A 144,179-nucleotide genomic window follows, 5' to 3' on the forward strand; every position below is an offset into this window, starting at 1 on the left:
TAATAAAAAAATACAGAAATGTGAACTCATGTATGTCAGCGTTGTACAATTGTGATTACGGGAGTGTTGTGAATACAGTTTTGGTGTGTACTAGGTTGTTACTTAGTTGGTCATGTACTTACGTTCGTTGGGCGGCTTTCAGCTACTTTTAGACACAGAAAAACATAATTTTCCCATTTTGTTCGTAATCCAAAACATTGCGCCATCTTACTGTTCGTGTGTGTCACGAGCAAATATATCGCATATCGCGAGAAGGTTATGGAAATTGTAGCGGAAGTTCTGACGACTTCTGTTCCTTATTTATATCTTTTTGTGTGATGGGTGAGTGGTTTTGTGTGTGTGTGTGTTCCTGTTCTGTATCGTGTTTTAGTTCTTTTGTAGCGTTAAAGAGTGTGTTGTTGTAAAGTGTTGTGTTTTCGTTTATTACGCTTTTTCTTCCACTATAGCCTTCTTTATGTAATAATTTTCTTCTATTGTAATTTTTCGGTATTAACTGTTACTGTGTTTCAGGATGTGTATACCACGTCCAATAATAGTGGGGTTGTGATTTTTGTTCATTAGGTGTTCTCTGAAACTGGAAAGTATTTTAAGGCAAAGTTATTGTTAAACCTTTTGACTGTCTGGAATGTAGAAATAGCGTAGTTGGCATCCGGAGTGTCCCCAGAATAATTTCCCAAAATGCATCCATAACGTCAGTCTGTAAACGGAAAGAAGGAGACACAATCATTCCACAATAATTACGACTAAATGAATTTGTGGTTATAATAATATAGCGATAGTAGTCGTATCACGTATATTTAGCGTGGGGCAGCTTACTCAAGAACTTCACAGCACCAGGATGGAAAAACTTAATCAGGCTTTGCAAATCCTTTATTCTGGATATTGGAATGCGGTCTAGAATAAAGAACGGAATTATTCGAGTTAGATTACAGCAAACGGAAGATAATGCATAGGTATTGTGCGCTGGACAAGTAATGAATTCTGAAGTTAAACATACCATTATTAGCGGGTATGGATAGTTCGAACAGCCCATAAGTTGGTTGACATTGTCATGGTGTTCTTATGATGCCACCTCCGTGACAAGTCGTTTGATGTTTCAGCATACGACAGTGGCTGGATTCAGATGACTTTATTTTAATAGGCTGAGTTCTGAAAGGGCATTTTGTAGCGTACTTTGAGTTCAAAAGCGTTTAGTATTTTTTGAGTAACACTGAAAACAGTCAAAGGAGATGGCTTACATCTGGAAGCTTCGATTATTTCCTTGATATCTTCAGGTGTTTCCATCAGTGCCTTCGCGTTCCGTAACCCAACATTTTTATCGCACTATAAGTACCAATAGCCACGCACAGGGAATATCATGTTTATCATCTTGAGGCCGATGCCACTAATTTGATTCAGAGTTCCATAATGAAAGACGGTTAGGTTTTGAAGTTAAAATCTTCTGGCTTATTAGCCAGCGACATATTTCTACTAAAATGGTCGACGTTTCGATCCCTCTGCTGGGATCTTCCTCAGAATCTTATGGTGTCCACTACTTCAAATAGAAATATGACGCGGCCTAATGACCCAGAAGATGTTAATTCCAGTGACAACGGCCACTAAAGCCTGTAGAATTACGTAAAATGGTGAAGTTTTCATTTTGATCGCCAGCAGAGTCATAAAATACACATGATGTCACAGGAGGAATGGCCAGTATTCAGGGATAAGACAGGAACAATCATTCGAAGCACAAATGTCTAGTAAACATGAGCTGTAGACCTCACGTTTACTACCTTAAGAGCTATGAGCACGCTTTCATCTTCGTTATGTGAAACATCTCTCTTCTACTGAACAAATGGCCAAAATGGCTCTGAGCACTATAGGACTTAACATCTGAGGTCATCAGTCCCCGAACAAATGGCCATAACTCTTACGGCAATGGACGTCAGCCTATTTTGCTCAAGAGCCTACACTGACATTCTGGGGCAGCACCACTGGCGGTATAAGTACTGATCAAATTATTGTTTGGTTAACTACATAAACTGCTTCGTTATGAGCCATCAATATACTTGCTATAGTAAGGGCGCGGTAGGTGGGTGCCGGACCCAAGGTACTGATTGCTAAAAGTCGGCACCATTCGAAACACTTCGTGTCGACTGTTCTCTGTTTCAGACCGCTGCCACCCTCAGCGACCCCAAGGATATGGCACTGTAATTGCCTGTCGAAGTGTTTACATGCGATACACATTACGAAAGACGAAAACCGACTTTCGGAAACCGTTTTTCGCTGTCGCGTTAACGTGTTAAGGACTGAAGCAGATTTGGTAGCCCAGTTAAATGTGGCGTCTGAAAAACAGCTGATCCAGTATCTGATTCAGTCAACACAATTGTTATTTTCCTTCACTTAAATGTTACGGGTAGAAATCTTCACACTGTCTAATATTTCTGCTTCTCCTTCACTGCACAATAAGTCCATATTAACAAAATATTCTGAAAACAAGACGTAACTTGACAACCCAAGCACGTTTCAAAACCGGGTGCGTTTACATGGGAGCGAAAATCGATTGCGGAATTGGGAAACCGCCAGCTAGAAGCGGATTTCCAGAATCGATTTTGAAGTGTTTACATGACCATCCAGAGAGGTATTGGGAAATCAGTTTACGAAATCCGGTTTTGAGAGCCGCATGCAAACGGGGTATGTTTGTGAGCAGGTGATTAATCGATTAATAATAGTAATTGTGCTTATATTTAAATATTTTATGCAATATGAGATACAATCAAAAATGTTTATAACTGTTTTGAATGTTATTTTTCTTATCATTTCGTTGCATTACAACAGCTTTAATTTAATTTCATATTCCTTGCTGTAAGTAAGTACTGCATTTGAAGATGGCCGTCTCTGTGATGCACATTCGCGTAACCATGCTACTTCTGTGTCAAATTTATGCCATAGCATCCGATCAGCAGTAGTAGCGCACACCCGTGAATTGCCAGCACTGGAATACAAACAAGAAAATCTCCTCCAACCCCCCCCCCCCCCCTTTTCATATTGTTTGACAACGCGGTCGCCGCAGTATTTAGCCCTCTGCCCCTGGGGTGTCTGGTCAACTTTACTTTGCTCACGGCCGAATTCACCAACGTCAATTAAAGTTGAGCACATATTAATATATTACTCCCGCTTTAAGAATTGTTGTTACTGAGCAGAAAGACTACGCTCTTAACAAGCTCTTAACGTTAATTATGATTTTTGGCTTGGGCTCTCACTTGCTAGACGCATATTATTATAAAATGCGGCTGTGAACGGCGGGCCACGCGAACACCTGATTAGAGCCGCATGCCATCCGCGGGCTCACTTTCACAACCACTGTCTTAATCTATGCATTTTAGAGCCCAGGTTTATTACACTTTATTGCTTCGAGTGATCTGACATATTCTTGAATATTGGCCACTATTCCTGGGGCATCCTGCATAGAGCTCTTCAATGTCCTCATCCAAGCCGTGAGTGATAAGTGAAAAAGAAACGACTTCAATTGCGCCTTTTTTCGCAATGCATTCAGGATAAACACGAAAAAAAAAATCACCTGTTGCAAGGACTTGGATAATGAAAGAATACCTTTGAAGTTGCCGCTATATTTGCTATATTTGACAGGGATACATTTTTTTGCAAATCCTGTGGGTCTGTGCAGATAACGACCTTCTTTTTGTATTTTCTTTCCGCCAGTTTGCAAGGGGAGGGAGAGCGGAGGGGAACGACAGCATCAGAATTCTGGAATTCTGTTTGCTCTGCTGGATGAGTCACTGACATGCCTGCTTCTTTCCTCTGAAAAACTGACTTACCTGATTCTTTCCCTTTATAGAAAAACGTTGACTTTGGTAATATTTGTGGGTTTGTCTATTTTTTTTTTTTTCAGCTTTAGCCTCTCAATATCTGCTTATGATCAGCCTGAATCGAGCTGTACCAATAACTGAGTCGAAAAAAATGACGCCTGGATTTTCCACCGATCCTTCAAATCGAGAGTAGATCCCGACACCAGAACCGGCCGGCTAGCAGCAGCTGCGTCCTGTGCAGCCGTCCGCTAGGTCAAGGGCGCGTCCCGGACTTCGCCAAGGACAGCAACGGAGCTGAACCGCCTCAGCGGAAGAACGATCCAAGGCGCCGCTAGCGCAGGCTGCACCGAGGGTTGCCAGGTCTCAGGTTTCGGCCGGACGCGTCCGGTTTTTTACGGTCGTATCCAGTTAAATATGTAAGAGTCCGACCTGCTCGGAGTTTGTTAGGCGTGTTAATGATGAAATAGAAAACGCATAACTAGGATCCACTCCAAGAAAATTTCATAAGAGCGAGGAATAAGATGATCTATCATAAGGATATATACATGTACTAGTCTTGAAACTTCCTGGGAGATTAAAACTGTATGCCGGACCGAGACTCGAACTCGGGACCTTCACCTTTCACGGGCAGGTGCTCTAACAACTTCCTTTTTGTGATCTCATTTTGTTCTACATTGTTCGTTGAATTTTTTCGGGGCGGATGTCCGATGACACCAGGACAGGTTTTTCGTGGACTCAGTTTTTTTTTATTACAGAGGGCAGTTAAACCCTCTGACCGAACGCTCTGAGCTACCTTGCCTGCAAAAACTGAGCTACCCAAGCATGACTCATGATCCTTCCTCACAGCTGTACCTTACCTGCCACCTGTCAGATTTCATATAAGCTCTCCTGCGAAACTTCCAAGACCAGCACACCTGAAGTGGACTGTGTCTATGGTGTAATATGCCGGTCAGTTTCTGTACGCTGGGCGCAGCTGTTTCGCACCTCTACGACACGATTTTGTAAACGCCTCTACGGCAACCTATAGACAGAGACTGCTTTCAACTACAGTCGTTTGCACTTTGCAGTTTAAAGCTGTCAAAAGCGTTTCCAGGTGTCAGCTGCCTCAAGGTGACTCGACTGTAGGAGTGTCTTACAATTAGTAGTAAAGAATAAATGTATTAAAACTTCATGGATGATGCGGAATTTTTTTTCACACAAATCAGTGTTTACGACATCATATCCCTTAAACTATTTGTCGTACGATATACTTCTGTACGTACATTCAGCAGCTTATATGGACACTGTCTGCAAATTGTGTTGCGAATAGAGTTAGTAACAAAGAAGTAATAAATTTAAACGTAATGCGCAACGTTGAAGTTTTTCGCGCATCTCAACGTTTATTACGTCATACCGCCTGAACTACAAATATGATATGTAGGTGGTTCCTACCCCAACAGCGATTGTTGCCTGACAGCAAGGGAAACGTTTGGTTGAAAACGGTCCAATGGTTTAGGAGGAGATGTGGAAAACACACACACACACACACACACACACACACACACAACCACCACCACCACCATCCATTTTTATAATATGTATGGGTATTCTTTCAGATTTACAATGCTTATTATTTAAAAATGAACACGAACAGTCACAACCGCAAGAAACTTCTTTTTTTATGATGTTCCCAGTTTCGGTCTGTTTCAGACCGTCTTCAGATCTGCCATCATGGTCGTAGGTCTGAAGATGGTCTAAAATAGATCGAAACCGGTAACTGCATACAAAAAAGAAATTTCTTGCGGTTGTGACTGTTCGATTCATTTTTAAGTAACGTAAAAAACCGCTGTCCTCTCTCAGAAATGTTCTCAAAAATCACGACGCTCATTTTGTAACAGTGTACAAAAGTTAATGCAAGGTGTTTAAGTTTGGTAAACAGCTAAGGGAAGCAAAATGTGATATCTGTGATCAGTTTTCATTGCTCTTAAAGGCACCCCAGGAGCGCTAGTATTGCAAGTTTTGCAGAAGAGCTTCTGCGGAGTTTGGAACGTAGGAGATGAGGTACTGGTGAAAGTAAAGCTGTGAGGACGGGTTGTGCGCCGTGATCAGGGAGCTCACTTGGTTGAGCGCTTGCCTGCGAAAAGCGCAGGTCCCTAGTTCGAGTCTCGGTCCGGCACAGAGTTTTAATATGCCAGAAGTTTCGTATCAACCCCCATTACACTGCAGAGCGAAAATGTCATTCTGAATGCTGTCCCGATTAGCCGATGCCCAGGTGGTACGCTCGGGCGTCGCTGCCATCCCTGTTGTAAGTAGGCTATTTAGGCTTTTATGTTGGTAACGCCACGTAGCGCTCTGTATGAAAATCACTGACTGTGCTGTGTGAAGGCTGTGGTTGGTTTGCATTGTTGGAGTATATGCTATTGCAATGTTGGGCAGTTGGCTGTTAACAGCCCGTAGCGTGGCGCAGTTGGAGGTGAGCCGCCGGCAGTGGTGGATGTGGGGAGAGAGATGGCGGAATTTTGAGAGCGGACGATCTGGACGTGTGTCCATCAGAAAGAGTAAATTTGTAATATTGGATATCATGGACTGATGACTTTTGAACACTATTAAGCTAAATACATTATTTGTTCTCTTTCAAAATCTTTCTTTTGCTAACTATGCCTATCAGTAGTTAGTGCCTTCAGTAGTTTGAATCATTTATTTAGCTGGCAGTAGCGGCGCTCGCTGTATTGCAGTAGTTCGAGTAACGAATATTTTTGTGAGTGATTTGTGAAACTCAGGGCCATTCTCTTGTAGGGATTATTGAAAGTCAGATTGCGTTGCGCTAAAAAATATTGTGTGTCAGTTTAAGCACAGTCATATATAATTTTTCTAAGGGGACGTTTCATATGTCGACCCTTAGCCGAGGATACCTAACTGGAATCTTCTGATTTTTTCTTGTAGTTTGTGTAATTAGTGTAGCAATTGTTTATTGCTAGCGCTTAATTGTAGAGAGAATCTTCTTTGTAGTTGTAGTTTTTCATTGTTGTACAGTAAAACAGTTGCGTCATGCATGCAGATTTGCACCAAGTATTTCGCAGCTGCGCTTGCAATTAACTAGATATTATTTTCAGTGTTATGCTAATGTTTTTTCTTATTTTGCTCCTCAAATTGTGCTTTTCTGTGCTATCGTGTGAAACATTGTGACAATAATGGCGTGTGAAAAACGTAATACTAGACTCCAAAGTAAACTAAGAAATGACAGTGAAGACAAAAGCAGTGTGTTAGCGCCACCGTGTAATGAATTAACTAACGTCCAAAGTAGTAATTTGGTAATTGAGCATAGGGAAATGGAGCGGGCTGCAAATAATGGTGTGACAGTGAAACAATTAGTGAACACGGAAGCATTATCGATCGATCGGTCGGCAACAGCTCGCCTCAGGAATCCGAAATGACAGGACTCGATCTTGCAAATACTGTAGATTCAGGTTTTGCGTCCTCACCGTTTTCTCAAATAAGTCAAGACACATTTTCTGCTTTTCAAAATGCGAATATTGCCGGTTCAAATGCACTGCCGAATAGCACTGAGGGACATGTTTCAGATACCAGTGCATTGTTATTACAGTTAATGCAACAAATAGGACAAAGGCTACAAAAGCTAGACACGACGCTTGAACAAAATCAGAAACAAATGGGACAAAATCTTCAAAAGTTAGACACGATGGAACAAACTCAGAGACAAACACAGCAACAGCTTCAAAAGTTAGACTCATTGGAACAAACGCTTGAACAAACACGTGAAGGTTTAACTGCTGAGTTACTTAAAATCGAATCGAAATGTCAAAAACTCTGTAATGACGTAAAAACACAAATGTGTGAGCATTTTCAGCCTATTTTTTCACGTCATGAAAATGCATTATAGCATCACGAAGCAACCATAAAAGAACTGCAAACTATTGTTCATGAAAATCACGACACCTTGCAAGCTAAAATTGATTCAGTTGCATCTATCGATTCGGTTACGCAACTTGCAAAAACTCAGGAAAACTTAAAGGACACAGTAGATACGATTTCAACACAAATGGACACTCTGAAACTTGGTTCAGAAAAACAGACTTAGGAAATCAGTTCACTATCGGAGGAAGTAGCCGAACTTTCGGATCAGTTCACTAACTTATCTACAAAGGTAGATGATGATCTGAATGACACAAGACCCGTAGCCTTCACTGACACAGAAGAGTATGAACAAATTAGAAAATTCAAACAAAATCAAAATCAAATCAATACACAGTACAAAAGAGAAATCCGGGAAGTACAAGATCAGTTGACACAGGTAATACAAGAATTACATATTTCAGAGGACACTCGCACTCCAATACAGGAAGAGGGACATAGAAATACGGAACAGCTACAAAATAATAACACGAGGCACTTCGGAAATTATGAAAGAAATTGGCAAGGTACACCGAATTTTGAGATGGAACCGCCGACACGACGTAACAATGACCGATATGCGACTCGCCGAAACGATGATTTTGACTATAAGCTGTGTATTACTACACGTAAATTCAAAACATTTAAGAATTCTGGCAACGACATTCATCCACAAGCGTGGCTTCATCAATTCTCTTATTGTTTTCCTCCCAACTGGTCATTTGAGCACAGATTAGAATTTATGTGTGGCTACTTGGAGAATGAACCAGCTGTAAGAATGCGATCCGTCATTCACGATTGTCACAGTGAAGGAGAATTTTATCATGCCTTCCTCTCAGCATATTGGTCTCAAGCTACACAAGACCGAGTAAAATATAGCATCATAATGATGAAACATTTCGAACAATCTGAATTTTCCAGTCTTGTCAAATATTTCGAAGAAATGTTACATAAGAATCAGTATCTTTCAAACCCAACCAGCCCCTCAGAACTCATCTGCATTTGCTTAATCAAATTGCCTGAACATTTACGACATATTATTTAGGCAGAACGTTGGAAAGACGACATTGAAGCTTTTCAGGGACTCTTACAAGAATTGGAAATCGACACTGACAATCGCGGGACGCGAAAACAGGAACACAACAATTACAGGTCACATCCGTCACAATTCTGCGAGGAAAGTAATAATAACTGGACATGACAAGGCTATTCTCACAACACAAATCGTGACCAAAACAGACACCACTCTTATGACAACCGTTGGCAGAATAATAGTTACAGAGAAAGATCGCACTTCCGTAGTAATGAATATGACAGAGATAACCATAGAAACAGACAATATGGGAACCAAAACTATTATTATCAAGGGAGACAGAATAACTTCAGACGCAACGGTCCACAGTGCAGTTACAATTCAGGGAGAAATTCTCCAGCACGTGACCGACAAGAAAGAAACTATGGAATCTACCGACATGACGATAGACGATATAATCGTAACGACAGACCTGAATTTCATCAGAACTGGCGGGATTCAAAGAGGGCAGGGCTCTCTCGACAAGGTGAACTTGTAGAAGTTAGGTCTCCTAATCCTAACGATGCGCGCCAACAAAGAGACAGACAATGACTCGCACCGCAGGCAGCCACGTGCACCGGCTGGCTCAGAGAAAAATAACATAGACGCTAACCTTGAGAAAAATTTTAGCATTCCTTACCGATGTATACAGCATGATAATTGCTTTGAAGTTGACGCTCTGCGCACTAGAAAGGGTAAGAGATTGCATCACATTTCACCTGTAAAACCGTTTATTGAGAGATAATCTGCTTTTTAACTTAGTCTTTGCTGTAAAATTTTTCAGTTCATGCTACTAATACAATTTGTCACACTGAGAAACTGTTAACATGCAACAATGTTTCGAAGTTAACTATCCAGTTTAGAACCTAGGGAACATATTTAGACAGTAATTATGATTGCACTGTTATAGTGAGCAGACGACACAGTGTTATTGTGTGTGTACATTCTTGCTTGTTAGTTGCACGATTATGTAACGACTATAAGGCTTACATACTTGGAACATGTACCAGTACTGCTAATGAGGTTTTACTGCAACATTTTGGTTTGCTTGAAAAGATACTCTTTATTTGAAGTACATTCCGTGAGATTAAAGATGACATAGCATTTGGTTTCTTTGACAGCTGCACGATTATATCACGACGCTACTAATATGTGACACAATTAACACTGTTGCTTTTGCAGTGTATCTGTTTTATATCTGCACAGTTTTTCTGTATTATTCTGGAAAGTAAAACATGTTTTAGTAGTAACTTTTGTGGTATAGCTACAATGAGACAGCCTGTTCTGTAGCACAACAATACGTTAGAGCACAGTACTTTCTTCATCATGGCAATAAGCGTAATAACTAAATCATTTCACTTTTGTTTATGATGAGGTGAGTACATTGACTTCAGCAGAACTTTGCTTACAGAGGACGATAACTACGACACTTCCACAGAACTATCTTACAGCAAGACGCACATTTAGCGCTACAGGACACGCATTTGAGTGATTAATTTTGTACTTAAAACATTTATTTTTAAAGATTTCACAAAGATACAAAGAAAGTTTTCGGTGATACATTTCATTCGATTGCTGTAATTTGTAACACCTGAGGGTATCATTACATTAATCCTCAGGGGGGTACACGCTTACTTTGTGTACCATGTGTTTGGCAAGCACAAGGAGCCTTAGCTAATATGGTATTTGCTTATACAATTTTACACATCGGTACCATATTTCTCTGACACAGAATTACACAGCTATTTCATTATTTTAACATAGAAGCAAACATATTTTTACTACATCAGTGACAGATGTTTACGTAATTACGCAGTTGGATAACTTCACACTTATGAAATTGTATTTTGTCTGTACTTTGTGAACAGTTCATATTTTTTCGGAACCATTGTAATATTATGAGAGCTTTGAATAATATATTTGGTATGGGATCACGATTTTTTAAGTATGATTGAGGTAGATGACACTATTGAAAAGAGCAGAGGATTTTTTTAGGTTTTGACATTACTGCAGAAAACTAAGACGTTTTTGAGATGACTGAGGTGTTATGATGTTATTATTACGACGACCATGTGTATTTTGCTGTTGAGGTATGTTTATGATCAATAAGCTGATGCTATATGAGGGATTTGATTATGCTACACATTTATTATGATGAAATATTGAAGAAGTGTCGACGAATATGTATATGTGTAATAAGGTAAGGAAAAATGAGTAGTAGTCTGACTTTTGAAAAAGGATGTTGGAAACCAAGAACCATACTTTAAGAGTTATGAAATGTGTGTAAATGCGTGAATGTATCACAATGCCGGCAAAATTTTTTGGACATTGTGCGAGGTGCCGGGGCTAGCAGTGTATTTAACACTAAATTCTTCTCGAATCTTCGTATGGAAATGATGCTCTAAACCCCCCCTTTTCTAATTCCTACTTTTGCTGTTGCACATGGACTAAGAAGAAACCCAAACCGACTGTAATCGACCCTGCAAGCGGAGTAGAAAAGAGTTTGGCACCTGCAATAATTAAATTTGATCGACATCAATTAAATAAAGGAAAGTTTCAGTAACGTAGTGAGAAATGAAAGGGTTGCTCCACCGATTAACAGAATGAAAGTTCTGTCCAAAATAACAATTTGATTTATTAAGACCAAACTCAAAATCATAAACAAAACACATGAAACATTTATAATACATCAAATTGGATCAAATTGGATAAATAAATGCTGTGAAGGTGAAGTTGTCCATAAACTAGATTGTGACATTTATGATGAAGTGATATTTGGAGCCAATTCCTTGCAACTCAAATCTTAGAGAAACACCCAGGCAACTCAACATTAATTGCTGCTACGGTAGTGATAACTCAGACAATGAACACCCAAGACAGAACAAAGTTAGAAAAGACAAACAGGCGCGCTCTGCTGAGCTCTGATTATCACAGTGCAAATTCCCTAGTCTGCCGGTGCTGCGGACATACATTACCAAGCTGTCTTCTTAACTGCAAGGACACAATCTGGCGTACTGGAAGTGATGGCTGGTTGCTCCGACGTCCCATCGTGTTGATGATAATGTCGTGAGTATAGCCCGAAACAAATTGTCCTGGTCTGGTTGTTCCAGACTAAAGACTTCCTATCAATACAAATGCGCCTCTGAGGGAGACAAAGAAGGCTCGCCACACAATCACTGAGGGTACAGTGATTGATTTTAACAAGCGAAGTCACACAGTAACTCCGATACAGTCAACTTTGCCAAAACTGCCCAAGACAGACAACATAGGCCGCTTGTACGCAGAACGCTCAATTGCCAACTGTACTTGGAAAGTTACGTGGAAGTCGAAACTTCAGCAACTTCGTTAAACAGTTACAATCAAATAAAAGTATATTAGACAGCCAACGGAAGGCAGGCTGTCCAGAGCAGCGAGAGCTCAGTCTTGTAACCTACTCTGACCAAAAAGCGAGAACCGACTCTCTCAAGAGCACCCGTACAAGCCAAACACAGAACATTCCCGCCCCCACGACAGTGGCTGTGGTTAAACGTTCCAATCAGCTACTCGAAAACCGGCGGAGAATTCCACTCTATTGCTGACGTACTACCATTCCACCAATGGAGATTCTTGGCGCCAATTTCTGCGCCGATTTTGCTACGTCACGGAGCTATGCCCTGAGCAAGCCAATCACAGTTACGATTTTGCAGAAAACGCGGGAATTTGCCTGCCCAGACTGCCTGGGAACACAAGTCATTCCCACGCCTCGCTGGTAGCCTGCCAGAAAGTGTTTTCGCTAAGTTTCTGCGAAGTAACGGAATCTCTAGCCCAGCCGCTCCTTCAGGCCCCTGCGGGCGTGTCTCCGCCACTATTATGACAATGTCGGCGTCTGGAAAGCATTCACTCGACTCCCTCACACCCGTCGGCTTACCCCTTTCAAGATCAGAAGAACCTGCCTGTCACCGGACCACCCGGGTGATGAGAGACGCTGCGTGGGAAGTCCACGCAACTTTTCATCACATGCAATTAGAGAGGAAAATTGAATTACTCAGAGTAAGATAGAACTATGAGAGGGGGCTTCTGCCACCTCTCAACTGTTATATTTATAGGATTTTGTTTCTACAGATTTGTAACGCAAATATTTCGTCCTGTGAAATTTTATTTGTATCAAACTGTCACTGTAGTGGAAACTGATGTCGTAAATATTTCGGTAAGGAAGGTAGGTCACTGTAAGCACCCAGCTGTGTGACAGTTGCATGGAAAAAAAGCCATTAGTGTGTGCCTTTCAGAGGCACAGATGGAGAAAAAAAAAGAGGCCATTATCATCGCTATTGACATTCCTTTGTAGAAAGCATCGCATTACGACAAGCTCATTGCTTGGAAACATATTGGACTTTGTGATACTTACTGAAATGCTTATAAACTGATGGGAAATATTCTTACATTTGCACACCTGATTATGACAAGTGTCTTTCTACGAGAGTTGAGAGAATTTCTACTAACTTATGAAATGTCACATGACTATTGAATGATATTTTTATGCTTTGCTTTTCATAGTTGCTTATTGCATTTGATATCTGGTTTCCAGCTGTGTTGCAGCATTGGTTCTACAAAATAAATTTAAGTGCATTTGCTAATGTGAACACTTTCTGTCAACAGATCTATTAAATAATAATTTTATGGCCCACATTCTTCGAGAAAGGAGCACTAGGAGAGGAAAGAACAATAAGAAGGGACTAATAACAGTAACTGAATACGTAATTTTCTTTTCAAGTACTTGGTAATTTTTTGTAGACTAAGTTTTTGTGGTGCACCACTTTAATTACACAGACATTAAGATGTGACTAGACATTTCCCTTATCTGCATTGTTGTCTTCAGTGTACTATTTTTTCTGCTTAAGCTTTGTCATGTTTAGATGTAAGTTATAGTATTTGCTGCTGCTGTTTGCCAGGCATAGTGCTACTGAATTTGACTTTGTATTACTCTGTTAAGCGAGTTTTACTACTGATTTATTTTTCTTATTGCTGCACATTGGCTCATATTAGTTGTAATGTTGCATTTGCTTTGCTAATTTAGATTTACTGCTGCTAGCTTTGCCAATTTGCATTTTCTTCATTGCTGTTTGTGTTAATTGTTTTGTGTTGCTGCATTGCCTCATCCCTTAGTTTATGCGTCTGAACTCAGTAGATTTAAGTTAGCTTAAGATGGGGTAGGCTATATAAGAGAACGAGTTATGATGAATTGGAAGGAATGCATTGAGAAGCTATAAGAAAATGGTTTGGCCAAAAAAGAATTTTGAAAGAGGATGAATAGAATACAGAAAGCAGGCTTAGATAGGACTTTTTGGGAATAATGATGAACTAAGGAAGATCTCCATGCAAAATACTGCAGTAGAACAAACCCTGTCCTTTCCTTTTGTGTTATCCCTCTACGTGTTTGTGTACCCTTGTGTATTTGTGTTCTTCCTGTCTTTATGTATTTAGCTAATAAGATTTATGTTGTAGAATTTTTCAAATACTATGTTATTTTCTTTGTAAAGATGTTTAGACATTATTTATTCTGTTCTGTTTTAAATAAATGTTTCGAAAACTATTCTCAGTATTTTATATATTTACTTATGTCATAATTCCTGTAACACTGATGTATCTGTTTATTTCTATTTTTTTGTAAAGCCTGTACTACTACAAATGTTATCTGTATTGTTATGTTCTTTAATGATATATTTTGTACCTTTGTTATTGTATTCTGATGTTATAAAATTGTAATTGACACCAGTTAATCAAATTAAGTAACTTGTAAGTTACATTTCACTGCACACGTTTCTGTTGGTCATAGTATATGGACAATATGTGAGAAGTAGGGACTGTTAGTGCTTGCACGTGTGTTGATAATTCAGCAAGGGACTGGTTAACAGCATTGCTGGTTCTAAGGACAATTCCAAAAACTTTGTGAGTGCACAAGTGGTGGTTTATGGACTTGCTATATTGTCTGCAAGACTCTTCTATGGTGATTGTGCATCTGCACAGTCGCAACAGATGGCCGTCTCTACAAGGACTGAAGTGGGTTTGCACCTTCAATGGCCCACCAATACCATTATTTCTACAAGGACTGCGGTGGGTCTGCACCTCTGGCGGCTCACCAATACCATAATCTCTACAAGGACTGAAGTGGATCTGCACATTTCTTATTTGAGGTTATAGTATTGTTCTTGTGTTAAATTATTGAACGTTGCATATTTGGAGGCTATGATTAGTATTGTTTATGAGCTGGAAAGCGTCGTGTTAAACGTAAAGAAGTTTAACATTTGCGCTTTGGATTTGACAGAGATGAGAGAGTAGTGGGGAGGGCTCGAGCATTTGAGTCTTGTACGGGGCGAGTGCTAGCGAAGGGATCACGTCAGGCCCACCAATACCGTTATCTCTAACAAGACTACAGTGGTCTGCTCTGTGATGACCTACCTACCAATACTCTTCAAAACTTCGACTGACTCTGCTGTGGGTTTACTCTGTTGTGGCCCATTACCTGTCTGCATGTCAAGAGTCAGCACTGTCTTTCTGTTGGAAGGACAACACTACTTCTACAAGACTGCATGGAAATCCACTATTTCTGTTTGCAATTTCTTTTACTAATGAGACTTTGTGAAAAAAACTATAATTACTACTATGATGAATGATCAGGAATGTCTTTATGGCCTGTGAGAAAATTTTAGCTTTTGACCAACATTGTACCGATAAGTGTGTGCATTTGATTTCTTTGTTATTGTAATTATGATTATGAAAAATTTTTTCAAATCTGTATTGGCCACTGCCCAAAACAATTTGTAAAATTTTTTGTGGGGAGCATGGGGGCTATGTAAGTAGGCTGTTTAGGATTTTATGTTGGTAACGCCACATAGCGCTCTGTATGAAAATCACTGACTGTGCTGTGTGAAGGCTGTGGTTGGTTTGCATTGTTGGAGTATATGCTATTGTAGTGTTGGGCAGTTGGCTGTTAACAGCGTGTAGCGTTGTGCAGTTGGAGGTGAGCCGCCAGCACTGGTGGATGTGGGGAGGGAGATGGCGGAATTTTGAGAGCGGACGATCTGGACGTGTGTCCATCAAAAAGAGTAAATTTGTAATATTGGATATCGTGGACTGATATATATATATACACACACATATATATATATATATATATATATATATATATATATAATGACTTTTGAACACTATTAAGGTAAATACATCGTTTGTTCTCTATCAAAATCTTTCTTTTGCTAACTATGCCTATCAGTAGTTAGTGCCTTCAGTAGTTTGAATCTTTTATTTAGCTGGCAGTAGTGGCGCTCGCTGTATTGCAGTAGTTCGAGTAACGAAGATTTTTGTGAGGTAAGTGATTTGTGAAACGTATAGGTTAATTTACTTAGGGCCATTCTCTTGTAGGGAATATTGAAAGTCAGATTGCGTTCCGCTAAAAAATGTTCTGTGTCAGTTTAAGCACAGTCATGGGTAATTGTTCTAAGGGGACGTTTCATACTGTTAAGACACCTAAGTTCGGACGGAGTTAGTCTGCGCTGCGTCTTCGCTAGGAAAGCATGCGACGGCATCCGTGGCACACCCTATTTTTGGCACGAAATTACTTGCAACTTTCTATATTCTGATATTAATATGATATTGTTACGTTTTATTGCTAAACTACGGAAGTAACCCCAAAGTACAACGTTAAAATTTGTTTACTCGTCTTAACCCTCGAATGCTGGAGTGCTTCCAAAAAGTGTAGCTAATGGTCTACGGTCAGCACGCCAGTTCTGCGTTTCCTAGTAGTTTTATGCTTTAAAAAGTCAGTACGGGAGTTACCTTGAAAGAGTCAATAGGGCTTATCGTTTTCATGTTATTTAACGTTTGGGGTACAGGTGCACCCCAATGTAGCATAATCGGTGTAAGAAATTTCAGGACTAAGATTCTTTATATCTGTAAATATGATGTCAAGTCAAGACGAGTAAACAAATTTTAATATTGTGCTTTGGGATTGTTTTAAACAAAGAAATTATAAAAATGCTACTTATGATGCTTAAATTACCTATTATTTTCAACAATTGCAGTGGATAATTCAAAATTATCAGTAAACTGACTTCTTATACGTGAAATAAAATGGCATCTCTAAACTGTCGATCTTACAAAAGAGGAGGATACTGCCGGAATACATGCTCTTGAGTTCAGATTTAGGTCTTTATTCTGAAACCTATGAAGTCGATGAAGAGGATTGTGTCATTCCAGATTTTAAAAGCAGAGAGCGCTCCAGTCCGGAACTGGGCTGCTGCTACGGTCGCAGGTTCGAGTCCTGCCTCGGGCATGGATGTGTGTGATGTCTTTAGGTTTAAGTAGTTCTACGTTCTAGGGGACTGATGACCTCAGATGGTTCAAATGGCTCTGAGCACTATGGGACTTAACTTCTGAGGTCATCAGCCCCCTAGAACTTAGAGCTACTTACACCTAACTAACCTAAGGACATCACACACATCCATGCCCGAGGCAGGATTCGAACCTGCGACCGTAGCAGTCGTGCGGTTAGAGATTGTAGCGCCTAGAACCGCTCGGACACTCTGGGCGGCACCTCAGATGTTAAGTCCCATAGTGCTCAGAGCCATTTGAACCATTTTTTGTAAAAATGTGTTTGGACCATCAACGAAAAATGAGTGCTTCACGTCTTCAGCAGTGTGAGTCTTTTCTCTCTGGGCACTTTTCCTTTATTTCTTAAGTAAGATTTGTGTATAAAGTTTTTAAATAAAAAATTTAAACATTTTGAAAGGTGTATGGCTATACCACAGTGTAGCAGATTCATCGATGAAAATAGGGGTAACATTCCAGGATTAAACATTTTATACTGATTTCTTATACTACTAGCTGACAAATGCTGCGTTTCCCGGGTATTCATTTTGCCAATTTTCCGTTAGAAACGAAAACAAAAAGTGAACTGTGTTTGTAGTGTAATACCCCGGACAGTTTCTTTACTTTGGGCGCAGCTGCCTCGCACGTCTACAATGCAATTTTGTAAGCGTCTCTGTGGCAACCTATTGACACAGATTGTTTTCACCTACAGCCGTTTGAGCTTCACAGTTGAAATCTGTCAAAAACAAAAAGGAATTTCCATTAGTTGACTCGACTGTAGGAGTGTCTTAGTAGCAAAAAATAAATGTATTAAAAATTCATGCATGATGCGGCGTTTATTCACGCATCTCAGTTTTACGACGTCATACTATTAGGCTATGTATCGTACAATGGGTATATTTGTGTAAGCACATTAAGTAGCATATTTCTGCAAAATGCGTTGAGAATAGAGTTAGCAGCAAAGAAGTACTCAACTTAAACGTCGTGCACCACTCTGCAGATTTTCACTCCTCTCAGTGGTTTTGACTACATGTCTCCTGAAACTATGTATGGTACCATGATACGATTTTGTAGATGCATTTAGTGGCACATGTGGACGCTGTCCGCGAAATTTATTGCGAATAGAATTTGGTTGAAACTGGTCCAGTGGTTTAGGAGCAGATGAGGAACAGACAAACACACACACACACATTTTTATAATATATGTGTATATTCTTTCAGATGTAACGATGTCTGAGAGAAAATACTTATTTTTTAACAGTGTACAAAGCCAGTACAAGATGTTTAAATTTGGGAAAGAGCCAAGGGAAGGAAAATGTGATATTTCTGACCAAACAGTTTTCATCACACATAAAGGCAAAGCCGACTTAAAAAAGCATTTAAAAACCGACAAACACATAATTAAGAGTTCGTAGCACAGGCTCTACCAGAGTCAAATGCGCCGTAAGTTTAAAACTAAGCCTTCGTGCCAGAGAAGCTGCTTTATTAAATGGTGCAAATGGCTCTGAGCACCATGGGACTCAACATCTGAGGTCATCAGTCCCCTAGACTTAGAACTACTTAAACCTAACTAACCTAAGGACATCACGCACATCCATGCCCGAGGCAGGATTCGAACCTGCGACCGTAGCGGCAGCGTGGTTCCGGACTGGAGCGCCTAGAACCTCTCTGCCACCACGGCCGACGCTGCTTTATCGTGTCATTAAACATCACTAATATTTTAAGTCACTAGAATGCACAAATGCACTTAGTAAATGGATCCTTCCCGGATTCTAAAATCGCTACAAGTATGTAACATATTCTCGCACAAAAGCTAAAACTACCGTGAAAAAGTTTTAGCCTCGTTTGCACTACAACAAACATTCGAAAGGTGTTTCGAAAATGCTCCGCGACAGACTGTAGAGGTTTTAACGCTCTAGTTACTCAATATTTTAATCCTGAGAAAGTGAATTCAAGTCCCTTTGGTAGACCTAAAGGCGCAAACCAACGAGTCTACAGAAACCATATTAAATTACAAACACAGTGTTATCAGTGAGCAAAACTTGATAGAGACATTAATTGCGTTTTGCGCGGACTATACGAACGCTAACTTTGGCGGCAATGAGGGAGGTGGAACAATCAACGCTTGTAGTATACTATAATCAGTTCCTCAAAACTACAATATGATCGGAGTTGGATGTGTTGCACACATCTTCAACAATTCTGTCATCACACTACCGATTCTTTACTCATTTCCGTAGACGGCATTGCGATGCAAATTCACAATTATTTTGCCAGCTTCATAGTAGGAACGAAATATTTGAAAAATGTATGCGCCGAGTTTGAAATGCATTTTAAACGGATGATCTAGCACTGAAGGACTAAATGCCTATTTCTCTGTCATGTATCCCGCTGTATAGAGACTTTTGCATATGCACGAACCATTAAAGGCGTACTTTCTACCATTATGCAAGCCAATTAGAACAATGAAAGACTTTTTCGAGGGCGGCTTTTCTGAGATTTATTTATGGCTTTTGCATTCTTTTATGGTTATATACGAAAGCTCTATACTTCATATCTTTAGCCTATGCTAATGAGGGCATTGACCATTGTTCACAAGTCGTAGCTAACGTAACTGAGAGACTGGAAGAAAACTTTTGTCCAGTCAAAATTCTCAGTATTTTAGGCGATTCTTAGAGATACATGAAAATTAGGTGGAAGAATTTAGAGTAAATGTGAATAATATGTAAATAACTGCCGAAGGCTGCTTAAAATTCTAGTCATGTGAATTTCGCACCCAATTAAAGCACTTTCAGTTCCAGGCCATAATTGCAACATCGAAAGAGTGTTCTCTTTCATAAATGCCCAATGGACATAGTAACGCAATAAACTGAAAACCAACGAAACCGCAAAGATGGTATTGTTGTTGTTGTTGTCGCTGTGTAATTTAAAATCACACTGTCAGGAAATTCAGCGAAATGATTTCCAAGAAAAATGACGTTCTTGATAAAATGAGTTCAAATGAAAAATATTAGTACTTAACTACAGATGATTGTTATTATTTGTTTGTTTGTGGCAGAAAATCCAGCTTACTAGACACAGCCTTCCGAAATTCTTTCACCAAAGAAGACGAAGTGAATGTTCCAGAATTCGAATCAAGAACAGCTGCCAACATGAGTAACGTAGAAGCAGATACCCTCGGAGTAGTTCAAAAATGTTCAAATGTGTGTGAAATCTTATGGGACTTAACTGTTAAGGTCATCAGTCCCTCAGCCTACACACTACTTAACCTAAATTATCCCAAGGTCAAACACACACATCCATGCTCGAAGGAGGGCTCGAACCTCCGCCGAGACCAGCCGCACAGTCCATGACTGCAGCGCCTGAGACCGCTCGGCTAATGTGGCGCGGACCCTCGGAGTAGTGAAGAAACTTAAATCACTTAACAAAAGCAAGTCTTCAGATCCAGACTGTATACCAGTTTGGTTCCTTTCAGAGTATGCTGATACAATAGCTCCATACTTAACAATCACATACAACCGTTCGCCCTACTTAAGACTGGAAAGTTGCACATGTCACACAAATATTCAAAAAAGGTAGCAGGAGCAATCCACTAAATTACAGACCCATATCATTAGTGTCGATATACAGCATGATTTTGAAACATATGTTGTGTTCGAACATTATGAATTACCTCGAAGAAAACGATCTATTGACACACAGTCAACACGGATTTAGAAAGCATTGTTCTTGTAAAACACAATTAGCTCTTTACTCACACGAAGCGTTGAGAGCTGTTGACAATGGATTTCAAATTGATTCCGCATTTCTAGATTTCCAGAAGGCTTTTGACACTGTACCACACAAGCGGCTTGAAGTGCAATTGCGTGGTTTTGGAATATTGTCTCAGTTACGTGACTGGATTCGTGATTTCCTGTTAGAGAGGTCACAGTTCGTAGTAATTGACGGAATGTCATCGAGTAAAACAGAAGTGATTACTGGCGTTCTCCAAGGTAGTATTATAGGCTCTTTGTTGTTCCTTATCTATATAAACGGTTTGGGAGACAATATGAGCAGCCGTCTTAGGTTGTTTGCAGATGATGCTGTCGTTTATCGACTAGTAAAGTCATCAGATGTAGATTTAGAAAGGATTTCTGCATGGTGCAAAAATTGGCAATTGACCGTAAATTAAGAAAAGTGTGAGGTCATCCACATGAGTGCTAAAAGGTATCCGTTAAACTTCGATTACACGATAAACCAGTCAAATCTAAAGGCTGTAAATTCAGCTAAATACCTAGGAATTACAATTACGAACAACTTAAATTGGAAGGAACACATAGAAAATGTTGTGGAGAAGGCTAACCAAAGACTGCATGTTATTGTTAAGACACTTAGAAAATGTAACACATCTACTAAAGAAACTACCTACACTACACTTGTCTGTCCTCTTTTAGAATACTTGTGCGCGATGTGGGATTCTTAGCAGATAGGATTGACGGAGTACATCGAGTAAGTTCATAGAAGGACAGCACGTTTTGTATTATCGCGAAATAAGGGGTGAGAGTCACTGAAATGATACAGGATTTGAGGGTGGACAGCATTAAAACAAAGGCGTTTTCCATCCCACGATAAGATAATCGTTTATTTTGTTTAATTAAAAACTCTTAGTTTATTTTGACGTAAGATTGCCATAGGAAGAAAACTTAGCAATTAAGACGGCAGAGCACTTAGTTGTTTTTATAACAGCCAAATAATAAGACGGTTTACTGAATGCTTTTTTTAGTTTAAGCACGTTTCAGTTCGATCTCATAAAAAGCTGACTGTAACCGACTTTTAACAAACGACCGCATAGACCCAACTGGGTCTATTTCTATTTAAAATAGGTAGTCCAGCTTTTAGGACAAAGTGTATGCCTAAATATAATGGTGAGTCCGATTTTTCTATTTTTGGACCTGGTAGTCCTATGTCGACCATGAAATCACCGCATGCACCACATCGCAAGGCTATAATAGATTTGGTGTGAGAAAATTCCTGACATTTGCAGTGGGCATGCACGGACGACCTCAGCGAATCACGTAATTCAGTTTTGACAACTGTGCTGCCAGCCGTCAAGGGCTCCTCTTCGCTGACTCTACTGCAGTGTTGGCACACTGGAGGACGACGAATCAAATCCACGACTGCTCATCAAATTTTAGACTTTTTGTTAGTTCTCTAAATCCTCCACCGAAAAAAAAAGTCCAAGCTTGTGCTTCGTTTCTTTAATGACATTGTCGACGGAACGTTACCCTAATCTTCTATTCATCTACTATAGTGTTACCAGGTGTCCCGCATTCCGCAGGATGTTCCGGTTTTTAGAAGTGTTTCCACGTCCCCAGTCTCCTTAGCCTTACTCGGGGCGCCAATGTCCCGACAATTGGGTACTGCTAACAATTAGAAAGTAGCACACATTCACTTCAAAAATAGTCGGGTGCACGAAAGTTTCGAAATTAGGTTTTGAACGCTTCAGAGTTGGGTACGAAGAAAGAATGCCTGAATAGTGTAAATTCGCGTAGTCGTTTGTCTTCTGTTGTTGTTTTGAATGGCCAGTGTCGGTTGGTCACAGCCAGTGTGCCCCCTGCTGCCGTTGGATAAGCAGCTGCCAGCAGCAAGTCGTATACTCCTAGCTCACTTATTTGTTACATGGTTTCGTATAGGAGGTGTAATTTCGAGTTTTAGTTACTGTAATCGTAAATTCAGGCAGATTGTAGCGCAGTCGTTAGGCATTTGTACAGGTTAGTTCATACATTCTTTAGGTGTTTCAGTAACTGTTGTTCAACATCGATTAGAATGGACATGGACTGTGATTGCTGTGTTCGGATGAGGGCTGAGTTGGCATCCCTTCGCTCACAGCTGCAGGCGGCGCTGACTTCGGTAGCACAGCTTGAGGCTGTTGTCAATGGGCACCACTGTGGGGAGCCGGACTTGGGTATCACGGGTATGTCAACCTCGTCCCGTCTGTCCCCAGATCGGTTTGCTGCTGTGATTGGCCCGGCTGCTGCCCGCAGTGGGGCTGAGCCCTCGTCTGTGGTTGATTGGGAGGTCGTTCCAAGGCGTGGCAGGCAGCAAAAGACGTCCCTGGAGGCTGATCAGAAAGCCTCCCCAGTGCGTCTGACAAACAGGTTTCAGGTACTGTCTCTGGCTGAGCCAGATGCAGCTGCCTGCCCTGCTTCAGAGGATGATTCTCAGCCTTCAAGGTCAGGGCAATCGCAGAGGATGGGCTTATTGGTAGTTGGGAGCTCCAATGTTAGGCGCGTAATGGGGCCCCTTAGGGATATGGCGGCTACGGAGGGGAAGAAATCCAGTGTCCACTCCGTGTGTATTCCGGGTGGAGTCATTCCTGATGTGGAAAGGGTCCTTCCGGATGCCATGAAGAGCACAGGGTGCAGCCAGCTGCAGATGGTGGCACATGTCGGCACTAATGACGTGGATCTGAGGAAATTCTCTCTGGATTCCAGCGGCTATCTGATTTGTTGAAGGCTGCCCGTCTTGCTTACAAGATGAAGGCAGAGCTCACCATCTGCACCATCATTGACAGAACCGACGCCGGACCTTTGGTGCAGAGCCGGGTGGAGGGTCTGAATGAGAGGCTGAGACGGTTTTGCGACCGTGTTGGCTGCAGATTCCTTGACTTGCGCCATAGGGTGGTGAGGTTTCGGGTTCCGCTGAATAGGTCAGGAGTTCACTACACTTAGCTGGCAGCTACACAGGTAGCGGAGGCTGTGTGGCGTGGACTGGGCGGTTTTTTAGGTTACAAGACCTCGGGAAAGTACGGGGTGGGCTGCAATCTCAAAGGGTGCATGGCAAATACAGGACGTGCTTGGATCAAGGAACAGTCGGAATTGTAGTTATAAATTGTTGTAGTTGTGCTGGGAAAGTCCCTGAGCTTCAAGCGCTAATAGAAAGCACAGAAGCTGAAATCGTTATAGGTACAGAAAGCTGGCTAAAGCCTGAAATAAGTTCTGCAGAAATTTTTACGAAGTCTCAGACGGTGTTCGGGAAAGATAGATCAGGCAGAATTGGTGGTGGAGTGTTTGTGTCTGTCAGTAGTGGTTTATCTTGTAGTGAAGTCGTAGTAGATACTCCGTGCAAATTGGTATGAGTGGAGGTTATACTTAACAGCCGAACGAAGTTAATAATTGGCTCCTTCTACCGACCCCCAGACTCCGATGATATAGGTGCTGAACAGTTCAGAGAAAATTTGAGTCTCGTAACAAATAAATACCCCACTCATACGGTTATAGTTGGTGGGGACTTCAACCTTCCCTCGATATGTTGGCAAAAATACTTGTTCAAAACCGGTGGTAGGCAGAAAATATCTTACGAGATTGTCCTAAATGCTTTCTCCGAAAATTATTTCGAGCAGTTAGTCCACGAACCCACGAGAATTGTAAATGGTTGCGAAAACACACTTGACCTCTTAGCCACAAACAATCCAGAGCTAGTAGAGAGCATCATGACTGATACAGGGATTAGCGATCACAAGGTCGTTGTAGCTAGGCTCAATACCGTTTCTTCCAAATCCACCAGAAACAAACGCAAAATAATTTTATTTAAAAAAGCGGAAAAAGTGTCACTAGAAGCCTCCCTAAGAGACAGTCTCCATTCCTTCCGAACTGACTTTGCAAATGTAGACGAGATGTGGCTCAAATTCAAAGATATAATAGCAACAGCAATTGAGAGATTCATACCTCATAAATTGGTAAGAGATGGAACTGATCCCCCATGGTACACAAAACAGGTCCGAACGATGTTGCAGAAGCAACGGAAAAAGCATGCGAAGTTAAGAAGAACACGAAATCCCCAAGATTGGCTAAAATTTACAGACGCGCGAAATTTGGCACGGACTTCAATGCGAGATGCCTTTAATAGGTTCCACAACGAAACGTTGTCTCGAAATTTGGTAGAAAATCCGAAGAAATTCTGGTCGTATGTAAAGTACACAAGCGGCAAGACGCAGTCAATACCTTCGCTTCGCAGTGCCGATGGTACTGTTACCGACGACTGTGCCGCTAAAGCGGAGTTACTGAACGCAGTTTTCCGAAATTCGTTCACCAGGGAAGACGAATGGAATATTCCAGAATTTGAAACACGAACAGCTGCTAGCATGAGTTTCTTAGAAGTAGAAATCGCTTGATACGGGCAAGTCTTCAGGTCCAGATTGTATACCGATTAGGTTCCTTTCAGATTACGCTGATACAATAGCTCCCTGCTTAGCAATCATATACAACCGCTCGCTCACCGATAGATCTGTACCTACAGATTGGAAAATTGCGCAGGTCGCACCAGTGTTTAAGAAGGGTAGTAGGAGTAATCCATCGAACTACAGACCTATATCATTGACGTCGGTTTGCAGTAGGGTTTTGGAGCATATACTGTATTCAAACATTATGAATCACCTCGAAGGGAACGATCTATTGATACGTAATCAGCATGGTTTCAGAAAACATAGTTCTTGTGCAAAGCAACTAGCTCTTTATTCGCACGAAGTAATGGCTGCTATCGACAGGGGATCTCAAGTTGATTCCGTATTTCTAGATTCCGGAAAGCTTTTGACACCGTTCCTCACAAGCGACTTCTAATCAAGCTGCGGGCCTATGGGGTATCGTCTCAGTTGTGCGACTGGATTCGTGATTTCCTGTCAGGGAGGTCACAGTTCGTAGTAATAGTTCGTTGTAATAGATGGCAAATCATCAAGTAAAACTGAAGTGATATCAGATGTTCCCCGGGGAAGCGTCCTGGGACCTCTGCTGTTCGTGATCTATATAAATGACCTGGGTGACAATCTGAGCAGTTCTCTTAGGTTGTTCGCAGATGATGCTGTAATTTACCGTCTAGTAAGGTCATCCGAAGACCAGTATCAGTTGCAAAGCGATTTAGAAAAGATTGCTGTATGGTGTGGCAGGTGGCAGTTGACGCTAAATAACGAAAAGTGTGAGGTGATCCACATGAGTTCCAAAAGAAATCCGTTGGAATTCGATTACTCGATAAATAGTACAATTCTCAAGGCTGTCGATTCAACTAAGTACCTGGGTGTAAAAATTACGAACAACTTCAGTTGGAAAGACCACATAGATAATATTGTGGGGAAGGCGAGCCAAAGGTTGCGTTTCATTGGCAGGACACTTAGAAGATGCAACAAGTCCACTAAAGAGACAGCTTACACCACACTCGTTCGTCCTCAATTAGAATATTGCTGCGCGGTGTGGGATCCTTACCAGGTGGGATTGACGGAGGACATCGAAAGGGTGCAAAAAGGGCAGCTCGTTTTGTATTACCACGTAATAGGGGAGAGAGTGTGGCAGATATGATACGCGAGTTGGGATGGAAGTCATTAAAGCAAAGACGTTTTTCGTCGCCGCGAGATCTATTTACGAAATTTCTGTCACCAACTTTCTCTTCCTAATGCGAAAATATTTTGTTGAGCCCAACCTACATAGGTAGGAATGATCATCAAAATAAAATAAGAGAAATCAGAGCTCGAACAGAAAGGTTTAGGTGTCGTTTTTCCCGCGCGCTGTTCGGGAGTGGAATGGTAGGGAGATAGTATGATTGTGGTTCGATGAACCCTCTGCCAAGCACTTAAATGTGAATTGCAGAGTAATCATGTAGATGTAGATGTAGATGTGCCCATCAGAGCACAAAAAATGCGAAATGTTACTGTTTATTTAAAAGACTCTGACTGAAATGTGGGATACCAACGGCCTCATTTTACCTTCCCCAGTACCTTTAAATTTTTTCTCAAAAATTTTGGCATTCCAACATACTGTGAGACTCTGATAAAACTCAAACGGGCAATTCAGAACCGGAGAAGAGGAATGTTGAGCAAGGGTGTACACATTCTCCATGACAACTCTCGCCCACACATCGCTCGGCAAACCGTTGCTTTCCTGCAACAGTTTCAGTGGAACATAATCGCCCACCCGCCCTATATTCCTGACTTGGCGCCCAGTGACTATCACCTGTTCCCTAAGTTAAAAGAACATTTGGTCGGAAAGCAATTCAGCTCCGACGACGAGGTGAAAGAAGAGGTTCATAGCTTTATGAACAGCATGGCGACGAGCTGGTATAACATGGGCAGACAAAAACTGCCACAGCGTCTACAAAAATGAACCGACGGAAATGGTGATTACGTCGAAAAATAGCTTAATGTTCAAGCTGTAAACTGATGTAAACCATTGTAGAAATAAACAGGTCTATGTACTTATAAAAAAATAGGAGACCTTACTTTTGGGATTACCCTCGCACTTGTCGTGTATTTGAATAACCATGTATCGTCATAACAATTGAAGAATGGGTTTATTTGTTCTTTAATAAATGTCATTGTGATAATAGATCGCACTATCATTTCAGTAATTAATGAACCTTATTAGAACGCCCTACATACACTCCTGGAAATGGAAAAAAGAACACATTGACACCGGTGTGTCAGACCCACCATACTTGCTTCGGACACTGCGAGAGGGCTGTACAAGCAATGATCACACACACGGCACAGCGGACACACCAGGAACCGCGGTGTTGGCCGTCGAATGGCGCTAGCTGCGCAGCATTTGTGCACCGCCGCCGTCAGTGTCAGCCAGTTTGCCGTGGCATACGGAGCTCCATCGCAGTCTTTAACACTGGTAGCATGCCGCGACAGCGTGGACGTGCACCGTATGTGCAGTTGACGGACTTTTAGCGAGGGCGTATAGTGGGCATGCGGGAGGCCGGGTGGACGTACCGCCGAATTGCTCAACACGTGGGGCGTGAGGTCTCCACAGTACATCGATGTTGTCGCCAGTGGTCGGCGGAAGGTGCACGTGCCCGTCGACCTGGGACCGGACCGCAGCGACGCACGGATGCACGCCAAGACCGTAGGATCCTACGCAGTGCCGTAGGGGACCGCATCGCCACTTCCCAGCAAATTAGGGACACTGTTGCTCCTGGGGTATCGGCGAGGACCATTCGCAACCGTCTCCATGAAGCTGGGCTACGGTCCCGCACACCGTTAGGCCGTCTTCCGCTCACGCCCCAACATCGTGCAGCCCGCCTCCAGTGGTGTCGCGACAGGCGTGAATGGAGGGACGAATGGAGACGTGTCGTCTTCAGCGATGAGAGTCGCTTCTGCCTTGGTGCCAATGATGGTCGTATGCGTGTTTGGCGCCGTGCAGGTGAGCGCCACAATCAGGACTGCATACGACCGAGGCACACAGGGCCAACACCCGGCATCATGGTGTGGGGAGCGATCTCCTACACTGGCCGTACACCACTGGTGATCGTCGAGGGGACACTGAATAGTGCACGGTACATCCAAACCGTCATCGAACCCATCGTTCTACCATCCCTAGACCGGCAAGGGAACTTGCTGTTCCAACAGGACAATGCACGTCCGCATGTATCCCGTGCCACCCAACGTGCTCTAGAAGGTGTAAGTCAACTACCCTGGCCAGCAAGATCTCCGGATCTGTCCCCCATTGAGCATGTTTGGGACTGGATGAAGCGTCGTCTCACGCGGTCTGCACGTCCAGCACGAACGCTGGTCCAACTGAGGCGCCAGGTGGAAATGGCATGGCAAGCCGTTCCACAGGACTACATCCAGCATCTCTACGATCGTCTCCATGGGAGAATAGCAGCCTGAATTGCTGCGAAGGTGGATATACACTGTACTAGTGCCGACATTGTGCATGCTCTGTTGCCTGTGTCTATGTGCCTGTGGTTCTGTCAGTGTGATCATGTGATGTATCTGACCCCAGGAATGTGTCAATAAAGTTTCCCCTTCCTGGGACAATGAATTCACGGTGTTCATATTTCAATTTCCAGGAGTGTATAATCACATTTTTGGGGGGGGGGGGGGGGCGGGAGGTTAATCATTATATTGTACCTTATGTAAAGGGGTCAACCCATGGATTGCATTCATATATTCTCGCGTGGAACGGGGAGAGTGACAGTTCTTGGGGGTGGTGTGTACCTTCGCAACATTGAGATACAGGTTTTACCCAAATCAGAGGACTAGTTTCACCTCACCACCAGGCACCCTTTCAGTGAAGCTCTATGAAACTTGCACGATACATCGAAAGAAATGCCACTGTATAGTACAGAAGGTAATTGAAAGAAATGCGCAGTGAGACGAACAGATATGAAATTTTATTCAACGACAATTATTACACTGACGTCTCCCCGATTTATGATTGTTCCCTGGTTCTTAATAAGGTATGTGATCACGGACGGCAATGCATGCACTGCAGTGTGCTCCCGTGCTGGCCACAAGGTTGGCAGCGAGTTCTTGTGGTAGGGCGTTTCATTTCTCCACCAGTGTGCTTGAAAATTTCTGGATACTTATTGGTGCATGTGGACGTGCTGCGATACTCTCCCCAGCTCATCCCACATGTGCTCGATCGGATTTAAGTTAGGGACACGGCCACTTTAGAAATATACAGAGTGTAAATTTTAAGTTGACAAACCAGAATAACTCAAAAAATAAGCTTCACACAAAAAAAGTGTAGAATCCGAAGTTGATTATTTTCAAGGAGGACATCCCCGTGATAAATTAGTCGGCCATCCCAGCCGCCTGGGGAGGCAACTTCAAAATTTCAAATGGGAACACCCATTTTTATTGCAGAATCAGTTTCGACATAAAAAATACGTATGTTTTGTCTTATACATTTGTTTTGATTCTTGGTAGTTGGCGCTGTAATTAAAGAAAATCCATATTCTCATTTTTGCGTGGGAAATGGTTACGGATCAATAAAAAATACTTATTTACTTCATACATTTTGATTCGCTAAAACTAAAACTGTCCCTCTCTCCCCATAGGGTGGGGTTTGGGAGAGAGGAATTAGAGTTTTACAAATGTTGATCTAAATATTAATTTTTTTCGGCAGATTCGGCGGTTAAGTTTTCTTTGCTTCGTGGTCATGAGGCCACACAACTTTTAATTATGTTTGGTTAGTTAGTTAACTAGTCAGATGATTTGTTTGATAGTTAAAAGTTGTGTCGCCTCATGATCACGAAACAAACAAAACTTATCCGAATTTGCAGAAAAAATTAATATTTAGGTCAACATTTGTAAAACTCTTATTTCCTCTCTCTCAAACCGCCACCTATGTGGAAGAGGGGCAGTTTTAGTTTTAGCGAATCAAAATTTACGGAGTAAATAAGCATTTTTTATCTATCCGCAACCATTTTCCATGCAAAATTGAGAACATGGATTTTCTTCAACTACAGCACCAACTAGCAAGAATGAAAGCAAATGCTTAAGACAAAATGCACTTTTTTTTACGTAGAATCTGATTCTGTAATAAAAAGTGGGTGTTCCCATTTGAAATTTTAAAGTTGCCTCCCGCCCCACCCCCAGAGGTCTGGGGTGGCGGGCTAATTTTAGCACCCCCTAGAAAATAATCACCTTAGGATTCTACACATTTTTTCGAGTGATACTTATTTTTCGAGTTATTCTCGTTTGTCAACTTAAAATTTACACCCTGTGTATTTTAGTCTATCGAAGCAATATTTTTTAATTTTGCCTGTTGGCTATCGGTTTCGGTACACACTACAATCCTCAGGCAACTATGTGTCGCCGGCCTGAGTGGCCGAGCGGTTCTAGGCCCTTCAGTCCGGAACCGCGCGACTGCTACGGTCGCAGGTTCGAATCCTGCCTCGGGCATGGATGTGTGTGATGTCCTTAGTTAGGTTTAAGTAGTTCTAAGTTCTAGGGGACTGATGACCTCAGTAGTTAAGCCCCGTAGTCCTCAGAGCCATTTGAACCATTTTGAACTATGTGTCGAAACCGGTAGCCAGCAGACCAAAATAAAAAATTACGATTGTAGACTAGACATATCTTATTTCTAAAGTTTATTGGTCGCTGTTCCAACCGACACTATGTAATGTGCATTTGTAAGCTGTCTTTCCGTTCCAGGGTCTCCCCCGTTGGCGCTGTTCAATGCGGTTGCGCAATGTCACCTGTAAAATATGAAGGCAGGGCAGAATGCACCTGTGAAAAGCCGCACGTGGGGAAGGAGTACAGTGTCACAATAACGTTGACCGGTGAGTGTAACACGTTCAAAGATGGTTCAAATGGCTCTGAGCACTATGGGACTCAACTGCTGAGGTCATTAGTCCCCTAGAACTTAGAACTAGTTAAAACTAACTAACCTAAGGACATCACAAACATCCATGCCCGAGGCAGGATTCGAACCTGCGACCGTAGCGGTCTTGCGGTTCCAGACTGCAGCGCCTGTAACCGCACGGCCACTTCGGCCGGCACGTTCAAAGAGTTGGAGGTCAGTATGTCCATACAACTTCACGCCTCCCAACATCGTATCACCCACACCACCAAACTGATAATGTCTGACAGCGTTACAGGGTGCATTACGAATTCCCAGCTGTCCCCATACGAGGCTACGAGGCGTGTTTTTTAAGTAAGGTCCGTTTTGTTGTAGACACCAGTAGTTCGCGAGCATACCGCAACGAGCGCTTGCTTCGCGTACCGGCGTGGCTCAAGAACAACTGTGCTCTTTTTCAGCTCTGTAGCTAACCTGTACGGTTCTGTTCTGTGCTTTCAAAATGTTTAAAGACTATCAACTCGCCCGCCGCGTGTGAGGTTCGCTCAGTGATACGGTTTTTGTCAGCAAGGAACCTGTCTGTTGCAGAAATTCATCGACAGATTTGCGAAGTGTACGTTGATACTGTTATGAGTAAAAGCAAAGTGCGTAAGTGGGTACGAGAATACAAAGATGACCTTGACAACGTCCATGATGAGGACTGCTCCGGTCAACCTTCTTTGATTACAGACCATTTGGTGGCTTCAGTTAAAGCGAGGATTAGTGAGAACAGGTCTCTCAAACGATTTTCCTGACGTGTCGAGATCATTGCTTTACAACATTGATTCTGAACACCTAAAGTTTAGGAAACTGTGCTCCCGTTTGGCCCCTAAACTCCTAATAGAGGACCACAAATACCAAAGATTTGAGTGTGTGATGAAGTTCTTGAGTCGTTATCACGAAGAAGGTGACGGCTTCTTGAGTCAGATCGTAACCGGAGACGAAACATGGGTTTCGCATATCACGCCCGAATCGAAGTAACAGAGCATAGAACTGACACACACACACACACACACACCTGTGAAGGTGAAGGCCAAACAGACTCTGTCCCAGCGCAAAATCATGGTGTCGGTGTTTTGGGATAGGCATTGTGTTTTGTTGGTCGACTTCATGCAACGAGGAACCACGATCAATCCAGAAGCATACTGCCAAACCCTGAGAAAGCTACGCAGAGTGATTTAAAACAAAAGACATGGCATGCTGACAAAGGGAATTGTCCTTCTCTATGACAATGTATGACCTCACACTGCAGGTCAGACCCGCGATTTTTTGGACAGTTTTGGCTGGGAAGTCTTGATCTTGCGCCGAGCGATTACCATCTGTTCCTCCACCTCAAACCACAACTCAGTGGCAACTACTACAATGATGACGACATGAAAACGGCAGTAAAATCTGAGCAGGCAGCAAGTTTTTATGATGAGGGTATTTTGAAATTGGATGAGAGGTATGATACGTGTTTGAACAAACTTGGCAGCTAGAGTGAAGTATGTAGTACTTTCTGAAAATAAATTTACCTTTTTGAAATAATCTTTCGTTGTGTACTTATGTTCAAACGGATCTTACTAAAAAAGAAACAAGCCTCGTAAGTCCAGAATCACTACTCAGACCGAATCTGCTTTCATCCGAGAAGAGCACACGTGCCTTGTAGTCCTGTTAAATGTCGTTGGAACTGCACCTGCTGATTGCCGCGGATCCTCTCTTGCCTGTTGCACAATGTAGCAGTCATCTGCTGCTGTAATTCACCTCAGTCGACTACCTCCTCTCCTTTGGGCAGCAGTGCCTGTGTTTCGGAACGATCCCATGGATGTGACACAATGCTGTGAGCAATACCAAACTGCTAGGCTTCACTAGTCACAATTTATCCTTCTTCCAGTTTCCCGACTCTCGATGTTTCACCACCCTCTGAAGTCATCCAAATGTGTAAGGAAGAACACCACAGTGTCCTTAAGGGGCTCCGGAACGCCCTATACTTGCAATGTTAAAATAACGCTTATAAATTACATCTTTCCTCACAAAGTATTTGAGGTAGGAAGTTGAACTTTTTACAGATTATTTATTGGAATATGGGCTACAACTTAACACAGGGATTTTACAAAATTTTAGTTCAGTTATTAAAGATGATTTTTTTTCAATTGTAATGAAAATTCACAACATTTTTTTGCAATTTTTTATTTATCCATTCACAAATATACAGTTTTTTGGAAAAAGGCTGTGTTAAATTATGCAGAAGGTACTGTGTAACATTTACTGAAAGTTTGAAACAAATATGTTTGGAAGATCCTTACAAAACATGTAATTAGTATGAGAAAATAAAAGTTTTGGGAATCGAGCGACAAAGATTGGATTAACTTTTTAGTGCAATCCAGGTCCATAGGATGGATTATCTTCATCCTCTGCAAACTCCTCCTCCAGCTTCCTCTTGTTCCTCCTCCTGTTTATTCTTGCTTGTATTTCTAGACTCTTTACAGCCCTGTCTGCAGCCCGAAGGCGTTCCTTGTCTAAAGCAAGCATCGCTCGTTGTTGTGTTCGTAGATTTTGCTACCATTTTCTTCAGTTGCAGTTACTGCAACACTGTTCCAAAAGGTGGTCATGTATGAACACTTATCACATTTCAGTTGTATTTCACTAGCAAGTCCTACGTGCTTTATTATGGAGAGTTCCAGACCAACTTCACTACAATGAATACATCTTACACAGTTTGAAAAAATTCCTTTGAGAACCGACATATCAAATATTTCATTCACATCCGATTCGCCCATAAAACATTCATAATTTTCACTCATTGAACCAAGCTTCTTCTGTGAAGTACTTTCTTTCCCACTTTGACTGCTATGGGCAGGTGTACTTGAGAGGTTAGGTTCACTCACTTGGTTATCGTCTTTATTGTTTACAGTAATAACACATACCTTTGGCTTTCCAACATTTCTCCTTTTCTTAAAAGCCTTCAGAGGATTTCTAATAACTTTACTTTTACTCATTATTATACTTCAACAAAACAGAGACTCAAGAAACAGAATTAATTACGAATATTTTCGAGATAACGACAGAGTAAATAAACATGAAACAATCGACAATCACACCAGCGATATATATTGAACCATCACAGGTTAGCCACAACACATACTTTATCTCACATCACTAAAATGTACCTGATGAACACGGACGTTAATAATAACACCATTTGACAGCAGTTTAACAGCGCCACAGTGGGTCACGCCCATGTAGAACACATTTCAAAAAAAATTTAAAAATAGTTGTAGTCTTCGGAATTGAATAAATTATATATCTATTAAAAGGTAATAGTCTGCAGATTCAGAAAACGCAAAAAAGTAAAAATTGAACTTTTCATGATTTTGAGCCTTTCCGGAGCCCCTTAACTGCTTAAACCTAACTAACCTAAGGACATCACACACATCCATGCCCGAGGCAGGATTCGAACCTGCAACCGTAGCGGTCGCGCGGTTCCAGATTGAAGCGCCTAGAAACGCTCGGCCACACCGGCCGGCTACAGTCCCAGCGACCTCACGTCTCCACCTAGCAGTTAATATGATATTTTATCTATTTCCTCCTTCAGTTTTGCAGAGCACGAGGCTCTTATAATGTGAGTTTTTATGGCATTTAAGCTGTGTCTTTCTAATATTTTTTGAATTTACGGATTATCCAGATTTTCGATTGTCCATATGACCCATGCTTACCTCTAATTCGGATAAACGAGATTGCACAGTGTCCCTGAATGTTGCGACACGTACAATATAATAGGCTGCGTCAGTGGGATGCGTTCTTGGTTATTTACATCTACATGATTACTCTGCAATTCACGCTTGAGTGTTTGACAGAGGGTGTAAAGAACCATTTTCAAACTATTTCAAGAACTTTCCAATATCGAACAGCTCTTGGAAAAATGCACACCTAAATCTTTCAGTGCGAAGTCTCTTATTTTATTACGATGGTTACTTCTTCCTATATAGGCAAGAGTCAACAAAATATTTTGGCATTCGGAGGGGCAAAGTTGCTGACTGGAATTTCGTGAAAGGTCTCGAAGCAAAAACAAGGGTGACTATCAGTCCAGTTCGCTCAACATATCTACATTCCTGGAAATGGAAAAAAGAACACATTGACACCGGTGTGTCAGACCCACCATACTTGCTCCGGACACTGCGAGAGGGCTGTACAAGCAATGATCACACGCACGGCACAGCGGACACACCCGGAACCGCGGTGTTGGCCGTCGAATGGCGCTAGCTGCGCAGCATTTGTGCACCGCCGCCGTCAGTGTCAGCCAGTTTGCCGTGGCATACGGAGCTCCATCGCAGTCTTTAATACTGGTAGCATGCCGCGACAGCGTGGACGTGAACCGTATGTGCAGTTGACGGACTTTGAGCGAGGGCGTGTAGTGGGCATGCGGGAGGCCGGGTGGACGTACCGCCGAATTGCTCAACACGTGGGGCGTGAGGTCTCCACAGTACATCGATGTTGTCGCCAGTGGTCGGCGGAAGGTGCACGTGCCCGTCGACCTCGGACCGGACCGCAGCGACGCACGGATGCACGCCAAGACCGTAGGATCCTACGCAGTGCCGTAGGGGACCGCACCGCCACTTCCCAGCAAATTAGGGACACTGTTGCTCCTGGGGTATCGGCGAGGACCGTTCGCAACCGTCTCCATGAAGCTGGGCTACGGTCCCGCACACCGTTAGGCCGTCTTCCGCTCACGCCCCAACATCGTGCAGCCCGCCTCCAGTGGTGTCGCGACAGGCGTGAATGGAGGGACGAATGGAGACGTGTCATCTTCAGCGATGAGTGTCGCTTCTGCCTTGGTGCCAATGATGGTCGTATGCGTGTTTGGCGCCGTGCAGGTGGGCGCCACAATCAGGACTGCATACGACCGAGGCACACAGGGCCAACACCCGGCATCATGGTGTGGGGAGTGATCTCCTACACTGGCCGTACACCACTGGTGATCGTCGAGGGGACACTGAATAGTGCACGGTACATCCAAACCATCATCGAACCCATCGTTCTACCATTCCTAGACCGGCAAGGGAACTTGCTGTTCCAACAGGACAATGCACGTCCGCATGTATCCCGTGCCACCCAACGTGCTCTAGAAGGTGTAAGTCAACTACCCTGGCCAGCAAGATCTCCGGATCTGTCCCCCATTGAGCATGTTTGGGACTGGATGAAGCGTCGTCTCACGCGGTCTGCACGTCCAGCACGAACGCTGGTCCAACTGAGGCGCCAGGTGGAAATGGCATGGCAAGCCGTTCCACAGGACTACATCCAGCATCTCTACGATCGTCTCCATGGGAGAATAGCAGCCTGCATTGCTGCGAAAGGTGGATATACACTGTACTAGTGCCGACATTGTGCATGCTCTGTTGCCTGTGTCTATGTGCCTGTGGTTCTGTCAGTGTGATCATGTGATGTATCTGACCCCAGGAATGTGTCAATAAAGTTTCCCCTTCCTGGGACAATGAATTCACGGTGTTCTTATTTCAATTTCCAGGAGTGTATGACTCTCTCCTGCTATTTGCGGTAGTACAAAACGAGATTCCCTTCATTGAATTTTTTCGATGTTTTCTGTTAGTCCCATCTGGTATAGTGCGAAGTAACACTCCGGAAGCATACGTACAAGCGTAATGTAGCCAGTGCCTTTAGCAGATCTTTTTTGCACCTTGTAACGGTACTGTCGTTTACTTACAAAGTGCGGTCAAGAGTTTTGCACAGTCGTCTCTATTTTTTTTATTTTTTGCAGGAGGAAAATGAAATTTTTTGTGATCATACTTGGAACGTTCAGCTATACGTTGGTATATAAAAGTATTTTCTTTTATTTACAGGTGAGCCATAATGGAACATGAAGTAGATGTCAGGTTGCGACAACGGTCGGTGATGGAGTTCCTCTTCAAGACCGGCGATGACTCTGCCACTTCGATTCACAGGAAGTTGCTCCCTGTTTATGGGGAGGACACAGTGCATCGCAGCAGTATCCAGCGGTGGTTGCAGAGGTTTAAAGAAGGTGATTTCTCGCTACTAGACAATGCACAATGCGGTAGAACATCGACGGCAGTGAGTGATGTGAATAAGGAGACCATTGATCAAATCATCCAATATGACAGATGTGTGATGATACGAAATTTAGCTGAAATGACTCGTTTGTCATTGGGTAGTGTGGTATCACTGGTACGGTCACTAGGGTACAGAAAAATCTGTGCACGTTGGGCACCTAAATTATTGACAAGAGAAATGAAAACGATGAGGAAGAATGTGTGCGAGAGCCTCATGAGGACCTTTACTGAAGGGTGGAAACAGTGTTTTGACGGCCTCATTACCCAGGATGAGACATGGTTGTTTTGTCTGAACCTGAGAGCAAAACCCAACCCATGGAGTGGCGTCATCCGGTTCCCCTCGGAAGAAAAAACCAAGACTTTCACGAACAGCGGGTCGAAAGGTGACGGCCTCCTCCTTCAGGGATTACTGTGGTGTAATTTTCATTGACTTTTTGGAACTTGGCTCCACCGTTAACCGGGATTGATAGTGTTTGTCATTGGACAAGCTGCGACGTGCCATCAAGACCCACAGACCACAGCTTCAGGGCCAGCTCATCACACTACACCGTGACAATGCCAAATCCCATACAGCCCTTATGACGCAGGAGAAAATCAGGAAAATGGGTTGGGAAATTGTTCCTCATGCTCCCTACAGTCCGGACTTGGCTCCGTCTGATTTTTACGTCGTCTGAATGCCCACCTGCGCGGTAAAACATTTGATAGAAAGACCTTATTTCATGTGTCAAGCGGTGGTGTAATAGCCAATCCCTAGAATTTTATCAAAGTGCATTTACATCATGGAAAGAACGTTGTGCCAGATGCGTCACAGCTGATGGAGGCTACACTGAGTAGGCTCAATGTATAGCTAAATGTTCCAAGTACGTTGACAAAAAATTTCATTCTCCTCCAGTAAGAAATACAAAAAAATTAGAGCCGACTGTGCAAAACTTTTTGAGCGCCCCTTGTACGTACTCGTGTCAGAAGCATACACATATTATTTTATTAATTTCCAGCGTCATGTAATAAAATATAAAGGATTTATACATATACTCACATCCAGAATTGAAATTGAACAGTATCTGTCCAAAACTGACAACTGCTACAGCATTTTCTTGTGCCTTGGATAACTGCTCCTATTTGCAAAAATCAGGGCAACATAAACACTGACACACATGCTTTGTTGTCTGAACTTCTCCATATTTCACACAGTCTTAGGTTCGCCTTCTGCACAACATTTTCGACGTGCTGTTACCAATTTAAGTTCAAATGGCTCTGAGCACTATGGGACGTAACATCTGAGGTCATCAGTCCTCTAGAACTGAGAACTACTTAAACCTAACTAACCTAAGGACATCACACACATCCATGCCCGAGGCAGGATTCGAACCTGCGATCGTAGCGATCGCGCGGTTCAAGACTGTAGCGCCTAGAACCGCTCGGCCACTCTGGTCGGCCAATTAAAGTCGTTTATTAGTCAATGCTTAATTATTTAGTTGAACAGACAAGTTTTAAATTGTGTGATTTATTGTGTATTAGAAATTTAAGATGGGTAGATCACATAACTAATGAGGAGGTATTGAGTAGAATTGGGGAGAAGAGGAGCTTGTGGCACAATTTGACTAGAAGAAGGGATCGGTTGGTAGGACATGTTCTGAGACATCGAAGGGTCACCAATTTAGTATTGGAGGGCAGCGTGGAGGGTAAAACTCGTAGAGGGAGACCAAGAGATGAATACACTTAGCAGATTCAGAAGGATGTAAGCTGCAGTAGGTACTAGGAGATGATGAAGCTTGCACAGGATAGAGTAGCATGGAGAGCTGCATCAAACCAGTCTCAGGACTGAAGACCACAACAACATAGAAATTTAGTAGAAATATTTGGTCCTCTGGTAAAGGATTCACGTAATTTATTGTTCAGGGCAATTTCCACTTTTCACAGCATCGATAGGCCTTGTCTAAATGATTTTGTAATTCGTTTTGATCTTCTTGTGACTTAACTTGACGGTAAACGACGGCCTCATCCGTAAATAATTTTAGAAGGTTGTTCAGATTGTCCATGGTGTATGCAACATCCAGTTTCTGGTATCCGGGCGATGGTGCATTGTCCAGTCTGTAAATGATTGATGGGCGGTTTCTCCATAAACCTCCTAAATGGATTGTAGTGTGGACCTGCCATGGTGGCTTAAGGGCGAAAGGGTATCCCGTGATGGCAACTGTTTCAGAGCTTTTTTTTTGGGTCATCAGTCTTCTGACTGGTTTGATACGGCCCGCCACGAATTCTTCTCCTGTGCTAACCTCTTCATCTCGGAGTAGCATTTGTAACCTACTGTTTGAAATAAACTTTGAAAAGCGCTGATAATAGGCATCTCTTTGTAAATTATCAGCGAGAGCGGCAAATGGTGGGTGGAAATGTCTGCGTTCTATAGATCTGTTCGTGAGGCTGGTTGAAAGGGCCAAAAGTTAAAATCAGTTTCGTGGAGTTTTTTGGAACTTGTAGAATCAGAGAGTTGACCAAAAGCCGTCCCGTATGTAGAACGTAAGTTAGACTTTTGTATATCTATTCGAGAGTGAGCGGTCCGTCTTGATCCACAGAGTCATTGTTCAGCTAGTGCAGAAAGCTTTCAGAGGCTCAGCAAGTGCGTCCCCGTTCACGGCGGTAGAATTACGAATTATCTTCAGGTTTTCTCAGCGGATGTTGTTTTATTGAGCGTTCACGCGCACGGTAAGAAGTGGCGTCTTATAAAAGCGCGGAGCCAGTGGCTAGTTGCGGGTGGTGCTTAATGTACGAGGACTCGGCGATATGTGACTGAGGCCAATTAACTCTGTTTTCCCGGATGCTTGAAGTGTGGTATGTTGTTGTGTCTTTTGATTATATGATTTTCAGCTGTATTCCTGCTTTGTTGTCGTGGAGACTGTAGCCGGTAGTCACTAAGAGCAAGCTGAAGAGATTGTATGAATTGTTGGCAGTGTGCATTATCCAACACAGTGGGCGCATCGAGGAATCTTTCTGGAAGTTGTTCGATAACTGGAGGCTACTTAATTAATGTTACAGCAGTACTAGCAGTTTTAATGCTATGTAGCTGGTGACGCTTGCTAGACTGGCTTAATAAAGAGGTTGGACAAAATATGGAAACATGACGAGATATGTATGCTTGAACATTAGCCAAGCCTGCAGGTTGCTCTGTTGTGTTTGATCACGAACAACACCGGTACTATCTCTTCAGTGTCAGAATTGCGTTGTGCGAAGTTGTGAGTGCATTATGTTGGAGGACGTAGCCAAATTGTTGGTGTTGGTATGGTGGTTATTTCCGTAACCAAGGTAGCCAAAGTGGTGTCTCAAGAGGCAAAGCATCGAAGTTTTGTACTGCATATACCGTCTGATAAGTCACAACGAAAGTGTGTGTTGAGTGATCGTAACAGACGATCATTGAAGATGATTGTGACGAATAATAAGACAACGACAGCTGCAAAAGTCACTGCCGAACTGAATATGGCACTCGCGAACCCTGTCAGCATAAAAAAAAAACACGAAAGGCGCTCCAGAAACTCAGAATTACAGGGCGAATTGGAATTCCGGTACCACTCATCAGCGATGAAAAAGCTGGTAACAGGAAAGCGTGGTGTCGAAGCCATAAAGCCTGGAATATATAGCAATGAAATAATAATTAAATCGACACCCTACGCTGCCGACAGGCGTTGATATACATCAACGGGGACAGTCGAAAACGTGTGTCCCGACCGGGACTCGAACCCGGGATCTCCTGCTTACATGGCAGACGCTCTATCCATCTGAGTCACCGAGGGCACAGAGAATAATGCGACTGTAGGGACTTATCGCTTGCACGCTCCCCGTGAGACCCACATTCGCAATTTAATGTCCACACACTACATTCCTAGTGCCCCTGCCCATTACACTCATTACTCACGGCAGACAATCTTACCGAGTCCCGTAAGAGTTCGGGCAGTACGTGTCATCCGCACAGAAGAAGAAGGTCAATGGCCGGTTAGCCTTAACTATATGAAGTTGGTATTTGTTCTTTCGGACATGTCTGAAACAACAGATACCATCTTCATATAGAGCAATGGTCGGATGTGTCTTGTTTCACGCTGTTTCCAGCAGTCCCATGGTTACTCAGGAAGGTCACATTACTACCAAGGAACATGTAACCATTTTGGCTGATTAGGTCCACCCCACGGTACAGTGTTTGTTCCCAATAGTGACACTGTGTTCCGAGATGACACAGCCCCTGTTCACACAGCTCGCATCTACCAGAACAGGTTTTGTGAGCACCAGAATGCCACAACAGTCACAACCTCTCAGTACTGTCAAGCTTTTGTGGCCTGCTTTGGAGAGTAGCTTACCTGATCACCATCCACCTCCATCATCATTATCGGAACTTACCACTATTTTTCAGGAAAAATGAAATAAAATTACCTCGAAAACCATACAAGATCTGTATTTACAGATTCCGAGATGAGTGGAAGCTGTTTTGAATGCCTACTGTTTTCATACACCGTATTACGCATTGTAACGTTTTGTGTTTCTGGTGTTCCAACATTATTGTCCGACGTACGCACTGCTTGAAACTATGCGATCTACAAACTAACCTTCTATGCAGAGCCCATTCCAGATGTGAACACTGGAGCAACGTATTCATGCTGCCTTTTAAGCTGTTCGGATGCAGCTTGGACGATGTGAATGTATGAGACAGAACATGCGTAGATGCATGCGGAAATCATTTTCAACACATACTGTACATGATACAGAGCGATCAGACTGCAGTCTCTGTGATAACGAATGATTGAATAAATGGTATCTAGCATGGAAACCGTGCGTTTCCCGAAATAAGTTCATTACACCTTTTTTGTTCTGTATCCTCCCATCGATTAGTCCCTAGAGTTTGTACAGAGTGGAAATCAATCACCGTGTTTTATTTCTTATTTTCCTATCTTCTTTCCTTCTTTTTTAGCCTTCAGTATTTGAATAAAGTAGCGAAATTCGTGAAATCAAATTGTTAAATGAATTTAGTTCATTTGTTCATTTGTCATTGAGCAACGGAGCAACGGTCATTGTTAATGATGACGCGTATTCTTCTTACTGCATCTCATCTGCCTCTTAAAAGAATGAAATGATTTCAGAATAAACTGGCTCCAGAAGTTTTACCATTTACGTGCTACATATATATATATATATGACAGAAGCGAGAGCAATAGATTCATTTCGGAGACGATGCCAGATCATACACGATTTGCGCTTTCAAAATAATCAATTATCGTAAGGCACCGTTAAATGATTCGCAAATAATCTCAGGGACGGGCTTTGCTTGTAACATAATAAAATTTATCACTATGTATCGTGTTATTCTGCATGTTACTCACAGTTTTTGATGTGGCGTTTTTACTGTGTTTGTATCGATGCAACACGCCTATTTCTTTCGTATTTGTCGTTGCATATTGTGATTGTTTAAAAGATGATTCTGGTTCATATGTTTAAGTGTAACAATTACCTCAAAGAACCTTTCTAATAATATTTAATGCCATTGTTACATCCATGTATTCTGTTATGGTGAGCTGAAACATTTTACAAAATTATGAAAGACTTGCAATACGGCGGCCGATCCCCGAAGGGAATATCCCGGCCAATAAATGCCATGCGATCATTTCATTTCAATAAGATGTAAGTTATTTTGAAAAAACAAAATACCTGCTTTTGAAAGTGATTCAAATTTGAACATTTCCAAATGGTTCATACAAGTGAAAACATGTCCATATTTGAAAGTGCTTTATAAAGGAAAGTTTTTATCTTAGATTTTATTTACAGATGTGAACTGACTTTTGGCACAAAAGTAAATGCGTCTACATTGCACTATGTTAGTTCCATTCACACGTATGCCTGAAATACGTTTCATGTTGACTGTGAGAAACTGCATTTAGCAGACATGCTCGTCTTTGCGTGTCTCCTCCTCAGTTGTGATACACTCCATGTGGCATGGGTGTAGGGGGCACCTGGGCGGAATGGCCTACTGGGGCGTAGCGGTCTCGGTCGTCTAATTTCGTGTAGAGGCGCTAGGGTGCGGGCACATTGACTAGTGTTTAACAATCTAATATCTGTTACGGTTTAGTAATGTTGCAGCAGTTGTCACGGGCGAGTTGCGTTAGTCTGCCTATGAAAGTGTGCGAATTCGCTATTCTATTTTACCTTTACAATATATACAGAAACCAGATGGCAGTTACAAGAGTCGAGGGGCATGAAAGGGAAGCAGTTGTTGGGAAGGGAGTGAGACAGGGTTGTAGCCTGTTCCCGAAGTTATTCAATCTGTTTATTGAGAAAGCAGTGAAGGAAACAAAAGAAAAATTCGGAGTAGGAATTAAAATCCATGGAGATGAAATAAAAACTTTGAGGTTTTGCCGATGACATTGTAATTTTGTCAGAGACAGCAATGGACTTGGAAGAGCAGCTGAACGGAATGGGCAGTGTCTTGAAAGAAGGAATATAAGATGAAAATCAACAAAAACAAAACTAGGATATGCAATGTAGTCGAATTAAATCAGATGATGGTGAGGGAATTAGATTAGGAAATGAGTAACTTAAAGTAGTAGATGAGATTTCCTATTTTGGGAGCAAAATAACTGATGATGGTCGAAGTAGAGGGGATATAAAATGTAGACTGGCAATGGAAGGGAAGCGTTTCTGAAGAAGAGAAATTTAACACAGAGCATAGATTTAAGTGTAAGGAAGTCCTTTCGCAAAGTATTTGTGTGGAGTGTAGTCATGAATGGAAGTGAGTGTCGGCAGCATACTGGCGAGTCATTCGTCTTCATGGACGACAATTCGTGTTCCCATCGTGTACATCTTGTGAATGACATCCTTCAGGATAACGACATCGCTCGACTAGAGTGGCCAGCATGTTCTCCAGACATGAACCCTATCGAACATGTCTGGGATAGATTGAAAAGGGCTATTATTGGATGACGTGACCCGCCAACCACTGTGAGGGATCTACGCCGAATCGCCGCTGAGGAGTGAGACAATCTGGACCAACAGTGCCTTGATGAATTAGTGGATAGTATGACACGACGAATACAGGCTTGCATCAATGCAAGAGGACGTGCTACTGGATATTACAGGTACCGGTGTGTACAACAATCTGGACCACCACCTCTGAACATCTCGCTGTATGGTGGTACAACATGCAATGTGTGGTTTTCTTGAGCAATAAAACGGCGGTTATGATGTTTATGTTGATCTCGATTCCAATTTCCTGTACAGGTTCCGGAACTCTCGGAACCGAGGTGATGCAAAACTTTTTTTTGTGTATTTATTCCTTGACTTAGCGTTGCTCCATGGTGAGCGAAGAAAAGTAAGGAAATCGGGATGTGACGGGACTTTGTTACGAGACAGGCCTAACGAGACGACGTGTATGAAGTGTGTGCAATGGAAAAGTCATTCTTAGCCGCCATATTGTATAATTTGTGTTTTTTGTGATACACAAGCGTTAATATGGAGTTCAATAACAGCCATAATACAGTCTGCTGCATTTCGAAGGTAATTTCGCGTATTTATTTTTAATGAAAAGATTCTGTGATGAATTTTAATGTCCAACAAGCTTGTATAGGACTTCGAACATTTGGTGGTCGATGTTTGCTGTAGATACGGTCAAAAACATATAGAAAGTTTTCTCTGCTAAAACGAACTTATTTCACTCGGAGACAATCATGGAATGACCAAATACGAATGGCAGTATTCCAATTCGAGAAGATCCTATAAAAGTTTTCTTTCTCTTACCTCTCAAGAATTTTACAGGCAGCTGCTTCTACACCACTAGAGTAACTGGTCTGCGTGTACGAGATTACGTGTGCTGTGGGAGTAGTCGACACCGCTCGGGATATTGTTCTTCACAGACATACAAACAGAGACACTACACACACTAGTTCAATAGCAACATGTTTAATAATACCAGCTTAAAAACATTAATTTCCAGAAGGAAATAAAAGTGGCTGGAGAACCTGGCTCAGCGTCCTACATTTCAGGAAGCAGTGCAAGCAATGAGCTCATACCTCGCTTGCTGACACAGATAGTGATGACGGTGAAGCCCAGCGTACTTGTAAGATGTGTCATCGGAAAAAAGCGAGTTCCGTTCCAGCCCATGGACAAGGTGGAACGGACTTCAACATTTAGTATATTGACAAATTGCCTATTGGCCTTTGTCTCGGGTTTTTCGGCCGATGTTCATCTGGTGATTTTACTGACGTTAAGCCAGCACGAGTGGCTGGCATTGTCCAAGCTTCACCCTCCATTGCCGGTGGTGAACTGGAGCCGAACTCTTGGCCGCAGACTACATGTATCTGGCGCGCCAACGTCCGAGGGCTTGTCCGCGGTCATTTCCGGTGCGGTTCCCCTCTTGCTACCTGCGACGGTCGTTCGCTGCAGTACGGGAAGCCAGGATCCGTTTACCTTAAGGCTTTCCTCTTTCTAGTGGAAGCTGTTCGCGTGTTTTTGTATTTCTACAGCTTCTCTGAACAAGCGGGTGTGATAGTGCTTCTGCACAGCCAGAACTTCCGTAGCGGCGAATTTTATTACGTGATCGGTCTCACTCAGTGCGTGCTCTGCCACGGCCGATTTCTCCACCTGCCCCACCTGCAACGTCGCTTATGTTCTTTGATCCTGGTATTGATTGATCGTCCAGTCATTCCGACATAAACTTTTGTGCATGTGCATGGTATACGGTACATTCTCGAAATTGCAAGTGGGTCCTATTCTCCTTTGCCGATCTAAGACACTCTTTGATCTTCCTTGTCGGTTTGAAAATCGTCTTTACGCCGTGTTTGCAGAAAAGTTTATGTCGGAATGAATGGACGATCAATCAACACCAGGATCAAAGAACATAAGCGACATTGCCGGTTGGGGCAGGTGGAGAAATCGGCCGTGGCAGAGCACGCGCTGAGTGAGACCGATCACGTAATAAAATTCGCCGACACGGAAGTTCTGGCTGTAGTGAAGCACTATCACACCCGCTTGTTCAGAGAAGCTGTAGAAATACAAAAACACGCGAACAGCTTCCACTAGAAAGAGGAAAGCCTTAAGGTAAACGGATCCTGGCTTCCCGTACTGCAGCGAACGACCGTCGCAGGTAGCAAGAGGAGAACCGCACTGGAAATGACCGCGGAGAAGCCCTCGGACGTTGGCGCTCCAGGTACAAATAGTCTGAGGCCGCGAGCTCGGCTCCAGGCACCACCGGCAATGGAGGGTGAAGCTTTGATAATGCCAGCCACTCGTGCTGGCGAAGCGACAGTAAAGTCATCAGATGAACGTCGGCGGAAGAACGCGAGACAGAAGCCAATAGGCAGTTTGTCAAGTGGCCACGAAAGCCTCAACAATTTTGTATTTCGTATATTGATATGACAAACGAAATATGTTATTATATGTTATCTTTATTTGCAAATATTATTACAAAAATGATTGAATAAACCGTTCCTAATTTTTCTAAAATTGTTTTTCATCGCTGAGACCTCCAAAATTTGCTGCAAACTTTAGGCGGGTCGTACAGCCCCGGTCTCCCCTACGAATCACAGGCGGTAACTGATGTTTGGGTCGGCATCAGCACTGGTGCAGGCACAGCTCACGGGCATATGAAGCTGCTGTCTCGAGTGGCAGAGGCGCGCGACTCGCTGGCAGCGAGCGGAAGCAAGTTCAGGGCTGCGGGCCGCACCGAGCGGAACAGCAGCGTCGGGAGTCAGCGTCATGTCACGTTACGTCACGTTTCGCCACGGTCCCCCTCCTGCCTGCTGGCTGCATTTCCCGTTGCGTCCTCCCGCCAGCCTCACTCAGCGACCGTACGCTCCACCCAACACGTTCGTCGCCAACAAAATATGGACACGGAATAAGTTGGTTGGTTCGTTGGTTTGGGGAAAGGAACCAAACAGCGAGGTCATCGGTCGCATCGGATTAGTGCAGGATGGGGGCCGGCAGGTGTGGCCGTGCGGTTCTAGGCGCTTCAGTCTGGAACCGCGTGACCGCTGCGGTCGCAGGTTCGAATCCTGCCTCGGGCATGGATGTGTGTGATGTCCTTAGGTTAGTTAGGTTTAAGTAGTTCTAAGTTCTAGGGGACTGATGGCCATAGATGTTAAGTCCCATAGTGCTCAGAGCCAAGGAGGGATGGGGAAGGAAGTCTGCCGTGCCCTTTCAAAGGAACCATCCCGGCCTGAAGAGATTTAGGGAAACCACGCAAAACCTAAATCAGGATGGCTGGACGCGGAATTGAACCGTCGTCCTCCAGAATGCGAGTCCAGTGTGCTAGTCACTGCGCCACCTCGCTCGGTACGGAATAAATATCGATACATTTTGGTATCGAGTGAAACACATGACAAGGTTACATCTAGGGACCATTGGTATTATGGTAGTAAATTATCGTAGCACTGTTTGGAATTACCAGGGCTCCAGGTGCTAATAAAAAGTACTGAAGTACAAATCGTTGCAGGCATTCAAAGCTGAAGTCAGAGATAAGTTCAGTCGAAACGTTTAGAGATGACCTAACGCAGTGCTATTCAACCCGTGCCTCGCAGAGCACTGGTGCAGCCGGCCGGAGTGGCCGTGCGGTTCTAGGCGCTACAGTCTGGAGCCGAGCGACCGCTACGGTTGCAGGTTCGAATCCTGCCTCGGGCATGGATGTATGTGATGCCCTTAGGTTAGATAGGTTTAAGTAGTTCTAAGTTCTAGGCGACTGATGAGCTCAGAAGTTAAGTCCCATAGTGCTCAGAGCCAGAGCCAGCACTGGTGCACCATGAACGACCGCGTGGTGCGCCGCGTATTCGTTTTGTAATTTGTGCCAAAGATAATTTATTTAGTTTATTTATTTGCAACATATTCCATTACAATACTTGTAATTCTACATGTACATATTGTGCGCGCGTGTGTGTGTGTGTGTGTGTGTGTGTGTGTGTATACAGGGTGGTCCATTGATCGTGACCGGGCCAAATATCTCACGAAATAAGCGTCTAACGAAAAAACTACAAAGAACGAAACTCGTCTAGCTTGAAGGGGGAAACCAGATGGCGCTATGGTTGGCCCGCTAGATGGCGCTGCCATAGGTCAAATGGATATCAACTGCGTTTTTTTAATTGGAACCCCCATTTTTATTACATATTAGTGTAGTACGTAAAGAAGTATGAATGTTTCAGTTGGACCACTTTTTCGCTTTGTGATAGATGGCGCTGTAATAGTCACAGACATATGGTTCACAATTGTAGACGAACAGTTGGTAACAGGTAGGTTTTAAAAATTAAAATACAGAACGTAGGTACGTTTGAACATTTTATTTCGGTTGTTCCAATGTGATACATGTACCTTTGTGAACTTATCATTCCTGAGCACGCATGCTGTTAAAGCGTGATTACCTGTAAATACCACACCAATGCAATAAATGCTCAAAATGATGTCCGTCAACCTCAATGCATTTGGCAATACGGGTAACGACATTCCTCTCAACAGCGAGTAGTTCGCCTTCCGTAATGTTCGCACATGCATTGACAATGCGCTGACGCATGTTTCAGGCGTTGTCGGTGGATCACGATACCAAACATCCTTCAACTTTCCCCACACACAAAGAAATCCGGGGACGTCAGATCCAGTGAACGTCCGGGCCATGGTATGGTGCTTCGACGACCAATCCACCTGTCATGAAATATGCTATTCAATACCGCTTCAACCGCACGCGAGCTATGTGCCGGACATCCATCATGTTGGAAGTACATCGCCATTCTGTCATGCAGTGAAACATCTTGTAGTAACATCGCTAGAACATTACGTAGGAAATCAGCATACATTGCACCATTTAGATTGCCATCGATAAAATGGGGTCCAATTATCCTTCCTCCCATAATGCCGCACCATAAATTAACCCAACAATGTCGCTGATGTTCCACTTGTCGCAGCCATAGTGGATTTTCCGTTGCCCAATAGTGCATATTATGCCGGTTTACGTTGCCGCTGTTGGTGAATGACGCTTCGTCGCTAAATAGAACGCGTGCAAAAACTCTGTCATCGTCCCGTAATTTCTCTTGTGCCCAGTGGCAGAATTGTACACGACGTTCAAAGTCGTCGCCATGCAATTCCTGGTGCTTGGAAATATGGTACGGGTGCAATCGATGTTGATGTAGCATTCTCAACACCGGCATTTTTGAGATTCCCGATTCTCGCGCAATTTGTCTGCTACTGATATGCGGATTAGCCGCGACAGCAACTAAAACACCTACTTCGGCATCATCATTTGTTGCAGGTCGTGGTTGACGTTTCACATGTGGCTGAACACTTCCTGTTTCCTTAAATAACATAACTATCCGGCGAACGGTCGGGACACTTGGATGATGTCCAGGATACCGAGCAGCATACATAGCACACACCCGTTGGGCATTTTGATCACAATAGCCATACATCAACACGATATCGACCTTTTCCGCAATTCGTAAACGGTCCATTTTAACACGGGTAATGTATCACGAAGCAAATACCGTCCGCTCTGGTGGAATGTTACGTGATGTCACGTACTTATACGTTTGTGACTATTATAGCGCCATCTATAACAAAGCGAAAAAAGTGGTCCAAATAAAACATTCATATATCTTAACTTACTGCACGAATATGTAATAAAAAATGGAGGTTCCTATTTTAAAAAACGCAGTTGATATCCGTTTGACCTATGGCAGCGCCATCTAGCGGGCCAACCCATAGCGCCATCTGGTTTCCTCCTTCAAGCTAGACAAGTTTCGTTCTTTGTAGTTTTTTCGTTTGACGCTTATTTCGTGAGATATTTGGCCCGGACACTATCAATGGAGCACCCTGTGTATATGTGTGGTATAATGTTTGTGTTGTTGTTGTTGGTGGTGTTGGTGGTGATGATGAGAGAAGAGAAAGGACGAAACCCGGTGCCGGTCCTCAGTCTACTCCTCGTGAATAGCACCAAGGAGGCCACCAGTAGGGGCATCAGCACACATTGCAGGTTACTTACATCTGGGGCAAGTACACATTCAGGGCAAAACCTATTGCTCTCTTTTGACTGACAGGCCCTTAATCTATCGCTCTGCTAAGAGGGTTATGACCCTCTGTGATATCCATCCTTCCCAGAAACCTCCACACCGTCCCCTACCCTTCCTCCTGCTTCCTCTCCCTCCTTCTCACCCATCCCTCTGGGAACTCCCCATCGCCAAGCCAAGCACATTTTTTTATATCAATTTGATTGCCTAATTAATTAAATCGATCAGCCCCTCCCCCTCTGGGAAACCCCCAACCCTCTCCCTCCCCTTTCGCATCTGGAAACTCACGAGAAAAAGACTCAGTTTATTGGCCATTTGGTGGGAAGCCGATTGCAATGTATGGAATATTGTTTATTTAATCAGTTTATTGGATAAAAGACAGTGTTTGGAGTATAGTTTATTCATATTTAAAGAATTTGTCGGGGAATTGACTCCAGGGTATGGGATAGTGTTTCAATAAACTTATCATTTCTGAGAACTCATGCTGTTACAGCGTTATTACCTGTAAATACCACATTAATGCAATAAATGCTCAAAATTATGTCCGTCAACCTCAATGCATTTGGCAATACGTGTAACCACATTCCTCTCAACAGCGAGTAGTTCGCCTGCCTTGCGGGCGACAAGGCAGTATGGAATATTTAAACAACTGCGGCACTTTGTTTACCCCGATCGCATAAGGAAACGCGTTATTACCCTGTTGCACACCGCTTAAACGTCTCTCAAAAACTGTCTCGCATCGCGCAGGCTACTCGGAGTTCATGCACACCAGAGGGACTTGGAAACGCCAGCGACCTCGTCGCATCGCTGTCGGTTTTTGGCAGTTCCACAGCCACGTGAAATACCGCAATGAATAAAAGCGTCAGCTGGTGGCAACCCTTTGATAATGATACCTGGGAAATTCCTTTCGCAACACATGCTCTCTCTCTCTCTTTCTCCTCTCTCTCAAGTGGCCATGCCCTATGGCATGCCACTGCCGGACCAAGACGCGCTGCCGGTTGCGCTCTGACTGAACTGCAGACAGTCATTTATACCTGGTAAACCCCCAGCTGTAGGTATCTTGGGGATATTGCCTCTATCTGATTCATTGGATAATTAATTAAATAGATACCCTTTGTGTGGGACAGTTTCTCATTGATTTCTATTGGTTGATAATAGGACTGGAAAATTTGGCAGGATTCGATCCTGCAACCACCCGGGTTCCAAACCATACTGGATTTGTTTTCCTTTGCTTCGTATCGATGGATACTGACACAGTTATGTCATTTGGCAGGAAGTCCATTACATTGGAGGTAGCTGAAAATTTCCAATTTCACCTCAATTGCATGTTATGTTCTTAAATAATATGTGAAGAGGTTGGACTGGTGTCTGTGCTCACAATATCACTATCAGAAACAATAAATTGATCCATTTGGAATTTCATGTTGCGATTGTGTTTTTAAAGAAATATATAACCCTAAGTTGGTTCTCTCCTTTAAATTCGGAAGGAGGAGGAGGAAGGACCTACTGCGTGATAGAATACAGCAACAGTAAGTAACACTGCAAGACAGAGTCCACTGTGATGTATTGAGATGTACTAAACGTGACACACTTAAACCACGAGCCACTCCGTAGCATTAGTTGTCATGGCTAGATGTCAGAGATCGCTGAAACACTCACACATCGGTGAAAACTACTGCCGCAGCCCAGCTGCAGTTGTGAAAGTGCGTGCATGCCAAAGTGCACTACTCCTGGCCATGGACAGCATCCGGGGTGATAGGAGTGATAGGGATTTGGATGTTATCAATACTTCCAGCAAAAACAACCATATTTTGAATCTCCTCTTTTGTAACACACGTGTCTACTTCTATCCCTACTCACCCAGGACATTGGTGACTTCGCTAGCCCCGCTACCGCAGACAAGAGCAGACAGGTAGGTGCATTCTTTGAACCTGACTGCCCATCACTGGCTGAGCTAATCTGTTACTTCTGGTTGCCAACTCATCATGACAACACATGCAACCAACCACGGTGCACTGTAAAACAAAGAGCTGCAGCTTGGATGTATACCATAGGTCTAACCAATACCACCACAACGTAGAACTCTAGTTTAAAAAATCCGCTTTACCCAATCCGAGACAGCAATGTTGTTGACCATACATCTAGAATTTCTCACGTGAAATGTAGATTTCGCCCTTTTATACAAGTTATTTTCGAAGTCAGAAGAAATCAGGGCACACACGCTTTTTCACATCGGTAAAGGATCGTTATCTGCGAAAATTCTGTAGCAGTATCGCGCAGGCTACATTTCCTCTAATTATTTTCTCATCAGCTACAAAGAATCTCTCCCAATCAGCTTAATATATGTTACGTTATGGATCACAGGGCTAGAATATTAAACTCAAAAAATGACTCTAAGCACTATGGGACTTAACATCTGAGGTCATCAGTTCCCTAGGACTTAGAACTACTTAAACCTAACTAACCTAAGGACACCACACACATCCATGCCCGAGGTAGGATTCGAACCACGGTTCTAGGCGCTCAGTCAGGAATCGCGCGACTGCTACGGCCGCAGGTTGCAATCCTGCCTCGGGCATGGATGTGTGTGATGTCCTTAGGTTGAAGTAGTTCTAAGTTCTAGGGGACTGATGACCACAGATGTTAAGTCCCATAGTGCTCAGAGCCATTTGAACCATTTGATTCGAACCTGCGACCGTAGTGGTCGCGCGGCTCCAGACTGCAACACCTAGAACAGCTCGGCCACAGCGTCCGGCTTATTAAACTCATTTTCGGCTCATGAAAGAATGCTGAGATCTACCTCTGTCACAGGATCCTTCCTCATTTTCAAACTCCCTTAAAGTCGCCAAATGCCTCACCACATATGAAGTCGCTTGAGATAACAGCACAGAGACGTTGTAAATATCAGGTTTATACTAAGTATCACTTTATAAATTTGGTAATACATCTGATTTTATTACGATGGTCGTCACTCCCCGTGTAGGTGGGAGATTGAAATTTCGTTAAAAGATATCGCCGCAATGAAAACAAACGCCTGATTACCGCTCCAAGCCAAGAATCATATCCGTGGTATCCTAGACATCACTCCCACCCGCCATGCGACACGTAATTGATATAAAATTGATATACTAATTAATTAAATTGTTCATGAGAGTCACTTTGCTTGGCGAGTAATATTTTTCTTTCAGAAGTCGAATTACACTCACCAGGAAGCTCAAATGAGAATCCCTAGAGGGAAGACAATGTTCTTTTCGAGGAACATTATTGAGAACTGACATTTGCAGCTGACTGCAGAAGAGTTCTACCATCAGCAATATACATTTCACGTAAGGACTGCGCTATTAAAAACACAATCACAACGACTGTCATAGTCACCCTGCATAAAAAGCGGTTTTCTTTCTGCAGGCACACGCAAGAGCTGGCGATAGTGTTACGCTTTCCGGTAAAAATCCTGTCTCTGATTCGGAATCAAGTCTATCCATTGAACGACCTTTTGTTGGACCCTATGGAGACACCTTCTAATTATTAGAGCCAACAATGAATAATATTCGTGCAGCTGTCATATCTTGAAACGAATCGGCTTTTTCAAACGTATATGCTAAGGATACAACAGAACTAAAGTGTGGATCTTCTTTAGATAGTCCTTCTGCATCTTATAACTGTTCCTCAGCCTCTGCGCGGCCCACCCTACAGCTTTGTCTATGTGATCGTTCCAGTTTAAGACGGAACTGAACGGAAGTCAGAGAGCGCTATTTCTAAGACCTTCTGCATTTCACGGAGAAAGCAGTGTGAGCTAATTTAATGTGACTGGAGCGTGCTTTGACCACTCAGTGGAAATGGAAACAAGCTGTCATGGCTCAACGGATCATGCACAATGGGTAAGGCCATCGCGAAATGAAGCTTTCTCCTGCAACATGAGGCAGTACAAACGACAGTACGAGCAGTTATGGTGGTGTTTCTTATTGAGAAAATTAGGAATACATCATACAGAAATTGAAAGAAGGATGAGCATTTTGCTAATGCATTGTGGCGCATCTCCAAACTACATACAGGTACTGCACTTCAAAGGAGATATGTGTCTTCATGTCTGTCACCCAAACATTCTCTCCCTCCTTACTTTGTACCATCGAACAGAGAAACACTATGAAGTATAAAAACTGCGCTATTGTCACCTGACAGTGAACTCGATAAGATATTACCATGTTCTTGTCTTCAGATATACTGGGAACCAAATACCTTCCGCATGCTGGCACTTCCGATGCATTGTGACCCCATTAAATATACATGTACTGGTCCACTGGAGCCAGTGATTGAAATCGCTTCAAAAGACCAGTATAAAGTTTTGTCACTTGTACTGTAGGAAGATCATATCCCACAGACTATCAAACTCATGCTGGGGCTCCTGTGTCGTTCTTTGATAAGCTGTTTGATGCATTTTTTTCTGCTGTAAGACATCCAAGGAGTGTATGACTACAGCTTTGCGCACCACCATGCATTTTGTTTTTCCACCAATACATCGACATCTGTGTCAGGTGCTAAAGCAACATTAACACATTTCGATCCATTGCCTCTCACAGAAAACTGGACTTTGCACAGTGCAAACTATGCCGCTGCTGCCAGAATCCACAGGATGACATACTGAAATAAAAGACATAGGCAGTGTTTCTTACCGACAAAAAAGTTTCGAAGACATCATAACATATGGAAACTGGAAGCTTTTGCGGCATTGTAAGGCGTTTCCAAATAGCTGCTCGAAGGTGATTGATGACTTCTGCAGTTAAACTCACCTTCCACAGTGACGTGGTAGCAGACATCTAGATGTTCTGTTTCGATTGGTCCCTCATATTGCAGTCATGTGCACCATCACTGTTTCAGTGCAGGCCATCCCAAAAAGTTGCTGTTCCCACCAAGACTCTCTCTCCATCTCAAACAAGTGATGTCAGTCAATCATTGTGTGGCAATGGCAACAAACTGGACCATACGGACAAACCAACATACCTTGGTGTCGTGCTGGATAGATCACTGACGTACTGTGAAAAAACCTGCCAAAAAGTTGCTGCCAGGAACAATATTTTAAGGAAACTGACGAATAGTAAATGGGGAGCTAGTCCGACTGTATTACGAACAACTGCTCAAGCACTTTGCTTCTCCACGGCAGAATATGCATGCCCTGTATGGTCTCGATCCACACATGCCAAAAAAGTCACTACAGTCCTTAATGAAACATGCAGGCTAACAACGGGATGCATGAAACCCACTCCACGTGGGAAAATATACAAAGCAGCTGGATTCTCAGCTCCTGAATCCCGAAGAATTGCGCACGAACGTACAGAAAAATTTAAACAGATTTTCGACGAGCGCCACCCGCTGCATGGTTCTTCATGTGGACGTAGCAGACTTAAATCCCGCAAGAGATTTCTCACTAGTGAATTGAACGAGTCTCCGAAGGACTACCCTGCCTCACGAGAAATACCCAGCGGCAGTACATCAAGCTGGAAGATTTGGAGAACACTGAACCGCATCAGAACAGGCGCAGCACCAGTTAAAGCAAACCTAGTCAAATGGGGCGTCAAGGACGAAGGAGACAACAAATGCGACTGTGGTGAAGTTCAGGATATGGAACACCTTCTACAGTGTTCCATCTGCCCCACAAGGTGTACCCTTGACGAACTATGGCTTGAGAAGAGAGAAACATTGGACTTGGCCCGACATTGGGCTGAAAGGCTTTGAAATAAATCTCCGCACACGAAAAAGTAAAAAGTAAGGTAATCAACAGCGTACCAGTGGACAGGTGGGATAGAAAAGACACTGTCGATATGGGGCGATGTACTGTAGTAAGTAACACAGTCGGTAATGCGATCAATTTTAGCAATTTTGCCTGTTATTTCAGTGCTGTTCAATGACGTGACAGCATACTTCACAGTTTCTGTGTCATTGCTAAACCACCCCTCCACCACTTTGCCAGCACCATATACTAGACTGTAAATAGATATCTGTGCAGTGCGTTCATTCATGGTTAATTCTCGAACATATATAACAAAGTATACCAGAAAGCGTTCTATACTCATCTACATATTTCTAGCGCATCGATCATAGTGCATAATATGCGATTACAATTGCCCGTCTTTCCGTAAGTGGATGGTAGTCACAGAGCATTCTCGCATTCTTATAGTTGCAGTCACGAACGATGGCGGTAGAGTTTAGGCTTGTTATGCACACCTGCGTCACGCATGCTCTGACAGCCAATGAGCGTTCAGTTGTCTTCTGAGCACTCTGCTGTGAATGCTGTGGCTAATGAGAGCGTTAAATGTGATCATAGCGAGTTACATAGTGAATTCCTGTTTCATTTGTTGCGACCTATTTATCGCTAATGGTGGGGCTAAGTGATAAATTCCACTTAAGCAAGTAAGAGACATAATTTGCAGAATATATGCGCATGCGTGTACTGCAGCTTCTACTTGGAATCGTCAACAATGCCATTCCCGTCCGTGCCTCAACTTGTGCGAACCGCCATCGTTCATGGATCGGACTATAGGATGAAGTTGGGAAACTGAAAGGTCTCCCCACATTGTCTTTGACCAACTATCCTTAAAACACTGTCCTCGATTTATTGTTAGTTTGGAAGGAATACAGACTGTCTCTCAGGAAGGCGTCAAGCGAACTTTTATCTCCCTTTTTGAACAGATATTTTTGTTTTTCGTTTTTGTGGATTTGGAATTTACAGTATTCAGTCTCGCTACGACAACGCTGTGTTCACTAATCCCTGTACTCGTTTTCATGCTTGTTATCAGCTCATGACTGTATGTTGCTAAGAGGTCAGCTGTGTTTCACAACGTTTACTACTCGAGTGGCCCATGAACTAATTCCTAGAAAAAATTTTCGGAGAACGTCTTTAGCACAATTTCGGATGATGTTTTATGCGTACCTCTCGATTTAAACATGTATCTTCGCCAACTTATCGAGGCGGTTACGTAATTGAAACTAGACTTAAGTTTTCTTTGAACCTTTCAGCAATTGTATCGTCTAAGTTGGGAGGTCGGTAAAAGGATCCAATTACTGTTTTATTCCGGTTGCCAAGAATGAACTCTACCCATACTAACTCACCAGAACTAACTACTTCAGTTTCGCTACAAGATAAACTACTTCTAACAGCAACAAACCCGTCTTCTACAACCGTATTTGGCCTATCTTTTCCGAACACCGTTAGGTCTTTCGCAAAAATTTCGGTTGAACTTATCTACAGCTTTAGCCAGCTTCCAGTGCCTATAACGATTTGAGCGTCAGTGCTTTCTATCAGAGTTTGGAGCTCTGGTACTTCCCCTACATAGCTACGACATTTAACTGTTGTACCGGTGGTTCCTAGATCTACGTTCTTCCCGTGTTCGACCTGCAGACCTGCATGCTTTGAGACTGAAGCCTTTTTTGTGTTTTTCTTATCGCTAATCTAAAAAACTGTCCAGTCCACGCCACGCAGCCCCCGCTACCCATGTAGCCGCATCCTGAGTGTAATGCACGCCTGACCTATTTAGCGGAACCCGAAATCCCACTACCTTACGGTGCAAGTCGAGGAATCTACAGCATACAGGGTCGCAGAACCGTCCGATCCTCTGATTCAGACCCATCACACGACTCTGTACCAGAGGTCCGCAATCGGTCCTGCCGAATATGCTGCAAATAGTCAGCTCTGCTTTCAACCCGCAAGCACGACTGACATGCTTTAAGACTTCAGGTAGCCTCTCGTAAGCACAGAGAATCTCTTCCAACCTAAAGCAACACACGTCATTTGTACCGTCAGCCACCACTTGCAGTTCGCTGCACCCTTGCTGTTGCCTGCACCCTGTGCTATTCATGGCGTCCAGAAGGATCTGTTCCACATCTGGAATCACTCCACTCGGCATTGTCACGAAGTGCACACTGGCTTTCTTCCCCTCAATGGCAGCCATAATGCGCCTAACACTGGAGCTCTCATAAACTAATTAGCCCACCTTCTGTGACTGTACAGATCTTGAAAACTAGTGTTCTCTGAAATAGAAGAAGGGACAAGCGACTCCATCTGGCTGAGGGAAAGTACTACACAACCAGCCACGACCTGTGGCGACTTCCCACTCGACCACAGATGAGAGGTCAACATCAATGTGAGCTTTAACTGGGCAGGCCACTGGTGCAGACTGATCAATAGACTCGTGGGTCGTGCTGGATGTCTGTTGGATCCCCATCGCCATACCACAACAGATACCCATCCATTGCAACCTCAATCTGTGCAACAGAAGCCAACACAGCCTGGAGCTGAGAGCAAAGTGTCACCATCTCAGCTCGCATTTGCATACAGCAGTCACAATCCCTATCTGTACTAAAGACAGTGGAAAACTTCACTACACAGACAAACAAACGACTCTTGACACGAGCTGCAGAACTCTACTGTAGGCAGTAACGAAAACAAAAGAACTGTATCTAATAATTTTGATTAATATGCAGATATTCCAGAACTAAACTACCAAAGTACACACGTGAGACTAAATAATTCGCATCTGTTTAGCATGTTTAAAAGTCACAAAATCGGTTACTTTCCGACACAAACGGAAACGCGAAAACTGTGTCTAGTAAATATTAAACTAACACACAGAAATTCAAAAAATAAACAACCAAAGCGCACAGATAAAACTACATAAATCGCGCATGGTTAGGAACTTGTAAAACGTCACAAAATCGGTTACTTCCCGGTTTGTTGTAGTTGCTGGGGGCGGCTGCTGCTGCCTAGCCCTTTAGGCATATAAGTCATACAAGTGTTTAAAATTTTTAAGTTTACTGTCACAAAGAAAAATTATTTCCACGTCATATAGCAACAATAAATATATCATATTCGAGAAATGTAGATGACAGGGATGAAAAGAAACTTCTACACTGAAGCGCCAAATAAACTGGTATAGCCGGCCGTTGTGGCCGAGCGGTTCTAGGCGATTCAGTCTGGAACCACGTGACTGCTACGGTGGCAGGTTCGAATCCTGCCTCGGGCATGGATGTGTGTGATGTCCTTAGGTTAGTTAGGTTTAAGTAGTTGTAAGTTCTAGGGGACTGATGACCTCAGCTGTTAAGTCCCATAGTGCTCAGAGCCATTTGAACCATTTTTTGAAACTGATATAGGCTCACGTATTCAAATAGAGAGATGTGTAAACAGTCAGAATATGACGCTGCGGTCGGCAAAGCCTATATAGGACAACAGGTGTCTCACGTAGTTGTTAGATCCGTTACTGCTGCTAAAATGGGAGGTTATCAAGATTTAAGTGAGTTTGAACATTGTGTTGTAGTCGACGCACGAGCGATGGCATACAGCATCTCCGAGGTAGCGATGAAGTGGGGATTTTCCCGTACGATCATTTCACGAGTATACCGTGAATATCAGGAATCCGCTAAAACATCAAATCTTCGACATCAATGCGGCTAAAAATGGTCCTGCAAGAAAGGGACCAACGACGACTGAAGTGAATCATTGAACGTGACACAAGTACAACCCTTCCGCAAATTGCTGCTGGGTCATCAAGAGCGCGCGAACCGTTCAACGAAACATCATCGATATGGGCTTTCGGAGCCGAAGGCCCCCTCGTGTACCCTTGATGACTACACGACACAAAACTTTACGCCTTGCATGGGCCCGTCAACACCGACATTGGACTGTTGATGACTGGACACTTGTTGCCTGTTCTCATCTGAAATTTATCGAGCGGTTGGACTTGTACGAGTATGGAGACAACCTCATGAATCCTGCATGTCAGCAGGGGACTGGTGAAGGCTCGTAGATGGTGTGGGGCATGTGCGGTTGGAGTGATTTCTGACCCCTGAGACGTCTAGATACGACTCTGACAGGTGACACGTACGTAAGCATCCTATCTGATCACCTGCATCCATTCATGTCCATTGTGCATTCCGACGGACTTGAGCAATTTCAGCAGGACAATGCGTCACCCACACGGCCAGAATTGCTGCAGAGTGGCTTCAGAAACATTCTTCTGAGCTTGAACACTTCTGCTGGCCACCAAACTCCTCAGACATGAACATTATTAAGCATAATTGGAATGCCTTGTAACGTGCTGTTCAGAAGAGATCTCCACCCCTTCGTGCTCTTACTGATTTATGGACAGCCCTGCGGCATTCATGGTGTCAGTTCCTTCCAGCAGTACTTCAGACATTAGTCGAGTCAATGCCACGTCGTGTTGCGCCCCTTCTTGCGCGGGGAACCTACCCGATATTAGGTAGGTGTACCAGCTTCTTCCGCTCTTCTTTGTAATTACCTATGTTTTGTTGATTATCTTGAAAAATGACGCTAGAAGTACAGCCATTGCTGGCAACTGTGTATACGAAGATGGAGGCGTCAGCTCTGTAGGAAAGAGAGAGTTATGGGTTTGAGCTGAACTTGCTTCTACCTTGAAGCAACCTGCAGAGTAGAGTGACTTGAGTTTCCTGAATGAAAGCAATTCTGTCACAAAATGAATCTAAAGTGCAAGAACCATACCGCCCGATTTTGCTACATATGTGATAAAACATCTTGCCACATAGGAAGTTAAAAATTCCTCTGTTTTTGAGGAAAATGTAGCATGTATACTTTGTAGTTGAAATTGGTCATGAGGACAAGCCCTTGGGGCGAAACCTTCGCACCACATGTACGCTGCAATACGCGTGTTAAAAGTCTGTGCAAAAACAGCACAAGTGTGTCTGATTTGGTACACCAATGATTTGGAGGGAAGGGAGACCGTTAGTTCTGCATGACACATTTAAGTTGTACGTTAAAGACTTCGATTCTCTTCAACTTAATACGTTTCTTTATTAGGGCCTTTTAAATTAATAGGAATAAATATCGTAAATGATTTAATTTAATGAGTATATCTGCTTATACTTTTTGTTATAAATAAAAACCAAAGACAGCATAAAACACCCAGATGTACCGTCTGCCGTAAGACTGGTGCCTCATGAACCACGAATTCCTATTCCATCACCACCTCATAACCAGAACTACTTTGCTGGCCCAGATGATGAACTGTATGAAGACAATACTGGGGTATTGGTGGTACATATCAAGCACTCCCTCTCCCTCCCGCCCTCCCTTTACGTTGATGCCATCCAAAACCCCTAACCCAAGCTGAACTAAATTATTTCACTTGAGACTTATGTTTGTCCAAGAATCTGCTGAGTTACTAAGATCACATCTTCGTGGAAATATTGGTAAGTTACTTTAGTCGTGAAGAAGAGTTTCGTCTGTATTTCAGAGATGAGAAAGTTTGTCTGATTTACTGTCATGACATTCGCGGTCTCGTCGAAGCTCTGGGTATCACGTATATCTCCACTGAATGGCGGATTTTTAATGATTCATCAACTAGAAGTTTTTATGCTGTAATACTCTACATTCGTAATGCGATTGTCTCTGTTCTGGTAGGTCATTCAGTACAAATGAGTGAAAACTGCAATAATATGGAACTTATGTTAACTGCTCTGAAATATAAACATCACAACCGGAAGATACGCGGAAACTTACAGGCATATTTTTGAGTTTAATACACTGTATGGTTAATGTGTTAATTTTGGAAGTATATCATACTATACACATTAACGCTATTTGTTATAGGCTGTGGCCATACTGCTGAGTCGACAAGGTTGCTACACCATACATCAATGCTTCATATGAGTATGGGGCAGACGGCAATGCAGCTGAACGGCAAGTCCTGCTCTGACACCAGAGTCGCACAACGTTAAGTTACAAACTTTCGTGAATTCTCAGAAAATTCCGCTTTCACTCCTGCACATTAAACTTTGTTTGATGAGATCCTTTGCAAAAGCAGTAAAAAAGATACTAGAATTTTTTCTTTCTTAAAACAAATTTCCACCTGACAGTGGCGCCAAACTTAATGCGGATATTTCTAATAGTCATCAGATCAGGGAGCTTATCCAAATATCCACAATTCGACGATAGTACGAGAGGTACAGAAAGGAATGCTTGGTTAGCATTGAAGTTAACAACAATAAAAAACTTTTTTGGCAACTATGGGAGCCCAGGTGCGAAAATGCTGTTGAGGAACTCCTGCAAAACTTCCAGGTTCTTGGTGCTCGTATGTCAATAAAGGCGCACTTTCTCAGCTTACATTAAGATTACTTTTCTGAGAACTTGGTTTGATGAAGATTACAGCGAAGAGCAGGATGAGCGTTTTCGAGGAGATAGTACCCATTATTAAAGCTGTCAGTGGCTCAGAAAGGAGTTCAACATGGGCAACAAAAGTCTTTGATGCTTTGTCCAATAACATAACATGTGTGACAGGCGGCAAAGCAAATTTTAAGTCCAACCTAAATCATTTGTCTTGGACAACTCCTATTACACGGACGAATTTCTTTTTAAATACTGGCAACCGGGAAAAGAAAAAAAAAGAAACAAATCTGTTTCTAAGTGCAGTTTCTCGAGTAGAACCAAAGAATTAATGCGTTCATTATTGATCATACTAATCACGTATACATACCCCACAAACTGACTCGTTGCGTATCTTTCCGATAAAAGAATCATTCAAATGATCTATGGAACTTGTACATAACTAACTAACTAGGAGGTAAAGCACTATGCGCTACAGTCGCAGGTTCGAATCCTGCCTCGGGCATGGATGTGTGTGATGTCCTTAGATTGGTTAGGTTTAAGTAGTTCTAAGTTCTAGGGGACTGATGATTTCAGAAGTTAAGTCCCATAGTGCTCAGAGCCATTTGAACCAAAGCACTAAGTGCTCGTATTGCGCCAGAACTGAAGGGGTGGGGCATCCACTGAAGAAGATCCTGGCATGCGATGGCTACCCGAGTGTACTGTAGCCATTACAAAGCAATTATCGTTCTGTGCTATGCCCAACCAGTAAGCACACGTCTAGCGTTACGAAAGCGCTATTTGTTCCCTCCGCACCGCCTCTGACTCCTCGGCTGCCGACGTGTTGGGAGTCGGTGTGTGGAGCTAACTTCAACCGCTCCAGGACGTTGCGAACAAATTGTACATGTCTGGCTATTTGAAAAAAAAAAAAAAACAGCGGTGCAGATCCAGAGACTTTTCATCACAGACAGGGGTGAACGCTGTGTAGCTTCCACTTGTGTCGGAGTGGATAAATACAAGTTCTGTATGGCTCCCAAGGGAATATTGTACCATTCTTCCTGCACAATAGTGGCAAGTTTAGGTAACAATGCTGGCGAGCACGCACCTTCCTCACCAAAGTACGCTGCAAAGGGTCAATACTATAGACATCTGGTGACTGTGGCGGCCAGGAGAGAAACGACAACTCATCCTTGTGCTTACAAAACCAGTCCCAGATGATGCGAGATGAGTGAATAGGGGCCTTGTCACTTTGTAATGCAGCATTGCCGTTGGGCAACAAACATTGTAGCATAGGGTAGACCTGATCAGCCTAAATGGTCACATAATCATTTGGCAGTAACTGCAAGTAACCATGGGGTCTATGGAATACCACAATATAGTTGCCCAAATCATCATTGAACCCCCGCCATGTTTCACACTTGCGATGTAAACTTGGTCAGAAGTTGGAAACAGTGTGAAACAGCTCATTATACCGAATGACATTCTTGTATTCCCCCCTAATCCACGTTTTACGGCTTCAGTCCCACATTTTCCTATTACGGGCGTTTGCATCATTGAGGTGTGGTTTTGGAATTCCAGTTCGTCGTGCAATTTCCAGCGTGTGGAACTCAATTTTGATTTGGGTGCTGGCAACAGACGCGAGTGCGGCATTCGGCTCTGCAGTTACTCCTGCAGCTATCGCCCTGTTATTTTTTTCATACTCCTCTTCAATGACCACCCGTCACCGACACTCAACACACACATTTCTCCGCGTCGTGACATGGCGTATGATGGTTTTCCGCTTTCCCTGTGTGCGGTATAAATCTTCGATACGGTATCTTTTGAAACTCGAAAGACTTCGACCACTTGGTTACGGAATCACCTAACACAAGAACACCATCAGTTGCACAGGTGCCATTCGTTGTCAAATACAGCAGCACAACCTGACATCTTGTCTAGCATCTGAATTTACGTTCAAGCATGCAGTTCTCGCGGTGTTTTAACATTTTTGTCCAATCCTTGTAGCATATAATTTTCATATTTTTATTTGTTGTTCCTTTGTAGTCGATCGTCCAAAGCCTATGACCCACCAATATTCACTTATTTGTTTGCTGCGAGGAGGTGCGGATCTGGCGTTGGGTTCTGGTGCATTCACATTCTTACCATTCCTACTCCTCTCCCCTCCTCCTCCCTCCCCCACGCTAGTAACTTTCAAAGACCAGTCACCGTTTTAATGTACCGCGCACGCCTAGGATTTTATTAATAAGAATAACAGGTATAACATTTTTAGCATAACAGTTACAATTTGTTTACATTAGTGTTCAGTATACTGCTTTGCTTTAATTTATAAGAAACTCCAGTGTAAAAAAGCACAATTTTTAAAAACAGTTTTTTTCTACGTTCATGTGCCATGTAGTTATGGTAGGAACTACACTGCGCAATAAAATGAAAGGATCACTTTTTCGAAACATCGCAGTTGTCTCTCACTGCAACGCGTAAGTTCGAAATTTGGCTCAAGGTTGCCTACAATCTTCCTCTGAAATGGCGCAAAAGTGTGGCGCCCTGCCACGTCAGCTTCGGGCTTGGCGACGCTTCGAACAGCGAGTTGTCGACACAGGCGAAAGAAAGGCCACAGCTCGGGAGTTCATGTGAGCTGTAAGCTGCTGCTTTGGAGGCCATAACCGCGATACCCAGCGTTGAAGTCACGCGGCTTTTCTTTTGGGTGGCCCAAAAAAACATTTCAGTTACACCGCCGCTCTGAATCGACACGAAAAGTCCTTAGGGCTGAGGTAAAGGGCGTCAATGAAGTCAGTTCTTCCATTGGGCTGTCAATTCCCACAAATTTCGCGGTCGGAAACGACAGTTCGCAGTGTGATGAGCAAAAGGACGCCGTACTTGACAACGTCATACACTGCTGCCACCACTTGAGCGTTTCAACTCTACGCTAAGTGCAACACGGGGCTGCAACAACACTGAGTGTGATCTGAGCCCTTTGGAGTTCGGGGTGACCGCAATTTTTGCTTTGATATACAGGGTGGAACCACTAGAGACCGTTGAAAACCATTAGACGAAACCTGAACGTTATCCAAAGCAGCAGAGGGTGCTTACGTGTTTCTATCCCTCCTGTGGCGTGATCGGGAGGGGGCCAGGGAGGGTCAACATTAACATGTACATGAATAAAACGGCTAAACACCCTCGGTGCCACACACTCACCTCTGTCAAGCATGTTAAAAATATACCTGTCAGAGCTCGGTTTCGACACGAATTCAGCCTCGCTGCTGCTCTAGCGCCTACGATAAGCAACGTCACCTACCGCTGGTCGAAGGGTTTGTCTAACACTCATGTGCTACAGCAGCGAGGTTGAATTAGTGTCAAAGTTTCGGACAGGTATTTATTTTTATTTTTAACGTGCTCAACGACGGTGGGTAGGTGATTGTTGCCGAATTGGGATCATTTGCCGTGTCATTCACTCATATGTTAACGTTGCAACCCCCGCCCTCTCCCATAAACCTGCCACAGGAGAACTCGAAACAGGACAGCTGAACAAACAAACATCCTTTGCTGCTTCGGATCACAAATTTAGTCGAATGGTTTCGGGCAGTCCATAGTGGTTCCATCCTGTGTATCAGAGCAAAAATTGCGGTCACACTGCACTCCAAAGCGATCAGATCACGTTTAATTAGGCTGCAGCCCACGATGCACTTAGTGCGGAGTTGAAACGCCCAGGGGTTGGCAGCAGTGTCGGACGTTGTCAAGAACCTGTTGCTCAACGCACTACGAATTGTCGTTTCCGACCATGAAATGTGTGGGAATCCGTGCCCCTAGGGAATGACTGGTTTCATTGACGCCCTTTTTCCCACGACTTAAGGCCTTTTCATTTCGATTCTGAGCGGTGGTGTGTCTGAAATGTTTTCCTGGGCCACCCATAAGACAGCCGCGTGATTTCAACGCCGGGTGTCGCGGTTATGACCTACATGGAAGAGGCGTCAAAAGGTGGTGTGAAATGTGGGTAGGAGGGGGGTGTGCTTACCCACCAACCCATCGTGTAACACGTCCACAATGGCGTTAGGCAGAATTTTGGCGAAATTTGGCGCCAATGTGACATCATTAACGCACATTACAGCTCACATGAACTTCTCAGCTGTGGCCTTTTTTCGCACATGACGACACCTTGCTATCTGAAGCGTCGTCGAGCCCATGGATGACGTTCCAGGACGCCACGCTTCTGTAAAATTACAGAGGTGAGTTGTAGACAACTTTGAGTCGAATTTCAAACTTGTGTGTCGCAATGGCAGGCAATTACGGGGTTAAAAAAGAAGCTGATTCTTTAATTGTGTTCTGCAGTGTATAACAGCAACAAACTCGCACAACTTTTGCAACACCATAATTTACACGACGTAATATCGAAATGAGACCCTCTGTTATCACTATTTCGCTTACCACTGCGGTTATGAACACCAGTCTGCAGAATATGACTACGTAAACTTGTAAATGCTGTTTCTTTCAGTCGTTTCCACTTTGCTTCCACCGAGCGAGGTGGCGCAATGTTTAGCACACTGGACTCGCATTCTGGAGGACGACGGTTCAAGCCCGCGTCCGGCTATCCAGATTTTTAATTTAATAAAATTGCAGCCAAATAGCCATATACAGTTACTTTTGCTTAACATTTTACATTTACATTTTACATTTTTGCATATTCATTTATCGATTTCACTCTTTTACTGCACAGTTCTATGTGATATCGTTCACCGGCTTCGTTACACAGTTCACATACACATGTTGTGGTTGGGTCATGATAAGTTTTGTTTTTGCAGATTAGATGACGAAAGCCGTGAATAGAAAGTCTAGTTACATGTCGCTGTTCGAAGTTTGGTGCTGTCCATGAGCGGTTCGTCATTGCTTCGATGCCATAGAACTCCGGCCATATTTTTTCTCGCTTGTCCTCCATGATCTTCAGTCGCTTTCTGGAAGCCCTAGTGGGTGGCATCATATATCGAAGTCTGATGTCTTCCAGATTTAGGTTTTCCGTGATTTCCCTAAATCGCTTCAGGCAAATGCCGGGATGGTTCCTTTCAAAGCGCACGGCCGCTTTCTTTCTCCATCCTTTCCTTAGCTGAGCTTGTGCTCTGTCTCTAATGACTTCTTTGTCGACAGGACGTTAAACACTAGACTCCTCTTCCTCCTACATCGCTTCCAGAAAATCAGTCTTTTTCTCCCCGTATTGCACGGTCTTTCCCTTTCTGTCCTGTTTCGCTTAACTTCCACTGTTTTACCGGTTCCAGCAGTGAACTACAGACTGCGTCGGACTTTTTGTTGGCAGCAGGTATTGGCAGACTGAATGGGCGGCTCTTCCTGGTCGAGTGTTCTCTGCAGCCGGTCAGGACTCAAGTGCATCGAAACAGACTAGCGCCCAACCCAAAAACTGGAAAGTATCCTGTGTTAAACATAACTTGTAGTTCTTAGAATTCCTCTCCATTTTCGAGACTCTTAGTTTTCATGCTACTTTATTTTCCGAATGTTAGCCGAGAAATTTGGAAACAGGTGTACACTACATGACTACCCACATACTTACAAGTGGACATTAGCATGGGGGAAGCCAACCTTTCACCTCTATGAACTACTGAGCTGTGGTCCTTTGCCTCAAATGACGACACCTTGCTACCTGAAGCGTCTCTGAGCCCAAGGGTGACGTTCCAGAGCCCCACGCTTTTGCACCATTACAGAGGTGAGTTACACATAACTTTGAGCCAAAATTCAAACTTACGTGTCGCAATAGCAGGCAGTTATGAGGTCTTGAAAACTGATCCTTTAACTGTGTTGCGCAGTGTATGACAGCAACAAACTCTCACAACTTTTGCAACGTCATACACGACGTAAAATCAAAATGAGCACCGGAACTTTGATGATGTCTATCTGTGGAGGACAGTCAGCTGTTTCTTCTCCAAGAGCCAAAACCTGGCAAAGTAGCCGCGCGAGCTGAGGCGTCTTGTCACGATCCGCATGGGCCCCCGTCGCAGGTTCGAGTCCTCCCTCGGGCATGGGTGTGTGTGTCGTCCTTACCGTAAGTTAGATTAAGTTAGATTAAGTAGTGTGTAAGCCTAGGGACCGATGACCTCAGCAGTTTGGTCTCATAAGGCCTTACCACAAATTTCCAGGCAATGTAGTGTTGTCGGACGCTGTGATGTGGAGCTAAGACGTTCCAACTGATCCCAAAGGAGTTCCATTGGGTTCAGGTCGAGGCACTGGGCAGGTCAGTCCATTTAAGGTTGGTTGGTGTGGGAAAGGAGACCAGACAGCGTGGTCATCGGTCTCATCGGAATAGGGAAGGATGGGGAAGGAAGTCGGCCGTGCCCTTTCAGAGGAATCATCCCGGCATTTGCCTGGAGTGATTTAGGGAAATCACGGAAAACCTAAATCAGGATGGCCGGACGCGGGATTGAACCGTCGTCCTTCCGAATGCGAGTCCAGTGTCTAACCACTGCGCCACCTCGCTCGGTCCATTTAAGGAATTATGTTCTGTCAAACCATTGCCTTACAGATGCTGCTACATGACATGGTCGACCGTCATACGATAGAATCATTGTCTCTGAATTGTTCCTCTACTGTACTCTATACAAAATGCAGTAAAATTTAGATTCCACAATAAGAAGACTACACCCCAAAACACGAAAAACGTCACCATACCGTAATACCTTCTCCTCTGTCCATCACTGATGGCACTCCGCACGAAGATAGGGAACGTGCTCCAGGAATCCGCCAAACCCAAACCCTTCCATCGGACTGCCACATGGCATAGTGTGACTCAGCACTCCAAATCACTCGTTTCCAGTAATCCACTGCCCTCTGGCGTCACTCTTTACAACACCTCTAGCGTCCCTTAGCCCTGGCTATGGAAATATGAGGCGCTACTCGACTGTTGTACTCCATTCTCCTTAAATCGCTACACACAGTCATTGTGCTAACTGGACTGCTGGTACCACTCTGGAACCCGCGAGTGATACGTACCGCCGACTTCATGCGATTTTTTACAACTACCTTCCGCAACGCTCGACAGTAACTCTCTGTCAACACGTGAGATCTGCCTCGTCATGGTTTAGTCGTGGTTTCCCCTTCCCGTTTACACTCTACAATGACAACACCAACATACGATTGGGCAGCTTTAGAAAGGCCGAAATGTCGCTGCTGGATTTTTTACTGAGGTGACATCCAATGACAAGTCCATGTGCAAAGTCGCTGAGCTCTCCTCACCGAACCTAACTGGTGCTGTTGCTTCAACAGAATACTCACCTCCACCTTTTAAACTGGTAGGTTCGTCTCAGTTACAGTTTGAAGCGTGGAAGGGAATGATGAAAAGGTATGGATTAAAAATAAATAAAGATAAGAGTGTAGTGACGGTATTTTGAAGAGAAAGGGATCAATGGAAATATTACCTTGAATGGAGAACCCCTCAAAGTGGTAGAAAGTTTAACTTATTTAGGGAGTGAAATATCTAGGGATGGAAGAATAACCAACGAAATTAATAGGGGGTTACAGATGGGAGGCAATTTCTACCCAAACAATAAAACAACTGATTTGGAATAACGAAGTTTCAGAAAAAGCAGAACTCCTTATGTATAAGAATTATTACTTCCCTATTGTCACCTATGGTGGAGAAACATGGACAATGACAGAAAGGGACCGGAGCAGACTGCAAGCAGGGGAAATGAAATTTCTCAGAGCAGTTAATGGAAAAACAAAAATGGACATAGTAAGGAATGTAGAGATTAGAAAGGACTTTAAACAAGAAAGTATGAGAGAAGAAACTGAAAAAAATAGATTAAGATGGTGTGGGCATGTTAAGAGGACGCATGGGCAGAAGAACTAAAGATGGATGAAAAAAGACCTAGTGGGCGCCCAAGAACACGATGGAAAATGGGAGTGAGAATATCTGTGGAAAGGAGAGGTGTGACCTGTCAGCAAGTGGAGGAAGGAAAGTGGTGGGAGGACCGAGCCAAATGGAGGGGACTCGTCAGTACCGAGACCCGGCAGTACCTCGAGTGGGATCCGGATATAGATAGGTTCGCCTCTAGTCACATTTAGTGGGCCTTTACGCAATACGCAGAAATGTCCGAATAGTTTTGATCAGATTGTTAAAAAATGGTTCAAATGGCTCTAAGCAATATGGGACTTAACGTCTGAGGTCATCAGTCCCCTAGACTTAGAACTACTTAAACATAACGAACCTAAGGACATCACACACATCCATGCCCGAGGCAGGATTCGAACCTGCTGCAAACGTAGCAGCAGCGCGGTTCCGGACTAAAGCGCCTAGAACCGCTCGGTCACAGCGGCCGGCGATCAGATTGTGTATGTAAAAATACAGGGTGAGGAAACTATAAGTGGCCTGGAAGAGTGGATACGATTGGACGTGAATATATGCACATAACCACACCCCGTGAAGCACACGCCACGTGTACGCCCGCCACGTAATCCGCACTGGTTCAGACCGTAGTGCGGGTTGTGTCAGTGTGAGTGGAAGAGTGCAAAGGGGACGGTGGTACTCACTTTTCGTTATGAAAAGTTACGTGACAACAAAGTCATGGAAGTCGTGTGGTCAGTTGTTGGCCGAGAAGTTTAATCTCAGCAAGAATGCCATGCAACGCTTAGTACGAAAATGGCATCTGACTGGATCTGCTTTAAACAAGTCAAAAAACATTCCGAAACGTGCGCGCACACCAGAAAATGTGACTGCAGTTCACAAGAAAATGCTTCAGAGTCCTACCAAATGAACCCGACGCCTGTCGCAAGAGACCGACATTTTCTGTCGCTCATGCGGACGAATACTCCGCCTGGAGCTAGACATGCGTCTCTACCGAGTGTCTGTCATTCACGCATTCAAACGAGCAGACGCTCTTCAGCGCCTCCATTTTGTGAGAGGCTGTCCACTGCTCATAATAGTGAATGGCTTGGACACGGATCTGTTCTTCATATCTGGTTTCATCTGAGTGGCTATGTCAACTCACACAATCGCAGGTTCTGAACAGCGGAGAATCCGCATAACTTCCGTGGAACACCATTGCATGATCAGATGGTTGGGGTTTAGTATGCAGTGCCTGCACGCCTCATTGTTGGTCCCATCTTCCTTCTTCAGACGCAGACTTCGATACGTTACATTGCAACACTTTGAAACCATTTGCGGCAGCATTAACGGAGAGGAAAAACCAACAGGATGGAACAACAGGCCATAGAGCCGGCCGAATCTTGCAGCACATTTACACAATCTTGATGCCTGACATAGTTGTTAGCAGGAGTCAATCTGGTCGCGGCCATAGCTGGCCACCCAGGTCACCTGATCTGTCAGAGTACCTTTACTTTGTGTGGGGAGCCCTCAAGTCTAATATGTATCGTAACAACCCTCATAGTCTTCAACAAGTGCAGCAGAACATTTCGGATGAGACTGCAACAATTCTAGCTGTTCAGCTTCGATCCTCCTTCAGCAACTAGCTGACCAAGGTCCAAAAGTGTACAGTCATAATATAATTGTTTAAAGCCAGTACCGCCATTAGACTGTTGTTTACTTACAGTGTTACATTTACACTTACACAATCATGATTTCGGCTTCAAAGTGCTTATACCAAGTGTTTTAAGTGTTATAAATTGCCTAAGATGGCATACTGTCGTATTAAAATACACTATTAGACACATTGTCTAAGATTCGATATTTCTGGCAGAGCCTACTGCTTTATTTCATTACTGAGTACACCAGCTTGTCTAAGAGTCAACTTTGTATTTTAATACGACAGTATGTCGTCTTAGGCACACTTCAAACACTTGATAATGGCGCTTTGAAGTCGATATCAACATCTCCTATAGTCGGGTTAGTACTGTATTTCCTTTCCTCTGCTGTTTTTCTTTGTACCCCGAAACGCTGTTCTACGAGCCACTCTTATTTGTCCCACCCCGCATAACACTTTTAGTAACATTTCAAGGGGAGAGAGGGGAGTGTTCGTAACCTTCGCCCCCCCCCTCCCCCCCAACCAACCCCGCCGGATCCGCATCTGGTTGCAAGGAGCCTGCTAAGCTACACGGCACGCAATGAATGTGTTGAAGCAGGAGAAGAGTTTAAAACCCCACGTTCAGCTATAGCCGCGTGTGCTGGATGCAGGCACGGTAGCCAGCGGCTCAGGATTAAACCTGGATGTGACGCGGCCGCCGTGAGTTAGATGCGGAAGGAGGGGACCTTCTCGGTATGCAGGTGGTGTGCGGTGAGTCGGCGCACGCCTCGCCAGCAAGCAGTGGGCGCAGCCAGCGCTAAGCTATGTCTGCTGGCACCGTGCCCGCCGCACGTGTGCAAGTAACAAACAGGGCTGTGCGATGCGTCTTGTGCAGAGAGGCGCCGAGCGTACTTCGCGGCGAGGACAGTATGCTGTTTCTCTCCGTCGCGCGCCACACGCTCCAACGTTGCCTATCCTGGCAACAGGCAACGCAGGGGTAATCGTCACTTTCGACCAGCGTTTCTACTTTTGACTCTCCTTGGAACAACGTGTATTCTTGGAAAATTTTCAGGGACTTGTTAATGTGATAGTTGTTCAAAAAAATAGTTCAAATGGCTCTGAGCACTATGGGACTTAACATCTGAGGTCATCAGTTCCCTAGAACTTAGAACTACTGAAACCTAACTAACCTAAGGACATCACACACATCCATGCCCGACGCAGGATTCGAACCTGCGACCGTAGCGGTCGCGCGGTTCCAGACTGAAGCGCCTAGAACCGCTCGGCCACACCGGTCGGCTGTGATAGTTGTCGTGGTTGCTTTATTACACCAGTAATGAACACTACTGCCCTAAGTAGCGTCAAAATAACCGAAACTAACTATAAAAAGTTTTTTGTTCATAGCTGAAGTTCAGCAGCTGCAGAATATTTCAACAAAGATAAAAGGTCAGTCGTAAGCTGTACAAGAAAACTTTACCGGTATCGACAGTTTAAACTGACATCTTGAATCGGACTGCAGTGTCCTTTGGTACATTATGTTGGTGAAGTGTTAAAGAAGATTAAACGGGGTAAGAAGTTTATTTTCCTTCTCGCGCCTTTAGCACGGATTTTAGGCTTAATTTCACGCGCGCGTATCGTAAGTATACAGTGAGTTATATGTAGTCACCAGTTTTTTTTATTCAGTACTCTTTCAATTTATTTATACCTGCCTGAATAGTTTCTAGAGTCCTTTGTTTACGTTTTAGTCACTATTTAAATCAGCTTATACGATTTGTGTTTTTACCATGGGTGAGAAGTGTGTGACATGCCGTAGGATCGTTAGTTCCGGGGTATGGTGTGATGGGTGCTGTAGTTTCTTTCATTGGGGCGAATGTAGTGGCGTGGGAAATGGGGACATAAATGAGGCTCATCAGTGGTATTGTAGGATCTGCAGTAGAGATAGGAAAATACTGGGACAGGAAGGGAAAATTGCAGCTCTTCAAGCTGACCTAGACAAGGCAAGGGAGGCTCTGGACAGGTTAAAGAGGGAGAAGGGTGAACAGAGGTGGGAAGTGGCAACAGGTAATAGGGGGAACAGGCAAAGGAGAGCATCAGACAGCTTTGTCATAAATCTTGAAAATAGATTTGACCTGTTGCCTCAGTCAGAATCGGATGAGCCTCTTGTAGCTAAAGCTCTAGAAAGGGCACAACAAGCTTTCAAGGACTTGAAAAAGGTAGGGAAATTTGTAAAGAGAAAGAAAGTTCTGTTGTTAGGTATTTCCCATGGTAGAGGTGTTGGCCAACTACTGCAGGAAAACCTAGGTCCAGAGTACCAGGTCACAAACTTTTTCAAGCCTAGTGCAGATCTGGGTCAGGTAACATAGGATGTAGGTGCTTTATGCAAAGATTTCACAAAGGAGGATACCGTGGTTATAGTGGGTGGTCTGGGAAATAGCATTGACAGAGACTCTGAATATTCCATAGAGAGTGACCTGGTGAAGATAGCATCAGCAACGAAGCGTACGAGTGTGGGATTTGTGCCTGTGTTGAGACGCCATGATCGGCCTCATTTGAACTCTTCCGTAGGGAGGGTGAACTTGGAGTTGGAGTGGCTGCTTAGGACGGATATAGGGTCCCATATTGGTTTGATTCCTGTGGATGCTATCGATAGGTGGGACTACACTAGGCATGGCCTTCACCTCAGTAGGAAAGAGAAGGGAAAACTGTGTGGGTTGATTGCAGAAAACTTAAGGGGGGACACTGGCATAAGTGGTAAAATACCAGTGGTCACAGGTGTCAGAGGGATACCTTTTTTAGGATAGGGAAGGGGGAAAGAAAACTAGTTTTAAGAGAGATTGGCAGACACACTCAGTTTGAGAAAACAGATGAACAGGAGTCAGATTTTATCATACAGCCTCCATTTAAACAGTGTTTAATAGAAAGTAATCAGAAACTGCCAGTTCATCTTCGCCAAAGCAGTTACAATCCCATTAGTATGCAGTATCAGTTATCTTTATTACATCAGAACAGTCCGGGACTTAGAAATAAAATTGATGAACTACTCATTTGTATCGATGAACTGAATTCATCTAACCAAATTGACGTAATCTGCCTCTCTGAACATCAAGTGACCACTGATATAGATGTGTTAGACATTTCAGGATTTAAGCTAGCTTCCTACTTCTGCAGAGTAGATATGGATGGAGGAGGAGTTGCCACATTTATCAAAAACTGCCATAAATTCAAGAACATTGACATTAATAAATTCTGTTTAGAACAGCATCTAGAAGCATGTGCAACAGAAGTAGAGTTCCATAACAGATCCTATATAATAATAACTATTTACCGAGCACCTGCAGGAAATTAAAATCTATTCTTAGATCATCTAGAAGCTCTTTTGGGTTATTTAACAGGAAGAAACAAAGAAATTTTGATTGCTGGTGACTTTAATACAGATTTTCTAATGCAATCTTCCAGTAAACATTGACTGCAGTTAGTAATGTTGTCTTTCAATCTAACTCACACTGTAAACTTTCCAACTAGGATCACTAAATCCTCAAGGACAGCCATTGATAACATTTTTATAGACAACTCAAAGGAACAAAATCACATCATAAAACCTGATATAAATGGACTTTCAGATCATGACATGCAGCTCATTGTTTTAAATGTAAATTCTAAGCAGATTATCAAGACTGCTAAATCTGAGTACAGGAGAGTAGTCAATCAACCAAAAATTGAGTGTTTTAGAAAACTGCTCAAAGATATGAACTGGAAAGATGTTTATGGTGCTCATGACATGAATGAAAAATATAACACATTCATGAACAATGTCAGTACTATGTTTGACAACTGTTTTCCTGTAAAAGTTACTCAAATTAAACAGAAGTCTGTAATAAAACCATGGATTACACAAGGAATAGAGATTTCCTGTAAGACAAAAAGGAAAATGTATCTGTCAACCAAGAATAGCTCCAATGCTGATGATTTAGCTAAATACAAGGAATACTGTAAAAGATTAAAAAAAGTAATTCAGACGTCTAAACAAATGCACTACGAGAAGAAGATAGCAATGTCAGGAAACAAAATAAAAACAATATGGGATATAGTGAAAGAGCAGACTGGTAGAACCAGAAAGGAACAGGAGCAAATAGCACTAAGGGTAGATGACACATTAGTAACTGATGAGCATAGTGTGGCAAATCTATTTAACAAGTACTTTATATCCGTTACTAATAGAATGGGACTTTCAGGATCAGTAAATAATGCCCTTGTACATGAATATATCACTCACTTCACCAAAAGAAATAACTTCCATAGCAAAATCTTTAAAAACAAAGCATGCTAGTGGGTACGATGAAATATCAACAAAGTTAATTAAGGCATGTTCTTGTGAGTTTAGTACAATTCTAAGTTACTTGTGTAACCAGTCAATTATAACTGGGACATTTCCTGACTGGCTAAAATATGCAGATGTTAAGCCTCTATTCAAAAAAGGGAATAAAGAGATACCATCAAACTACAGACCGATTTCACTTTTGCCAGCATTCTCAAAAATTTTAGAAAAAGTAATGTACAGGCAGCTGTTCAACCATCTGACCACAAATAACATATTATCAAGAACACAGTTTGGATTTCTGAAGGGTTCTGATATCGAGAAGGCTATTTACACCTGCAGTGAAAATGTACTTGATTCATTAAATAACAAATTACAAGCAGCAGGTATTTTCTGTGATTTGTCAAAGACATTTGATTGTGTGAACCACAACATCCTTTTAAGTAAATTAGAATTCTATGGTGTCACGGGCAGTGCTGCAAAATGGTTCAAGTCATACCTCACTAACAGGAAACAAAGGATGTCAGTGCAAGGGACTAGTGAATTAAGTCATCAGTCATCATCAGAATGGGAAGAAATTACATGTGGTGTCCCACAAGGATCCATCTTAGGGCCATTGCTTTTCTTGTGTACATTAATGATCTCTCATCAGTTACACTGCCAGAAGCAGAGTTCGTTTTGTTTGCAGATGACACAAGTATTGCAATAAATAGTATATCAAGTGTAGTTCTAGAAAGATCAGCTAATCATATTTTCATGGATATTAATAAATGGTTTAAAGCCAACTCACTGACATTAAACTTCGAAAAGACTCACTATATGCAATTCAGAACCTGTAAGAGGTTTCCACCCAGCATATGCATAAAATACGAAGAAGAGCAGATAGAAGAGGTTGACAGTCTTAAATTCCTGGGATTACAACTTGACAATAAATTCAGTTGGGAAGAGCACACCACAGAACTGCAGAAACGCCTTAACAAATCTGTATTTGCAATTCGAGTGTTAGCAGACATAGGCGACATAAAAATGAAAAAGCTTGCATACTTTGCCTACTTTCATTCCATAATGTCATATGGTATAATATTTTGGGGTAACTCTTCAAGTCAAACAAAAGTTTTCAGAGTCCAAAAGCGTGTAATACGTATTATTTGTGGAGTAAATTCACAGACGTCCTGTAGAAACCTCTTCAAAGAACTGGGTATACTAACTACTGCCTCTCAGTATATTTACTCATTAATGAAATTCGTCCTAAATAATATATCTCTTTTTCCAACAAACAGCTCAGTTCATACATACAATACCAGGAACAAAAATGATCTGCACAAGGACTTAAAAGCACTTACTTTAGTTCAAAAAGGGGTCCACTACTCAGGAACACACATCTTCAATAATTTGCTAGTAAACATAAAAAATTTAGTTACAAATGAAGCTCAGTTTAAAAGGAGCCTGAAAGAGTGCCCAGAGTCGATCGCGGTCCTCTGGTTTGGAGCCGTGTGGAGGGTCTAAACCAGAGGCTCAGACGACTCTGCGACTATAATGGTTGCAAATTCATCGACCTCCGTTATTGGGTGGAGAACTGTAGGGCCCCCCTAGACAGGTCAGGCGTGCACTACACACCGGAAGCAGCTACTAGGGTAGCAGAGTACGTGTGGCGTGCACACGGGGGTTTTTTAGGTTAGAGGGATCCCCCCTTGGGCGAAACGATAAAATACCTGACGGCTTACCAGAGAGGACATTATCATCGTTGATAAAGAACGTCCGTCCTCAGAGACCAAAAACAGGAAAAGTTAACGTAATATTGGTAAACTGCAGGAGTATCCAGGGCAAGGTTCCTGAATTAGTATCTCTTATCGAAGGAAATAGTGCGCATATAATATTAGGAACGGAAAGTTGGTTAAAACCGGAAGTGAACAGTAACGAAATCCTAGACACAGAATGGAATATATATCGCAAGGATAGGATAAACGCCAATGGTGGAGGAGTATTTATAGCAGTAAAGAATTCAATAATATCCAGTGAAGTTATTAGCGAATGCGAATGTGAAATAATCTGGGTTAAGTTAAGTATCAAAGGTGGGTCAGATATGATAGTCGGATGCTTCTATAGACCACCTGCATCAGCAACCGTAGTAGTTGAGCGCCTCAGAGAGAACCTGCAGAACGTCGTGAAGAAGTTTCGTGATCATACTATTGTAATAGGGGGAGACTTCAATCTACCAGGTATAGAATGGGATAGTCACACAATCAGAACTGGAGCCAGGGACAGAGACTCTTGTGACATAATCCTGACTGTCTTGTCCGAGAATTACTTCGAGCAGATAGTTAGAGAACCAACTCGTGAAGCTAACGTTTTAGACCTCATAGCAACAAATAGACCGGAACTTTTCGACTCCGTGAATGTAGAAGAGGGTATCAGTGATCATAAGTCAGTGGTTGCATCAATGACTACAAGTGTAATAAGAAATGCCAAGAAAGGAAGGAAAATATATTTGCTTAACAAGAGTGATAGGGCACAAATCGCAGAATATCTGAGTGACCACCATCAAACGTTCATTTCTGAGGAAGAGGATGTGGAACAAAAATGGAAAAAATTCAGAAACATCGTCCAGTACGCCTTAGATAAGTTCGTACCGACTAAGGTCCAAAGCGAGGGGAAAGATCCACCGTGGTATAACAATCATGTACGAAAGGTACTACGGAAACAAAGAAAGCTTCATCATAGGTTTAAGAGTAGTCGAATCATAGCTGATAAGGAAAAGCTGAACGAAGCGAAAAAGAGCGTAAAGAGAGCAATGAGAGAAGCATTCAACGAATTCGAACATAAAACATTGGCAAACAATCTAAACAAGAACCCTAAAAAGTTTTGGTCATATGTAAAATCGGTAAGCAGATCTAAATCCCCTATTCAGTCACTCGTTGACCACGATGGCACCGAAACAGAGGACGACCGAAGAAAGGCAGAAATACTGAATTCAGTGTTCCGAAACTGTTTCACTGCGGAAAATCGTAACACGGTCCCTGACTTCAGCCGTCGCACGGACGCCAAAATGGAAAATATTGAAATAAACGATATCGGAATTGAAAAACAACTGCTATCACTTAGTAGCGGAAAAGCATCCGGACCAGACGAGATACCCTTAAGATTCTACAGTGATTATGCTAAAGAACTTGCCCCCTTTCTATCAGCAATTTATCGTAGATCGCTGGAAGAACGTAAAGTACCTAGCGACTGGAAGAAAGCGCAGGTCGTTCCCATTTTCAAGAAGGGTCATAAATCAGATGCGAATAATTATAGGCCTATTTCGCTTACGTCAATCTGTTGTAGAATAATGGAACATGTTTTGTGTTCTCATATTATGACGTTCTTAGATAATACAAATCTCCTTCATCATAACCAACATGGATTCCGCAAACAGAGATCATGTGAAACTCAGCTCGCCCTATTTGCCCAAGAAATTCACAGTGCCGTAGACACTGGCGAGCAGATTGATGCCGTATTCCTGGACTTCAGGAAGGCATTTGATACGGTTCCGCACTTACGTTTAGTGAAAAAAATACGAGCTTACGGAATATCGGACCAGGTTTGTGATTGGATTCAGGACTTCCTAGAAGAAAGAACACAACATGTCATTCTTAACGGTTCAAAATCTGCAGATGTAGAGGTAATTTCGGGAGTACCGCAGGGAAGCGTGATAGGACCTTTATTGTTTACAATATACATAAATGACTTAGTTGACAACATCGGTAGCTCCGTGAGGCTATTTGCAGATGACACGGTTGTCTACAAGAAAGTAGCAACATCAGAAGACTCGTACGTACTCCAGGAGGACCTGCAGAGGATTAATGCATGGTGCGACAGCTGGCAGCTTTCCCTAAACGTAGATAAATGTAATATAAATGTAATACATAGGGGCAGAAATCCATTCCAGTACGATTATGCCATAGGTGGTAAATCATTGGAAGCGGTAACGACCGTAAAATACTTAGGAGTTACTATCCGGAGCGATCTGAAGTGGAATGATCACATAAAACAAATAGTGGGAAAAGCAGGCGCCAGGTTGAGATTCATAGGAAGAATTCTAAGAAAATGTGACTCATCGACGAAATAAGTAGCTTACAAAACGCTTGTTCGTCCGATTCTTGAGTATTGCTCATCAGTATGGGACCCTTACCAGGTTGGATTAATAGAAGAGATAGACATGATCCAGCGAAAAGCAGCGCGATTCGTCATGGGGACATTTAGTCAGCGCGAGAGCGTTACGGAGATGCTGAACAAGCTCCAGTGGCGGACACTTCAAGAAAGGCGTTACGCAATACGGAGAGGTTTATTATCGAAATTACGAGAGAGCACATTCCGGGAAGAGATGGGCAACATATTACTACCGCCCACATATATCTCGCGTAATGATCACAACGAAAAGATCCGAGAAATTAGAGCAAATACGGAGACTTACAAGCAGTCGTTCTTCCCACGCACAATTCGTGAATGGAACAGGGAAGGGGGGATCAGATAGTGGTACAATAAGTACCCTCCGCCACACACCGTAAGGTGGCTCGCGGAGTATAGATGTAGATGTAGATGTAGAAAGACTTACTAGTGGCCAACTCCTTCTACTCCATTGACGAATTTCTTAATAGAAACAAATGATGTATTGTATATATTCATACTATTAGTATTGTTATTTCAGCTTTAAAAAAATAAATTGACATGTTCCACATCCACGAGGATCTCCTCAGCACGGATCTATGGAACGAAAAAAAAAAAAAAAAAAAACTATGTACGATGTCAGATTTGACAGTTAACTGTTTGCTACTCATCGCACAATCATATATATTTTTTAGCGCAGTCGCCATATTTTGCTGATTCTCTGGCAATGGACGCCCGATTCTTATTTTGACATTTACTTACCAATGATTTAAGCCAATTTCACCTCTGAAGACGACAGTTTAAACTGTGAGCCAAATAAAGGTTTTCCTGTGCAGCTGATGACTGACTTTTTATCTTCGTTGTAACAATAAAATAAACACTACATGTTCTACGCTGCCGTACTTGCTACAGACTATGGACAGACGCGGCAGGACGATGCTACTGGCTAAAGCGTCACATGGTACACCGCACTCACTACTATGCATCGCCCTAGCAAACGCGTTCGTGCGTGCACACGACTATAACAGGGCCACAGGGCCAAACATTTAAGTGAGGCAACACTATTCCCTTAAATCAATGGATAGGGTAGTAATGGAAACATCGTCACTACGTTTACATGCTGATCTCAAAACCGGATTTCGTAAACCGATTTCCCAATACCGCTTGTGATTTGTCATGTAAACACTCAAAAGTCGATTCTCAAATACGGTTCTAGTTGTGACGTTTCAAGCTTTCCCGGCGGATATGTTGTAAATAGTCTTCACGGGTTAGCCGCCGGATCACGTTGTGCAAATTCCACAATATTTCCTCGGAGCAACTGTCCGACATCTTCAGGTGGTCAACCTTGCTGGTGGCTAGGTACGACTGACGGTATCCGCACGTCGACGCCCCGTTTCTAGAACGCGCGCTAAGAATGCGCAGGCGCAGAAATCGCGCATGCGCAATGGTTTGCAGTTAGATGGTGCCATATTCAAACTCCTGCCGAAAATCGCAGAGCGGCTCTCCTGCACGTGCGCTGTACGCTGCGTATGCCAACAGCGCGGCCAGACGTTACTCACCAACGGCCGTACTAGACCAATGTTATGACGGGACTGTTATCGAAGAATCTGGATTTTTCGCGTCGTGATTTAATAGCAGCCAATGCAGGGTTCCCGGCTGTGCTCAGTTGGAATCCCGTATCCTCGTTGATGAGATTATCAGCTGTACGGATATGTATTGCTTCCTCAATGACGCAATCCCAGAAAGATGGTTCAAATGGCACTGAGCACTGCTCAGGTCATCAGTCCCCTACAACTTAGAACTACTTAATCCTAACTAACCTAAGGACATCATACACATCCAAACCCGAGGCAGGATTCGAACCTGCGGCCGTAGTGGTCGCGCGGTTCCAGACTGTAGCGCCTAGAACCGCTCGGCCACTTCGGCCGGCCCAGAAAGATGATGCTGGGGATAAAACTTCCGTATTTTCGTAAATCACCCAATGTCCTAAATTCAGATAGTGTTCCGCAACTGCCGACCTTTCCAGTTGACGAAGGCGTGTATGACGCTTATGTTCGCCACAGCGTTCTTGTACTGTGTGGCATGTCTGGCCTATATACGCTGCCCCACATTGGCAAGGAATCTAATTGCTGTATTTCCTCTTCCACAATCGATTCTGGCTCCCCTTGGGACGCACAACCGTTTTTGAAATGTACTTGGGTCGTCGTGTTACGTTTTGGTTTTAAAAATTTTCGGCTTATCTGGACTTTTTGTGCAGTGAAGGAGAAGTATAAATATTAGGGTTAACATGAAGTTGCCCACCTCCAATATTTAACTGAAGAGAAACAACCACTGTGTTGACTTGGAATATTAAGATAAGGACAGGTTAGACGCCAAATGTGGCTCTGTATTGATTGCAGTAAGGAATTCGATAATATCTAGCGATTTTATAGCTGATTCCGAATATGAATCTGGTCGAAGCTAAGCATCAAAGGTGGATGAAAAATGGTAGCAGGATGATTTTATAGTCACTTGCGTGAGGAGCTGTACTGGTAGAGAGCTTCAGAGAGAACTTGCAGAATACTGTGAATAGGTTTTCCGTTCATGCTGTTGTTATAGGGGGTGTCTTCAACTTGCTAGGTGTGGATTGGGAGAGTCATGCAATCCAAACTAGTGCCAGAGATAGAATTCGTATGACATTATACCGAATGTTTTGTCCAAAAATTACTTCAAGCAGACAGAAAATCAACTCGTGAGTAGTGGGATAAAGGGAATACAGGTGCATTTTGTTAGTGCATGTTGCATACATTCAGGGGCATACTTGACTGATTTATGATCACCTCTGCTAACCTTAACCTATTGTTCTGCTAAAAAAATAAAGAGCCCCTGGGGGTAGATTTATGACCCTTTGGTGACAATCTGTCCTTCTGAGAAACCCTCCCACCTTCCCCTTCCCCCTCTTCCTCCTCCTCCAACCCTCTAGAAATCTCCAACCATCCCCTCTTTCCCTTGGCAATACAAGTACAATATCTGGCTTGAGTTATTTAAATAGCCCCCTCCCACTCTATCAATTTGGTCAATTAACCAATACCTCCCCATCTGAGAAATTACCCAGCCCTCTCCCTCCCCACTCCCAACTGGAAATTGGCAGGTCTGTGCCAGAGAGGAAGGATCTCATGATACAAAACTCAAGTACACAGCAAAGGATATACAGTTTACTTATAAAATTCAATTTTCTGGGCTTGATCTCTCTTGCTCATCATTCTCTCCTCTTTGGGAGCTGCAGGTCTTGTAAAATCCATTGAAAAGAAATAATTAAATTGATTGCTTTTTTATTCTGATAGTGAAAGGAATACCATCAACATAACTAACTGCATACAATTACACTATTAAAAATCTTTTGCACCAACAACAGAGCAATGCACACCCAAGTCCAACCACTTCACGTTTGATACCTGACAAACTCCTGTCAAAACACACGCTCGCTCCCCCTCCCCCTCCCATCCACTCTCTCTCTCCCTCTCTCTCTCTCTAACTCTCTCTGTCTCACACACAGACCAAGATGTCCCCCCACCCCTTCCTCCCTTCCAGCATCTCCCCTGCTCCCCTCACCACTCATGCAGACCTGGCGTTAGTAGTTGGTACAGCCCTTTGTTCTGACACTTTCACTGCTATGGAAACCTGGAGTGGTTGGAACAAATACATTCGACTGTAACACTAACCCCACATTAATCCTGAATAAAGTCATGGATACCTGGTAAATCCAAGCTGTGTGTGTCTTGGAAATCATCCTCCAGTCTACCAGATTGATTGACTAGTTCATTAAATCGATACCTTGCATCCTATTGGTTGGCTCTATGAGTGGTATATTTTGTGGGATTCGACCACGCAGCCGCCAGGTTTCCTAACCTTACTGGATTTTTCTCCCTTGTCTCCTATTGGTGGATACTGGTAAAGTTATGTCATTTGGTAGTAAATCCATTGCGTTATAGGGAGCTGAAAATTTCCAATTTCAGTTCAGTTGCATGCTTCGTCCTTACAGGCAAGGCTGGACTGGTAAGTGTCCTCACAGTACCATCGTAAAGCATAAATTGACCAATCAGGAATTTGATGTTGTGACTAGCACCATAGAATTCCTAAACTGATTCTGTCCACTACATTCAGAAAGAGGAGGAAGGGTCTACTGTGTGACAGGATAGAGACAACAATAACAAATACTTCTGCAACACAGAGTCTAATGCAGCGTATTGAGAAGCACTAAACACAATACACTTAAACCACATTCCAGTCTGTAGTAGTAATAGTGGTAGTAGTAGTTTTTGTGTCTAGATATCAGAGATCATTATCAATCAAGAATTTCTAAATTGGTTCTCTCCACTACATTTGCAAGGGGGAGGAGGAGGAAGGGCATACTACATGATAGGAAGAGACAACAGCAAATACCACTGCAAGACAGAGTCCACTGCAATGTCTTGAGAAGCACACTTAAATCATGATCCAGTCTGTAGCAGTAGTTGTCATAGCTAGATGTCAGAGATCGCTGAAACACTCATTCATCCCATGTGCCCATGTACCAATGTCTACACGCAGTGTGACAATCTCCTCGTACAATGCCAGCACCAATGACCAGAGTTCAGTGAAAACTGAAGCCGTGACTGCATCTGCAGTTGTGGACGCACTTGTGTACCAGATTCACCACCCCCGCCCATGGAGAGTATCCAGGGATAGTTGGAGTGGTAGGAATTCAGATACTATCAATACTTCCAGCGTCAACACTCACTATATTGAATCTCCTGAATTTTTTATGAAATACATGCAACACGTGCGATCATAGAGACAACCCAATGCCTACTGAGTACTAGTTCGCTGTTTAGCTATCCAGAAGGCATGGCTGCCTGGACTTGCTCTTGCGGCTGTGGGCAAGAAATGAATAACTGGCCAGTCAGAACTTGTCTTTGTGCCTGCCGCTCGCAAGAGTCTTCAGCCAGAAATGCCCATTCATTCCGGTCAGATGCTACCTCCAACATGTGCCATGAAGCCAGATAGTGTCGTCCTAGGAAACCAGCCACACTTTATCACTATTACTAAAATTAAATATTACGATTGCAGCCCCAATCTAATGACATTTGATAAAGAGTTCCGCACTGTCGCCTGATAAATAAAGTAAGAGCCTACGGAATATCAGACCAGCTGTGTGGCTCGATTGAAGAGTTTTTAGCAAACAGAGCACAGCATGTTGTTATCAATGGAGAGACGTCTACAGACGTTAAAGTAACCTCTGGCGTGCCACAGGGGAGTGTTATGGGCCCATTGCTTTTCACAATATATATAAATGACCTAGTAGATAGTGTCGGAAATTCCATGCGGCTTTTCGCGGATGATGCTGTAGTATACAGAGGAGTTGCAGCATTAGAAAATTGTAGCGAAATGCAGGAAGATCTGCAGCGGATAGGCACTTGGTGCAGGGAGTGGCAACTGACCCTTAACATAGACAAATGTAATGTATTGCGAATACATAGAAAGAAGGATCCTTTATTGTATGATTATGCGATAGCGGAACAAACACTGGTAGCAGTTACTTCTGTAAAATATCTGGGAGTATGCGTGCGGAACGATTTGAAGTGGAATGATCATATAAAATTAATTGTTGGTAAGGTGGGTACCAGGTTGAGATTCATTGGGAGAGTCCTTAGAAAATGTAGTCCATCAACAAAGGAGGTGGCTTACAAAACACTCGTTCGACCTATGCTTGAGTATTGCTCATCAGTGTGGGATCTGTACCAGATCGGGTTGACGGAGGAGATAGAGAAGATCCAAAGAAGAGCGGCGCGTTTCGTCACAGGGTTATTTGGTAACCGTGATAGCGTTACGGAGATGTTTAAGAAACCCAGGTGGCAGACTTTGCAAGAGAGGCGCTCTGCATCGCGGTGTAGCTTGCTCGCCAGGTTTCGAGAGGGTGCGTTTCTGGATGAGGTATCGAATATATTGCTTCCCCCTACTTATACCTCCCGAGGAGATCACGAATGTAAAATTAGAGAGATTAGAGTGCGCACGGAGACTTTCAGACAGTCGTTCTTCCCGCGAACCATGCGCGACTGGAACAGGAAAGGGAGATAATGACAGTGGCACGTAAAGTGCCCTCCGTCACACACCGTTGGGTGGCTTGCGGAGTGTAAATGTAGATGTAGATGTAGTGCAAAGCATCGGAAATACATTCTCCAGACGGTTGTAGTTCTGGAAATATCAATATCTGTATCCCTCTTACAACTGGACATAATTTTTCACACAAAATCCTTCATCTCCCTTACAGCTATCAGTGCACTGAAACTGCAAGCTCGCACAACAGACCCATGCCTCCCTTTGTAAGTAGGCTGTTTATGTTTTCTCTATGTAAGTAGGCTGTTTATGTTTTCTTATTGGCAACGTTACGTAGCGCTCAATATGAAAATCACTGGCTGTGCTGTGTGCAGTCTGTGGCTGCTATGCATTGTTGTAATACTCGCCATTGTAGTGTTGGGCAGCGGCAGCTGGATGTGAACAGCGCGTAGCGTTGCGCAGTTGGAGGTGAGCTGCCAGCAGTGGTGGATGTGGGGAGAGAGATGGCGGAGATTTGTAATTTGTCATGAACTGCTATATTTATATATGATGATATCAAGGTAAATACATTGTTTGTTCTCTATTAATATCTTTCATTTGCTAACTATCCCTATTAGTAGTTAGTGCCTTCCATAGTTTGAATCTTTTATTTAGCTGGCAGTAGTGGCGCTCGCTGTATTGCAGTAGCTTGAGCAGCGAAGATTTTTGTGAGGTAAGTGATTTGTGAAAGGTATAGTTTAATGTTAGTCAGGGCCATTCTTTTGTAGGGATTTTTGAAAGTCAGATTGCGTTGCGCTAAAAAAAAATATTGTGTATCAGTTTAAGGACAGTCGTGTATAATTGTTCAAAGGGGACGTTTCATATGTCGACCCTTAGCCTAGGATTCCTCACTGGAATCTTCTGATTTTTTTCTTGTAGTTTGTGTAATTAGTGTAGCTATTGTTTATTGCTAGCGCGTAATTATAGAGAGAATTTCCTTTGTAGTTGTAGTTTTTCATTGTTGTACAGTAAAACAGTTGTGGCATGCATGTAGATTTGCACCAAGTATTTCGCAGCTATGTTATTTTATTTTGCTCTTCAAATTGCGCTTTTCTGTGTTATCGTGTGAAATACTGTGACAATAATGGCGTGTGAAAAACGTAACACTAGGCTCCAAAGTAAACTGAGAAATGACACTGAAGATGAAAGCAGTGTGTTAGCGCCGCAGAGTAATGAATTAACTAATGTTCAAAGTAGTAATTTGGTAATTGCGCATAGGGAAATGGAGCGGGCGGCAAACAATGGTGTAGACAGTGAAACAGGTTGTGAACAGGGAAGCGTTATCGATCGATTGGTCGGCAACAGCTCGCCTCAGGAATCCGAAATGACAGGACACAGTTTTGCAAATACTGTAGATTCAGGTTTTGCGTCCTCACCGTTTTCTCAAATGAGTCAAGACACATTTTCCGCTTGTCAAAATGTGAATGTTGCCGGTGCAACTTCACTGCCGAAAAGCACTGAGGAACATGTTTCAGACACCAGTGCATTGTTACTACAATTAATGCAACAAATGGGACAAAAGCTTGAAAAGTTAGACACAATGGAACAACATCAGAGACAAACACAGCAACAGTTAGACACAATGGAACAAAATCAGAGACAAACACAGCAAAAGCTTCAAAAGTTAGACACAGTGGAACAAAATCTTAAAAAGTTAGACTCATTGGAACAAACACTTGAACAAATATGTGAAGATTTAACTACTGAGTTACATAACATTGAATCGAAATGTCAAAAAGTCTGAAATGACGTAAAAAAACCAATTTGTGAGCATTTTCAACCTATTTTTTTGCGGCATGAAAATGCATTACAGAATCACGAAGCAGCCATAAAAGAACTGCAAATTATTGTTCATGAAAATCATGAGACCTTGCAAGCTAAATTTGACTCAGTTGCATCTACCGATTCGGTTACGCAACTTGCAAAAACTCAGGAAAACTTTAAGGACACAGTAGATACTCTGAAACTTGGTTCAGAAAAACACACTGAAGAGATAAGCACACTATCGGAGAAAGTAGCCGAACTTTCGGATCAGGTCACTAACTTATCTACAAAGGTAGATGATGATCTGAATGACACAAGATCCGTAGCCTTCACTGACACAGAAGAGTATGAACAAATAAGAAAATTCAAACAAAATCAGAATCAAATTAATACACAACACCAAAGAGAAATCCGGGAAGTACAAGCATGGCTCCATCAATTCTCGCATTGTTTTCCTCCCAACTGGTCGTTAGAACACAGATTAGAATTTATGTGTGGCTACTTAGAGAATGAACCAGCTGTAAGAATGCGATCGGTCATTCACGATTGCCACAGTGAAGGAGAATTTTACCATGCCTTCCTCTCAGCATATTGGTCTCAAGCCACACAAGACCGAGTAAAACATGGTATCATAATGATGAAACATTTCGAACAATCTGAATTCTCCAGTCTTGTGAAATATTTTGAAGACATGTTGCACAAGAATCAGTACCTGTCAAACCCATACAGCCCCTCAGAACTCATCCGCATTTGCTTAATCAAATTACCTGAACATTTATGGCATATTATTTTAGCAGGACGTTGCAAAGACGACATTGAAGCTTTTCAGGGACTGTTACAAGAACTAGAAATTGACACTGATAATCGCGGAACGCGAAAACAAGGACACAACAATTACAGGTCACATCCGTCACAATTCCGTGACGACAGAAACAATAACTGGACACGACTGGTCTATTCTTACAACGCAAATCGTGACCAAAATAGACACCACCCGTACGACAACCGTTGCCAGAGTAGTAATAATTACAGGGAAAGATAACCTCTCCGCGGTAGTGACTATCACAGAGACAATCAGAGAAACAGACAATATGGGAACCAAAATAATTATTATCAAGGGAGACAGAATAACTTCAGACGCAACAGTTCAGCGCGCAGTTACGATTCAGGGAGAAATTCTCCACCACTTAACCGACAAGAAAGAAACTACAGGAACTACCGACATGACGACAGACGATGTGATCGTAACGACAGACCTGAATTGCATCAGAACTGGGGGGATTCAAACAGAGCAGGGCCCTCTCGAGGAGGTGAATTTGTAGAAGTTAGGTCTCCAAATCCCAATAACGACGCGCGCCAACAAAGAGACAATAGGCAATGACTCACACCGCTGGCAGCCACAAAACGTTCTTATGACACTAACGACGCAGCTGCCGTAGCTAGTAATTACGTAAAAATGGAAGACATTAGGGACATCTTACTCCAGGAACACGACGTAAAACATAACAACATTGCATATCCTGTGATTCACATTACTGTAAATGACGTAAAATTTACGGCAGTACTTGACTCTGGCAGTCCCATTTCAGTAATCAGTGAAACAGCCTTTAGCAAATGCAACAAATCGAACGATTGCCCCACACTTCCGTTACGTAAGATTAAATTACAAGGTGCAATCTTTGGAAAAAGTGTAGATGTACGCCAACAAAGAGACAGACAATGACTCGCACAGCAGGCAGCCGCGTGCGCCCGCTGGCTCCGAGAAAAATAACACAGATGCTAACCTTGAGAAAAGATTTAGCATTCCTTTCCGACGTATACCACACGATGATTGCGTTGAAGTTTAAACTCTGCGTACTAGGAAGAGTAAAGGTTTACACCACATTTCACATGTAAAACCATTTATTGAGAGATAATCTGCTTTTTAACTTAGCCTTTGGTATAAAATTTTTCACTTCACATTACTAGTACTCTTTTTCAATCTTAAGAAACTGTTAACATGCAACAATGTTTGAAGTTAAATATCCAGTCTAGAACCTAGGGAACATTTTTAAACAGAAATTACGAATGCATTGTTATAGTGAACAGACGACACAGTGTTGTATTTGTACATTCTTGCTTGTTAGTTGCACGATTACATAACGACTATAAGGCTCACATACTTAGAACATATACTGGCACTGCTAATGAGATTTTCATGCAACATTTTGGTTTACTTGAAAATACATTTGGGATTTAAAGTACTTTCTGTGAGATTAAAGATGACTTAGTATTTGGTTTCTTTGACAGCTACATGGTTATATTACGACACTACTAATGTGTGACATAATTTACATTGTTGCTTTTGCGGTGTATCTGTTTTATATCTGCACAGTTTTTCTGAATTCTTCTGGAAAGCAAAACATGTTTTATTAGTAACTTTTGTGGTATAGCTACAAGGAGACAGCCTTTTCCATAGCACAACAATACGTTACAGCACAGTACTTTCATCATCACAACAATAAGCGTAATAACTAAGATATCTCTACGCAAAGCATTTTACTTTTGTTTATCATGAGGTAAGTACATTGGCTTCTGCAGAACTTAGCTTTCGGAGGAACATAACTACGACACTTCCACAGAGATTATCTTACAACAAGATGCACATTTAGCGCTACAGGACACACATTTCAGTGATTAATTTTGTACTTAAAACATTTATTTTTAAAGATTTTTGAATTACAAAGAAAGTTTTCAGTGATACATTTCATTCCATTGTTGTAATCTGTAACACCTGAGGGTATAATTACATTAATCCTCAGGGGGGTACACGCTTACTTTGTGTACCATGTGTGTGGCAACCACAAGGAACCCTAGCTAATATGGTATTTGTTTATACAACTTTACACATCGGTACCATATTTCTCTAACACACAAATTACACAGCCATCTGATCATTTAACTGAGAGATAAACATTTTTTTACTACATCAGTGACACATGTTTACACAATACACAGTTGGGTAACTTCACACTTATGAAATTGTATTTTGTCTGTACTTTGTAAACTGTTCATATTTTTTCGGAATCATTGTGATACTATGAGAGCTTTGAATGATATATTTGGTAAGGGAGCATGATTTTAAAGTACGTTTGAGGTAGATGACACTATTGAAATGAGCAGAGAATTTTTTTTAGGTTTTGAAATTATTGCAGAAAGCTACGACGTTTTTGAGATTTGACTGAGGTGTTATGATGTTATTATTACGACGACGATGTGTACTATGCTGTTGAGATATGTTTATGATCAATAAGATGATGCTACCGTATATGAGGAATAAGAAGTATGTTGGAAACCAAGAATTGTACTTTAAGAGTTATGAAATGTGCGTAAATTCGTGACTGTATCACAATGCTGACGAATATTTTATTTGGACACTTATATTTATAGGATTTTCTTTCTACAGATTTGCAACGCTAATTCTTGACCTGTGAAATATTTTTATGTGAGACTGTCACTATAGCGGAAACTGCTGTCGTAAATATTTCCGTAAGAAAGTTAAGTGACCACCTGCACGTAATGCGTCGCGGGCATCCACCTGGGTGACAGCCGCCCGAAAAAAGCCATTAGCCTTTCAGCGGCACAGGTAGAAAAAAAGAAAGGGGAGGCCATTGTCCTCGCTATTGACATTTCCTTGTTGAAAGCATACTGTGGAGCTCGTAATTTATGATATTTACTGAAATGCCTAATGAAATGACGAGAAATATTTTTACATCTGCACACCTGATTACGACAAGCGTCTTTCTACGAGAGTTGAGAGAATTTCTACTAACTTATGAAATGTCGCATGACTATTGAATGATATATGTGTGCTTTGGTTTGCGTAATTGCTTATATCATTTGATACCTGTTTTCCAGCTGTGTTACAGCATTAGTTTTATAAAATAAACTTAGATGCATTTGCTAATGTGAACACTTCCTGTCAACAGATCTATTAAATGATAATTTTGTAATCCACATTCTTTAAAAAAAGGAGCACTTGGAAAGGAAAGAACAATAAGAAGGGACTAGTAACAGTAACTGGACACATAATTTTCTTTTCAAGTACATGGTAATATTTTTTTTACAATAAGTTGTTGTGGTGCACCACTTTAATTACATAGACATTAAGATGTGAATATACATTTCCCTTATCTGCATTGTTGTTTTTACTGTAATATTTTTTCTGCTTGAGCTATGTCATGTTTAGGTATAAGTTGCTGCTGTTTGCCAGGCATAGTGTTATTGAATTTGACTTTACATTATTCTGTTAAGCCAGTTTTACTAATGATTTATTTTTATTGTTTGCTGCACATTGCCTTAGATTAGTTGTAATATTACAATTGCTTTGCTAATTTCTTAATGCTGCTTGCTTCGCAAATCTGCGTTTTTTTTTTCATTGCTGTTTATATTAATTGTTTTATGTGATGCTGCATTGTCTTGTCCCTTAGTTTAGCATCTGAGCTCAGTAGATTTAAGTTAGCTTAAGAGGGGGTAGACTATATAAGAAACTAACTATTATAAATTTATAAGAAATAGGATACTGTACAGTGGAGAAAAACTATTATTGACAGAGGATGTGAACAAAATACAGAAGGCAGGCTTAGATAGGACTTTTTGCGAATAATGATGAACAAAGGGAGATCTCCATGCAAAATACTGCAGTAAAACAAACCCTGTCCTTTCCCTTTTGTGTTATCCCACTATATGTTTGTGTACCCTTGTGTATTTGTTTTCTTCCTGTCTCTGTGTAGTTTCATAGAATTTTTTCTTCTTTTAATATTAAGCTACATTCACTATGATGAGGAATACTGTTATCCTCGAATATAATTGGCATTAATAATATGTTATTTACTTTGTAAAGATTTTAGACATTATTAATTCCGTTCTGTTTAATGCTCATGTGTGAAGTTGATGTTTCAAAAGTTATTGTGATCTTTTATGTATGTACTCATGTCATAATTTCACTGATGTATATGTTAGTTCGATTCTTTTGTAAAGCCTGTACTACAAATGTTATCTGTATTGTTATGTTTTTAATGATGTATTTTGTACCTTTGTTATTGTATTCTTATGTTATAAAATTGTAATTGTCACCAGTTCATGATATTATTAACATGTAAGTTCCATTTCACTGCACACGTTTCTGTTGGTCATAGTATATGGACAATATGTAAGAAGTAGGGACTGTTAGTGTTTGCACGTGTGTTGATAATTCAGCAAGGGACTGGATAACAGCATTGCTCGTTCTAAGGACAATTCCAAAAAACTTTGTGAGTGCACAAGTGGTGGTTATGGACTTGCTATATTGTCCGCAAGACTCTTCGATGGTGATTGTGCACCTGCACATTTGCAACAGATGGCTGCTGGCCGTCTCTACCAGGACTACAGTGGGTCTGCATCTTTGATGGCCCACCAATTGCTACAAGGACTGCAGTGGGTCTGCACCTCTGGTGGCCCACCAATACCATAATCTCTACCAGGACTACGGTGGGTCTGCTCTGTGATGACCTACCTACCAATATTCATCAAAACTTCGATTGACTCTGCAGTGGGTTTGCTCTGTTGTGGCCCATTACCTGTCAGCATGTCGAGAGTCAGCACTGTCTTTCCGCTGGAAGGACAACACTACTTCTTCAAGACTGCATGGAAATCCACTACTTCTGTGTGCAATTTCTTTTACTAATGAGACTTTGTGAAAAAAAACCTGTAATTACTGTTATGATGAATGATCAGGACTATCTTTATGGACTGTGAGAAAATTTTAGCTTTTGACCAACATTGTATCAATAAGTGTGTGCATTTGATTTCTTTGTTATTGTAATTATGAAAAATTTTATCAAATCTGTATTGGGCACTGCCTAAACCAATTTGTAAAATTTTTTGTGGGGAGCATGGGGGCTATGTAAGTAGGCTGTTTATGTTTTCTCTATGTAAGTAGGCTGTTTATGTTTTCTTATTGGCAACGTTACGTAGCGCTCAATATGAAAATCACTGGCTGTGCTGTGTGCAGTCTGTGGCTGCTTTGCATTGTTGTAATACTCGCCATTGTAGTGTTGGGCAGCGGCAGCTGGATGTGAACAGCGCGTAGCGTTGCGCAGTTGGAGGTGAGCTGCCAGCAGTGGTGGATGTGGGGAGAGAGATGGCGGAGATTTGTAATTTCTCATGAACTGCTATATTTATATATGATGATATCAAGGTAAATACATTGTTTGTTCTCTATTAATATCTTTCATTTGCCAACTATCCCTATTAGTAGTTAGTGCCTTCCATAGTTTGAATCTTTTATTTAGCTGGCAGTAGTGGCGCTCGCTGTATTGCAGTAGCTTGAGCAGCGAAGATTTTTGTGAGGTAAGTGATTTGTGAAAGGTATAGTTTAATGTTAGTCAGGGCCATTCTTTTGTAGGGATTTTTGAAAGTCAGATTGCGTTGCGCTAAAAAAAAATATTGTGTATCAGTTTAAGGACAGTCGTGTATAATTGTTCAAAGGGGACGTTTCACCTTATGAGCTGACATAGCAATTTTCTTTCCATGTGTTGAAACTGTTCCGGCGTAAAATCAGAAACGTTAGAGCAAAGAGGGCTGTGAAGAAGACATCAGCCAGTTGCACGTGAACTGACACCTCTCTGGGATGACAACGCGACGGCAGCGCCTTCTGTGCAAAGAGAACATAAGCGCTGCACCCGACTGGCCACAGCCCAGTTCTGCGCCTTCTACAGAAGCGTCAAGTCGAGCGACCTGGATAGAAGCATCAACTGTACGAGGTGCGGCTAGAAAAAAACCGGACTGATGCTGGAAAAAACATTTATTTACAATTATTTACAATTTCATGTTATCTCCTTCAATGTACTCTCCTCCTCGGTCTCTACACCGCTCCATACGAATTTTCCACTGTTCATAGCAATGCTGTAGATCATTTTCGGTAAGTCCATACATTACTTCCGTCGCTTGTTCTTTTACTGCTTCAACAGTCTCAAATCTAGTTCCTTTCAAAGCTGACTTGACTTTAGGGAAAAGAAAAAAGTCACAGGGGGCCAAATCAGGTGAGTAGGGAGGATGATCTAAGATGGGAATGTTGTGTTTTGCCAAAAACGTGTTCACTGACAACGCACTGTGAGCTGGGGCATTGTCTTGGTGAAGGATCCATGACTTTTTTCTCCACAAATCGTTCCTTTTTCTCCATACTCGCTCACGTAGGGTAGCCAGGACGCTAATGTAGTAATGCTGATTCACTGTTTGTCCCTCTGGTACCCAATCAATGTGCACAATCCCTTTGATGTCAAAAAAAAAAAACAATCATCATTGCCTTGAATTTCGATTTTGACATTCGTGCTTTTTTTTGTCGTGGAGAACCAGGAGTTTTCCAATGCATCGATTGGCGTTTAGTTTCGGGATCGTAAGTAAAAAACCACGATTCATCGCAAGTAATAACATTTTGTAAGAAGGTGGGATCACTTTCAATGTTTTCCAGGATGTCAGAACAAATCATTCTTCGGCGTTCCTTCTGTTCAATTGTGAGACACTTTGGAACCATTTTTGAACACACTTTGTTCATGTTGAAACTTTCATGAAGAATCTGCCTAACACTTTCCTTGTCAACTCCTGTTAACTCAGACACTGCTCTGATTGATAAACGGCGATCTTGTCGAACAAGTTTACCGATTTTTTCAATGTTTGCATCAGTTTTTGCTGACAATGGTCTGCCAGTGCGAGTGTCATCACTGGTGTCTTCGCGGCCATCTTTAAATCGTTTAAACCACTCAAACACTTGTGTTCGCGATAAACAATCATCGCCGTACACTTGTTGTAACATTAAAAACGTTTCACTTGCAGATTTTCCTAGTTTGAAACAAAATTTGATGTTAACACGCTGCTCTTTCTGTACACTCAACATTTTCCGACGCACAGACAAAACGTCAACTACTTAAAACAGACGCCACGGGCAGACTGAGTGCAGGAGGCAGATGAAACTCGAGCAGTAGGCGGAGCGAGAGTCACGTGACAGGCCACGCGACTTTCAGCCGTATTGCATTCGTTTTATTGTTTCACCAGCACTAGTCCGGTTTTTTTCTAGCCACACCTCGTATTACTACACTTGTATTAGGAACTGTGTATACTGAAGAGATACCTTATTTGCAAGTCACCCTTCACTTGCAACGCATCTATGCGTTTGTCAAAGTTAAGTATTGTCATACATTTTCTGTAATAAATCTCTTTAATACGATTTGCTTGAATTGTTTTGTACCGATATGAGAAAGCAGGTTTCCTAGTAGTAGGATACAACAGAAACAATGACCATAGTATCTTTACACACCAACACAATCTTCATAAGCCTGCCGATCACAGCGAATCTATTGCACATCCTCTGTTAAGTGTAATACTTCGTCAAAAAGTGAGTGCTGGTGCATCAAACAGTACTGAGCGAAAATCCGCAATGGAGGGCATGCCTGCCTCATTTGTTTTTCTTGCGAGTGGCACCACCAGTGTGTCTTAGGAAGAGACATTTAATCTTTCAATAAGCGACCAGATGTTAAAAACACGATCGCAAGAAACTGCCACCCTGAATAAAAGGCGGTCTCGGTTCTACAGGCGGCTCACACAAGTATCGCTAACGATATCCGTGTTAAAAACTACACAAGCTTTATAAATCGAGGTGTGATATTGCTTCCGAATGAAGTGGTCTCCCACAAAAATACTGCAACGTGGAATGTAGGTGGTGACCGCGAAGTATATGTTAACAGATCAAAAGTGTGGGTGCATGTAGCCAGTGGTGTAAGCTCATAATAAAATCAGCCGTATCACCGAATTCAGAAAGTTATTTGGCTAAGGAACATGGTATGAAGCCGATGCTTGCAACTCCTTCTTGTCGCTGCTAGATATTACCCACGCTAATAAACAGTATTTGTATCGCATTCTATCTCTACACCATGTAGACAGTGTAACACAGGTCCCGCGAAAAACCTGTGGGGCTATAGGAGACGGAGGGTGAAGGCTGATTGACAATGATAACATACAGTAGGTGGTGTGCTATATGAGGAACTGCTTAAAAAATTCTACGCTCTTTTGAGGTCGTAAGAAATGTACAAAATTCTTTGACCAATACTGGCTTTTAACATCAGTAGTGTCATGCTTTGTGGTATAAATCCAATGCGATTTTGATTGGTATCAAGTCTGTCAGTTCAACCACATACTTGTGTTGTATCCTAGGGAGGTGTCTTTTAATAGTTACAGCCAATGGTGAATCATATTTGTGGCACTATCATATCTCGAAACGAGTCACCTTTTTCGACCTTATCTGCTAAGGACCCCATACAGCAAAATTCTGGCGTGGTTTTGGACAGTCCTGCTGCATAACTCTTCTTCAGGCTCTGCCCCGCCCTCTCTGCAACTTTGTCCATGTGATCATTCCAAATGAAGTTGGAAATGAGCGGAAGCTACAGAGCGCTATATTTAAGACCTTCTGCATCCCATGCAGAAAGAGGATGAGCTGAGTTTATGAGACAAAACCATATTTTGACCACTTCACGGGAGTGAGAACATTTTGTCATAGCTCTGCCAACCATGTACATTGTGTAAGACCAGCGCCAAGCGTAGATTTCTCCTGCAACACGGCACAGCAGAAAAGATAATAAAAGCAGTTACAGTGGTATTGCGAATCAGGAAAATTAGGAAGACTCCACATCATACAGGAATTGGAAAAAGGATGAGGATTTTGTTACTGCATTTGGGTGCGTCTCCAAACTAATAAAGGTACTGCAGTCCGAAGGAGATCTACATCCCTCAAGGTGCATTCATATCTGTCACCCAGACTTCCTCTCTATCCTAGTTATTTTGCACCATCCAACAGAGAAAACCTATAAACTATTATAAAAAGTCCACTAACATTACCCAGTGGGGAACATGATGACACATTACCTCTCTTCTGGTATACTGAAAACAAATACCATCTGAATGCTGAAATCGAGCATGTATAGCGATCCTATGAAATATACAAGCATTGGTCCATTGGAAAAGGTGGCCAGTGATCTAAGTGACTTGCACAGACCAGTGGAAAGTTTCACCACCTGTACTCCAGGGGGACCATACCCCACAGACTATTAATCGCAAGAGAGGGTCCCTGTGTTGTCCTTTCATAAGCAGTTTGATACATAGCTTTTTTCTGCTGTAGCACATCCAAGCAGTGCATGATTACAGTTTTGTACACCACCATACATTTGGTTTTTCCACCATGACATCGAGGTCTGTGCCAGATGCTAGACTGACGCTCACAGGCTTCGATCCATTGACTCACACAGAAAGCTGGACATCACATGGTGTTAACTGCGCTGCTCCCACAACACACAGGATGGTTGAAATAAAAGACAGAGGTGGCGATTCTGATTGACAAAAAAGTGGAAGACATCACAACATACGGAAACTGTGGCATTTTGGATTGTTTCTAAACAGTGGCCTGAAGGTGATGACCTTAACATTTGATCTTATCTTTCACAATGATCATGTAACAGGTGTGGAAGAGACCGAGAGCACTGATGCCTTATATTGCATCCATGTACATGATTACAGTTTCAGTGCTGGCCATCCCTGAAGGTGTTGTTCCACCAAGATTCTCTCCACCTCAAACAAGTAGTGTCTGTCCATCAATATGTGGTAATCAACAGGGTATCATTTAGGTGGGATGGAAAAGACCCCATCAGTATACTGTAATAAGTGCCACAGTTCATAGTGTGATCAGTTTTAAGAGGTTTTCTGTAATTCCAATGCCGACCAATGACATGAGAGCATGCTTCCCAATTTCTGCCTCATCGCTAAACCACACCTCCACTACTTTGTGTGTACAATATACTAGATTGCGAATATAATTTGATGACTGCTCAGTACGTCCATTCATGTTTAATTTTCAAACATACACACCAAAGTATACCAGACAGCGTCGCATACTGATGCAGTTTGGTTGTCTACTTATTTATAGCAATGAAATTCTTCTGGATTTGGGACCGCATTATCAACTATAAAATTCTGACGATTCGGCGACTATTGCAAGATGCCTTGTATTGCTGCAATAGTCACCGAAACGTCGGAATTTTGTAGTTGAGAATGCGGTCCCAAAGCCAGAAGATTTTATTGACAGTGACAATAGTCACGGAAGACTACTTTTACATATTTCTAGCACTTTGATCTTAGTGCATAATTTACGATTACTATTTTCCATCTTTGCCTGTGTGGATGGGAGTCACAGAGTATTCTCACAATCTTAGGATGAAGTTAGAGATGAAAGATCCCTTATATTGTCTTTGACAAACTATTCCTACAACACTGTCGCCGATTTCATTTCCAGCTGACCAGAAGTAGGAGGGTACTGTACCCACTACATTCTATGTCTTGTGAAATAACAAAAAAAGCTGAGTCTGTAACTGCTATGCAGCGAAGGCTGTTCTGCACCAGTCTTATTCAGGGCACCCATCCAAGTACATAAGACATCTCCATACATGCACTTGTCGAGGAGGTTAGCACCCCTTACTGATTTATGGTAGATATGAGAGTGTTGTGACTGATGATATAACAGATGGTTAAGAAGAAATCTGTGGTTTATGCATGATAGAGATCTAGATGGGCGGATTTTGAAGCGTTTTACGTAAATCAACTGTGCTCTCAATTCTAGAGCATTGTTCTAGTGCCTGGGTCAGTACCATGAAGGTATCAGGAAGAGAGAAATGGTCGTAGAACATAAACACAGGGACTCCTGAGAGTACATGGTTCTTCACTTAAAAATGCTATAATGTTAAAGCCATGTGGTTCCTGAAATATTGGTCATGTAGAGTGCAACGCTCTCAATACCCTAATTCAGGACATACATGTCCAACATCTGACATATATCCACCCTACAAGTTTTCTATCCCACTCACTACAGTGACAAACTTTAAGATGCTAAAACTACTTCCTTCTGCACCAAAGAAAAACATAGATTCTTTGATGATACATGCGCGAAATAGCTTTCTGCAGATGTATAGCTCCCACTGTTAACATCCGGTTATGGTTCAGAACTTATACTATGCTCACATTAAGCCTATAAAATGAACGTTTGCAATAAAAATGTCTCTTACAAGGAAACAAACGCGTTGCAGTGGCGTTAGATATGTGCAACTACAAGCTGTGCTGCACTGACCCCATAAACAGACACTGTCAAGTAAATGTACACATAGGGTTTGCAGTATCTCACAAATACTTGTCACTAACTTAGATTCACTGCAGGTATGATTCCTGTCGAAGATGTGACGGAGAAATGGAGTATTTCGCATACATCTTTGTTTGTCTAGGCGAGGGTGTTGAAATAGGTTTTCCATCGATGGCACGATTCATCACACATCTGTTGGACATCCTCTACTGACTGTGGTTGGAGACGTTTGCTGTTACCGACTGCAGCTAGATTGTGCTCCAAGTCACACACAGAACTCGCTATTTTGTATGAGTAGACCTCAAGGTGTAGCATACAACTGATTCACCACAACACAACAACAGAAAGAAATGGTTAAATGCGTGATAAACAATCTGCAGCAACATCTCCCTCTCTCTAGAATGCGTCATCATTCTACAATTAAATCATACCTCGTTACTACCCGTCTCAACCGATCACTCCAACTACTTTCTGTTACCTTTAACTCAGATCTATGTAAATTTAGAGGCAAATGGTTTTCTTTTCCAGGAAAACATCAAAGACAGCAGTCAGCTTAATGTATCACTCTTACTTCAATAGACATACAGTAGAATTTTGTTAAAAAAGCATGCATCAACTGTTCTGTAAGGTGTTTGTTAGCTAACACCGCATGGTGGTTATTGGTGTAGGGTACAGAGAATCACGTTGTAAATACAGTTTGTTAGGGTTTAAAACGCCTAAACAGTTTTGTACAGGGTCAAATACGCTATCCATTGTGTAGCTATATATTGCAGCTGTTTAGCTAAGGACACTTCATAAAGTTGGTTGCCGATAACTGGGGGCACACTTGGGCTTGTGATCCAACATTTATAAATTCTTTACTCTACATTTAGTGATCATTCACGTTAAACATTCTATTCTACCCACCTTATCGCTGTCGGCGGAAAATGACCGTTTCCTTGGTTCCTAGTCCTTCCATGTCAAATTTTTCTCGTTTTCCTCTTGCTGTCACATACTCGTTCTCATTTGCAAGAATTTTCCTGCACCAAGCAGCAGACATGCAAGTACTTCCTCATTCCTTCTGAATCTCCTGGAATTTTGGCATATTTTTCCTCAATTTAAACGCATTTTCCGTCAATTTTCGTAGTTGTATGGATTTTATGAAGCGCTACAAATATGTAGATAACCTAACTACATAGGTATAGGATGCGGTCTGGTATACTTCAGTGTATGTTTTCAAGAATTAACCATGGATGGATGTACTGCGTAGTCATCTATTCCACATTCGCAACCTAGTATGTGGCACATGCAAGTTAGTGGAGGGGTGGTTTAGCGATGATACAGAAACGGGGAAGTTGTTGTTGCGGTCTTCAGTCCTGAGACTGGTTTGATGCAGCTCTCCAAGCTACTCTATCCTGTGCAAGCTTCTTCATCTCCCAGTACCTACTGCAACCTACATCCTTCTGAATCTGCTTAGTGTATTCATCTCCTGGTATCCCTCTACGATTTTTACCCTCCACGCTGCCCTCCAATATTAAATTGGTGATCCCTTGATGCCTCAGAACACGTCCTACCAACCGATCCCTTCTTCTGGTCAATTTGTGCCACAAACTTCTTTTCTCCCCAATCCTATTCAATACTTCCTCATTAGTTATGTGATCCACCCATCTAATCTTCAGCATTCTTCTGTAGCACCACATTTCGAAAGTTTTATTCTCTTCATGTCCAAACTATTTATCGTCCATGTTTCACTTCCATACATAGCTACACTCCATACAAATACTTTCAGAAATGACTTCCTGACACTTAAATCTATACTCGATGTTAACAAATTTCTCTTCTTCAGAAACGCTTTCCTAGCCATTGCCAGTCTACATTTTATATCCTCTCTACTTCGACCATCATCAGTTATTTTGCTCCATAAATAGCAAAACTCCTTTACTACTTTAAGTGTCTCATTTCCTAATCTAATTCCCTCAGCATCACTCGACTTAATTCGACTACATTCCATTATCCTCGTTTTGCTTTTGTTGATGTTATATCCTCCTTTCAAGACACTGTCCATTCCGTTCAACTGCTCTTCCAAGTCCTTTGCTGTCTCTGACAGAATTACAATGTCATCGGCAAAACCTCAAAGTTTTATTTCTTCTCCATGGATTTTAATACCTACTCCGAATTTTTCTTTTGTTTCCTTCACTGCTTGCTCAATATACAGATTGAATAACATCGGGGAGAGACTACAACTCTGTCTCACTCCCTTCCCAACCAATGTTTCCCTTTCATGTCCCTCGACTCTTAAACTGCTATCTGGTTTCTGTACAAATTGTAAATAGCCTTTCGCTCCCTGTATTTTACCCCTGCCACCTTCATAATTTGAAAGAGAGTATTCCAATGAAACGGGGTACGGGGAAGATGCTGTCATATTACTGACGGGCACTGAAAATGCAGAAAATCTGTTAAAATCGCTAAAACGGATTGCACTATCAACTGTGGTGCTTATTACAGTACTTCGATGGTGTCCTTTCCATCCCACCAATCGACTAGTATGCTGTTGATTACCACGTAATGACTGACTGGCACCAACTGTTTGAGATAGAAGAAGTCTTAGTAGGAGCAACACCTTTCGGGAATGGCTAGAACTGAAACAGTAATCGCGTACATGGAACAATATAAGGAATCAATGCTCTTGGTCTCTTCGAAACGCAATACCTACATATCTGCTATCCTATCACTGTGAAACGATGAGATTAAAACTAGAGGTCATCGCCTTCGAGCAGCTGCTTGGAAGCGCTCCACAATGCCACAAACTCTTCCAGTTTCCATATGTTGTGATATGTTCCACATTTTTTGCCAATGAGAAACACCAAATCTGTCTTTTATTTCAACCATCCCGTGTGTTGTGGAAGCAGCATGATTTACACCATGCAATGTCCAGCTTTCTGTTGAACCATGCTAATGTCGGATAAGCACTTGGCGTAGACTTGGAAGTTGTGGCAGGAAAACAAAATGTATGGCGATTTACATAGCAATAGTCAGACACTGTTTCAATGTGTTACAGCAGAAAAAAAACAATGTATCAAACTGCTCGTCAAAGAACAACACAGAGATCCTCCTTGCGACTGACAGTCTGTGGGATATGGTCCTCCTACAGTAGAGGTGACGAAGTTTTACACTGGTCGGTGAAAGTGACTTTGATCACTGGCCACCTGCTCCAATGGACAATACCTTAATATTTAATAGCATCACCACATATGCTCTATGTCAGCACACAGACAGTATTTGTTTTCGATTCATAAGAAGAGAGAGACATGATAATGTCTTATTGAGTTCTCTACCGGGCGTCATTAGCAGAGATTTTATAGTTCATAGTTTTTCTCTCTTCGATGGTACTAAATAACTAGAATAGAGAGAATGTTGGGTGACAGACATGAATTTACCCTGAGGGATGCAGAACTTCTTTGAACCTGTAAGTAGTTTGGAGATGGACTACAAAGCAGTAGTAAAATCCTTGGCCTTCTTCTAGTTTCTTTATAATGTGGATTCTTCTTAATTTTCCCGGTAAGAAACAGCACTATAACTGCTGATGCTGTCTTTTCTTCTACCCTATATTGCAGGAGAAAGCTTCATTTCATGCTGGCCTTACACACTGTACACAGTTGGCGGAGCTGGAGCTCGGACAACATGTTCTCATTTCCACCGAGTGGTCGAAAGATGGTTCTGTCGCATTAACTCAGCTCTCCCTGTTACTGAACAGGGTGTAGGAGGTCTTAGATATAGCGCTTTCGGACATCCGCTAAGTTCCGACTTAAACTGGAAGGATCACATGGACGAAGCTGCAGGGATGACGATGCAGAGACTGAGCAAGAGTTATAAGATACAGAGGAACTGTCTAAAAAACCACACTGGAGTTTTGCTGTATGGTGTCCTTAGCAGAAAGTTCGGAGAAAGTGACTCATTCCGAGATATTAGCATGCCACAAATACGATTCACCAGTGCCTGTAATCATTAAAAGACGTCACCATAGGATCCAAGACATGTATGTCTTTGAATTAATAGACGTGATTCCAAATTGCAGGCAGCATTTCTATCAGAGAGTGTAACTCTATATATCTGAAATACCAGTGCATTTGTCATAGAATTTTTACATTTCTTATGATTTCAATGAGGAGTTGCATTTTTAAGCGATTACTCATATAGCACACCATCTACTGCATGTGATCATTGTTAGTCAACCATCATCCTCCCTCGCCTATAACCCCATGGATGTATTGCAGAACCTCTATTACACTGTCTACATGGTATCGAGATAGATTATTCTACAAAAACTGCTTGTTGTTTGCGTGGGTAATATCTAGCAGCGGGCAGAGGGAGGTGCAAATGTTGGCTTAACACCACGTTCTTTACCCGAATCGCTTCCTCTACTCGGTGATAAGAGTGACTTCATTATGAGCTTAGACCGCTAGTGACATGCATCCACACTTTTTGTCTGTTAATACACATCATGCAATCGCCGCCTATATTCCATATCACGGTATTTGTGTGGAACACTACTTCAATCAGAAGCAATACCATATATCGATTTATAAAGCATGTGTAGTTTTTAACAAGGATATCATTAACGATACTTGTGTGTGCCTGTAGAAAGAATCAAGACCGCCTTTCATTCAGGGTGTCAGCAACAAGTTCGTTGCGATAGCGCTTTTAACATCTGGTCGTTTATTAGACGATTACATCTCTCTTCCTCAGACACACTGGTGCCACTCGCAAGAGAAACGAATGAAACATGACAATCCATCGCGGATTTTTGCTCAATATTGTTTGGTGCCACCAGCATTCAATTATTGGTGAAGTATTATACTGAGCAGGGGACGTGTGATAGATTCGCTGTGATTGGTAGACTTACAAAATTTATGATCGGTTTAAAGTTGTGGTCACTGTTGCGACATGTGGAAATAAAATGATTATGTCCGGTCATAAGGGAGGTATGGATTTGACGTTGGAGATTGTGATATCAGCTCACTGATAGCCGTAAGGGGAATGGAGGATTTTACATGGAAAGTTACGGCCAGTCGTAAGAGTGATATAGATATTGATATTTCCAGAACACAGCCATCTGGAGAAGATATTTCTGATGCTTTGCTCATTGTCAGATGTCATGAGACTGGGGCTACAATCGTAATATTTAACTGTTAATTAGAATGATAAATATGTGGCTGGTTTTCTAGAACGAGTGTGTTTGATGTGCAAGGGGCATGGCGGAGGTAGCCTGTGGCAGAAATGAATGGACATCTCCGGCTTAAGACTCTTGCGATCGGCAGGTAAAAAGAAAAGTCGTGGCCATCTGGCTAGTTGGTTCTAGCCCACAGCTGCAGGGGCAAGTCCCAGTAGTGGCGCCCTCTGGATAGCTGAACAGCCAACTAGTACTCAGTAGGCATTGGATTGTCTGTGTGATCGCATGTGTTGCATGTATTTCATAGAAAATTCAGAAGATTCAATGCAGTGGTTGTTGGCGCTGGAAGTATTGATGATATCTGAATTCCTACCACTCCAATTATCCTTGGATGCTCTCCATGGCCAGCCGAAGTGGCCGTGCGGTTCTAGGCGCTGCAGTCTGGAACCGCGAGACCGCTACGGTCGCAGGTTCGAATCCTGCCTCGGGCATGGATGTGTGTGATGTCCTTAGGTTAGTTAGGTTTAACTAGTTCTAGGGGACTAATGACCTCAGAAGTAGTGTCCCATAGTGCTCAGAGGCGTTTGAACCTTTTTTTTTTTTTTTTTGCTCTCCATGACCGGGGATGGTGCAATCTGGTACACACGTGCGTCCACAACTGCGGATGCAGTCATGGCGACAGTTTTCACTGACTTCTGATCATTGGCGCTCTAACATTCTGTGTGGTGTCTGTTTGTTCTATATCGTGTCTCCCTACCACTTTCGCGCAACGACGCTGTGAGCGTGTTTTTTAGGGAATTGAATAGTTTGAACCTGGGACCTGTTGCTGGTAAGGAGACGTCAGACCACACATGACATGTAGAATTCAGAAGAGTTCAGTGAGACTAGCGATGATATAACCAAGTACTTAATGATTTCAGCGTCAGCTCCACTGCACTCCCTGTAAAAGAATCTTAATACTAACTAAATTTAGTGTAAGGGGTTCAAGACTTTCCTGTTTTTAGTTAGCTGGTAAAATAACGTCGAAGAAGCAGTTAAGTTTACCATTGGAAATTTTATTCTACTCACAAAACATTGTTTATAAATTGCACTATTGATAAAAGGAAATGTTTTAGTACAGGATGGTAAAAACCAACTGCGTTCAACAAAAATGTGAACGAATATTCCCTGAATGGGTTTCCAAGTTCTACAATGGATCGAAGGTTGACCTATGCCATATCACATCTATAATTTAGGTTTAAATTAATTTTCACAAGCGAGAAAACTATCAAAATGGTCTACAGTGACACTCAATTATCTTTAATTACTTATCTAACTTGTCGTAAATTACAGTGGCTGATGTGGCTTCTCAATAACTATATAACAGAAAAATCATCGCGTTTAAGATTTTTACTTCGAGTGGCAAATGTGAACACCATGAGCTTTAATTGACGATCGACACTAGTATTACGCAAAAAGGGGGTGTAACAGATGAGACTTCTGCAGTTCTGAGTGAAGCTTTATGCGCTGTTATGCGGCATCGCGTGCGTTCATTACCTTGCGGGGTTCGTCAGGGGGGCGGCGGGCAGCACAGCTCCGCTCACCTCGCCGTCTCCGAAGCAACTCTCTCCTAACTTCTCCTTACTACAATTTACCGAAGTTGGTTTAAAAAAAACTATCTGGCTGTGTTTTCATCATACCAATCAGCGTCTCAATGTTAACCTTAAGCTCCGCCTACAAAAATTCTGTCTATCCAATGAGAAACGTTATACTTTTCGTGGTGGGGCAATGTTTTTAAAGTTTGCAACGTAACAGAGACGCGAAAAAGTCTCACTCTAAAACTTGCAGCTGGTGTGGTCCTTTTAGCGTTATCGTAAGATCTATACTGTTCTTCTGGAGGGCTCTATCTTTTAACATGGGCTGGGGGGTGATCCTGACATAACAGAGACGCGAAAAAGTCTCACGCTAAAAACTTGCGGGTGGTGTGGCCCTTTTTGTGTTATCGTAAGATCTATACTGTTCTTCTGGAGGTTTCTAGCTTTTAATATGGGCTGGGGGTGGTCCTAACGTGACAGAGACGCGAAAAAGTCCCACGCTAAAACTTGCAGCTGGGATGGTCCTAGTGGTTAGCTGGCGACGTGGGTGTCTAGTCCGTCCCTTATCGTAGGGCCTTCTAGCTTAACACGGTTCTGCTCTCGGCTTCTGTTCTCGTTTCTCCTCTCGGAACTGCGTCCGTCTCACAGTGGGAAGGTATGACATGCATTTAGGCATTCTTGTGTTAGTGTGTGGTATTCCATTTGCTCACTCGTTACTCGTATTAATTTGGTTAATTTAATGTCACGATTTATTCGGAGCTATGTGACATACTACTGGATTTGCTTATCATGTCAGGGTTTTCATGGAAGGTGTTGAATTTGCCTGACACCTTACAGCGCTAGCAGTGTACAAGAAGATGGTCGCACTGCGTGTGGACATTGGTACATGGGCACTTGGGATGAGTGAGTGTTTAAGAAATTTCAACATCTAGCCGTGACAACTACTGCTACAGACTGGATCATGATTTAAGTGTGCTTCTCAAAACATTGCAGTGGACTCTGTCTTGCAGTGGTATTTGCTGTTGTCTCTTCCTATCACCTAATATGCCCTTCTTCCTCCTCCCCCTTGCAAATGTAGTGGAGAGAACAACTTTAGAAATTCTTGACTGATAATGATGTCTGATATCTAGCCGTGATAACTACTACTACAACTACTACTACTACTACTACAGACTGGAATGTAGTTAAGTGCGTTGTGTTTAGTGCTTCTCAATACATCGTAGTCGACTCTGTCTTGCAGAGGTATTTGCTATTCTTGTCTCTATCCTATCACACAGTAGATCCATCATCCTCCTTCTGAACATAGCGAAGGGAATCAATTTAGGAATTCTATGGTGCTTTAAATACCCATTCGCAACATCAAATCCATGACTTGTCAATTTATTGTTCCCATTAGTGGTACTGAGACAACACAAACCAGTCCAACTCCTCCTGCAAATTGTTTGACAGAGCATGCAACTGAGCTGAAATTTGAAATTTTCAGCTACTTCTGATGTAATGAACTTCCTACCTAATGAGCTAACTGACGACACATTACCTCTCTTCTGGTGTACTGAAAACAAATACCATCTGAATGCTGAAATCGAGCATGTATAGCGATCGTATGAAATATACAAGCATTGGTCCATTGGAAAAGGTGGCCAGTGATCTAAGTGGCTTGCACAGACCAGTGGAAAGTTTCACCACCTGTACTCCAGGGGGACCATACCCCACAGACTATTAATCGCAAGAGAGGGTCCCTGTGTTGTCCTTTCTTAAGCAGTTTGATACATAGCTTTTTTCTGCTGTAGCACATCCAAGCAGTGCATGATTACAGTTTTGTACACCACCATACATTTGGTTTTTCCACCATGACATCGAGGTCTGTGTCAGGTGCTAAACTGACGCTCACAGGCTTCGATCCATTGACTCACACAGAAAGCTGGACATCACATGTTGTTAACTGCGCTGCTCCCACAACACACAGGATGGTTGAAATAAAAGACAGAGGTGGTGATTCTGATTGACAAAAAAGTGGAAGATATCACAACATACGGAAACTGTGGCATTTTGGGCCGGCCGAAGTGACGTGCGGTTAAAGGCGCTGTAGTCTGGAAACGCGCGACCGCTACGGTCGCAGGTTCGAATCCTGCCTCGGGCATGGATGTTTGTGATGTCCTTAGGTTAGTTAGGTTTAACTAGTTCTAAGTTCTAGGGGACTAATGACCTCAGCAGTTGAGTCCCATAGTGCTCAGAGCCATTTGAACCATTTTGGCATTTTGGATTGTTTCCAAACAGCGGCCCGAAGGTGATGACCTCAACGTTTGATCTTATCTTTCACAATGATCATGTAACAGGTGTGGAAGAGACCGAGAGCACTGATGCCTTATATTGCATCCATGTACATGATCACAGTTTCAGTGCTGGCCATCCCTGAAGGTGTTGTTCCACCAAGATTCTCTCCACCTCAAACAAGAAGTGTCTGTCCATCAATATGTGGTAATCAACAGGGTATCATTTAGGTGGGATGGAAAAGACCCCATCAATATACTGTAATAAGTGCCACAGTTCATAGTGTGATCAGTTTTAAGAGGTTTTCTGTAATTCCAATGCCGACCAATGACATGAGAGCATGCTTCCCAATTTCTGCCTCATCGCTAAACCACACCTCCACTACTTTGTGTGTACAATATACTAGATTGCGAATATAATTTGATGACTGCTCAGTACGTCCATTCATGTTTAATTTTCAAACATACACACCAAAGTATACCAGACAGCGTCGCATACTGATGCAGTTTGGTTGTCTACTTATTTATAGCAATGAAATTCTTCTGGATTTGGGACCGCATTGTCAACTACAGAATTCTGACGATTCGGCGACTATTGCAAGATGCCTTCCACAGGGTGTATTGCTGCAATAGTCTCCGAAACGTCGGAATTTTGTAGTTGAGAATGCGGTCCCAAACCCAGAAGATTTTATTGACAGTGACAACAGTCACGGAAGACTACTTTTACATATTTCTAGCACTTTGATCTTAGTGCATAATTTACGATTACTATTTTCCATCTTTCCCTGTGTAGATGGGAGTCACAGAGTATTCTCACAATCTTAGGATGAAGTTAGAGATGAAAGATCCCTTATATTGTCTTTGACAAACTATTGCTACAACACCGTCGCCGATTTAATTTCCAGCTGAGCAGAAATAGGAGGGTACTGTACCCACTACATTCTATGTCTTGTAAAATAACAAAAAAAGCTGAGTCTGTAACTGCTATGCAGCGAAGGCTGTTCTGCACCAGTCTTATTCAGGGCACCCATCCAAGTATATAAGGTATCTCCATACATGCAATTGTCGAGGAGGTTAGCACCCCTTACTGATTTATGGTAGATATGAGAGTGTTGTGACTGATGATATAACAGATGGTTAAGAAGAAATCTGTGGTTTATGCATGATAGAGATCTAGTGGGGCGGATTTTGAAGCATTTTACGTAAATCAACTCTGTTCTCAATTCTAGAGCATTGTTCTAGTGTCTGGGTCAGTACCAAGAAGGTATCAGGAAGAGAGAAATGGTTGTAGAACATAAACACAGGGACTCCTAAGAGTACATGGTTCTGCACTTAAAAATGCTGTAATGTTAAAGCCATGTGGTTCCTGAAATATTGGTCATGTAGAGTGCAACGCTCTCAATACCCTAATTCAGGACATACATGTCCAACATCTGACATATATCCACCCTACAAGTTTTCTATCCCACTCACTACAGTGACAAACTTTAAGATGCTAAAACTACTTCCTTCTGCACCAAAGAAAAACATAGATTCTTTGATGATACATGCGCGAAATAGCTTTCTGCAGATGTATAGCGCCCACTATTAACATCCGGTTATGGTTCAGAACTTATACTATGCTCACATTAAGCCTATAAAATGAACGTTTGCAATAAAAATGTCTCTTACAAGGAAACAAACGCGTTGCAGTGGCGTTAGATATGTGCAACTACAAGCTGTGCTGCACTGACCCCATAAACAGACACTGTCAAGTAAATGTACACATAGGGTTTGCAGTATCTCACAAATACCTGTCACTAACTTAGATTCACTACAGGTATGATTTCTGTCGAAGATGTGACGGAGAAATGGAGTCTTCCGCATACATCTTTGTTTGTCTAGGCGAGGGTGTTGAAATAGGTTTTCCATCGATGGCACGATTCATCACACATCTGTTGGACATCCTCTACTGACTGTGGTTAGAGACGTTTGCTGTTAACGACTGCAGCTAGATAGTGCTCCAAGTCACACACAGAACTCGCTATTTTGTATGAGTAGACCTCAAGGTGTAGCATACAACTGATTCACCACAACACAACAACAGAAAGAAATGGTTAAATGCGTGATAAACAATCTGCAGCAACATCTCCGTCTCTCTAGAATGCGTCATCGATCTACAATTAAATCATACCTCGTTACTACCCGTCTCAACCGATCACTCCAACTACTTTCTATTACCTTTAACTCAGATCTATGTAAATTTAGAGGCAAAGGGTTTTATTTTCCAGAAAAACATCAAAGACACCAGTCAGCTTAGTGTATCACTCTTATTTCAATAGACATACAGTAGAATATTGTTAAAAAAGCATGCATCAACTGTTCGGTAAAGTGTTTGTTAGCTAACACCGCATGGTTGTTATTCGTGTAGAGTACAGAGAATCACATAGTAAATACAGTTTGTTAGGGTTTAAAACGCCTAAACAGTTTTGCACAGGGTCAAATACGCTATCCATTGTGTAGCTATATATTGCAGCTGTTTAGCTAAGGACACTTCATAAAGTTGGTTGCCGATAACTGGGGGCACACCTGGGCTTGTCATCCAACATTTATAAATTTATTACTCTACATTTAGTGATCATTCACGTTAAACATTCTATTCTACCCACCTCATCGCTGTCGACGGAGAATGACCGTTTCCTTGGTTCCTAGTCCTTCCATGTCAAATTTTTCTCCTTTTCCTCTTGCTGTCACATACTGATTCTCATTTGCAAGAATTTTCCTGCACCAAGCAGCAGACATGCAAGTACTTCCTCATTCCTTCTGAATCTCCTGGAATTTTGGCATATTTTTCCTCAATTTAAACGCATTTTCCGTCAATTTTCGTAGTTGTATGGATTTTATGAAGCGCTACAAATATGTAGATAACCTAACTACATAGGTATAGGATGCGGTCTGGTATACTTCAGTGTATGGTTTCAAGAATTAACCATGGATGGATGTACTGCATAGTCATCTATTCCACATTCGCAACCTAGTATGTGGCACATGCAAGTTAGTGGAGGGGTGGTTTAGCGATGATACAGAAACGGGGAAGTTGTTGTTGTGGTCTTCAGTCCTGAGACTGATTTGATGCAGCTCTCCATGCTACTCTATCCTGTGCAAGCTTCTTCATCTCCCAGTACCTACTGCAACCTACATCCTTCTGAATCTGCTTAGTGTATTCATCTCTTGGTATCCCTCTACAATTTTTACCCTCCACGCTGTCCTCCAATACTAAATTGGTGATCCCTTGATGCCTCAGAACATGTCCTACCAACCGATCCCTTCTTCTGGTCAAGTTGTGTCACAAACTTCTTTTCTCCCCAATCCTATTCAATACTTCCTCATTAGTTATGTTATCCACCCATCTAATCTTCAGCATTCTTTGTAGCACCACATTTCGAAAGTTTCTATTCTCTTCTTGTCCAAACTATTTATCGTCCATGTTTCACTTCCAAACATGGCTACACTCCATACAAATACTTTCAGAAATGACTTCCTGACACTTAAATCTATACTCGATGTTAACAAATTTCTCTTCTTCAGAAACGCTTTCCTAGCCATTGCAGTCTACATTTTATATCCTCTCTACTTCGACCATCATCAGTTATTTTGCTCCCCAAATAGCAAAACTCCTTTACTACTTTAAGTGTCTCATTTCGTAATCTAATTCCCTCAGTATCATCCGACTTAATTCGACTACATTCCATTATCCTCGTTTTGCTTTTGTTGATGTTCATCTTATATCCTCCTTTCAAGACACTGTCCATTCCGTTCAACTGCTCTTCCAAGTCCTTTGCTGTCTCTGACAGAATTACAATGTCATCGGCAAAACCTCAAAGTTTTTATTTCTTCTCCATGGATTTAAATACCTACTCCGAATTTTTCTTTTGTTTCCTTCACTGCTTGCTCAATATACAGATTGAATAACATCGTGGAGAGACTACAACCCTGTCTCAATCCCTTCCCAACCAATGCTTCCCTTTCATGTCCCTCGACTCTTATAACTGCCATCTGGTTTCTGTACAAATTGTAAATAGCCTTTCGCTCCCTGTATTTTACCCCTGCCACCTTCATAATTTGAAAGAGAGTATTCCAGTCAAACGGGGAACGGGGAAGATGCTGTCATGTTACTGACGGGCACTGAAAATACAGTAAATCTGTTAAAATCGCTAAAATGGATTGCACTATCAACTGTGGTGCTTATTACAATACTTCGATGGTGTCCTTTCCATCCCACCAATCGACTAGTATGCTGTTGATTACCACATAATGACTGACTGGCACCAACTGTTTGAGGTAGAAGAAGTCTTAGTAGGAGCAACACCTTTCGGGGTATGGCTAGAACTGAAACAGTAATCACGTACATGGAACAATATAAGGAATCAATGCTCTTGGTCTCTTCGAAACGCAATACCTACATATCTGCTATCCCATCACGGTGAACGATGAGATTAAAACTAGAGGTCATCACCTTCGAGCAGCTGCTTGGAAGCACTACACAATGCTACAAACTCTTCCAATTTCCATATGTTGTGATATGTTCCACATTTTTTGCCAATGAGAAACACCAGATCTGTCTTTTATTTCAACCATTCCGTGTGTTGTGGAAGCAGCATAATTTACACCATGCAATGTCCAGCTTTCTGTTGAAACATGCTAATGTCGGATAAGCACTTGACGTAGACTTGGAAGTTGTGGCAGGAAAACAACATGTATGGCGATTTACATAGCTATAGTCAGACACTGTTTCAATGTGTTACAGCAGAAAAAAAAGTATCAAACTGCTCGTCAAAGAACAACACAGAGATCCTCCTTGCGACTGACAGTCTGTGGGATATGGTCCTCCTACAGTAGAGGTGACGAAGTTTTACACTGGTCGGTGAAAGTGACTTTGATCACTGGCCACCTGCTCCAATGGACAATACCTTAATATTTAATAGCATCACCACATATGCTCTATGTCAGCACACAGACAGTATTTGTTTTCGATTCATAAGAAGAGAGAGATATGATAATGTCTTATTGAGTTCTCTACCGGGCGTCATTAGCAGAGATTTTATAGTTCATAGTTTTTCTCTCTTCGATGGTACAAAATAACTAGAATAGAGAGAATGTTGGGTGACAGACATAAATTTACCCTGAGGGATGCAGAACTTCTTTGAACCTGTAAGTAGTTTGGAGATGGACTACAAAGCAGTAGTAAAATCCTTGGCCTTCTTCTAGTTTCTTTATAATGTGGATTCTTCTTAATTTTCCCGGTAAGAAACAGCACTATAACTGCTGATGCTGTCTTTTCTTCTACCCTATATTGCAGGAGAAAGCTTCATTTCATGCTGGCCTTACACACTGTACACAGTTGGCGGAGCTGGAGCTCGGACAACATGTTCTCATTTCCACCGAGTGGTCGAAAGATGGTTCTGTCGCATTAACTCAGCTCTCCCTGTTACTGAACAGGGTGTAGGAGGTCTTAGATATAGCGCTTTCGGACATCCGCTAAGTTCCGACTTAAACTGGAAGGATCACATGGACGAAGCTGCAGGGATGACGATGCAGAGACTGAGCAAGAGTTATAAGATACAGAGGAACTGTCTAAAAAACCACACTGGAGTTTTGCTGTATGGTGTCCTTAGCAGAAAGTTCGGAGAAAGTGACTCATTCCGAGATATTAGCATGCCACAAATACGATTCACCAGTGCCTGTAATCAATAAAAGACGTCACCATAGGATCCAAGACATGTATGTCTTTGAATTAATAGACGTGATTCCAAATTGCAGGCAGCATTTCTATCAGAGAGTGTAACTCTATATATCTGAAATACCAGTGCATTTGTCATAGAATTTTTACATTTCTTATGATTTCAATGAGGAGTTGCATTTTTAAGCGATTACTCATATAGCACACCATCTACTGCATGTGATCATTGTTAGTCAACCATCATCCTCCCTCGCCTATAACCCCATGGATGTATTGCAGAACCTCTATTACACTGTCTACATGGTATCGAGATAGATTATTCTACAAAAACTGCTTGTTGTTTGCGTGGGTAATATCTAGCAGCGGGCAGAGGGAGGTGCAAATGTTGGCTTAACACCACGTTCTTTACCCGAATCGCTTCCTCTACTCGGTGATAAGAGTGACTTCATTATGAGCTTAGACCGCTAGTGACATGCATCCACACTTTTTGTCTGTTAATACACATCATGCAATCGCCGCCTATATTCCATATCACGGTATTTGTGTGGAACACTACTTCAATCAGAAGCAATACCATATATCGATTTATAAAGCATGTGTAGTTTTTAACAAGGATATCATTAACGATACTTGTGTGTGCCTGTAGAAAGAATCAAGACCGCCTTTCATTCAGGGTGTCAGCAACAAGTTCGTTGTGATAGCGCTTTTAACATCTGGTCGTTTATTAGACGATTACATCTCTCTTCCTCAGACACACTGGTGCCACTCGCAAGAGAAACGAATGAAACATGACGATCCATCGCGGATTTTTGCTCAATATTGTTTGGTGCCACCAGCATTCAATTATTGGTGAAGTATTATACTGAGCAGGGGACGTGTGATAGATTCGCTGTGATTGGTAGACTTACAAAATTTATGATCGGTTTAAAGTTGTGGTCACTGTTGCGACATGTGGAAATAAAATGATTATGTCCGGTCATAAGGGAGGTATGGATTTGACGTTGGAGATTGTGATAACAGCTCACTGATAGCCGTAAGGGGAATGGAGGATTTTACATGGAAAGTTACGGCCAGTCGTAAGAGTGATATAGATATTGATATTTCCAGAACACAGCCATCTGGAGAAGGTATTTCTGATGCTTTGCTCATTGTCAGATGTCATGAGACTGGGGCTACAATCGTAATATTTAACTGTTAATTAGAATGATAAATATGTGGCTGGTTTTCTAGAACGAGTGTGTTTGATGTGCAAGGGGCATGGCGGAGGTAGCCTGTGGCAGAAATGAATGGACATCTCCGGCTTAAGACTCTTGCGATCGGCAGGTAAAAAGAAAAGTCGTGGCCATCTGGCTAGTTGGTTCTAGCCCACAGCTGCAGGGGCAAGTCCCAGTAGTGGCGCCCTCTGGATAGCTGAACAGCCAACTAGTACTCAGTAGGCATTGGATTGTCTGTGTGATCGCATGTGTTGCATGTATTTCATAGAAAATTCAGAAGATTCAATGCAGTGGTTGTTGGCGCTGGAAGTATTGATGATATCTGAATTCCTACCACTCCAATTATCCTTGGATGCTCTCCATGGCCAGCCGAAGTGGCCGTGCGGTTCTAGGCGCTGCAGTCTGGAACCGCGAGACCGCTACGGTCGCAGGTTCGAATCCTGCCTCGGGCATGGATGTGTGTGATGTCCTTAGGTTAGTTAGGTTTAACTAGTTCTAGGGGACTAATGACCTCAGAAGTAGTGTCCCATAGTGCTCAGAGGCGTTTGAACCTTTTTCTTTTTTTTGCTCTCCATGACCGGGGATGGTGCAATCTGGTATACACGTGCGTCCACAACTGCGGATGCAGTCATGGCGACAGTTTTCACTGACTTCTGATCATTGGCGCTCTAACATTCTGTGTGGTGTCTGTTTGTTCTATATCGTGTCTCCCTACCACTTTCGCGCAACGACGCTGTGAGCGTGTTTTTTAGGGAACTGAATAGTTTGAACCTGGGACCTGTTGCTGGTAAGGAGACGTCAGACCACACATGACATGTAGAATTCAGAAGAGTTCAGTGAGACTAGCGATGATATATCCAAGTACTTAATGATTTCAGCGTCAGCTCCACTGCACTCCCTGTAAAAGAATCTTAATACTAACTAAATTTAGTGTAAGGGGTTCAAGACTTTCCTGTTTTTAGTTAGCTGGTAAAATAACGTCGAAGAAGCAGTTAAGTTTACCATTGGAAATTTTATTCTACTCACAAAACATTGTTTATAAATTGCACTATTGATAAAAGGAAATGTTTTAGTACAGGATGGTAAAAACCAACTGCGTTCAACAAAAATGTGAACGAATATTCCCTGAATGGGTTTCCAAGTTCTACAATGGATCGAAGGTTGACCTATGCCATATCACATCTATAATTTAGGTTTAAATTAATTTTCACAAGCGAGAAAACTATCAAAATGGTCTACAGTGACACTCAATTATCTTTAATTACTTATCTAACTTGTCGTAAATTACAGTGGCTGATGTGGCTTCTCAATAACTATATAACAGAAAAATCATCGCGTTTAAGATTTTTACTTCGAGTGGCAAATGTGAACACCATGAGCTTTAATTGACGATCGACACTAGTATTACGCAAAAAGGGGGTGTAACAGATGAGACTTCTGCAGTTCTGAGTGAAGCTTTATGCGCTGTTATGCGGCATCGCGTGCGTTCATTACCTTGCGGGGTTCGTCAGGGGGGCGGCGGGCAGCACAGCTCCGCTCACCTCGCCGTCTCCGAAGCAACTCTCTCCTAACTTCTCCTTACTACAATTTACCGAAGTTGGTTTAAAAAAAACTATCTGGCTGTGTTTTCATCATACCAATCAGCGTCTCAATGTTAACCTTAAGCTCCGCCTACAAAAATTCTGTCTATCCAATGAGAAACGTTATACTTTTCGTGGTGGGGCAATGTTTTTAAAGTTTGCAACGTAACAGAGACGCGAAAAAGTCTCACTCTAAAACTTGCAGCTGGTGTGGTCCTTTTAGCGTTATCGTAAGATCTATACTGTTCTTCTGGAGGGCTCTATCTTTTAACATGGGCTGGGGGGTGATCCTGACATAACAGAGACGCGAAAAAGTCTCACGCTAAAAACTTGCGGGTGGTGTGGCCCTTTTTGTGTTATCGTAAGATCTATACTGTTCTTCTGGAGGTTTCTAGCTTTTAATATGGGCTGGGGGTGGTCCTAACGTGACAGAGACGCGAAAAAGTCCCACACTAAAACTTGCAGCTGGGTGGTCCTAGTGGTTAGCTGGCGACGTGGGTGTCCAGTCCGTCCCTTATCGTAGGGCCTTCTAGCTTAACACGGTTCTGCTCTCGGCTTCTGTTCTCGTTTCTCCTCTCGGAACTGCGTCCGTCTCACAGTGGGAAGGTATGACATGCATTTAGGCATTCTTGTGTTAGTGTGTGGTATTCCATTTGCTCACTCGTTACTCGTATTAATTTGGTTAATTTAATGTCACGATTTATTCGGAGCTATGTGACATACTACTGGATTTGCTTATCATGTCAGGGTTTTCATGGAAGGTGTTGAATTTGCCTGACACCTTACAGCGCTAGCAGTGTACAAGAAGATGGTCGCACTGCGTGTGGACATTGGTACATGGGCACTTGGGATGAGTGAGTGTTTAAGAAATTTCAACATCTAGCCGTGACAACTACTGCTACAGACTGCATCATGATTTAAGTGTGCTTCTCAAAACATTGCAGTGGACTCTGTCTTGCAGTGGTATTTGCTGTTGTCTCTTCCTATCACCTAATATGCCCTTCTTCCTCCTCCCCCTTGCAAATGTAGTGGAGAGAACAACTTTAGAAATTCTTGACTGATAATGATGTCTGATATCTAGCCGTGATAACTACTACTACTACTACTACTACTACTACTACTACAGACTGGAATGTAGTTAAGTGCGTTGTGTTTAGTGCTTCTCAATACATCGTAGTCGACTCTGTCTTGCAGAGGTATTTGCTATTCTTGTCTCTATCCTATCACACAGTAGATCCATCATCCTCCTTCTGAACATAGCGAAGGGAATCAATTTAGGAATTCTATGGTGCTTTAAATACCCATTCGCAACATCAAATCCATGACTTGTCAATTTATTGTTCCCATTAGTGGTACTGAGACAACACAAACCAGTCCAACTCCTCCTGCAAATTGTTTGACAGAACATGCAACTGAACTGAAATTTGAAATTTTCAGCTACTTCTGATGTAATGAACTTCCTACCTAATGAGCTAACTGTGCCAGTACCCACCAACAGGATGAAAGAGGAAAAACTGGGCAGTTACAGGGTCGAATCCGACCAAATATACCAGTCATAGAATCCACCATTAACAGTGCAAGGAAAAACTGGTCACATACAAAGGATATCAATTTAATTGATTAGTCAATAAATGTAATACATTGAGGGAATATTTCCAGGGCATCCACAGCTGCAGGTTTAACAAGTATCCACTACTTTGTTCAGGACAAAGGTGGGGTTAGTGTGGCAGACAACAGAAGCTACCTAATTCTTCTTGAATGTCTTAGTTCCAACTGGTACAGGCTTCCACAGCAGTGGAGGTGCGAGAACAAAGGAATGTACTGACTACTAGGTCTGCATAAGAGGCAAGGGGGGCAGGGAAGGGGAGTGTTGAGGGGGACATCTTGGTCTGTGCGTGTGTTTGCATACATTGTCTGACACAAACAGGAAGCATCCACTTGTGGGAGGGAGGGAGGGAGGGAGGGAGCGAAGGAGGGAGGGAGGAGAGGGCGAGCGAGTAAGCGAGCATGTGTTTCGACAGAAATTTGTCATGTATCAAATATCAAAGAGTTGCCGCAATCTGGGGATTAGTGGAACTTCCAGTCTGTGCATTGAACGAGGTGGCTGTCAGTGCAGCGGTCGAGGTGACAGCGTATGAGTGGTCCGAGTTGGCATAGTGTGGCCTGTGCATGTGGGAATACACGAAGGGCCCAGCCTGCCAAAGTAGTCAGGTCATTGATGTGCAAAAGCCTTTTAGAAGTGTAGTTACATGTGGTGAGTTATGCTGATGGTATTCCTTTGGCTATCGGAATAAAAATTGCAATCGATTTAATTACTTTTCTCAATGTATTTTACAAGACATGCATCTTCCCAAAGAGCAAAGATTGATGGGCAACAGAAGCCCAACCCCTGAAATTTGAATTTTATAAATAAGCAGTGTATCCTTAGCTGTGTAATTGAATCTCCTGTCATGAGATCACTCTTCTCCAGTACAGAACTGCCAATTTCCAGTTGGGGGGTGGATGAGGGGGACTGGGGGGGATTAGTTAATTGATCGATTTAATTAGTTAGTCAATCAAATTGATAGAGTGGGAGGGGCTATTTGAATAACTCAGCCCTGATAATGTACTTGTATTGGCGAGTAGAAGGGGGAGGGTCGGTGGTTTCCAGTGGGGTGAAAGGAGGTGGGAGGGGTTGGATTGTGGGGAGCTTTCTCAGAGCAATAGATTATCGCCAGGGATCGTGTATCAACCCCAAGTGGCTCATAATCCATGTATCAGGACAATAGTTTAAGGGGAGTAGGTCATAAACCAAAGAAGTTTCCCCCTGAATGCGTGCAACCCGCAATAACAAAATGCACCCTTGCTCTCTTTACCTCAGTACTCTTGTGAAGGTGACCTATTAGCCCTCCTAGGAACAAACAGACCTGATCCTCTCAAATCAGTTAACACAGAGGAAGGTATCAGTGATCATAAGGCTGTGATAGATAACCTCTATGGAAATGCACATTTGGCAGCATTGGCCGGGAGGCCCCTTACAGGGCAGGTCCGGCCACCTTGGTGCGGGTCTTAATACATTCGACGCCACATTGGGCGACCTGCGCGCCGGATGGGGATGAAATGATGATGGAGACATCACAACACGCAGTCCCTGAGCGGAGAAAATCCCCGACCCAGCTGGGAATAGATCCTGAAACCTTTAGGACGGCAGTCCATGACAATGACCATTTAGCTATTGGGACGGAATGCATGTATTACAAGGAATGTCAGTACAGGTACGAAGATATTTTTGCTTAACGAGAGTAACAGGATAAAACTGTGGGTATTACAAGGAATGTCAATAGAGGTAGGAAAATATTTTTCTTAGCAAGAGTGACAGGATACAAAATGCAGAGTATCTGAATAGTCAACATCAAATATTCAGTGCCAGAGACGAAAATGTGGGAGCACAAATGGAAAAGATTCAAAGTGTTGTTCAGCATGCCTTAGACAAGTATGTTCCGAGCAAGGTGTTAAGGAATGGGAAAGACACACAATGGTTTAATAGTTCTGTTAGAAAACCGCTAGGTAAACAAAGAGAGCTTCATCACATATTCAAGAGAAGCCATAACCTAGCTGACAAACATGGGCAGAACGAACCAAAATTAGCGTAAGGAGAGCAATAAGAGAAGCGTTCAATAACTTTGAAAGAAAAATTTTGTCAAGCGATCTCACTAAAAGACTAAGAGATTTTCATCTTACGTGAAATCAATAAGCGGATAGAAATCGTCTATTCAGTCATTCACTGACCATACTGGTACCGAAGAGGAAGACGATACAGAGGTGGCCAAAGTACTAAATTCGGTCTTCCGAAATTTTTCACCGTGGAAAGTCGTAAAGCGGTCTCTCCTTCCAATTTTCGTACGAACGACGAAATAGTAGCAGATATTCAGGTAAGTGATCGCTGTATAGAAAAATCATCTACAATCGCTTAATAGCAGAAAACCAGGACAAGATGAGGTACCAGTAAGATACTAAAGAGAGCATGCGTAAAAAATTGCTCCCCTTCTGAGAGCGGTTTATCGCAGTTCGCTGGAGCAACAAAGGGTTTCTAGCGACTGGAAAGCAGATCATTTACGTTTTCAAGAAGGGTCGTAAGACAGATGCACAAAATTGTAGGCCTACATCGGTGATGTCAATCTGTTGTGGAATTATGAAACATGTTTTACTCTCACGTGTTACGATTCTGCAAACAGAGATCTCGCGTGACCCAGATCGCTCTGTTCCTCTATGAGAATCACAGTGCTTGTATGTGAAAGACCCCCCGGATATGGTAAAGTTAAAAATTATAAAAAAATGAAACAGCGATAACGATATAATCAAAGACCGACTTTAAGCGTCGGCAAAGATATTAGTTATGAATGCACAGTAAAGCGCAGACAAATGACTATAAAACATCATTCACTTTTTTGTACATGATTTTGTTTCACACTCTCGTATGTAGAAGTTTTGTTGCGTTGTACTGCTCCGAGTATGACGGGCTACGAGTCTTTTGTATCATATGTGTTTCTGAACAAGTGAAGACTTAATAACAGTATTAAGTATTTTTCTTAAAGTGAAATAGAGCCAAGTTAAGAATTCCTTCATATTTTATATCATCTTGAGAAGCACTGGTGTTCCCTGGAGTCGGCTGCCTGCATCTACAACTGAAGTTGAGGAAAAGAAGTCCACGGCCATATTTCTTAAAATTAACAGAAGGAGAAGCATCAGAAGACGAGAAATATAATTAAAATATATATAGTGATGGACGCAGAAAAAGAAACGACGCAAGGTAAAGTGAATGAAAAATAGCACAATTTCGTACACGCAGAACATTTCATAATAATGCAATTGTACTAATATTCTCTTTTCATTGCAAGCGAAAGGGCAGTTACCAATCAATTTCTTTCATTCCTTCCTTTAATTATTTTTTAAAATTATAATACATGCTGCAGACGTCGGCGGTCAGGTTTACGCTGCGTTCCTTAATGTCAGTAATGCATTTGAAACTCTCCCGCAATGCCATTAACGAAAAAATAAGAGTTTACCAAATATGGAACAAGATCTGCGAATAGATTCAATAATTCCTTGCAGAGAGAACTCAACACGTCTCTCTTATCGGAACAAAATAACAGATGTAAGGGTTATGTCAGGAGTATGATAAGAAAATGCGGCAGTACTGTTACTGTTTACAATATGTAGAAATGATCTAGTACATTGTCAGAAGCTCCATAAGGCTGCTCGCAAATGATATGGTCGTTTGGAAGAAGGTAGTGGCGTCAGAAGACAGTATCGATTTTCAGAATGACCTGCAGAGGGACTGAGGGAGGACAACGGTTCAAAACTTTGTCCAGTCATCCTGATTTAGGCTTTCTGTGATTCCACTAGATCGCTTCAGGCGCAATCTGGATTGGTTCCTTCGAAAGGGCACTGCCGATTTCCTTTACTAACCTTCCCTAATCCGAGCTTATGCTCCGCCTCTAATGACCTTGTTGTCGACTTGACGGTAAACACTAATCTCCCCCTCATACCCACAAAGGACTGATGAGTGGTGCAGGAAGTAGCAGTTGACCTTCAACGTAAGTAAGTGTAAATATTGCCCACACACGGGAGATGCAATCCACTACTGTACAGCTACATCACTTATGACAAATTACTGGAAACAGTAGCTACAGTAAAATACGTAGGAGTAACTATCCAGAACGACCTTAAATGGAATGACCACGTAAAACAAACAGTAGGAAAAGCAGATGCCAGACAGAGATTCACAGGAAGAGTCCTAAGGAAATGTTACTCATCCACGAAATAAGTGACTTACAAAACACTTGGTCGGTCAGTTCTTGAATATCGGTCGTCACTCTGAGACCCGTACCAGGTAGGACTAATAGAAGAGACAGGAGAGATACAACGAAGAGTGAGACGGTTCCTCACGGAATCGTTTAGTCGGTGCGAGAGCGTTACAGAGATGCTCAACAAACTTCAACGGCATACACTGCAAGAGTCGCCTTGCGCATCACAGAAAGGTTCACTATTGAATTTTCAAGAGATTACTTTCCGCGAAGAGATGGACAACATACACTACTGGCCATTAAAATTGCCACACCACGAAGATGGCGTGCTACAGATGCGAAATTTAACAGATAGGAAGAAGATGCTGAATTATGCAAATGATTAGCTTTTCAGAGCTTTCACACAAAGTGGACACCGGTGGCGACACCTACAACTTGCTGACATGAGAAAGTTTCCTACCGATTTCTCATACACAAACAGCAGTTAACCGGCGTTGCCTGGTGAAACGTTGTTGTGATGCCTCGTGTAAGGAGGAGAAATGCGTACCATCACGTTTCCGACTTTAACAAAGGTCGGATTGTGGCCCATCGCTATTGCAGTTTATCGTATTGCGACATTGCTGCTCGCGTTGGTCGAGATCCAATGACTCTTCGCAGAATATGGAACTGCTGGGTTCAGGAAGGTAATACGAAACGCCGTCCTGGATCCAAACGGCCTCGTATCATTAGCAGTCGAGATGACAGGCATCTTATCCGCATGGCTGTAACGGATAGTGCAGCCACGTCTCGATCCCTGAATCAAGAGAGGGGGACATTTGCAAGACAACCATCTGCACGAACAGTTCGACGACGTTTGCAGCAGCATGGCCTGTCAGCTCGGAGACCATGGCTGCGGTTACCCTTGACGCTGCATCACAGACAGGAGCGCCTGCGATGGTGTACTCAACGACGAACCTGGGTGCGCGAATTGCAAAACGTCATTTTTTCGTCATCGCCATACTGGGGTATCACCCGGTGTGATGGTATGGGGTGCCACTGGTTACACGTCTCGGTCACCTCTTTTTCGCATTGACGGCACTTTGAACGGTGGAAGTTACATTTCAGATGTGTTAGGACCCGTGGCTCTACCCTTTATTCGATCCCTGCGAAGCCTACGTTTCAGCAGGATAATGCACGACCACATGTTGCAAGTCCTGTACGGGCCTTTTTGGATACAGAAAATGTTCCACTGCTGCCGTGGCCAGCACATTCTCCAGATCTCTCACCAATGAAAAACGTCTGGTCAATGGTGGCCGAGCAACTAGCTCGTCACAATACGCCAGTCACTACTCTTGATGAACTGTGGTATCGTGTTGAAGCTGCATGGGTAGCTGTACCTGTACACGCTATCCAAGCTCTGTTTGACTCAATACCCAGGCGTATCAAGGGCGTTATTACGGCCAGAGGTGGTTGTTCTGGGTACTAATTTCTGTGGATCTATGCACCCAAATTGCGTGAAAATGTAATCACATGTCAGTTCTAGTGTAATATATTTGTCCAATGAATACCCGTTTATCATCTGCATTTCTTCTTGGTGTAGCAATTTTAATGGCCAGTAGTGTATTACTTCCTCTCACACTAGTTTCACAAAAGACCAGAAAAAGGAAATTTGAGAAATTAGAGATTATACAGAGGTTTACCGACGACCAATCTTCCTACGCGCCATTTGCACACAGAACAGCGGGATTGGGATTGGGAGGGGGGGGGGGGGAGAGAGAATCAGTAAATGGTACCAGAAGTTTCTGTCTGGTGGCTTTCGGAGTATTGATACATGAGGGGATTCTAAAAGAAACGGAACGAAACACAGTGCTGTGGATGTAATTGAAGTCTTTATTCAAAAGTAATCACCAGAAGCCTGAGCACGTCTACCTCACTATTTCGCGAGCAGAACGATTCTCCTGTTCCTAGAATCTCTGTGGCTGTGACAGGAGCCAGTCCTCCACTGTGTCCTTCAGTTCGCCCGCCGAGTGGAGGCGCTTCCCTTTGAGGTGCTGTTTAGCGGACCAAACACATGGAAGTCTGAGGGCGACATGTCCTGGCTGTAGCGCGGAGCTCAAGCTACTCCCTCTTGAACTTGGCCATTACACTTTATGTGACCTCGGACACGCATCGGCGTGCATTATCGTAGAGCAGAATCACTCCCTCCGAGAGGATTCCAGGGGGTTTGCTAGGCTACGGAATGTCTCACAGTTCACATCACTGTTAATAGTTTTTCCGTACTCGAGGAATTCGGTGAGTATCGGATCTCGGATAACACGATGACCTTACCTTAGCTGGTGCGGGCACAGCTTTGAATTTTTTTAGGGAGAGGTGACGGCACATACTTCCATTGCATGGATTTCGCAAAGTGGTATATGCAAATTTCAACTGGTTTGATTGTTACGACATTTTCTAACTTCTCTTTTGAACACTCCTTATAGCTGTAGACTAAATCAGAAACCAGAATAGCTGTTTTCCGGAGGCTATTAGTTTCTTCCAGGGGGATTTGAGCTGAAAAAAACGCGACAGGAATTCGAGAAAGTATCGAGCAAGAAAAACGGCCGTGGAGTGACAGCGAGACGGCCAAGTGCACCTACCTGAGTCATTGAAACGGGTCCAGGCAGATGTGCAGTTGAAACATTTGGCGACAGAGCAGTTGCGTCAACTATTGGAACTGACTCCTCGCTGTTCCCTGTTACCCCACAAACACTTCTTTTTTCAGTGATTAAAGCCAAAGAAACACTCAATGTAAATTTTTAAAGTTCGGAATGTGTGTCTCACGGGAGGCGTGCCAGAGATAAGTCCCTGCAGTCGCTCTCTCCTCTGTGTCCTCGGTGGCTCAGGCTGCAGAGGAAGGAAATGTGCGTGCTGAACTGCCACCAGTTGAAGGTGACAGTGAACGTGCTAAATGTGTGCTACTGCAGAGACTCTAAAGACTGAATATCAATCCTCATTATACGAATGCTGTAATTTATGACTGCAACTATCTGTTACCTTATTTATGTCATTTCACTGTAAGCTAGCCATTTTTTTACTGTTTTTGTGAAATAAAAAAAAGATGGGTAGAAGAAAAAAAGATTGAAAGAACGTCTGCCATCTAAGCAGGAGATCACGGGATCGAGTCCCGGTCAGGACACACATTTTCAACTGTCCCCGTTGACTTATATCAACGACTGTATGCAGCTACGGGTATTCATTTCATTGTAACTTATTATTAATTGAAAACATGACTAGAGAAAGGTCATTTGCTTGCTATACAAATAAAGCTTCTTTTTTTTCGCTGCATTTTCACATCTGCCTTCCTGCTAGTTTAAGGTTCTCAGATAGTTATCATTTATGCTTTTGCGACGTTTTGGTGTCTTCTTACCTAAAATAGAATTTATATACATTACAATACGCTCATTAGAATTTTCAAATAACTTTCAGATATCAAGGATCAGGAAACTCATTCCGTTCATTTCACCTCGAATTCCTACTTGGTCGTTCTTCGACTGGCGCATTTTTCGTGTTAGTAAATCTGACTATATGGAGACGCTCAGAAAACGGTTCATGAAACAGCCAACAATTGAAGGCTTGAATGACATCAGTCAAAAGTATTTCCCTCGTGGTGTGGGAGTCATTGATGGAAAAAACATCACGATTACAAAACCATGTGGATAGGCAAGTGAATTTTTCAACTATAAAAAGTTCTCTCCGATTGTCCTAGTAGCTCTGGCAGATAGCAATTATTGTTGCACATACATTAATGTGGGAGGCTATGAGCATGAAAGAGATTCAAATTTGTTTATAGCAACTGATCTAGGGAAAAAATCTACGCACGGACACTAAATGTGCCACAATCGAAACTTATTCCATAATGTCCTACTGGTACATTTACCCTGAGTGAAAGCCTCTTAAGCCTTATCCAGCGAAAACTCGATGCCTAAAAAGAAAAGTAGTTTTCAATTGCAGCACGAATTATCAAGAGCCAGGCGTTTAGTTGAATGCACATTTGGCATTTTACCAAAAATGCGGATTTTGCACCGGTCAGTCGATGTGAGCATTGACAGAATAGTTAAAAAATGTTGTGTTCTTCACAACTACATGAGGATTGCTGATGGTTATAACTTTGAGGACATTCTGGTTCGTCCATTGACGAGTATGTCTACGCGCGGAACTCGAGGAAACACAAGCGTAAAATTTCCCAGAGACCACTTTGCAGACTCCCGCTCTTCTAGCCACGCATCAATGTCATGGCAAAACAGCTGCACAGAGTGCGTAAATCTTAAAAAGTTGTCCCAGCTGGAATTTTACGAGGAACTAGCTTGTAAATATAAATAAAGCACCAAATAAAACATTGTTTCTTTCTTCTAGTTCCATTTTCTCCCACTCTCCCTCAACAGGTTCCATGGTAATTGCTTGCCACGATTCCATCTTCACACTTTTGCTTTTATAGCCTGGGCACCTTAAATCACAAAAACATGTATATTTTTGCACTTTCAGAATTAAGAGAGCAGTGTCTACACACCTCATGTTACACATAATAGCTGCGTTCTGATCGGTAGTGCGCGACAGACTAAATGCTACGCGGCGAAAAACTGCTTGTTTGGGTATTCAGGCAGCTGGAATTCCAGCAGAGAAAATAGGCCGCGGTGCATTTTGCTGCGTGCGACCTCGGAAACGCGCCGTACTTGTGCAACAGCTGCATGGATTCCAGCGCTGTGTGGCTACCCTCACTTAAACTCCATTTCCGCCACGTTTTTTCCAGCTAAAATCCTGCTGCGAAAAACACACACGGGGCCGTAATCTAATGTATAAACACGACAGCGGAAAATGGTTTCCGAAATTCGGTTTTGGTCTTACGGTAGTTGTATCTCATCTGAACGTAGCATGTTATTCGACAATAAACCACTTTTGTCAATGTATGATTTTGCTAAAGGGAATACTTAAATTACCAAAATACGAAGCACAACTAAAACAAGCAGAAACATATTAATATAGCAAACTAGACAAAAACGCAGTAGCGTCATATCTCAGTGAGGAACATGAAACTTTCAGCACAGAGCAGGAGTATGTAGAGGAACTCTGGCCCGAATAGTTGAGGATGCACTGGATAGGTATGTGCTCAGTAGAACAGTTCATAATGAAAGCCAACCTCCATGATATACAGCCACTGTAAAGAAACTTCTAAAGAAATAGAGATTAAGGCATAATACGTGTAAAACAAACCATAAGGCTAAAGATAAGAGATGCTGAATGAAGCACGTTTGGCTGTCAAGAAAGCAACGTGCGATGCCTTCAGTGACTACGATAGCAGAATATTGTCAAGTGATGTTATGCAGAACCCAAAGAAATTCTGGTAGTGTGTAAAGAATGTTAATGGCACCAAAGACAGTGTCCAGTCCCTAGTGAATGAGACAGGAACTGATATTTAGGGTAGCAAAGCAAAATCTGAAATGCTTAACTTCGTTTTCAAATGTTCCTTCATAAAGGAAAACCAAGGAGAACTGCCCCATTTTAATCGTCGTACCACTGAAAAGACGAATGACATAAGTATTAGTGTCAGTGGTGTTGAGAAACAGCTGAAATCGTTAAAACTGAACAAAGCTCCAGGGCCTGAAGGAATACCTGTCAAATTCTCTACTGAATTTGCGGTTGAGGTGGTCCCTCTTCTCACTGTAACCTAATGTAGATCCCTCGAACAAAAATCCGTGCCCGGTCAGTGAACAATGGCCCAGGTCACACCCATCCAAAAGAACGTTAGTAGAAGTGAGAAATAAAACTGCCGTCCAATATCCTTGAATTTTACGAAGGTAATCAAAAAGTAAGGTCTCCTATTTTTTTTATAAGTACAGAACTCTGTTTGTGTCGCAGTTAGTCACACTGCTATGAGGAGTGCTTCACGCTCTGTGTGTAAACATGCGCACGCCGCGCTGAGGCGCTCAGGGCTTGGCAGCCGTTGAGAATGGAGCTCCCGTTGGATGTCGCCGCTAAGTACGAATTGCGCGCAGTTATTCGGATTTTGAACGCAAAGGACACTGCGCCGATTGAAATCCATCGCCAATTGACGGAAATGTATGGCGAGTCGTGCATGGGTGTCAAAAATGTTCCTAACTGGTGTAGAGAGTTTGCAGCTGGTTGGACCGAAATTCACGACGAAGAAAGGAGCGGGAGACCGTCAGCTTCTGAGGAGACAGTGTTGAAGGTTGAGCAAAGCATGCGTGAAGATCGGCGGATCACCCTGGATGATCTCTGCACGTTGGTTCCTGAGGTTTCTCGAAGCACAGGTCACAGAATTTTAACGGAAACGTTGAACTACCGGAAGGTGTGCGCAAGATGGGTGCCACGCTTGCTGACTGAGGACCACATGCAGCAACGAGTTGATGCTTCCCGCGAATTTCTTCACCGCCTTGCAGCCCAACAGGACAACTTTCTGGACTAAATTGTCACGGGTGACGAAACCTGGGCATACCACTTTATACCTGAGACCAAGCAACAATCATGCCAGTGGCGGCATCCTTCTTCGCCAAAGCTGCGAAAATTCAAACAACCACAGTCTGCCGGTAAAGTCATGACAACCGTTTTTTGGGATCGGAAAGGGGTATTGTCGGTCGACTTTATACCCACTGGGACCACAATTAACGCTGATGGATACTGTGGGACTCTGGAAAAACTCAAACGGGCTATTCAGAACCGGAGAAGAGGAATGTTGAGCAAGGGCGTACACATTCTCCATGACAACGCTCGCCCACACATCGCTCGGCAAACCGTTGCTCTGCTGCAACAATTTCAGTGGAACATAATCACCCACCCACTCTATAGTCCTGACTTGGCGCCCAGTGACTATCACATGATCCCTAGGTTAAAAGTACATTTGGCCGGAAAGCGATTCAGCTCCGACGACGAGGTGAAAGAAGAGGTTCATAGCTTTATGAACAGCATGGCGGCGAGCTGGTATGACATGGGCATACAAAAACTGCCACAGCGTCTACAAAAATTCAAAGACAGAAATGGTGATTATGCTGAAAAATAGCTAAATGTTTAAGCTGTAAACTGATGTAAACCACTGTAGAAATAAACAGGTCTATGTACGTATAAAAATAGGTGACCTTGCTTTTGGAATTACCCTCGTAGAACGTATTTTGAATTCAAGCATATCTTGCGCAGAATGACCTCCTCAGTGCCAACCAGCATGGATTTCGGAAACATCGATCACATGAAACCCAACTCGCACTTTTCTCACATGACATGTTGGAACCTTTGTATCGTGTAAATCAGGCGGATGCAGTATTTCTTGATTTTCGACAAGCATTTGCCTCAATACCACACTTCCGATTATTGTCAAAAGTACGATCGCACGGGGTATCAAGTGAAATTTGTGACCGTATCGAGGACGTTTTGAGAGGCAGGACGCAATGTGTTATCTAGGCTGGAGAGTCATCGTCAAGTGCAGAAGTAACTTCGAGTGTGTCCCAGCGAAATGTGTTGAGATCCTTGCTGTTCATGTTGTATATTAATGACCTTGCAGACAATATTAATAGTAGATTCAGGCTCTTTGCAGATGATGCAGCTATTTATAATGAAGCGCTATCTGAAAGAAGCTGCATAAATATTCAGTCAGATCTTGATGTGATTTCGAAGTGGTGCAGAGATTGTCAACTTGCTTTAAAAGTTCAGAAATGTAAAATTTTTCATTTCACAAAACGACAAAATGCATTGTCCTATGACCATAATACCAGTGAGTCACCGGTGGAATCGGCCAACTCATCGAAATACCTGAGTGTCACGCTTTGTAGGGATATGAAATGGAATGATCACATAGATTCAGCCGTGGGTAAAGCAGGTGGTAGACTTCAGTTTGTTGGTAGAATACTGGGGAAGTGCAATCAATCTACAAAGGAGACTACTTACAAATCACTAGTGTGACCGGTTCTAGAATATTGCTCAAGTGTGCAGGAACCATACCAGATAGGACTAACAGGAGATATTGAACATATGCAGAGAAGGGCAGCCCAAATGGTCACAAGTTTGTTTAATCCTGTGAGAGTGTCACAGAGATACTAAAGGAACTGGAATGGCAGACTCTTGAAGACAGACGTAAACTGTCCCGTGAAAGTCTATTAACAAAGTTTCAAGAACTGGCTTTAAAATGATCACTCGTCGGATATATTACGTATCGCTCGGCAGGGCTCTTGAGGATAAGATTAGAATAATTACTTCATGCACAGAGGCGTTCAAGCAATCATTCTTTCCGCGCTCCATAAGTGAATGGAATAGGAAGAAATCCGAATAACTGGTACAATGGGATGTACCCTCTGCCACGCAGCTCACGGTGGTTTGCATGGATGTAGATGTAGATGTGGAGAGAGAACAACTACTATGTAGCAGTCAACGTGCTTATCACAAGTATCGATCACGTGAAACACCACTTGCTTTGATCGATCATGAGGTCCAAAAAGTAGTAGATGGAAGGGCTCTGGTTGGTGCCGGGTGTCCTGACTTCCAGAAAGATACAGTTCCGCAACGTCGCCTTGTAAACAAAATGCACTGCTGGACATTAAAACTGAAATACCATGAAGACGGCATGCAACAGATATTAAACTGGGCTGAAGTACACTCAGGGCCGGTTGGAGAACATTTTTCTGCAAGAGAACATGTTTACTTGGTACATCCCCTACCCCAACACCTATTTTTCCACACCAGCGACATATATGAGTGCCAATCAATAATTAAACAGACAAATTTATGTAGAAAAAAATTGTATTTTTTCGAAAATGAGACTTTTACTATTACCCAACATAATCCCGACTAATATTAATACACTTGTCCCGACGATTTTTGTTTCTTTATACCTGATGCAAAGACTGTTTTTCTTGTCGTTTGAGCCACTTTCGCACAAATTATGCAACCTCCACATTCTTGCTTAACTTTTTTTCTACGTAATGACTCCTTTAGTGGACCAAACAAACGGAAATTCGAGGGAGCCACATCTCCACTGTAGGGAGGATGGGGTAGTGTGACTTAGTAGGATTTCCGGCGTAATAATGTCGTGGTAGTCTCCTGGGGTTTGTTGCCAGAGCCACCCATCACAAAGATGATTTGGGACTTAGGAAGCCTGGCATCTGTAAAACCCCGTGCCAGCATCTTTCACAAAGATGATTTGGGACATAGGAAACTGGCATATACACTGAAGAGCAAAAGAAACTGGTGCACCTGCCTAATATTGAGTAGGGCCCCCACGATTACGCACAAGTGACGGAGCACGCCGTGGTATGGACTCGACTAATGTCTGAAGTAGTGCTGGAGGGAAATGACACCATGAGCCCTGCAGGGTTGTCCACAAATTCGTGAGAGTACGTGGAAATCTCTCGTGAACAGCACGTTGTAAGGCATCCCAGATATGCTCAATAACGTTCATGTCTGGGGAGTTTGGCGGCCGGCAGAAGTATTTAAACTCAGAAGTGTGTTCCTGGAGCCACTCTGTAGAAATTCTGGACGTGTCGGGTGTCGCACTGTCCTGCTGGAATTTCCCGAGTCCGTCTGGATGGACAATGGACGTGAATGGATGCAGGTGATCACACAGGATGCTTACGTATATGTCAACTGTCAGAGTCGTATCTAGACGTATCACAGATCCCATATCACTCCAACTGCACACGCCGCACACCATTACAGAGCCTCCACCAGCTTGAACAGTCCCCCACTGACATGCAGGGTCCATGGATTCATGAGGTTTCCTCCATACCCGTACATGTCCATCCGCTGAATACAATTTGAAACGAGACTCGTCCGACCAGGCAACATGTTTCCAGTCAACAACAGCCCAATTTCGGTGTTGACAGGCCCAGGCAAGGCGTAAAGCTTTGTGTCGTGCAGTCATCAAGGGTACACGAGTGGGTCTTCGACTCCAAAAGCTCATATCGATGATGGTTCGCATGCTGACACTTGCTGACGGCCCAACATTGAAATCTGTAGCAATCTGCGGAAGGGTTGCACTTCTGTCACGCTGAACGGTTCTCTTCAGTCATCGTTGGTCCCGTTCTTGCTGGATCTTTTTCCGGCCCCGGCAATGTCTGAGATTTGATGTTTTACCTGATTCCTGATATTCACGGTACATTCATGAAATGGGCGTATGGGAAAATCCCCACTTCATCGCTACCTCGGAGATGGTGTGTCCCATCGCCCATAGGCCGACTGCAACAGCACTTGAAATCCATTTAAATCTTGATAACCTGCCGTTCTAGCAGCAGTAACCGATCTGACGCCTGCGCCACACTTGTTGTCCTATATAGGCATTGCCAACTGCAGCGGCGTATTCTGCTTGTTTACATATCTCTGTATTTGAGTACGCATGCCTATACCAATTTATTTGGCGCTTCAGTGTATAAAATTCCATGTCAGTGCGGGTATGCATACATTGGCTGTTCGATTCGCACTGTTCAGGACAGGTGCGTGGAACATCGCCGTCACACGAGGCAGCAAAGCCTAGGAAATTGAGGATGACGTAGTATCTCGCAAACCGTTTTTTCAATAGTTTCGTGGGTCAGCTGGGCGTTGTGAGGTAGGGCGAAATGTTATGTGTAGCAATATCAGGACTTTTCTTTGAAATCCGCGACGTTTTTATCTCATTACTGGCTTTACTTTGTTCATCAGCATGTCTGAGAAGTAGGCACTGTTTATTGTACGCTGCTCTTCAAAAGAATCACGAAAGGCAACACCTTGGACATCCCAAACGACGATCAACATGGCTTTATCCTCTGATGCTTGCGTTCTGAATTTCCTTTGGACAGTGAACTGGTGTTCTTCCATTCCATGCTTCGTCTTTTGGACTCCAGTTCAAAATTGTAGCCTTAGTTTCAGCACACATTAAAATCTTGTTTAGAAAAAGCGTCACCTTACCTTTCATAGCGTTCTTTGAAGTCTGTACACTCTTTGAGTCTAATTTCCTTGTCTTGTTGCGTTAACTTTTTCAGTACTCATCTTGCACTTGTTTTTCTGTACTTGAGCTTCAACTGTAACACGTCGGTCTTCACGAATAACGTCGTCAGTGTGAGTTTCATGCAAAGGAGTTGGCACAACGTTGTTCATCAGTAGCTGAGGTTTCACCATTTTTGAACTGTTCCATCCACTTAAAAAAATTTCTGCGGTTCATACAACTTTCATCATACTGTAAAATAATCCGAGAAAGGATTTTAGCAGGTTTTTGATCTTCATAAAGCAAAATAAGGATCACTGAACGTTGTTCAACTAATATGGCTGTATCAAGTGGACGTGCCATCGTTAAATGCAATATTGAGGTTATAAACAAAACTTTTATACATCAGCTGTTCTTAGCTCATGCAAGTGATGCCAAGCTAAAGTCATAAAAGCACAAAAGTACTCCTAGAAACTGCTTCATTTCTACACCAGTTTCTTACTTTAATTATTGAATATCCCCTGTAATTTCACAGACTCCCTCCCTTCCCCTCTTTCATTCATTGACCATAATCTACTTCTACATGTATACTCTACAAACCACCATGAGGTCCATGGCAGAGGGTACGTCCCATTGCACCAGTTATTAGGATTTCTTCCGGTTCCGCTCACGTATGGAACGTGGGAAGAATGATTGTTTGCATGCCTCTGTCCGTGCAGTAATTATTCTTATCTTATCCTCAGGATCGCTGCGTGAGTGATACGTAGGAAGTTGTAGTATATCCCTCAAGTAATCACTTAAAGCCAGTTCTTGAAACTTTGTTAACAGACTTTCGCGGGATAGTTTACGTCTGTATTCAAGAGTCTGCCATTCTAGTTCCTTCAGTATCTCTGTGACGCTCTCAAACGAATTAAACAAACCTGTGGCCACTCGTGTTGCCCTTCTCTGTATACGCTCAATATCTCCTGTTAGTCCTACCTGGTATGGTTCCTACACACTATTCTAGAACCGGTCACACTAGTGATTTGTAAGCATTCTCCTTTGTAGATTGATTGCACTTCCCCAGCATTCTACCAACAAACTGAAGTCTACCACCTGCTTTACCCACGGCTGAACCTATGTGATCATTCCATTTCATATCACTACAAAGCGTTACACTCACGTATGAGTTGGCCGACTGCAGCAGTGACTCACTGATATTCAAATGGAAAATTTTACATTTCTGAACTTTTAAAGTAATTTGCAAATATCTGCATCACTTCGAAATCATATCAAGATCTGACTGAATATTTATGCAGCTTCTTTCATATAACGCTTCATTATAGATAACTGCATCATCTGCAAACAGCCTGATTTTACTATTTATATTGTCCGCAACGTCATTAATATACAACACGAACAGCAAGGATCTCAACACACTTTCCTGAGACACACCCAAAGTTACTTCTACAGTACATCTGACGATGACTTCCCATCCCAGATAACATGCTGTGTTACCCTACGAAAAGGCCCTCAATCCAGTCACAAATTTCGCTCGATACCCCATACGATCGTAATTTTGACAATAAGCGTAGATGTGGTACTGGTACACATACTTTTCGGAAATCGAGAAACACTGCATCTACCTGGTTGCCCTGATCCAAAGCTTTCAGCATGTCATGAGAGAAAAATGCGAATTGGGTTTCACACTATCGATGTTTTCGAAATCCATGCTGGTTGGCACTGAGGAGCTCATTCTGTTCAAGATACCTCATTATGTTTGAGCTCAAAATATATTCTAAGATTCTACAACAAATCTATGTCAAGGATATTGGACGGTGGTTTTGTGGATCACTTCTACTACCCTTCTTTTCGATAGATGTGACCTGTGCCTTTGTCCAAGAACTGGGCACGGTTTTTTGTTCGAGGGATCTACGTTAGGTTATAGTGAGAAGAAGAGCTAACTCAACCGCAAATTCAGTAGAGAATCTGACAGGTATTCCTTCGGGTCCTGGAGCTTTGTTCAGTTTTAACGATTTCAGCTGTTTCTCAACGCCACTATAACTAATAGCCTACTCGTTTCATTCATCTTTTAAGCGGCACAAGGATTAAATTCGGGCAATTCTTCTCAGTTTTCCTTTGTAAAGGAACATTTGAAAATGGAGTTAAGCATTTCGGCTTTTGTTTTGCTATCCTTATTTCAAGTCTGTCTCACTAGCAAGGGACTGGACATTAACTATGGTGCCACTTACAACAGCCATTACATACGATCATAATTTCTCTGTATTTTGTGGAAGGTCATTTGACGTTATTCTGCTATGGTAGTCACTGAAGGTATCACACGTTGCTCTCTTGACTGCCGAATCTGTTTCGTTCAGTATCTCCCTATCTATAGCCCTACACTTCATTTTACACCTATTATCTCTGTTCCTTTAGAAGTTTCTTTACAGGGAATGTATACCAAGGAACTTCCCTGCCACTATGAACAGTTCTATTAGGTACATGTGTATCCAGTGCGTTATGAACTATTCTTTTAAACTTGAGCCAGAGTTCCTCTACATGCTCTTGCTCTTTACTGAAAGTTTCAACTTCAAAAATGGTTCAAATGGCTCTGAGCACTATGTGACTTAACTTCTGAGGTCATCAGTCCCCTAGAGCTTAGAACTACTTAAACCTAACTAACCTAAGGACATCACACACATCCATGCCCGAGGCAGGATTCGAACCTGCGACAGTAGCGGTCGCGCGGTTCCAGACTATAGCACCTAGAACCGCTCGGCCATTCAAGTTCCTAATTGAGATGCGACACTACTGATTTTTTTATCTAGTTTACTGAACATATATATGTTTCTGTTTGTTTTAGTTGTCCTTTGTACTTTCGTAATCATTGTTGCCACAACTGTGTCATGGTAGCTCATACCAGTTTCGACGTGGACATTCTCAAAGAGGTCAGATTTATTTGTTGCTATTAGATCCACTATACAAACATCAGAAAAAGTTTTGCATCACCACGATTCCGAGAGTTCTGGAACCTGTACATAAAACTGGAATAGAGATCAATATAAACATCATTCCCGCCCTTTTTATTGCTAATGAAAACCACACATTGCATGTTGTACCACCACACAGCGAGACCTTCAGAGGTGGCAGCCCAGACTGCTGTACACACTGGTACCACTAATACCCAGTAGCACGTGCTCTTGCATTGATGCATGCCTGTATTCGTTGTGGCATACTATCCAAAAGTTCATCAAGGAACTGTTGGTCCAGATTGTCCCACTCCTCAATGCGATTTGGCGTACATCCCTCATTGTGGCTGGTGGGTCACTTCATCCATAAACAGCCCTTTTCATTCTATCACAGGCATGTTCGATAAGTTTCATGTCTGGAGAACATGCTGTCCACTCTAGTCGAGCAATGTTGTTATCCTGAAGGAAGTCATTCACACAGATGTGCACGATGGCGGCGCGAATTGAAGACGAATGCCTCGCCAATATGCTGCTGATATGGTTGCACTAGATTAGATTAGATTAGATTAATACTTGTTCCATAGATCATGAATACGACACTTCGTAATGATGTGGAACGTGTCAGGTTAATAAAGGATGTCTGTACAAGATATTACATTACACAAAATATTGCGTGACACTAATGTTTAAGTTGGTTTTTTCCCCTCCCTTAATTTATATCTAAAAATTCAGCCAATGAGTAGAAGGAGTTGTCATCTAGAAATTCTTTTAATTTATTTTTAAATGTTGGTTGGCTATCTGTCAGGCTTTTGATGCTGTTTGGTAGGTGACCAAAGACTTTTGTGGCAGCATAATTTACCCCTTTCTGTGCCAAAGTCAGATTTAACCCTGCATAGTGAAGATCATCCTTTCTCCTGGTGTTATAGCTATGCACACTGCTATTACTTTTGAACTGGGTTGGATTATTAACAACAAATTTCATAAGTGAATATATATACTGTGAGGATCCCTAGATCCTTAAATAGATGTCTGCAGGACGACCATGGGTGGGCACCAGCAATTATTCTGATTACACGTTTTTGAGCAACGAATACTTTTCTACTCAACGATGAATTACCCCAGAATATGATGCCATACGAAAGCAGTGAATGAAAGTAGGCATAGTAAGCTAATTTACTGAGATTCTTATCACTAAAATTTGCAATAACCCTAATAGCATATGTAGCCGAAATCAGACGTTTCAGCAGACCATCAATGTGTTGCTTCCAGTTTAACCTCTCATCAATGGACACACCTAAAAATTTTGAAAATTCTACCTTAGCTACAGACGTCTGTTCAAAGTCTATATTTATTACTGGAGTTGTGCCATTTACTGTACAGAACTGTATATACTGTGTTTTATCAAAATTTAAAGAGAGTCCGTTTGCTGAGAACCACTTAATAATTTTGTAAAAAACATCATTTACAATTACATCACTTAGTTCTTGGTTTTTGGATGTTATTACTATACTTGTATCATCAGCAAAAAGAACTAACTTTGCATCTTCATCAATGTGGAATGGTAAGTCATTAATGTATATCAAGAACAGTAAAGGACCTAAGACCGAACCCTGTGGGACCCTGTACCTGATAGCCCCCCAGTTTGAGGAATCAGCTGTTGTTTTAACATTACATGAACCACTTATTTCAACTTTCTGCATTCTTCCATATCATACAGCCGTTACGGCGCCTTCCATGACCATCAGCATACATCAGCCTCACATAACACCACCCCAAAATATCAGGGAACCTCCACCTTCCTGCACTCTCTGGACAGTGTGTCTCTCTAAGGTGTTCAGCCTGACCGGGTTGCCTCCAAACACGTCTCTGACGTTTGTATCTTTAAAGACATATGCCACGCTCGTCGGTGAAGAGGACGTGATGCCAATCCTGATCGGTCCATTCAGCATGTTGTTGGGTCCATTTGTACCATGTTGCACGGTGTCATGGTTACAAAGATGGACCTCACCATGGACGTTGGGAGTGAAGTGAGTGAAGTTGTGCATCATGCAGCCTATTGTGCACAGTTTGAGTCGTAGCATGACGTCCTGTGGCTGCACAAAAAACATTATTCAACATGGTGGCGTTGCTGTCAGGGATCCTCCGAGCCATAATCCATAGGTAGCGGTCATCCACTGCAGTAGCAGCCCTTGGGTGGCCTGAGCGAGGCATGTCATCGACAGTTCCTGTCTCTCTGTATCTTTTCCATGTCTGGACAACATCACTTTGGTTCGCTTCGAGACGCCTGGACACTTCCCTTGTTGAGAGCCCTCCCTGACTCAAAGCAACCATGTGGATGCAATCAAACTGCTGTATTGACCGTCTAGGCATGGTTGAATTACAGACAACACGAGCCGTGTACCTCCTTCCTGGTGGAATGACTGGAACTGATCGGCTGTCAGACCCCATCCATCTAATAGACACTGTTGATGCATGGTTGTTTACATCTTTGGGCAGTTTAGTGCCATCTCTGAACAGTCAAAGGGACTGTGTCTGTGATAGAATATCCACAGTCAACGTCTATCTTCATGAGTTCTGGGATGATGCAAAACTTTTTTCATGTCTGAACCACATAAAAACTGAAACGTGTTTTTGTGTTGTGTGTATCTAAAGTTGTGTGTACGTGTGTGTGTGTGTGTGTGTGTGTGTGTAGTGTTTATGATGGTATACAGTATATTTTTGAATGCTGAGTGCCACAAAAAATGTTTTTTTGCTATGGTATTAGTTGTTTCCTGCATTTCTACTTTATACAATTTTGGCATCATAAAAAAAAATTGTCACCTCAGGTTTCATTGTACATCTATGTGAATCAAAATATATTTTTGACAATTTCATAAGTTACAAGTCATGGAAGTAGTGACTATCATGCATAATATATTTCATAGTAAATTAGCATTTGGGAGTTATAGTAGCATAGCATACATTATAACTATCATATCACATCACATTTAGTTTCAACAGGAGTATACCCTACATTGTCTGCATTTACCATAAATATATACTGTTTTCTGGATTTTTCCTGGGTAAGAATCACTTATTTTACCCTGCTTATATCTGTTTTCATAATAGAACTCTCGTTGTTGGCTATTAATCACATAATTTTATGGTGGAATTAGTCGTACTTATAGAATAAAAGATCAAAAAATTAACAGAGGATCAGCAACTAAGTTATTTCTTCACTGTTATGCAAAATATTGCACCAGTCACCAAGCAGCCGCCTTGTGAATGTTTTTCTCTGGGTCGGAACGAGTCAGTTGCTGTTCACAAGCAGCTGGAAATTGCCTTGACTGCTATCACGTGATTGGAAGTTGCTGAGAATGGGTGTGTTGAGAGGGATACTGTGAGACTTTTACCAGAGATACCAATGGTACCCTAACTACCACACTCCGTTACAGATACCGTCTTCTCTACAGGTAGTGTCCACAGCTCATGGTCTAGTGGCTAGCATTGCTGCCTCTGCATCACCAGGCCCCGGGTTCGATTCCCGCTGGGTCAAGGATTATCTCCGCCTGGGGACCGTGTGTGTGTTGTCATCATCATCTCATCACCATTAGGATAGTGGCGAGACTGGAAATTGAAAGATTGGAACTTGGTATGGATGCTGATAACCACGATGTTGAGTACCTCACAAACCAACATCATCATCTACAGGAAGTACAGCATCTGCTGCTGCTCATCCTCTTGACTGTGAGTGGCATATCAGTGGTAGGTCACGGCTCCCTGTACACAGTAGACATAGACCAGCAGACCCCAGAATTTTACACCTTTCCCTCTAACCAAAAATTTAACCAAGAGATTCTGTCTTTCACTTATGCCACAACAGAAACAGCAAAGCTCACTTGACCTGTTGGGAAACATGCTGTTCACTTGTCAGGAAGTGAAAATGCAAAAGGGTATGGGACTATTAATCATCAGTGCATCAAATGTACTACAAACAATGGTGCACCATAAGGAATTCACAGCAAAAGATGAGAAAAATCACCTTCTGCACTCAGTGTGTATGCCTGTACATCTCATTCAACACGTTAAGAGGGTGTTCCAGCTGCCATTGAGGTAACAGGGTGTAACCAACTAAAGACTGTGAAGCTTGTTGGAATGAACAATTCCTATTAGCTGGGTTCATAAGTCATACTTAGATCATGCTGGTGACTGCTGGAGAAAGCTGAGAAGACCAGACTTGCTCACAGAATTTCTTACGAAGCTCACAGTATGATATTAGGCCCCTAGTTCTGAGATGAGCAGAATTCTTGACCCAAGACTGCAGAGTTTCTGTAGCAAGCTAGGCTGTGACTCTTAGACATGCATCATTGGGTTGATAACTGTAGGGTCCCTTTAAATGGGCCAGCAAGCAATACACATCAGAGGCTGCTACCCAGGTAGTTAACTGTGTGTGGGGTATGCACAAGAAGTTTTGTAGGTTAGGTAACTTTCCATCCAGTGCAGTTGCTGTAGGGGACCTGGAAGTATTAGTATAAGAATCAAAGAAATGCCCTAAGTGGTGGTGAGTATTAAAATCCTAGTGATTAACTGCTACAGCATTTGTACCAAAGTGCCATAATTTGAAGCACTTCTAAAAATCAGCAGGGCTCACATAATACCGTGTACAGAAAACTGTTTTAAGACCCTACATTAACAGGAGTTCAATTTCTGGGGAGAGTGTAAATGATTGTTAAAATGATAGACTAATGGGAAATAGTGATGTAGTACTTGTAGCAGTACACAGGAAATTCAAATGCACCAATAGAAATTGATGCTGTGTGTGATTTTATTTTAACAAGACTCATTCATTATCAACAGTGGGAATAAGTTATAATTGGAGTCTTCTGTCACCTAGCAGATTAATTCCCATATGTAACTAATCAGGGAAACAGCAGTTTGCTAGTACGAATTATCCTGCATTATAATGTCATCATCAGGGGAGGCTTTAATTATTCAACACTCAATTAGGATAGTAAAATATTTGTAACTGGTGGACATAATGAGATCCTACTCCAAAAACTATCTTAAACAGATAATTTGCAAACCTATTCATGATGAATATACCAGGTGATTACAATTAAACTTTCTCCATTTAACACATTATACGAGGGCAAGTCAATTATTATCCAGAATTTAGTCATTTTTTTTGTTTATTTTGGTAGTACTATCATTTTACGTTGATGACACATGCTTTGTTTATTTGTTATTATATCCTAGCATTTTTCAAGCTGCCAGGTTAGTTTCATTATCGCTACCGTGCTGTTAATCATGGCTTCTCCGCTGTCTATTTGCACTAAAGAAGAGCAACGTTCAGTGATCCATTTTTTTATGGTTGGAAGGTGTATCAGGGGCTGAAATTCATCGAAGACTTTTGATACAGTATGGGGACAGTGTTTTGCCACAACGGACTGTCTATGAATGGATTGAAAAATTCCAAAATGATTGCACAAGTGTTACGCACGATTGAGGAGCCGGATGATTGTTTACCACCACAAATGAAGAAACCATTGAGCCTTCAAGTGAAATGATTCTCTTTGCCAGACAGTTAGCTATTAATGAAGTGGCACATCATTTGCAAATTAGTCATGGTTCTGACTATGAAATCATCCACAACAGATTTAGGTTCCATAAAGTTTGTTCAAGATGGGTACCAAAACAACTCACACAGTTGCATAAACAAATGTGCTTGGAAATCTGCAAGAAACATTTGGATCACTATGGTAATGAAGGGGCAACGTCTTAGACAGGATCATTACTGGTGATGAAACATGGATCCATCATTATGAGCCGGAGAGTAAATGGCAGAGTATGGAATTGAAACATCCAAATTTGCCATGCAAGAAAAAGTTCAAGACCCAACCGTCCACAGGAAAACTGATGCTTATGGCTTTTTGTGATGCACAAGGTCCAGTAGTGGAACATTATGGGGAAAGGGGCACAACAATAAACAGTAAGGTGCTTACTGCTAGGCTAAAGCCTGCAATTTGTAGCACTGATCCATATAGTCCCAATCTTGACCCTTCTGACTATCACTTGTTTGGTCCACTCAAACAGGCATTAAGGGGCCGTCGATTTGCCTCAGATGAAGCAGTGAAAGAAGCAGCTCGACCAAGAACCTGCTTTAATGAGAGCATCAGGAAGCCTGTACAACAATGGACCAAGTGCGTTGAAACACAAGGGACTATGTCGAAAAATGATGCTCTTGTAAGTATCCTATTTGATTACAATAAAATTTTATGACTGCTTTGCGGATAATAATTGACTTACCCTCGTAACACAGAAATTACCATACAACATTACCATATGAGTACCAAACTTGGTATCATTAATGTTCAGAGTATCGGGTGTATGATTTTCATAAGTCACAGAGCCACTGTACAGTTACAACTATGGCCATCAGGTGCCATGATCAGTCATCATGATTCACAGTCTCTCACACCTGACCAGTCGCAGTGCACTTGTTGATGTCTCCACATGAACTTGGATGAAGGGAGTAGGGCATTATTGGTGAAGCTCTATTATCAAAACAACAATAATGCTGCAGCTGCACTTTGAGAATACAGCTGGCTGAAAAGATTGTGGAGGAGTCCTCTTTCTCCACCTACCATGTGGAGCAAGATGGAAGAAGCCCAAATCAACTGGAGA

Source organism: Schistocerca serialis, chromosome 9 (genome assembly GCF_023864345.2).
Source record: "Schistocerca serialis cubense isolate TAMUIC-IGC-003099 chromosome 9, iqSchSeri2.2, whole genome shotgun sequence".
Lineage (NCBI taxonomy): Eukaryota > Metazoa > Arthropoda > Insecta > Orthoptera > Acrididae > Schistocerca > Schistocerca serialis.